At 36.3% G+C, this 142,940-nt stretch overlaps 5 protein-coding genes and 1 long non-coding RNA gene across 7 annotated transcripts; 3 read left to right on the top strand and 3 right to left on the bottom strand.

Annotated features, from left to right (window-relative positions):
• Positions 1–23,394: 23,394 nt before the first annotated feature.
• LOC116171272 (uncharacterized protein PF11_0213) lies at positions 23,395–69,417 on the top strand. Of its 2 annotated transcripts, none has more exons than XM_031488011.1 (8): positions 23,395–23,777; positions 41,336–41,735; positions 47,477–48,943; positions 51,943–52,040; positions 63,619–63,736; positions 63,791–64,113; positions 67,930–68,204; positions 68,258–69,417. In XM_031488011.1, exons 1-8 carry the CDS (start codon positions 23,775–23,777, stop codon positions 68,409–68,411), a joined length of 2,838 nt encoding a protein of 945 aa, XP_031343871.1. In that variant the 5' UTR covers positions 23,395–23,774; the 3' UTR covers positions 68,412–69,417. The 2 variants fall into 2 exon arrangements, with proteins under 2 accessions (XP_031343871.1, XP_031343872.1); XM_031488012.1 differs by having other exon boundaries at positions 23,396–23,777; positions 63,619–63,730.
• A 1,652-nt stretch (positions 69,418–71,069) lies between these two features.
• LOC116171270 (rho-associated protein kinase 1) lies at positions 71,070–94,986 on the bottom strand. The gene is made up of 9 exons (XM_031488008.1): positions 94,855–94,986; positions 94,276–94,553; positions 87,676–89,610; positions 83,957–84,258; positions 83,149–83,907; positions 82,777–83,096; positions 75,855–76,147; positions 75,585–75,804; positions 71,070–71,796 (listed from the first exon to the last, which is right to left on the bottom strand). The coding sequence occupies exons 2-9, from the start codon at positions 94,454–94,456 to the stop codon at positions 71,709–71,711; spliced, it is 4,098 nt and encodes a 1,365-aa protein (XP_031343868.1). The 5' UTR covers positions 94,457–94,553; positions 94,855–94,986; the 3' UTR covers positions 71,070–71,708.
• Positions 94,987–99,348: 4,362 nt separating this feature from the next.
• Positions 99,349–108,809, top strand: LOC116171271 (ATP-dependent RNA helicase DHX33). The gene is made up of 6 exons (XM_031488010.1): positions 99,349–100,001; positions 100,049–100,294; positions 100,339–100,523; positions 105,734–106,003; positions 107,590–108,385; positions 108,440–108,809. Exons 1-6 carry the CDS (start codon positions 99,591–99,593, stop codon positions 108,635–108,637), a joined length of 2,106 nt encoding a protein of 701 aa, XP_031343870.1. The 5' UTR covers positions 99,349–99,590; the 3' UTR covers positions 108,638–108,809.
• A 2,122-nt stretch (positions 108,810–110,931) lies between these two features.
• On the bottom strand, positions 110,932–112,579 carry LOC116171624 (growth hormone-inducible transmembrane protein). Its single transcript, XM_031488573.1, has 6 exons — positions 112,419–112,579; positions 112,168–112,343; positions 112,008–112,119; positions 111,813–111,954; positions 111,275–111,756; positions 110,932–111,189 (listed from the first exon to the last, which is right to left on the bottom strand). The coding sequence occupies exons 2-6, from the start codon at positions 112,334–112,336 to the stop codon at positions 111,105–111,107; spliced, it is 990 nt and encodes a 329-aa protein (XP_031344433.1). The 5' UTR covers positions 112,337–112,343; positions 112,419–112,579; the 3' UTR covers positions 110,932–111,104.
• Positions 112,580–114,739: 2,160 nt separating this feature from the next.
• LOC116171625 lies at positions 114,740–115,949 on the top strand. The gene is made up of 3 exons (XR_004145482.1): positions 114,740–114,872; positions 114,921–115,026; positions 115,079–115,949. It is a non-coding gene; the product is annotated as an uncharacterized LOC116171625 (long non-coding RNA).
• Positions 115,950–125,059: 9,110 nt separating this feature from the next.
• Positions 125,060–127,015, bottom strand: LOC116170748 (eukaryotic translation initiation factor 2D-like). Its single transcript, XM_031487253.1, has 6 exons — positions 126,914–127,015; positions 125,988–126,867; positions 125,742–125,938; positions 125,605–125,697; positions 125,183–125,556; positions 125,060–125,130 (listed from the first exon to the last, which is right to left on the bottom strand). Exons 1-6 carry the CDS (start codon positions 126,967–126,969, stop codon positions 125,060–125,062), a joined length of 1,671 nt encoding a protein of 556 aa, XP_031343113.1. The 5' UTR covers positions 126,970–127,015.
• Between the last annotated feature and the right edge of the window lie 15,925 nt (positions 127,016–142,940).

Genomic DNA, 142,940 nt, shown 5'->3' with positions numbered 1-142,940 from the left:
TGAGGCAAAAATGTAATATAATATAACAGTAGCTAATTTTGTGGTGGAGAAAAGTACTGTAAACGCACAAAACTCGCGTTTAAATTTCCGTTTTAGAAAAATAACAGCAAACGAAATTACGTGATTACTTCTTGGTAGGTCGACCGAATCTCTTCTAAAACCTCCCCGTATTAACTACCTTCGGAGAATCACTAAGATGACAAATTTACGTTTTCACTAAATATTTCTATTAATTAAGCAATCTATTTTTTTTCATAGCAAATCTGATGGGTGGCCCCTCCCGCTCAATGAACTAGCTTTACGCCGTACCTTGAAGCTATCCACGCTCCATTGCACCTTTAAAATGGATACGATAAACTAGTAGCTGCATAACTTTTTTGGTTAGGTATTTTTGTCACAAAACCCGACTGATATAAGATTATCCTTTATTATCTACGACTCTCTGGAGTCGAGAATTTCCTAAAGCTATTAAGAGGACAACGAGCTATACAAATCAAATGACGCAGAAAAGACGACCATTAATTCCGCCAAATACGGATTTTTTCAATTTCCTCAGCCATGCAATCTATTGGAAAATTCAAAGTGATTTATTGGCACCATGTAGACTTTCGATGATATGTAATTCGTAAACTGTTCGATCCTTTACTTATCTATTTCTATAAAATTCGAAAAAATTAATCCAAATTAATAACGACCGTTACAAGGTAATGTAATGCTACTTTTTCAAGTGCTTGCAATGTGTATGGTTTTTATTGCACGCTTCCAATGATGCCACGCGACCTGATAACGTGCCTGTTTATGAGTAGAAAATTACCTAAAGCTGTATAGTAAATGTTTTTCCGCGAAAGCTTAGAAGTCATGGAACGTTAATGCTAGAAATCCTTTGCAAATGAGTGGTGGAAACATTTAATGCTAATAAAGGGAACGTGTATCACGCTATTGGTTCAATGATTGCTCTACTTCTTTTAGTGTACATCGTACCATGTCGATTTTAACTTTCGACTAGCTTTTATGTGTAGTTTTCGATAGCCATAAAGATGATACGGCGGTGTAAAATCTGAAAGTGAACCAACAAATTAGTCTCGATAAACGGTAGAAACTCAAAAAGAATGTCAATCCATCATGTCTGTATGAAATAGCGTGCGCTCAACTACACCACCCACAAATCGCATTAATTGACGGACCTTCCTAATTTTTTTGTTATCAGAAAGAAATAAAAATAAATAAAAAACTCAAAAAAAATTGAAATATGGATCTCAGTTATTTAAATAAATTCAGCGGCGTCGCGTTGATATTTTTTGGGTTGTAGGGCAATTATAATAACTCACATGAGAATTACGGAACGAAAAATAAAGTAAGGAGTATTTACAGCGCCGTTGGTTGAGCAGAACAATGACTGGATTTTTATTCTTCTATTGTGAAGTTTAGGTTTTTAGAGTTGAAGTTTGGCACGATACGACAGTAAAATTTTTATTAGCAAGCAGCAAATTCGAACTTGTTTTTTCTATTTTTCAGTTTTCTTGACGACACATTCCCCTCCTTCCACGAACATTTTGCATACGCACTAAGTAAGTACATACAAGGACGGACACAAAACGGCAGGGAAAATCAAAATTATGAGTAGGTAAACTGTATCAGGAAATTTTAAATTAAGGAAAAACGTACGTTATATTTATGTATGCAACAAGCTGAAATAAATCAAAATTAAAGATCGAAGAATTTTTATAACTTCTTCTCGTACACTTACGGCATCTAGAACAAAGAAACGTCCCACGACTCGATGGCTTCAATCAACTTCTGAAAATTCCAAAGAATTTCCTATGTGCAAATTTTGATCAACACCTGAAATAAAAGTCTGACATAAACACTCACTCCACCCGGGTCACACAATGGATACGAATAAATTCACAATTCATTGTTTGACAATGACAAAAATTTATTCCGAAACAGATTAAATAAAAATTAAAACAAAATTCCTGAAACAGAGAAGCCTGCAAAACTTGTTTGGACATAGTACCCCGCACGCAGACGGGCGAGAATTAAAAATAACAAAATCTTAGTCATCGCCAGGCATAATGAGACATGATTTTATAAAAATAAGGTCATTTTTCTTTGATTCTAATCTAACCACTTATACGATTTTTAAAAGTAAATAAATGGTTGCCTTTTTTAGTTTCATGTCTGAACCGATCAAGGCAATAGAAAAATTGATTTTTATCACGTTCGTATACATAATGGAATTGAATTTTGCAATAAGGGATGAGACGTCCTTTTGCTTAGCGTAGTTAAAAGCTAGTTAAAAATCGAGTTAAAAATAAAGGCAAAATAAAAACATTGGTCTTTCAGAACGAATTTTTTTCTATCGATTCTCGCCATTTTTTTGGAAACCCGAATGGGCGTTTGTTCTTAATACATGATGCTGTCAGCTGTACCTAATGCTTCTTTTAAGTCGTTCCAATTAATACAATTTTATATAATACTGATTTTGTGCCTTAAACTGCAATAAAGTGTCATAAATATCCATTATAATGCCTCATCCAAGTCTTAAATTCAGAAAAACTACCTTTTTATGACACTTTGCTATCAACTTTGCATACCACTTGATTGCTCAATTGTTGTATAGAACTATAGACAGAGCATTCAGAAACCTTGGATCGGCATCTTAGACCATACAGAACAAGAACTGCTACTAGCCCTATGCATGCAATGCAAAATTGTATGTATCATGACCTGTCTAATTAAATACACTAACATAAAATAAATTAAAGGTTTGCGTTATCTACGTACCTATACCTTAGGGGTATATTGACAAGTTTTTAACTTAGTCTTTGGGCGTTGCAAACGATACTTTGTGATATTTTCACTCGTATTTTCATTTTGGACATTTTTTACATTTAGATACATTTATATAGGTTAGGTTTCTGTTACTATAAGAATGTAAATAAATTGTTTATTATTATTATTTTATGCTACCAATCATTAATTTATATGTTTTTACTCGACTTTTCGAATTCAATGTTTTTTTGCACAAATTTAGTTAACACACACCAAGTTTTTCTTCTTTCCTACTGAAAAAGTAAATAAACTTACATGGTTAACCTTAAAGTCATAAATGGAAAATTCAACAATATGGCATAAAGTGATGTTTAAGTGCTTTATAGTAAGATTAGCAACGTTTATAATATAACACTGTTACAAAAGAACCCTTAATGGTAACCATGATAAATTACTAAAGCACAGTGCGTAAATGATCAAGAAATATAAAAAAAATAGTAATTGTAGTGACTTCAATGTACTTGTTTATAAATTCTGTGTAATACTAACTTTTAATGTAATCCACACATGGGGATAATTAGATGATAGTCAACAAGAGTGGAACTAATTTACATACAAAGCAAACTCAAATGTAATTACTGCCCCAAAATTCGTAAACAAGCAATTAAGTAATTAATTTAAGGACACCCCTTAGCGTGCAACAACTTTTTCGATACGTTATAAACCGTCGTGTGACGTGTGGTCTAGCGGAAGAAACCCGAAAAAGATTAGCCTACTTCGCTTTTCGGCGTTGAAAATGCCCCTTAAATATTCCAACGTTTCCACTGCAACGTTAATTTAATTCGAAGCAAGCGAAAGGTCAGCGTTATAAATAAACCGCGAGGGTGCATAATTAAAGTATCAAAGTGTATTTAATCCATCACTTTTAAGTTAAATTGCGCGAAAGGGTTACTTCAATTTTTTGCAGTAAATTTGTCTGCGGTAGGTAGCCATTTCGGTGTTGTTTTCCACGCTAATGGTAAATCAATACATCAAGTCGCCTCTGGCTTTTCATGGTTGGTTGCCCTCTACCTACCCTTAATAACATATGACCCCGTCTCTCCTAAGACAATATATTTTATTTAAAGGCTACAATTTCCACCTTTCATTCCTGTAAAGTTAATGCAACAGTAATAGAACGCGATAGCTCCCGTGCAACTTTACACCTACAAGTGAATAGGATATAGGTGAAATCAATTTTACGCACCCGTCTGTAAGCGAATCTAACAGAAATGTCGCGTTTAATTTTAACTTGCATCGAAAATTGTCTTCAAATTACCATTGGCCGAATCGCAAAAAGATTAATAAAACCGGGGGTGATTAACAAATGGAACGGAAAATGTTAAAAATAAACAAAAAAGACACATCGATTTGATTAATGAGTGTATAAAAGGCATTAAATCATAAATCTTGGTGTAACAAGTGGGGGAGGGGGTTAGTCTCCTTTCTTCCGCTATTATGTTATATTCTTATTTTTATTGCAGCTGTACAATCATTTACTTACATGTGCAATGAAATTGTAAAAATGCAACGCCCGACAACGGTACACATTATATTAGAAGTAAGCCATATATGCGCTTATTATTTTTATGTTTTTATTCGCATTACTTTCAAGTTCTTTTTTCTGTTTTCCTGATTCCGTTTGATCGGCATAGATTCTTTTACCTTTTCCTTGAGTTGAGTATTAAATTATGCGCAGCGCTTCCATTTCTTTTCATAATTTATATACGAAAACACCTTCAGGGATTTTAAAGCTTTCGATCTATTGCCAAGTTCTTCTAATGAGCAACTCATTTCTATATAATTACATTTTAACTTATATTCGTCAATGAGGGAAAGTTGCCCTTTTGTTTGTGACAAGGCATAGGTATATTAATTAATTAAACCTGATTCAAGAATTACTCTGAGAAGGTCCCGGTTAAACTTTCAAGATTTTTTTAAACCTTATACACCTTACACACTGTAAGACTAATTTTCCGATCAAACGGTAATATTTTCAAGATGGCGGCAAAATTTTCAGTTAGATATGCACTAATTTCGTTGGGGAAACAGAAACATATTGCTTTGATGCACAGGAACTCCATTTTATGCGGTCTTCCTGTCATACTCTCACTTTGGTTAGGTTGGTAGAGCATAATCATCCATTATTCAATAATTTCATTGAAGAAGTTGATGATCCTGAATTGCTTTGATATCTATAAGTGAATGTCTGGCCACGTCCACCCTAATGCTCTTTACGTACACAAAAAGATGCATCAAAGTACAGTACCAATGTCAGACAAAATCAAATTAGCTCAAACTTATGTACTCCATCAATAAATGGATTTCAGATTGCGATATAGGTAAAAGAAAGAGAGGTAATTAAATTAAAACCGATGGCATAACCTAAAAAGAAATGTGGTTAACCAAATAAGGAATCGGAAGGAAATAACTTTACTTTGGAAAGATAACAATTCCCCATTTACGTAAATATGTTTAGATAAATAATTTGGACAATTTTAAACTGATTTTCCAACACCAACGACAACGACAAAAGCAAAAATGATATTCTCCCATACCTATTTGTACCAACTTACACCATTGGATAAAAAGGGGCGCTGGTCGCTAGATTTGCGTTGAGTCCGATTCGGTGTTTCCACTCAGAAACATAAAAGGTAACGTTTAAAGTGAGTGCGGGGATAGATAGAGAGTAACATCGCCATAGCCTATAAGTCATCCGCTAAGTTTGCGATTACTATAATTACATCGTGAAGTTTGTGGAAAAGTTTAAAGAAGTTTTTTTGAAGAAGAAGTTATTGAATCTTTTAAAAATGTAAAAATATACTGCAATTACGACGGCCCTTTATGTCGAAAAACGTAGTAATAAAGTTAATTGCTAGCATGCAGTTCCAACCTCAAAGTATTTAAAAGACTACAATCTCAAGCAGGTGGAGATAGAAATGTTGTATGAGCTAGTATGGATTTCTAAATAAAAAATCGATCGTACAACGAACAAGCAAAAGAAAATCGGTTCATTGCCGCAGCGCAGTGTTTATTTTGCATTCGGAAATACGTGACGTCGTATTCTAGTCGGTGCATTTTCGGGAGAGCGGTTTACAAATGATTTTCTTTCGCAAACTTGAGCGACGACAAATTAACTTTGCTGTTGCAATCGTGCTACTAAAAATGGAAAAGCTAATTTCGGACGAAATAAAATATTCTACGAATACATTACGTGTTACAACCGCGCATACGTTGAGAAACTTAGAACGCAACCCAGAATTTACGCTATTGTCAACAAAGGGATACCTTGACTTAAGAAAGGCTGGAGCAGCTTCAATCCATAGGAAATCTCTTCAATCCGGGCGGAACGTAAGGTAAAATTCATCTACCTATTTCGGACAATAAATTGTTCAACATTTTCAACTTCACGAATACGAACTTTGACATAGGAGATGCAGAATCCAGTCAACTTCTATGGGAATCAATGCTTAATTAGAGGTAACATTTGGTTGTATTGTTTTTCAATCGCCCTGAATTCAGTATCTTAAGGGTATCATAGCAGCTTTGTTATTGAACTTATTACACGCAGCTCAATCTAACCTAATAGAAAATTCTCGCTTATCTACCTCTTATCTACCTTAACAGAACAAACACACTCTTTACCTCAGAACAAAACACTTGGGCCTTGATAAATCCTTCCTTTCGCGAGAATTCAGCTTTAGAAATAAAAAAAATTAACGAATTTGTTGATTGCTTATATATCGTTAATTTAACAGCCCAGAAAAAGAAAAATCCTCGCCACTTGTATGTTTCCCGTTGGTTGGTTGGTTTCTTATCGAGAAAAGTTCTTAATTTAATTTTTCATTTTAGGGACCCTTTTTTCTAGTGGTGTTTAGTACGTCGGTATGTTCATTGTAAAAGGAGATTTTTTAATGGGGTTGATTTTTTTTATTTTTAAAGTTGTAGGGGTGTGGAGTGATTCATTGGAGGTTGAGAGTATTTCATTGGTTGATTTGGATCGTAAGCGGAAACTTGGAATTAAGTGAGTGGTGGAATAGAAACAAATTGAGAGGAATTAAGATCGGGATGGCGTCTTGAGCCTTGGTAGAGCTCGTTTGGTCATTAAGAACGCGGAATTTTAAAAAGACTAGCGTTAAAACGTTGGCAAAGATTCGTTCAGCGAAACCCGTAAGGAAAATTGGGAAAAATGAAAACGTTTTGTCAGTATCGGTATCAACCGAATTCGAAAAAGAATACGGGCGAACCAGAAGTATCAAGATAGAGTTCGGGATCTAAAGGAAAATATGGTAAAAATAAGGACTTCCCATTTGTAAATTTAAATCCCAATTTAATTATTAAGTATCCGTCGGAGTTATTATGATACACCAATTATTACGCCTCGAAAGCAAGGAATTAACTTGGTTATTGAACTATGGAGCTTGACACGGCCGCCTTACGATACGAGTCTATGTTAAGCTGGATGTATTTAATAATAATAATAATAATAATAACGGCTTTATTTAGGCGGGGTGTCAGCCAAAGGCTGCTATTAATCCCAACCTTGATACAGAAAAAAGTACAAAAACATGATGGAGTATTTAAAACAATTTATGATAATTAATATGGTATGATAGCCCAGGTGAGAACAATTAAACATACAAGTAAAGCAAAAAAAATAAATAAATAAATAAATAAATAACAATAAAAATAAAAAATAAAGAAAAAAAAAATATATGATTCAGTGATAAAGAAGTACTCTAAGGTGTTTTTTGAAACCGTTGGGACTTAATAATTTAAGAAAGTTCGGAACGTTATTGTAAATAAGTGGTGCAAAATAAGTAAATGCACACCATGAAACTGGGTTTTATGGTGCTTTGGTATGTCAAGAAAGAATCAATCAAAAGCAAATAAGTCCATTTTACTCAAGGAACCAGGTAATTTTAATAAGGTGAGCTAGCCCTGGATACATTTTGGACAGAAAAATTTCACTTTATCGTAAACATTTAAAATTTAAATAAAAGTTCAGGGACTTACCTCCTCTACACTGTTCCTGTAAGCAAATTTTTTTTAGTTAGAATTAACTTCACACTTGCATGTTATGACGATTTTTACCTTTTTAATGTCTAATAACGGACCAACCCGAATCGTTGTCAAATCCTTTGTTTATGCGCCTATTCCGCTTTCCACTAATATCTTGCCAGATTGCACTGTTATAATGATGAATTCAAACCTTGATGTCGATATTTTGAATGAGAGGCATCATTCGCAATTAACGCAGAAACTGAATTGTATATTACTTTCAAGTACAGTGCGTTAAAATTCAAACTTGTTTAAAAATGAATGGGGTTGTCATTAGGAATTTCCTTTCAGTTCGCAATTACAGCCGTAAAATTTTGTTGCGTAGATATTACGTACAACAAATGGCTCAAACATTTATGGCATGCTAACGAAATGTGAAGTGTTTGTATTCTTACCAATAAGAGAGTTTGCACAGATTGTACGGTTAGAATATAGAGATCTTCATTTATGTGGAAGGTGGTTGTATTAATGCGTTCGGAACGAAGGCCGCATTACAAATACGAAGAGAAAATATAGATTAAACTGCATGGAAATATAGAAAAGCTTTAACTTTCTCCTTTTAGAGAAGGGTAGGAACGATATTAAAAAATGCAATTATTTAAAGCACTTTCCAGATGCTCGTCATGTCTCGGAGGGCCCACTACGCGGAATTCATTTCTATATTTAATTCGATATCCAGAGGGTTGCAATTGACTTTTCCTTATTTCTCGTCACCAGGACAACAGGATGTAGGTTATAATGCTGAGGTCGCGTACTCCAAGAGAATCATGCGTTTAAATCTCACGTGCAATTGAATCCATGAAAAATGCAGGCAGAATGCACCGTCGAGGGTCATTTGCATTTGGCATAAAAGATGTATTGATCGTTTCTTTGAGTGATTATTTGAATTGAAAAATATTATATTGTCATGTTTACAAAATAAAAGAAAATGAAATCCACCATCAATCATGCCATAACGTATAGAATCAATAATTCAAGGCTCTTTTCATACGAATAGGATGTTACGGCGATTCCATAGAATCAGTCTACGAAAAATTGAATATAAAAATTATTTCACTTTATACAGTAACAGTAGGTGCATTATCCATCATATTGTAAAACATCACCGCTAAAGTTACCTACTGAAAACTATCTGCCATATATTCGTTGATAATGCAAAAGTTCCACGCCTCTTAAAACTACATGATAATATTGAACGTTAGCAAATATTTTAAAATTCTATCTAATGGAATGGAAATAATGTCCCGTAAAAGTTCGACAAAGTATTCCTACTTTTTTCGGCTAAGAATGTATTTCAATTCTGCTCTTATAATCTCTTTTTTATGCCATAAGAAAAATAAAAACGACTCTACCCTACATTTTAACCATATCAAAGAAGAGAAAATAGTGCAAAATTCCGACACGTAAATGCTAACATAGGGAACAATAAGGAAATTCAACTACAAAATTAATGCATTTGCATACCCAGATACCCACGAGAGCAATGAACTACAAAATAAAAGCTACTTACGCCCTCCTTGCAATTAACAACAAAGGCCAAATGTGAAAGCTAAACAAATTCACCTTCGCCCATGAAATTCTCATCCAAAACCAGCAAAAATAAACTAAACAAATATAGAAAACGAGCTCCTGGGTATGGCTATGGCATGTGCAAAACCAAATTTTAAACCTGGTGGTAGTTCTGCTTTTATTTAAAGTGTATATGTATGAAATTTCATTTAATTGCTTCCATAAATAAGAAAGTTGGCACTGCACATCCTACACAAAACCAAATTTGGAAAATGGTGCTACATTTGTTTTTATTCCAAGTGGCTATGTACCAAATTTCATTTGAATGCCTCCATAAATAAGAAAGTTGGCACTGCGCATGCGCAAAACCAAATTTTGAAACTGGCGTTATATTTGCTTTCATTCCAAATGGTTATGTATCAAATTTCATTTAAATACCTTCATAAATAAGAAAGTTTGCAATTCGGTTTATAAATGGTGGAAATGAGAAAAGGGCACTGTGAATGTTGATCGATTAGGCTCAATTTTTGGAATTACGGGTTTAATTAACACAATTACTAATTTTCAATGCGATGGCTGTCCAAAACGGGTAACACAAACCGACGTAACTTCTTCGTGGACAGACCACATTAAGACGAAAACTACGTCTTCAAACAAAGAAAACCAATTACTTCATAAAATTAGCGTACCAGACGTACACGTTTTTTTACCCGTCGGGACTTGAACAGCCCCGTCTCTTCCTTATTTTTTGGTTCTAAAACAGAACACCACTTCCAATAGATCATCATAATCCTCTTTCCGTCAAATTAAATGTAACGCCAATAAAGAACGCTTTCCAGTGGCGTAGCTAACGAAATGCATAAAAGCGGGAACGATAAAAATCAAAACTGTCAGATATGTTACATCACAACATGTTTTTCTGATGAGTGCACCGCCATAGGACCGTTTTTCATTGAGGGCCAGTTGAATGGCTCAAATTATTTTGCACTGCTCGAAATACTGTTGTGTGAACATACATCTTGATCGTTAAACCCACCGATTCCAAAGAATATGGTATGGTTTCAGCAGGATGGAGCACCCTATTACCAAAATCGATATCCGACAACCGCATATTTCCAAATCGATTAATAATAAGCAGATAAACGGGATTTTCTGTGGTATTAATCTTTAAAATATTCAGTTGTTCGAGTCAAATTGCTAAAGGACAATTTAACGAACACGAAATTCACTAAACTATTAGGTATTGACAAAATTGTCAAAGTATATTCATATAGAAAGGGATAATGCGATAATTTATTAGACAATGAATAAGTAAAAAACCACTATACTGCGTTCCCACCTCCAGATGCAGTATGGAGTCTAAAATCCTCTCTTTCTAATTTGCGCCATTCTCCTATAACGCTATCCTTGTTCCTCACCGCAATGATGCCAAAGTGACATATGATTGAATTGAAGTATTCAAACAACATAAAAACTGACTTACCTTTTAAATGATTGGGGATAGTCTGGCGGGAGCAATCCATTGTGACGCATGAAACATTTTTATCTGCAGAAATGGAGAAGATGGCTTGCGAATTGAAATTTACCAACAAAAAATCGCTTTATATACGTAACATTCTAAAAAAAACCAATGCATTACTAAGACCATACTAACAAAGTGGTACGAAAATAAAGCGAATTTGTTGCAATTTCAATAGTATTTTCTTACCACACTAAAACAAAAAAATTGCCTTCGCTCAGGCCACATAGTGCGTGTTAACATCCAGCAAAGAGAAACATATAAATTTAGATTATATTCGTACGTTAAATGAGGTAAATAGCAACGAACGAATTGAAATTAAAACATAGTCGTTGTATACAATCGATGGCAACAAAATATATGAGAAAATACTCTGCGGGCCATCACACCTGCGAGGAGAGGCGGCGTAGCCGCCGTATCCGAGCGCATGGCTTATCAAATTCAAAAATCGTATTTATCAATATTAAAAATTATTATCAAATTTGTTAAAATTTCTACAGTATACTAGCACATTCAAACCCAAACTAATAAGTTGATGTCTGCGCTCCAATCTTATAAATTTGAAGTTAGGGTTACAAGTAAGTTATAGGTACTTCTAAGGGCTACACTTATCTTCTCATGAAAAGTAATTTTCGGTTAAGTATCTATAACTGATACAAGAAAAATCGGATCTGGTTCAAACTCAATTTCAATAAGCAACAAGGATAATTTAGTCTTAAGTTACGAATACATATCTTGGGAAGGAAAACTTCATAAACATTTTCCCACACAATTTTAAGCAAGTTAAAAGTTAGTGGACAGCTGGTACTTTTGGCTATAATTGCACTATACGTCTTTCGCTATAGAAACCGTTGCACGTCATTGATTTGTGTATCAATTTCAGACATATGCTGCAACACTGCAACATGTACAAAAAAAAACAAGTGTGCGAAATCTATAGAAAACTTGTCTGAAATTGATTCATAAATCAATGACGTGCATCGGTTTTTATAGCGAAAGACGTATATACGCCTTATTTCAATCATTCTTTCTTACCCCAGAATAGCTTTGGCAAAAGGTGTGCAAAGTACAGACGACTGCACTAGGATCAATCGATGATAAAAATGTGCGTAATGTTCTTATAATATGGCCGTTTGGGGTCCAGTACATCTCCTAACCTATATAAGCCATCTAGATTGATTTCCCTTGGGAGTGCAACGTTAAAGTCACCTTCCCAGGCTCTAGGAAGAGAAGTTAGCAAACGCATTACTTTTTAAAATGTTGTAATTTTAAAGAAGATAAAAGCGAAAAAGAAAAGCGTGCCGTGTTTTTGTGTTCGAGCAGTTCGTACACAATCTGTTGTCGAGAAAGAACAAAGTTGCGAAGTTTTATTTCTTACAAAGTTTAAAATACATGGAATAACTTCACTTCCTCCGGAGCTTGACACAAACACTATTTATAAAAAATGGCTGTTCTCTTTATTCTTGTTTTCAATACCTTGCGAAGGTAAGTTTTGGAAAGCTATTAATACGTGACGCTAAAATATGGATAGGTACTCAATCTTTTCCTTACGCGAGAAAAGTTTTGACGTCGTTCTGTAATTTTTTATTTATTTTTATTATCTTTTCCAGTGTATATTATGTTAAGTTTATGAGTTTATGAACAGGAGATTTATCACTGGGTACATTCGAAAGATAAGCGACTATAGAATGAAATGATACTTGACCAATGTATTGAGTAATGATGTAATAGTTAGTTATTATCAAAGACTATCCACGATAGTCTTTGTTATTATACAAGACGATAACGAGTGAAAGATGTTAATTCAATAAACGTCCCAAAATTTGAAATTTTGCCTAAGGATCTTAACGCATAGTATTTTTGCAAAAATATTTCCAACATTCCTATCCTAAGATGGCGAATAGGTTACGAAAAAGGTTCAATTTCGACCAAATTTGTGATCTAGATATCTTTCAACCTCAATGCCTGAAAAAAATGAATGAAAAAATGTAAATTTTGGAACTTTTGGAGTCGTAGCTCCATTTTCAAACCTTCGATTTATTTGGAAAAAATACTTGTACTTGCCATTTTTCCTGACATACCTAATCTGTGTGCATTTTCCATCTTACAATGAATTTTCTCCCTGGGAAGTTTCATTTCAATATTCTTTTAGGTCACCTATGTTCTAATATTATTATATTATTATATCACCGTACCATTGCATCTTCCAGGTTTTTTGTTATGAAGCATCCTTTTACCATCCGTTTCCATATTTCCTCGCATCGGTCTCATTCGGCTGTTATTGTTTTGTTTCGTATTCTTATGACTGATTGTAATACTCGTACTCAATTGGATAATATTTAGTACTATACTTTGAAACATTTTTTTTTGTTTTCTAGTGTTACATTGTGGTTCTATATTGATCCATGATGTGTAGGTGTTGTAGGTTGCTTTTCCAATGCTATTTCGATATATCCTCAACAGGTTTCCATCTCGATGTACCTAAATCTAGTGTCAGGTTTTCATCAATTCACAATTTGCTTTATTTTTGTTGGTTTTACTAATTTATTACTACATATTGCGGCGTGCCACACGTTGGGCGCCAAATGAATAATGTCGTGTTCTCCACGTTGGACGCCAAATAAATAATGAGATGCGTGTTTGCCTGCGGTCACTACACCACCCACCACACCTGTCCAGCTAGCTCACAACAAATAAAGTCTCTCACGATAACCAATTTTGCAGGAAACTCTTAACATCCTAACTTGGGCTCCTTTGAATACGAAACTGATTAAACACAACACAAATTTATTCAATGATTGCTGTAATGAAAATAGGCGACAGTACAAACGACACAAAACCACGCATGCAAGCGCTCGATTAAAACAGGTTCAAAGAGGTCTTAATTACCTTGATACTATCAATAATAAACCAGTTCACCACTTCCTCTTCTATTTAACACATTTCCCTCTCCTCCATTCCAGTTCGAAATACGCACAATTTTCTTCTTCAAATAACATAACAGCTGTTTACAAATTAAATTAATTGTTAGTGATAACCAACTTTTATCTATGACAGGAGAAAGAACATGAGATAAACTTTTTAAATATGACAAATAATTTACCTTATTTGACAACACGTATATTCTTATCAATTAAATAAACAAATCAAAATGCGGCTATTTACAAAATTAGACATGGTCCATACTAGATACACCAAAATTAGGGCTTTACAGTTGGCTGTTATGGTTAATGTGCCGTAAGTAAAGCCCTTTGCAGGTACTTCTTTCTAGAGACATTCGCACTTCAAATTTTTGTCCCGCCAATAGATTCATCTCGCGTAGACATTCATTTTGTCTATGAGTACCCTCTTCCGACATTCTCTCCATCAAAGGTATAGTCCATACGTTCCATTTTGCTTTTGTGAGTACTCTTTTCATATATTTCTTGCGACAAGAAGAATTAGTACCGATGTTGGTAAGTCATTAGGGAGGGAGGGGCAGTAGCCGGTTTAATGAAAATAATTCCTTTCTACCCCTCTGCCTATTTCTGAAAAGCCAAACACCCCGTGAAGCAACAATTTTTAGTACATCGTTACTGAAGCCATACTTTTCACTTTTCACCAATCAAATTGAGTGCAATACGACTTACTAAATTACCAACCAAAATAAAGTAGTAAATTACTTGGCATCTCTAGGTACAAACGTATTTAAAATTTGGCACGTAATGGGGGTCGTCGCATGTACTTACATTGTACTTACCAAAACAGCATCTCAATATATTGATGGGGGAGTCTCCTCATAACTCAAACAAATTTAAAAAGTGTGCCACAAAACGCCTGTCCAGCTAGCTCAAACAAATAAAACTTGAAAGGATGTTTATAATTTTTCCTCGTACACTTGCGCCATCTGCTGCAAGGAAAAACCCGAATGTTGCCTTCAATTTAAAAAAAATGGGAGTTTCAGTGGATTCTATCGACTTCCGAAAATTTAAAATAACTTATTACATAAAACACCTGAAATAAATCTTGGATAGTTACTAGAAGGTAAATCTGACATACAGGCTCCATCCGGGCCGTACAATGGGTTCGAATAAACACACATTGATTGACAATGACTAAAATTTATTCCAATACACATGAAATGAAACTAAGACGAAATTCCTGAAATAAAGAAAAGCTTCCAAAGCTTGCTTTTACATAGTACTCCGTACGTAGATGGTCGATAATTTAAAAAAAGAAAATCTTAAAATTACTCTTTGAAATATCGCCTACATGACGTTGTTTACGGAACAATATACTATTTTTGGAAAAAAACGTTTTAATTTCCCACTCCATTGTGACATGTATTTCGTGTCTTGTATTTCAAATTAATGATTCAGAACTAGAGAATAGTAACCACTTTCCGAATAGTAATTTCATTTACAACTTTCCGATTTAGAATACTGATCGGTAACGAGAATAATAAGTTTTTAAAAAGCACGAAGATGGTTTTTTCGTCATGAGTAAGAACGCACTCAACAACTTTTGCTCTTCAAACTTACAAAGGATCTCTAAGATTAAGAAATCTATTTTCCATGAATAATGCATATTCGTTTTCTAACAAGGTAGTTAAGATATAGCTTAATTAAACATCGTGTCATTTACGAGCATTATAAGGTTATACAAGCAAAATATCTTTGTAATTTTACTTCTCGGCACGTGAGATATGCAGAAGAAATTCTTTGATGTACCTTAAGATATGCATTGGAATACAAACTTAATAATACAACTTTTTTATGAAAAGCATATACCCTTCGCATCCTATTTAAATAAATTACGTTTGAAGTTTATGTCGTAAACACCTGAATTTTGTTAACGAAAAGAAAAAGTGCGATAGGTACCTTCATTAACTTCCTTTTGTAGAACACCCCTCTAACCAGGTTCTCTCATATTTCGGTCCTTTGGAAGGTGACCTGCACTTTGTGAATCGCAAATTAAAGCAAGTGGTTGCCAATAAAGAAACGTTTCAGTGTACCTAGGTATAATCAATGTCGAGGCCTTAGAGTCCTCTTTTAATTTAAGGAAAAGTTAATAAACGTGTTTAACCTTCGAGTTTCTACGCGAAGGTGAGTTGCAGTTCAGGAGATACACAGTAAAGAATATAATGAATTGATTATAAAATATGTAGTTATCTCACTTACTATACGCATATTATTTCAATTAATCCGCCCCTAGGGATCGAACGGCTCTCTACCGCGCAGGGTGGAAGACTGACATAGATTAGCTGTTCATGATGTTAACAGCAAAACAATAGTTAAGGTACCAAACAACGTTATGATCCCATTTAGAGTTAAAGGTCTCCAAATAGCACGTTAATATTACGTGGAACATCCACCGTATTATCTGTGGCCAGTTGCTTCAGAAATAATGTTTCAATCTAAAAATGTTGACGTCCATTTTGTTTTGAAATATAGTTGAATTTTTACTGTTGCGATAGTTCTAGAACATTCACGAGGCGCCGAAATAAGGAATGAAAGCGCATATTTTTTCATAAAATATGATAATATGCTGATTCGAGATTTCTCTGGGAGCTTTTTGTTTGTTATATAAGCAAATTGAATTGCGTTTAGTCTTAGTCTTCACGTCGATTCCGGAGTGATAAATGGTGAAGTCATCTTTGATGCAATAAAATCCTTCTGTTAAAAAAATGGAAAATTACAAGGCCTTGGAGGGCAAATTCAACATTTAAAACTATGGAACATGTGGGTATTAGTTCATATCGCGCATAGATTCTAAACCAAAGAGCTTTTGTGTTAGCAGAGTTTGACCCCTGGGACGGGTAATAATGGGCTTTCGTGCGGGAATTACTAGAATTCCGGCGCTACCTACTATCAAAATGTCACTACCAGGCTTTCCACTTTGCCCAACATCTCGCGGATTAATTAAAGCGGCGTTAAAAACGTTAAAATCACAACCAAAGAGACGATGATTAGCATTGTTTAAAACTTTCTCGTCTTTCCCTTTGTTCTCCAACAAGCGGTGTACGCAAAGTTCGAACCGGTAATACGATTACTGCTCAAGTTAGTGGTCTAACTTCTGATGCCTCCAACTTATTATTGGACTTTTAGAGAAATACGAATTCTCTTGATTTCTATTACCCGCACTTAATCCTTTTAGGAATTTCATTAGAGGGTTTTATTAAATTTTATCAAACACTTGCAAACAAACGTAAAAGGATTTATCTGTGACGATGTTACTTTGATATTTGAAGGGAAGCATTTCCATTACCTACGCGATAGAATGACAGCTTTTTTGTATACTTCATCAACCCATACTATACTGTACAAATTTACTAGCGAAAACAAATTCAATTATAAGTTTATATTGAACTGGAACTGGAGCTTCCCAATTTGCAATGTAAACGCTTCAGAATTTCCATTAATCCCATAAGTGCATTCTTGCACGAAATTGGTACCTATTACTGGAATTACTCTAAAGATGGGCACGAGAATTATGAAATTCCTATAAGAGGTTTGCTATAAAAATGTAGTCTACGTAAACCACATGTCATCGTACAATAACCGTAAACCCGTTCGTCCTAAAAAGGTCCAATATTATATAAGACCTACAGCCGTTAGTAGGCGCCGCGACGTCGAACGTCTGGGACTAACAACATGCAATGTTCCATACAAAAGATTACACGACCCTTGCGTTGGAATTGCTCCCTTATATCCCAGTTCATTTTCTAATAAGCACGCACGAAATGAAGTGGAAGTATTGCTATTTAACGTAGCGTCTCGGCAATTCCAATTTCGCGTCTATTACCATCAAATTGTATTGTACCCCATTACGTCAGATGTTTGCATTCAAATTTTAACAAGACAGAATTCAACAAGTTATTATACCTTCAGGGTGCGGGTCTGGTTTGCGGTAAGTTTCGTCGGGCCTAAACCAACATTCAACACATGCGACGTAAAGGGTACAATGTTTAAAGTGATCAATACAAATCGGATGGAAGTCCACTTGATAAAGGAGGAGGTTTGTTTCTTCGCCTTACCAATGTCAATATTTTTATCAATTCTCTATGGCAAAATTACTTCTCTGCGCCATTTTCTTCTTTTACTACAAAACACCGTCTCGATCAAGACTAATTTGTGGAATTTCCACCCAATAACTTCGAAATGAGTACGAGTACGCGTTATATTTTAAGTAAATTTCTTGTTCATTTCGTGTTGTGATATCGGATGTAATATTATGTATAAGTACCTTAGACCATATAGTACATGGACTGCTATTATCCCTATGCTTTCAATACAAAATGGGTGGTCACGGATAGAGGGCACTGTAGTCGTGGGTATGTGAATCTCAGGGTAAACTAAAGCCGTATGAACACCACTCGGATCGCGTAAAGAGTAGCTTTTATGGGAACCGCGTAGTACGGGAAGCTTTAAATACTCTTGATTATCTTCTATACGTTTACAAATACGGATAGGTTTGCTTTTTTGGCATATCTAGGCGATTAATTAATTGACGTTTGTTAATTTATAGGTTGACAGTCTCAAATCGTATCTAATCGGACAACTTCGGACAGACTCGTTTACCCTGAAACTCACATACCCAGGCGATGTCCTTGACCATATTTTCGTTACAATTAGCAGTCCATGTACTATATGGTCTAAGATAAGTACACTCTTAAGGGAGGACAAAATGCTCTGTTGCAGTCTTATTTTGCAAACAGAAATAAATCCAAAACTGGAGACCTTTAATTAGAATACACTTAGAGATAAAATTAATGTTTAACCCCCCCCCCCCTCAGGCCCCGTCGCTCACTGATCTCGAAAAAGAGTCGCACGGGAAAGTTATAGTTTGTACAAACCAATTTATTTCAATGAGACCTTTCATTAGAATACCATGAAGGGTAGAACATGTGTTAACCCCCCCATTTTCTAAAGTAAGTTTAACTTGGCGCCACTAAAGGCATGCGTATGCAAAATATGAGACCAATTGGTTGCCGTATGTAAAAGCTATGCACGTTTTACTTTCAAAAACAGCATCTCAGGAAATAATTCGTGGGGGTGGGCCCCCTTTTAGACAGCGAAATTTGATGGCCGTCTGGCACACCTTCAAGGTATACGCTACCTACTGCAAAACATTCTAGGACTCTAGGACCATTACCCTAGAAGTAGTTCAAAACGGTAGAAGTGGGCCCGGACGGATGAACAAAACGCAAACAATAGCACATTTTTTTTAATTCTTAAAAAATGCGCTAAAAAAGATGTCTTGAACGGCACTTGGGAATCTAGGGAAGTGGCGAATGTAGCTTACTTAAATGTGAAAAAGATGTATTGTACTTGAAAATAAGTCATAGGATCATTATTCTTCTGAATAACAAACTTAGCATTGCGCAGTCTACGCATGTTCACATATGATTTTTACTATATGCGATATGTTTGCCTTTACTAGAAGTATATGGGTGAAATTTCAATAAAATATCTCGATAAATAAGAAAGTTGACATTGTGCAGCCTGCTCATGCGCACATTAATCGGCAAGATTTTTCTTGAATCAGGTGCCAGGGTTATGAACTACCGAATTCAAAGGAACGAACTAAATATCTTGAAAACTGCAGGAGTAGTTAAGGCCTCGGACCAGGCCTCGGACGGACGAACGGACGGACGAAAAAAGTGCCCATAATAGCGCCGAGTTTGTTATACTTTCTTACTCTATCACTAAAATGTAAATTCTTACATTCATCAAGAATCCACGTTTCATACTGACAGTATGTCTTGAGATCAAGAAAGCGATTTTGACGATATTGTTCAGACAACTTTAGGATTTGTAAAATTAGCAATATTCGATGATCGAATCGTTAGATGAAACCGTTGACCACCATTGTCGTCTGGTAACACCTTTACATTATCATTTAATTACTTCAAGGACGCTAGATAGACCCCGATAGCATTATGGGGGGGTTGGTAAAAATCTCAACCTGAAAAAAGTTGCTCATAATTATTTCTTAGTTAAAGTTGTAATTGCCTTTAGTGTCTGATAGTTTGCAATTGCCGCTACTTAATAGTCTTAATTTTACTAGCCGATATCACCATATATCGATTGTTTTAGTGTTTCTACTGTTTACGTAATCATAAAAACCCAAAGGGCGAAGTTCACCTAGGGGCAATATCGCCACGAGGTGTTCAAGGTGTACCGTGGATTTAACATGTCCTTTATTTTCTACTGAGATATCGTGGTTTAAAAATCCCTCTGCGAAAAAATCACAATCCCCGCTACATAATATAGTATTTGTATACTTGCTTAAATCTCAATTTAGAAACCCATCTGCAGGCTGACCTTAAAAGAAACAAAATATATTCATGCAAACGTGGTCCTCATAGGTCGATTCCTTTAGGAATATTCAAATTATGCAAATAAAATTAATATGCAATTTTCTAAACATTGTCGAACACTACTTTATCCACTGTAATAGCCCTACTATTACCGTCTCACGTTTCTGATTGATAAAAATAAATCTACATAAATAAACCGATTATATTGAAAAAAATAAAATAAATCCAAATTCCACTGCACTCACAATTGATTTTTTTTATATTATATCTTAATTACTCAATTACTTACATCTATCCTGAATCTGAATAATATTTAAATTTACTTAATATAACACTTAATTAAATTCCTACAGCAATGAATATTCTTCTAACTGCTAACTTATATTTATCCTATCTATATAAAACCATTCGGCAAAAAACAATCACAAAATGACAAAATAAAAAGTTAATATAAATAAATTTCTAGGTAAATAACTTTTCATAAAAATAACTTACAATTTAGACAGTAGTATTCTTCCCCTTTTTAGATGGTGGGTATTGTAGTGGAGGATGATTTAGATTATTCTCAATCTTCGTCTATTAAATCCAATCGCGTAATCACAATTGAACAACAATTTCTTAGCGCGCTTTTCGTACTTTATATAATTTCTGAACGGAAGTCTTTCAATCGCACATTAAACTAAACTGCAGTTACTCAATGATTAATACTTTCCGAACAATTTACTATTCCAGAACGACCAACTTGTTCCTGGTTAAAAAATACGATTTTAAATTAATACGCGCAACAAATTTTATTTGGTTTGGGCCTTTTTACTTAACTGGTCCGTAGCCGTTTTTTCCGCGACGACACTCGCCCGTGCGAATGTCTACGAAAAAACTTTATAAGTGGTAGCCGCGTATTCCGCGACGGTATACACGCTCCGCGTGAATATCTACGCAAAAAGCCCCTAAATTTCTGATCATTTTGGTTTTTATATCGCGAGTAAACCAACGCCCGTAATTAACGCTCCCATCGAGTTTCCGGAAATAAACAAACTCATAATTTTTTAGCCTCGCTGTTTTATTACATATTTTTGCTAGAATCTATTGCGTCTTTTAACCGGTGACCTTTTTTAAATCACGTACTAATTGTTAACTCGCCCAAAACAGGAAGTCCAAAACCAATAACTCATCTTAGTATTTCACGATATTTGAAACTTAATTATATCGAAAAAAAAAATGTTTGTTAATTTTAATGAAAACTACAACTTCCCAGAAATTTGAATCATCGATACGCATTTCTACCCGAATATAGTTTTGAAATCCACAAAACTTGAAAAATTTAACAAGCCTCCGTTACACCACATCAAAAAATGTAAAATTGTAATGGACATGGATGAGATTCCTTTCAAGTTAAAATTTATTGGTCTTATCTCCGAGTATATCTCTCCCCATAAAATGCCGTTTGCCTTATAAATATGGAACCAGATCGCTTAATGATACAAAGATGTCTATACGTATTGCGAATCTAAGCAAACTGGATTCAAATTTACGAAAAATAACGCTCGAGGTTATTATAATGCACAGGAATACAAGGCAAACGTCCCGATGTATTGAAACTAATTTTACCAAATTTATTAACTGGTTTTTGAGGCGGGTAAATACACCGAATAATTCTCTTTATACTCCCTGTCGTATGCTGTTGTGTACAAAATTTTATTTATCGCACAAGGCGCTACCTAATGACGTCACTCAACTTTAAAGAACTTGCTGAGCTCCAGATGCCTTCTCGACCCGACACGTCTTATGATATAAGTAAAGGAATAAATTTTGCTCATCTCTATGATAGTTTCAAATTTAAAAAATTTGCTGTGGCTAGCACAGACACCACCCGCGCACCTGCGCATGCACGATTCTGCCCAGAAACTTTTCTGCTCACCCTTTTATGTCTAAAAATATATGTACCAAATTTGGTTTCAATCAGTTCAATCAGACAGACCGACAGACCGGCCGACATCATCGAAATTTTGTTTGATTCGGATCCCTGGTACTTCTAAACGTGCATTTCCGTCAAAATGGGGGTTCATTTCTTACTCCAAGGCCATACCTCCCTTTACTGATGTGCGGGTGGTAAGAAAGAATAATTTAAAAATTTACTGTGGCTAGCACAAATACCACCCACATATTTGCGCATGAGCGTTCTGTCCAACATACTCAGCTTTACATCTCCTTCTTTTATGTCCAGACTATGTGTACTAACTACAATCGGATCAGCCGTTTAGCCGGAAATGAAGTACTGACGTTTTGTTTGATTCGGATTCCCGGTGCTTCAAAACGTGTATCTCCGTCAAAAAAGTGAGGGGGGGGTCAAATGCGATTACATGAATGGCTATTAAAAGTATTTACTCGAGGAATAGAATTTGTAAATAATGGAAGAATTTGGATATCATCCAAAACAAGTTTTTAGTTTCTACTGGTTCAGTTACTTATTATCTAACCGTTTCCATTCATTTGGACTCCCATAACTACCATATTCTCCAATTCTCCACTTCTTGGTCAATAAGGAGCTCATATATGGTATTGAACAACGTAAAAAATGGATATGCGTGCATGCGTAAATAATGACTTTTTTAGCACGAAATGTGAAAACGAATAATCGGGTAATCGTACGCATAAATGAATGAAATGGAACGCTTAACAAATTACGAAATTAGTAATTCTATTTTCATGCGAGCGCTGGAAGGTAAATGCTTCAAAACCTGAAATTAGATTCAGCCATAATATAAATTAATTATCGTACACAACATCTAAATGGATTTCGAATGTAATATTTCCCATGCAGCGAAACCAATCATACAAAATTAACTACAAATTTACGATTTACGTCACGGGGAGTTTTCGTGTTGCGCGGGAAACACTTAAATATCATCATTAGTGTATGTTTAGTGGTTGAATTATCACAAGAGGGTTATTGATAGAACCTCTAATAATAGTACCTCGCATTGTTTACCTAATGTATAAAACTGCTTTTAGCTAAGTTTACATTAATTCTTAATCTTTCATTTCTAAAAATATGCCTAGACGCATACTAATTCCTGAAAACACTCATCGCTCTTTAGAGCAACGCCTGAATCAAGAGCTAATTTTACGGTTTGCTTTCAGTCGTACGTTATTTTTGCAAATTACTGAAGATGTGCGAGTTACAAGTGTTACAACGGTTCATTCATAATTTGGCACACCTACCTGTGAAGCTCAGTTGACTTCATTGGTGTAAAAGTCGCGGAAAAATTGGGTTGTGTGAAATATCATTATACTGCATAAATTAAAGTGCCAACGTACAATACACGCAAACAAGGGTATCAACATACGATCTTACAAATTTTATTGCAATCTAAGGGTAGCGTGTCGTATTGTTAAGTGATTTTATAATACGACTACAATTTTAACCACAAAAGCTCAAGATTGTTACTCATATGTTTTCGAGTTTTGACGGCAAATCTCGAGAGGATCGTCAGTTTCAGCTAAACCGTGGTGTTATACCCACTTTAAATTAGTGTTTTTAGTTGAAAGAGGATTCTTCTACCAACTAAAATGGTGAGTTTTAAAATACACTTTGTTTGATTAGCGCTCTATTGTTCAGGCACTTTTATTTCCACTCGGACATTTCCGTTTTCCCTCCAGTTGCAACGTTTTTAAAAAAATCCCTTCCACTCTACACAATTTTTCTGGTTTTTACCGCATTTTCCAACTCATCTTGGAAGGCGCTAGTATGACCATTTTTGATCCGTCAGTCCGTCCGAGGCCTGAACCGCTCCTTCAGTTTTCATTATATTCAGCTTTCGGTAGCTTTATAGCTCTCGCACCTCAACCAAGAAAAATCTTAACGATTAATGTGAGCATGCGCAGGCTGCGCAATGCCATCTTTTTGGTTTATGGAGATATTTCTTTGAAATTTTAACCACTGATGCTTCTAGTAAAGACAAGCATATTGCATGTTGTAAATATCAGCTGTGCGCATGCGCAACCTGCGCAATGCTAATTTTCTTATTTATAAAAATCGCACTTTCTGTTCGTCCGTCCGTTCCTAAAAACAGTAACAAAATCTAAGCTCGGTTCGACCGAGGAGACAGTCGATACTTATCCTTCTCCCGCATCAAGAAGCCCAAATCTTCGGAAATTTGTGTATCAGGGGTTGGTCCTCTTCATAAGTGTCCATTTCCGTTACCACCTCGTTCTGGTGGTCTCGTTGACTGCCGACGATCTTCACCGCCGCAGTGGTAATTAACTCCTTGATGAAGTTCAGATCTCGATGGATGTCTGCGTTCCGCATGAACCACGGAGCGTTTACAGCTATCCTCAGTGCCTTGCTTTGGACGATATGCATTCTTGCGATGTACCATTCTTCTAGGTCGTCCTGTTCTGTCTGGAGTCTCCTAGAGATGGCCTCTGGTTGCCACAGTTTTGAATAGATAGGCAACGTCGTCCGCGTAGAGAACCAGAGTGGTGTCCGGTGTCTTCGGCATGACCCGCACATACAGAGAGAACAGCAACGGTGGGGGCAGACATCCCTAAGATACTTCTTTGCACTAACGCGACCTGTAACTTTCGTAACGGACGCGAAAGCGTCTGTCTTTGATGTATGATGCAATAATCTGGATCGTGGCTAAAGGAAGAACGGACTCTAGCCACTTCCACAGCTGCCCGTTGTGCCAGATCTCATCCAACGCCTTAAAGACGGTCAAAAAGACCGTGGAGTGGTTGCGGTTGAAGCCTTCTGTCGCGTATTCTACCACCCTTCGTACCTGGTGGACTGTCGAGAAACGCTTGCGGAATCCGAACTGCTCATCTTGGATGACGCAACTCTCCTACGTTGGGCCTGTAGCCTCCTCAGGATCACCGCTTCCGCTATTTTGGTGATCGGCCATAACAGGCTGATCGGGCGGTAGTTCTGTAGGAACTTCTTGAACTGACCCGGTTTCGGTAACATATATAATTACGTCGACAAGTTCCGCCGAGATGGAAAGTGCCGCGTTCAGAGTAAAAGCGAGGGCTCTTACTGCATGTTGAGGGAGCTCCTTGAGTGCTCTGTTCCTGATACTGGCGCCTTTCTCGGGTTGGTATCTTTGATCGCTTTTTCGTCGTCTTCACGCAGGGATCTCCTAACCCTTCGGTTAACGGAGTCGTTAACCAGATCCGCGTTTTGGTAGGCGAAAACTGACGTTCTGGATACTCCGCAAAGGCGTCGTTCTTTTGGGCGACTGTGTATTTCGGTAGGGTGCGGCGCTACCACCCTCACGGATTGCAGGCGGTTTTCTCAGGACTCGTTCCTTAAGTCGCCGATAGCGGTCTAGACTTCGTCTACCTTATTCGGCCTTATAACGCCCACTTCTAGTAGAATGGGATTATGGTCCAAAACCAGCTCTGCCATCTTCGTAAGAATTCTTCACGTTGAAATCTCCGACGATGACGGTGACTACATCCTCATCTAGGAGCTCATCCAGATCTGCGGGCAAGAGGGCCGTGGCGGGTTGATGGTACTCCGATACGAGCGATAAACGGCCCCAACTTCACGTTTGTACCTCCACAATGGTGGTCTCTATGCTATGAAGGGCTGCATTTCAATGACGCGGCACGTTTTCGCGCAGAAGGCTATCTGAAGCGAGGGTGGTGACGTCCTGAGTCTGCCCATTGTCAAACGAACAGATTGAGGATGGCTTGACCGTCGTTGAGAATGACCCCCAAGAGCTCCGTAGGAGACTAAACGTCCTTCATGGCTTCCGCCACTGTTCGGAGTCTTTCCCCAAGTCCAACGCTGGCAGAAGGCTCAATATGGACTGGATACTATCCGTCGGCGTGGAATCCGGTTTCGCTATCTCACTACCAGTAGGGTACTGGCGACGACAAGTACTACCAATTTCGCATCTTTTGTTGCCGCCACGTAAGTCGCACCGGGACGATCCTCAGCGGTCTGAGTACGTCCCTTAGACGGGCGCCGATTGGGGCTGTGAAACCGTTCCCAGGCGTCTTGAAGGAAGGCGCAGAAACTTTACGCATCTTTTGTAGTTCGCAGGGATGGTCTTCTCAGCAATTTACGCAGGATGCTTTTTCCTCCCTTGGCTTGACGCACTTAGCGGTCAAGTGCGAGTCGTCGACGCATCTCACGCAGCGAGCGTCTGCGTAACAGCATCGCTGGCAATGATGGCAGCGGTGACACTGCTTCCTTTTGAGAGATGCAGATCCTCTTTCACATCTTCTATCGTGGTTTCAACGGAGAGGCGCCGTATAACCACTTTATGGAGTGGAGGTGAATCCGGTCTTAATTTGATTTGTTTGTTTGCTAGGGATGGCTCACTAAAGGTGGGCTCATTATCGAGCGAGTCGTAGCCGCTTCTCATGGCTTCGGCGGAGTAGAGTGGAGAGGGCAGCGACTTCTTCTTTCTCTTGTTGTTGGCAGGTTGGAAGTCCTCTTGATCTTCGGTCACATGCAGGGCTGAAGCGGGCTCTGCTAGTCTGTTCATGTTGGTGGAGGGAGAGTCTTCCATCCTCTCGGGTGGTGGCAATGGTCGGGTCTTTACGATGACCTCGATCGAGTTCTGTTCTTTGATCTCCTTCGCGGCATTTTTGTTATTTTCATCTTAAAAACCCCTAGATAATAATTGTTTAGCAATTATGTCGCGACAATCTGGCACTTCAAATTTTCAGACGCAGTCCTGGCCGTAATCCAAAATCATTCGCCCAAAAAAATACAACACAATGTTGAAAAAGCCTGCTTTAGTATGACTTTTTAGCGCATTTTTGCAAATTTATTTGTAAAAAGTAGCTTTTAATCTCACTTTGGCTGGCTGGCTGGCCGGCTGGTTGGATGGCTGGCTGGCTGGCTGGCTGGCTGCAAATGTGGGCGCGTAGAAGAACTCTTGTAGAAAGGCAACGGGTGTACGTGTATCTACAAGGCCGTGAAATTTGTCAACCTTAGGGACATGGCTACATGATGTGGGGTTGGCGACATCTGGGCGTCATCCTCGAGCGTAGTATACTAACATGAAGGTTTTTCAGTTTTTTCCTATCTTCTACTACAGTTTTGGTCCAATTCTTTTTAAATTGGTGTCGTCGGAAAGATGTTGTAAACGCGCACAACTCCTGCGTGGCGGAATTTTGTTTTTTGTCCTAGGGGCGAAATTAACGGCCTTTTGCGAGGCGCGCGCGCGCGTCTTCGAGCAGTAGTCAACTTCGGGCGCCTTTTACCTTCCGTTGCGAACTCACGCGGTTTAACGTTTCGTAAATCTCGAATCGCTGTCTCTCTTTCTCGTGTTGCCAATAGAAGCGAATTGCGGGTGAACGGGACGTCGGAAGTGGCTACCGTCAAAGGGAATGTGGTAGCCCCCGACATGATTTTAACTTTAAAAGCGAATTGCGGGTGCACACGGAAAGTGGGAAACGGTTAGTGAATGTAGTAGCCTTCGACAAGATCTGTTATTGATGGTTGAGTCGAAAGTGGCTAATAGAATACTGATCTGCCACACAAAAATGCGCTGAAGTCCCTTCGATCTCACACGAGGACTTTGATAATTTTTATATTTTGCAACTGCCAATTCAAATTCAAATTAAACAAAAATCCGGTAGCGGGTTCCCGTTACAATTTTCTTAAATGCAGCGTATTTAATGTGAAGATTACATGAGAAAACTTATTGTTCGTGGTTAAATTTCCATTAAGGTCACGGTGCTTGTGGCTTAAATAAACATAAAACTGCCAAATGTCAAAATCGCATTCCTAATGAATGTATAAAATTTTATGTAAAATTGGGTCGGTAATTTAACTAATAGAGACCACATTATCGGTCGAATATCAATCATTATAGGACGTATCTATTGTAAACTCGCTCATGTCCTAATTCCCTATATCGAGTGGCGTATTCGCTTTAGAGGGGTTGACCGGCATCTACCCCTCGTCATTTCTCCATCCGCAAGAGCGGTAGTCGTCCTCGTTGATTCACGAACCTGTGGGAAATCTGCAATGGAACTCATAACTCTTACTAATTATTATTAGCGGAAGTACACAAATAAATGCAAATAGAAGAAGAAGAAATAGGGTAGTTTGACTGTGAGGCTAATCGTCCATTTGTGACAGTGTAAATCCTTTTTAGTTGAAAATTACCGACACCTGCCAAACGGGCATACAGACCGTGTCAAGCTCATACCGGCACACATAATCCAGATATATGAGCAGGAATAGCGTATACGTTTTGTGGGAGATTTTAACGTAACAAAAAGATTCTTTGTTTGACACAAGCCGCAAAACCCTATAGCAAACTACACAATTTCGCAATTTCGAGGTAAATACAGTCGACCATGCAAATAGTGGATTTACATTGGGAACTAGTTCACTCTTTGCGTAACTAAACATAATATTGTGACGGTAAAACATAAAAAAATTAGTCTTAATTTCGTATATTATAAATTATGCTTATTTCACGCTTCCCGATTGATGTTTCAAAATCGATTATACGTTCCTTTTATTAAGGTTTCATGAGTTCTGACGTGAAGCAGGGCTGACAACGTCAATCGTCATATTAATGAACTCCGACCATAGGGTAAGATTTCGGGAGTTCCTTTGAGTATTAATTAATGCAAGGTAGAGTAGCCTACGACAAAAGTTGCAACATTTAGTACTCCTCCGCACCCCGAAAATAAATGCTCAGTTAAAGTACATTCAGTTTCTGATATTTGACAAATTTACTACATCCTGATGGACCCGAAACAATAGCAAAAACAGGATACTGTAAAATTGACGGAATTCTTCCACAAAATAATCATAATGACATGGAGACAGATCGTGAAGAGCCGGTAATCATACGGAGGATTAAAATCCCCGTCCTCAAGTTTGCCCTTAAAATGAAAATCAGAGGGGTTGCTAAAATGTATTTCATGTATCTATACAATTAGACGTTAGACGACAAAAATGAAATATGGTACTAGAATTTTTATTGCTCATCTTTGCTAGAACTCTACCGAAAGGAAGACAATATTTCCAAATATTATATAGAAAGTCATTCATTTTTCCTGCACCTCGCAACCTGGCGCAGTCATATGTCTAAATCTGACTTCTTCATCTATTCATTTTCTCTAAAAGTGTCCATATGACTGATGTATCCTCTCACCCTTAACATCTACAATTTACGACCGAATTTGTCGTTTGCTGTAATGCCCTATTTTGTACGTCGTATTGCGTAGTATAGCGGAAAAATAAGACAGCTTTTATAATCGTTCGCGTAATAGATATAAGTCGTATAATACCTTTCCATTTACTTTATTACCCCATATTCGGGCCCTATCGTGTCCTAACCCTACACGTCGGTATGTAGTCAAACTCTAGGTATCTTTGGCAACATCTAGTTTGAAAAGATTACATTAACCTCAATACAATAAAGTCGCTCGTAAAAGGTTTTACGTTACGTTTCCTTTCAAAAATTAACCCACTTTATGTAAAACACGTTCGAATACGTTTCGCAGGCACGAATATATTTCAGTCCCGAGTATATTGATCACGAAACGACGCTTTAACCGTAGAAATGGAAATAACCAAACCGTTCCATTGGTAGTAAATGCACTTAGGATGCGCGAAATTAAAATTTTTTTTAAGTACACAAAAGTCGTACAAATGCACTTCAGAAATAAAGAAAGGGAAGGAACCTTAAAAAATTTAATGAAGTAAAATGTAGTTGTGTTCTTTTTTCATTTTAAGCTCTTCCGTTTTACTACCAATTTTTTCCTAAGAAGCTTCTCGTAATAAACTTTGTAATAGGTTCATAAATTACCAATAAAGGAGCTCTTAATAAAGCAGTATCGCGGAGTTTTGCCCTGAGCTGCGGCGATGTTTAAGGCTACATTAATCGCCTACAAAATTAATCCATTGTTGCATTGTTGTTAATCCAATTAACATTCGTGCTTTTATTGTCGTAAATCATGTTATGTAGAAATTCGCGAGTACTTTTGTCAGTTAAACCGTAATTTACTTCCGGAGTAACAGTTTGCTGCAGAAATAAATTCTGATTTTCCACAATAAGTTTATACGAGTCTGACAAGACCTTTTTCGTAATTTATATGTTTACCCTTTCAAATAGTTTCAGTCTAAAACACACTTCGTACAACGCCTGTTTGTTGTAATTATAATAGTTTTATATACGAGTACATGAAGTACCTATAAGTTAAAATTCTGCAAGTTAATCTAGTTTCGTGCGTTTAGGGATGTTACTGTTGTTGTTCAAGCTGTGAATGTTTTCATTATTTGAAGTGGTTGTTTTCTATTCTACTTTAGTGCTGTGCAATGTTTTTAATTGAATTCGCACGAACTGTTCAAATTAAATTTTGTTAAAGTTGCCAGACATTTCATTTCAATCGTTCTACGAAAGTGAAGTATATTTGTTAAATGGCCACTGAAGACGGGTCTCATTCGGCACACAACCTTTAAATAAGGCGTGTGCGGTATATTCGCCCCCAAAAGTTCACCTTCAGAATATTCGCCTCATGAACAGTCGCCATCGGAACATTTGGACACGCAAGATTCGCACCCGGAATATTCGCTCTCTCTCTATCTCTTCGGTCCTAAGGCCATTTCCCTCCTAGAAGCTTCACCACACCGTCTTATACTTCAAAAGAGTAACGATACCATGCCAACTCACGAAATAACTGTACTGCAGTCTAATCCACACCCCTGGTCAAAAATATGGCAGGGAAATCAGTATTTATTCGGAAATTTTTACAAGGATTTATAGACGGTTTGAAAAAATGTTATGCTCAAAACTGTAACCGCTAAGTTACATTTACAAGGGTCGAAGACCACATTTGCATAAAATAAAATTGGACCTCTATGGCACTACGGCAAAAATTGTACTATAACAATTAATTTTCAATTTACCCACGGCTAGCTCAGCAATAAAAATGTTTTTATACCCCTTACCTTCCGGAAGTTTGGATTTTATCTTCTCTTAAAGCCTGGGATTCAAAATCTGATGCTCTGGTTTGATTGAACTCGAATAAATACGCATATGGCTCTTGTTGATTGAAATATATTAATAAAAACGAAGGTAATCAACTTCCATTTTTCTTTGCACGTTCCTGAATGTAAAATAATGGTTTGGCTTCTAAAAAGAAATATAAGTAATGCAATGCCTATTTATTGATCACGTGTCTATGCTAAATTTGATCCTTATTCATTTTTACTACATATTAAATTTCTGATACATTCTCCTTATTAAAATACACCTACTAACCAAAATTCCCCAACTCCTGTGTTTGGATCCGATTCTTATCAATAAATACAATATATTCATGCAAATAATTTTCAGGGGTTGATTTCTTTGGGAATATTAAAATATATAACAATGGATCTTGTTTAGTCTTGGAAATTTGCGCTGCTTTTAGAAATATAGAAACCGAGATGGAACAGACCCCTTCGATGGTATTGTTGACTCCTTGATGAATACAAAACAGAAAATGTCGCCACGTACTACGAATGCGAGAAAACCGGCTTCAATTTTGCGAAAGTAATACTCAAAATCATGATTATGCACCGAAATAAAATGATAATGTTCCGCTGTGTCGACATTACTTTTGCCCAATTGATTAACTAGGTCTCGTTGCCGAAAATATGCACCGATCGATTAAACTGCCGTATGTCGTTGTATATAAATTTGATTTATCCCACAATGCGCTGTCCAATGCGTCGCTCAACTGTGAGAAACTTGCTTTTAACCAGTCGTTACTGTTAGCGATCCTAAAAAACTACGTTGTTGATCACAATGAGTTTTAATCTCAGTTCATTTAATCCCGTTTTTTATTTCAAAAGCAGATCTCCCATTACAAAATGTTCCCTTTAAGTATATTTTACCACTCGTAAATAAAAGCGTTGCTATGAATCAGGATGCTGAAAAGTTTCGCCCCGGAATTTACTCTAATTCGTTGTTTATTCGCACTATATAAAATTGCAGGTAACTCGCAATTTATCACAAATGTCGCTACTTAATATGTTTTTACCCGAAGTTAAACTACTAATTATTTACTACTATTTCACTTAATAAATGCACTTTCCGGTTCTGGAAATCGCACCACGAATCTTCCCACATACGCAAAATAAAGTCTCTCATACACAAAATGGTACGCGCCTGCTTTTATGACTTCGCAATGGTTCGCGTATAAACGTTGAACGATAGAAAAGTTCACTCACAAACAGTGTACGTGATCGCTGGCTAATTAATGTTCGAATATAATTTTTAAACGCACCCAAATAGTACGTTTCGACTCGCGAACTCGAGCAAGAGTTCTCCCACTTCCGTCACTTTCGCTTCGCTCGCTCGGTAGAAATACTGGAACGGTCCTTTGTTTCTGAACGCAACGACCTCGACCAGCGCACCCTCGAAGCTCTTACGTCCCAAGAGATCTTGACAACCGCACTCGCTTTCTTGTTATCGCTGGTTATCGCCAGGCTTACTTTCGTTCACTTCGCTATGAAGCGGTACTTCTGGAAATCTTCCTATGTTGAATAAAATACAAATTCAAGGAAAATACTTTTTTAATTCTAAAGAACGTGAACAAATTAGATATCGATGCTTCACCATGCTGGGTACCTTTTGCGAATGGGAGAGGAGATACGGGAGTTAAAACTAGTATGCATGGTACATTAATCAACAATTTCGATTTAAAAAATTGTTGCTATCCCTTGTTCCCTTCCCTATCTCTCTAGCGAGCTCAATAATAACTATATCAGAATACCTGCGTGACAAAATTGCAAGCGTCGGTACCTTCTTACCAAGAGGCGAGACCTATCTCTGCAGGTGGGGGTCACAATCTCAAGTGTGAATGTCTTAAAAGCATTTTATTAAAAGGGCGCCCTCAAATAGAAAGTGAAAGGCCTGGACAAGATAAAAGTTGGAGAACTTTTAGAAATGCGTCAAAAAACTATAATATTATTGGGGTACCAAAAAATGCAATGTGCACAATTTAAGGGTGAGTCTCTCTCTAACTTGGAATAAATTCAGTTAATCAAAGAAGGTTTTTCGTCGGAAACATGCTCGAACACGTCAGTTAGTATTTTGAACTGCAGTCTTTTTGATGTAATAACATCAAAATCTCCTAAATTTGAGGTATGACGTCAGCGATTATTTTTTAAATGACTATTCTTAAAATATATCAAGTTACACATGTGTGCCCAATTGCAAATTTTTATTTCTAGTCGTTTAGAAGTATTTTACAAAAGTGAAAAGCCAAAGGAATTAGTTTATCATTTTTTGTCAAACTTTGTCAAACAAATCACACAAGCGCCAAGCATTTATCACTTCGGCGTCGATGTTGGAACTCATCAAACACAATTCATGCTTAGATGGCAAACGAAAAGATTCTAGAAATATCATTGGATCAACCATAGTGTGAAGCTATACTGTTTAGAGAATCTTGGAAGAACCTTAAAAAGCGCTCTGATATATTAATGAGTGATTTTGTATTGGAAGAACCTTGAGTAAAAAGTATGATACATCTTTTAAAAATTGGAACAAGAAATTCATGAAATCATCTTAAAAACAATGGACCAAAGCTACCTGCTGAGAAACGTGATGAACTTTACATCAAGAGAGACTATAATAAAATAATCTATTACACATTAAATTTAAAATTTCAAGAAAAACTTGGCAGTGTCTTGAGTTTAACGCCCAGTAGCGTGAAGGAATCTAGGTTAGAATGTCGTATGATTTTTACGAGAATTTTCAGATACGCCCGCATTGTGGAAACCTTAAAAGTATCTTGGAAAAAGAAAGAGAGAAAGAGTTTGAGTTAGACTATGAAAATTTACAGATTCTTGAGAAAACTCTGATGAATTGTGAGAGAATGTTTCTGGGTCGTCTTGTGACAATCTAATGATGACCCTGTTAACATCTTTGTAACCTTTGCAAAACATTAAGAGAATTCTTGGGATCTTCTTGAACAAATTTTGGTGAGGGTTTTGGAAGGCTTTCTGGACAAATCTGGGGAGTTCTAATAAACTATTGAAAAAAATCTTTTGAACCATAAAAAATATTTATAATTCTTTAATAGTTTCGAACAAAACACACATAACGAGCAATAAAAAAAGAATTAACGTCGAGTCGCCTTTGGTAGTTCAAATTAAGTACGATTTCTCATGTAAACAAAAATTCCAAAGGTGACTAGACAGCAACCCTTTTTTTAAATAATTGATGGAAATTGTCTTTTAAAAATCTAAATTTGAAACATATTCTTGCATTTTTTGGAGAATCTCGGGGAATTTTGCGACCATCTCATAATATAATGCTGTTTATGGTGGTCACACAATGCACAACGGTTGTGGCAAGAGACTTGAATGTTTTAGGGTTATGAAAAAGTAGAAGCAATTGTGCACATCAAGTAGGTCAGGAAGGTATTGTGTGAGAGGTGGTCTATGGTGCTTCACCCAAAGATATAGATGCAAGCAATAGGGCATGTCTCCCTTTTATGAAATCTAGGGCAAAAATAATGTCATTCAAGGTTAATTGGGATACCAGGGTGAAAAACAGTATCCGTTCCAAATAAATGAACTTATACCCACAGAAAAGCGAAGGGAAGTAAATATGACCTAAACTCATGATGTTTATAGAGACGTAAATGCACTACCAGAAAGGTGTGTTAAAATCCTGTTTTGCTTGCACCTTTACCAAATCGAATGATTTAATAGAAAACACGAGGAAAATTACAACAGTCTTAGGGAAGTACTGAATAACACGCGCCAAATTTATACGTGACCTGTACTGTGAATTGGCATATATAGACGAAATTAACGTATACGAAAACACCAAAATAATGTCAACAATTTTAAAACAAAAGAATTTCATTTAAGAACAATACAAACAATACAAATATGCTTGCGTCAGTTTAGTTTTGCTCTATGGTTTAGTACAATCAAGGTGCAACAATAAGACGTCTAAATAATCTTTCAATTGAATTCTGTACCTATAGACAAGGGACACTGAAATACTCCAGTGATATGCAGCAAGAGCGAAGCAAAATCCATCATGAAGTGAATTAAAAGATATCTGTTTCAACGCATACCTAATGCAAATCGATATTGTATATATTCGATATGTGTGTGACGTGATATAAACTGTCAATCCATTTAAAAACAAGGGTCTGGTCAAATAGGTCCCCTTTAATATGTCCAACACCAAAACGTTCACAGTGATTTATGGCATTTGATGAAGTCTGAACTAATTTCATTACAACTCTGCATATTCATGTATGTGCGCGTTATGCTTTTGTATAGGAATGATGTGTATAGGGCCATCGAAACCGAATTAAGCCCAATTTATACAATTTCGCGAGTCGAAGTGGTACACTGAAATCGTGTACGTGTCATTTACTTTGCCAAGTACTGTTATTTGCACTTCATCAATAATTTATTACATTATTGAACCCTCTTTTCGCACATGACACAAAATCGAATTGAATTCAATGTATAATTGCAATGTGTACTAAGCATACGGTGTCACCCTAAGTGGGTTAAATCGTACCCATTTTAATTAATTTAATGGATCAATATAGTTATTTGTCAACTACCGGTCAAGTGCTGTGTTATCTCCCCCGCCTTTATTTAAAGTATCCCCTAAGCGAATATTTGTTTCGCCTTGATATAGCTTCCTCATGCGATACTGTTATTATATCACAAATACGGTAATGGAACAAGATTAGCCAACATCAAACGTCAGCGTCTCTAAGATTACGCCATTTATGTATGTGATAAATGCGGTTACGCATTAAAGTTACTGTCTTTTTTTGTTTTAGTGGACTTGGGTACTATAAAAATCATGGCGTAGTACAAAAATATTTTCAGAAGTAGGTAATAAAGCCGCCCTACCAATAAACTTTTCAGCAACTCCAGCAAGCAGTAAAATCTTATATTGGCATCCCTTGATATATCTATTTTTAGTAAAAACATCATTCTGACGAATTTAAAAGGTTTTTAGTTTTTAAAAAAAGAAATTAACAGTTGATCCATTCCTAAGCGTTTTTTCACTATTCTAGTAACCTCAAATTATATCAGATATCGCATTGAGGGAATGTAATGTATGATGATACGCAACACAGTGTAAGAACACGGTTAATTAAATACAAATATATAAACATGTTCATGACCAAAAAAGTCATTTACTACTAGATCAGAATTTTCTCTTTGCCACTGCCACCCTTTTCATTCTTGTTGTTACCCAGAAATTGTTATTCATAAATTGGATAAAATCCGGTATTTTCTGTTTTCTTTTGTCATTTTTTTTACATTCTTTCCTTTCTCATTTTTTTTTGAGGTCGCTATTCCACTTACTTGATTAACGAGCTCCTAGCGAGTTTATAATTTTGCGGTGTCTGTCCGTCCGTTAGCACGATATCTCGATAAAGAATGGACCGATTACGATAAAATTTTGTAGGTGGATTCTTTGTCAAATTTGTAGACCGGTGTTCGTGAATTTGCAATGTAGCCCAAAAAATAAGGAAGGCCCTTTTGACATTTCCGTGAGTTATGAACCGAATTGCATGAAATTCATTATGCGTATAGCTTTAGCCATATAAAACGCAATTCCAAAAATTCAGCCTAATCGATCAACATTCACAGTGCCCATTTCGCATCTCGAACCGAATTGCAAACTTTTTTATTTATGAAGGTATTTAAATGAAATTTGATACATAACCACTTGGAATAAAAGCAAATATACCTAATGCCAGTTTCAAAATTTGGTTTTGCGCATGCGCAGTGCCAACTTGCTTATTTATGGAGGGATTTAAATGAAATTTGATACATAGCCACTTGGAATAAAAGCAAATGAATTGCCATTTTCCAAATTTGGTTTTGTGTAGGATGTGCAGTGCCAACTTTCTTACTTATGGAAGCAATTAAATGAAATTTCATACATATACACTTTAAATAAAAGCAAAACTAACATCAGGTTTAATATTTTGGTTTTGCACATGCTATAGCCATACCCAGGAGCCCGTATTCTATATTTGTTTAGTTTATTTGTTTAGACTTTATCCTGTATTTGGATTTTCTGTTTAAATGAGTCTCGTTTTAACGATGCGCGTAAGACGACCGATCGCAATACTTGAACTTTACTTAATGTTTATTTTGCGCACCCGCAAATGAAATTTCGCTTACTTTTCCTCGAAACGGTTTCTTATTCAATTTACTAACGAGCGCCAAAAAGCCAGTTCATGACTTTGGACGTTTTGTCCGTCCGTCAGACCGTCCATCCATCCGCCCATCCCCCGATGGTCTGCGTACATGATAACTCGTGAACGGTTTCGAATTTTCTAATTCTGTTTTCAGTAATAGGTAGACCGACAATGGTCAAGGAACTAACTGAATAAATTTTGAGCAATACGAGCTCTACCACGGCTCAAGACGTCGTCCCAATCTTAATTCCTCTCAATTTGCACCTGTCCCACCACTCAATTAAATGCAAAATCACTTCTACTTAACGTACGATCCAAACCAACCAATGTAATATACTCAACCTCCAATGAAATCACTCCACACCCCTACTGTCATTTGCATCTCAAATCCACGTTGACTACACGAATGCTTACGACAATGGAACTTGAGCAACCCTCGCACCAAACTCGAGGCTCACTTTGATAAGACCATTATTAAAACTCTCAAAACAAAAATAAAATCAACCCTATTAAAAACAGCCATAGAAGAAAGCGTCTAACTGAACATCTAGAAACGCCCAATAGTTCTAGACATTTCTGACGCTTTGGCTCCACGAACCTCCTTGGCATTATTGGAGATCCTTGAAATTTACATGGCCCAATTTTAGTTTCACTTAGTGTCGATTCTCCAGGTACTGAATTGCATTTGTTCGTTCTTTCTTGGATTATGTACAGCTCGCTGAATCTTTTTACCTGGTGGATGAATTTTCTAGTCTTGTCGACGATATCTGCGGTTTTGTCATCGAAGGTGGCCGTCATTCCCTTGTCTGTTACTTTTCTCACAAGATTAGATGTTCACTCGCAATTCTGGTAACGTTGAACGCGTCTTGAATGTTGACATCTTTAATTTTTCCATCGAAATCCGACTTGACCTCCGCTGTTCCTCTTCCTTTTATCTCCGTCGATGAATTTCTGGCGAGTTTTAAGTCCACTCCATTTGTATTCTGTAGTTTTGTGAAGTTTTCTACGTGTTTGCACAAGTGTGACGCACTTCCGCTGTCGATACTCCAATTGCTTCTCCCATATTTGAGAAATCCTCCAAAAGATTCTGTATTACTCCTTCAGAATCGCTTTCACGTTGTTTACCTTGGCGTAGTTGTCCTTCTCTTTCTGGTGCAAAATTTGATCACGTGCCCTTTCTTTCTGCAGCGGTTGCACTTGTAAGAAAAGTCCTTCCTTTCCTTCTCACTTTTCTCCGATGATTTTTTGTCGAAACCTGCTACCATGGCATCTTGAATTCCTGTATATTGATTCCTGGAATTAATGTGTAATGATCCTGATTCTCAGTTCTTCGTGCTCCGGCAGTGTGCCCTGACACTCCATCGTGGTGCAAAGTACCTCGAAACTTGGTTGGAGACTCAGTAAAAGGAGATAAGAAACTAATTCCTTACTGGGCCCTTATTTTTGAGTTCATAGGAATAGGAGAGAAAGGGGACGGAGTTCTCTCCTAAAACAAAATAACCTATTAGTGATTGGTTTTTAAGAGATAACTCCGCCATCTTTCACTAATTGTATTCCTACGAACTCAAAGATAAAGCGGCCGATCTCTAAGTGACAGTTTTTTGGGTTTCTGCCACTTTGTAAAACAAATCATGTAAATGTTTTCTCACATCCTCTCCCTCTTCTAGTATCGTATTACTGATCCTCATTGATTTTCTCCTCCTACGTCTCGTGAGTTCTCTGCAGTTTCTCCTACATTTCTTTCGATGTCCGACAGTCATTTTTAACTCAATTAGATCACCAGTAATCGCAAGCGTTATCAAGGATGGTGCATTTTCCTTTTTTAACCAGGTTTCCAATAATTGACATTGCAGTGGAATTTCCGTTTTCTCCGATTTTCTGTTATGGCTTCACTTTTTCACCTGATGTGTACCCCCATGGGTCATTCCGATTTAAGATCGCCTTCAACGTCGAAAGTAAAAAATAAGGACAACGCACAATAAACATTCGTTTCTTTTAGCTATTTCTTCAGTGAACTACTCAATGACTGTATACACCCACTATTAAACGTTCGCGGTGTTTCTCTTTATCCAACATTCTTGTCGTTTTTTCCTTGCAAGTAGGATATTTTTTGGCAACCCTTAAATGTGTAGGTTTTCAATGGGTGTTGCCAATTGTTATTGTTTTTCGTAATGTTATTTTACCGGCGCCGACGACTAGCTCCTTTCGGTAATTTTTTGTTATACACTGTACGCAGTAAAATTGGACTTTCTTGGTTTCCAACCTGAAAATTAAAAAAAAATTCCTTCCGCCTTCGACCACCTTGAATAAATTACACCAATCAAATTATGATTAGGTTAGTTAGGTATATATTTAAAGTTTTTGTCAATTGTTGATTTCACTCTTCCTCAACCGCCATATAATATAAACATATAAAACTTAGATTAAAACCACCCCGATTTCAAAATCTCACGAGAACTTTGCGTGGCTGCGTTTCTCTATTACTAACAACCCTTTAATTGGGCAAAATCTCGAATACGCATATTTGGCTTAGTAAGGAGACCTTTATTATTTTATATTGAATACTGGATGGTTCTCCCAGCATAAATTTTATTTTACAATATCACAAAGATTCAGAGATTTATTTCCTAGGTTATTTCTATTCCTTGCTAATCAAAAATCAAGGTTTTTTTTTTGGAAGGACACGATCTACAATGAATTTAAAAATACACATCACCTTATTTGTAAGAAATCTAGACTACCCTCTAGTCGCCCAACTTTGGAATTAACTGTGTGCCTTCTAATGTTGCACAGAGACGAATGGAAATTTGCTTGTTGAAGTTGGACTCGAACTGGTAGTGGAGGGAAACTCAGGTTTACAAAAATTCTTCGTAATGGGCTGGCTCGTACCTATAATGCAATGAAGGAGTTGTTTGGGGAAGGATTTATTGTACACCAAAACGATCTGACCAAACATGGCAACAGTTGATTACTACGCACACATTAACAATGTATCGCCGTAACCCGACCCATTCTTCTCTTATCACTGAGTTTACTTGTTTTCCGACGGATCGATTTAAGTAATTTTGGTCGACTTACAAACACGTATGTCGCGCTAGCTATCTTCTTACGTAAGCCCATTCACGTAATCTAAGTCTTAGTCTTTATCGGACACCCCTACAACAGCGCTTCACGTTTTTTCACAAACAACGCGGACGCATGGAAAGGAGGGTAACTTCCTTCTAGGTGGCTACTCGAAGAATTGTGGAAATGATTAATATTTGGAGCCGGTTGACGTTCCCGTGATCCAAAAACGAATGAATATACTGTCTCCTTTCCTGGCGCTTCATTAATAAGTCGGCTATTTTTAATCATTAACTTTTTTGATTATTTTAAATACACGAATTAGGCTAGCACTACGGTCATCATCATAATACCATGTTCGTTTAATTTTGCAATTCTTTGTTTCCAATGGACTCGATGTGAAATCATACTACGTAATGCTAACGCAGCACATGAACTTAATTAAGACAGCCTCAAAGACCGAAAAACTGACACCAGGACTTCCGAAACCCATTAACAGGTGACAACTCAATGGCCCATATGAATAAAAGGAAGCAAATGCTTATACTTGCAAAATTCAAAATAAATACTCGTAATTGCTCCTTCACACTGGGCGATTTAGCAGCGCTGCTGAGCAGCAGGACAGGACGCAGTGCAGCGCTGCTAAACCATGCTAAACAGACCAGTATGAAGGGGCAGTTACGAGTATTTACTTTGAAGTTTGTAAGTATAAGCATTTGCTTCTTTTTATTCATACGGCCCAATGACGCATACACAGACTCACAAAACGGTGTCGGATTCTCTATCTAGGGCATAGGTACAATACTTCAAACATTAATTTAACAAACATAAGATTAAGAATTTTCTGTAAGTCGTTAAAAACATATAACTGACAGTGCTCTCTTTCTTTTCAGCATACCACAATGCGGTTGAAGGCTGCGGATGCGCCGTTCTCAGTACGTAATGGAAATGATTTGGATATACTAAACTCTCCGAAACGATTAAACACAATCCAGAACAGTAACATAACTTCAACCCTCACCCTAAGCAATATAAATTCAAATGGAATTACGACAACGACTCAAACGGCCGATATAAACACAACGTTCAACAACGTTAATACCGAAGATACGGTGCAATGGTGCAACCCTGCACTTGTTCAGGAGCGAGAGCTAGCAAACAACGCGAAGAACAGGGCGCACTTCAACATCAACAACAACACCCTGGCTGCATCCTTGAGAGCAACGCGGTACGGGACCGCTTCATCCCTATATTCGGAATCTTCTCCAGATGATAGTCTTCTGGATTACGAAGGTACGTATTACGTCAATATCTCGCGTGCTCACGTAACTTCATCGTGCTTGTAATTTCCGCATCGATCAGACGGAATTCATTGTATGTAAACAGACATTCAAAGTTACTACGCGCTCGGTCTAAATTAGTAATGATGAATTTAACGATTCTTGGCACGAGGTGTAGGGCCATAAAATCCGAATTGGCTATTACACTGCCACTTTCTAGGTTGCTCACCTGCTTCTTACAGATGTAGGTAAACTGAATCCATCGGATCGGGAAAACTAAACGAATTTGTTTACAAAACTAGCGCTTCCGACTTTTGTTTTGTAAACAGAGTTTATTTAGAGGCTAATACGTTATAATTAAGGTGGATGATTAGAACCGATTAATTTCAACTTTGGTTTATGTAATCCATGGATTCTTGTTAAATTTCAACTCAGATGAAATATTTTTTGTTGAAAGAACGGTAGTTTGTATACTATGATAACAAATTGATACCACGGAAGATATTTATTTACGACATTCTTTCAGCTCAGACAGAAGTAAATTCAATCACTTCTTTTCGGATCTTTGACTCGAGTAAGAGGCTTACCCTTTACCTATGATTTGGGATTGAATTAGACACTACTTCAACTTAATTTAATTATACACAACTTAAACAGACGAGAGTATGTGTACCTATAGCTATCGCTTTACGAACTTAATATGTATAGTGTATACTTCTGCATTCTTTGAATTCCACTTAAAATCGCATATACTTACGTTGCAAGGCTTAACTCTCCCTTTTAGAGACTGGAATCGCTTTCCACATCGCAACCGTTTCCCAGTTGGGAATATATGGTCGCGGATCAAGAATTTCGACATTCTGAGCATAAATTTCAGTGTAAGGATGAGTAGGTAGTGTGGGCTTGTCGTGGTTGCCGCTGCGTTTCCTCAAACCCGCCGCATAAACGGCCAACTACCTCAGGGTTGCAAAACAAAATAAGAGCTTGAGATCTTCCACAGCAGTAGTTCGTTCTGGTCATTCAATCTTATCTTCGTTGCACTTACCAATGGGATTGAGCGCCACTGAATTTTGATCTTAACTCTTCCCGTATAAAATTGAGAGGATGCGAGGGTAGTAATAACAGTACAAATCAGTTTAGGTACCAAAACAAATACTGGTTTATTCAAACACCAAATGTAAAAAATGCCTCCACAATTGGATAGCGAACCGTACAAATACAAAATATTCTCTTAATCAAGAATGATGATATTTTTGAGTTACTATTATTTCAAATCCTACGTGATAAACTGATAAACATTTAAAACGGCTCTACAAATCTATTTAAATCGAGTTTTCTCCGGACCTACTGATCGGATTTGAAAAATAAAAACAGAATGAACATGGGTTTCGAACTATCTAACGTTTACCACCCTCTCCCATTTAAATTTCTAGAGTGAAATTCACCCCCTTTTCAGGGTTGAAGTTAAGTAAATAGTATTTAATTTAGATGTCCTCCTCGAAACTAAAATTGACGTGTTCAAGCGTTTCTGGCAAAACTGTTGTTAAGCGAGCACAATTGGCATTGACTGTTTTCAGTGGGGCATATGGGTATATATAAAAACTTATATACAGGGTGTCAATTTTAAAACCTGCAATCGGCCATATTTTCCAAACTAAAGAAGAGATTGAAAATCGCGCAAAACTGTTTCGGAGGTATCAAGGGGGAACCAGAATGACGTCATGAGTGACAACCCCCCCCCCACCCCCTTAATCCCCCAGCCCCCCCCCTCTTCAAAAATCCTAAATGGAAACCCCATACTTGTGACACGTCGTTGGAAAGCTACTAAAAAATGCTTTCCAGTGGTACCAATAAAGTCAATATGCATTGAGACAATTGAAAAAAAATGTAATAATTAACAAAAAAACACTAAATGTTGACATTAAGGGATTTATGGCAAATTGACCAAAAACTTCAACCTGAGCTGCTTCATTAATCAATCTTGGTTGCGATGTGTCACAAGTATGGGGTTGCCATTTAGGATTTTTGAAGAGCTGAGGCTGAGGGGTTAAGGGGAGGTGGGGGGTTATCACTCATAACGTCATTCTGATTCCTCCTCGATACCCCCGAAACGGTTTTGCGCGATTTTCAATATCTTCTTTAGTTTGGAAAATATGGCCGACTGCAAGTTTTAAAATTGACACCCTGTATGTGGGAGGGTACTGACACACACGTGGTCTAGCGTTGCCAGATCGCTTGCAAAATTGCTAGTTTCATTACATTTCTGCCACACCTCGTATTTTTAGTTACAAGGGATACAGAAAAAGGTTTTATACAAAAGTTTTGTTATTGTGATTATTGAATAATCTGACGTTCTCAAAATAAATATACGGGGTCAGCTAAAAAAGTTATCGAGCCTAACCCCATTTTTTAAATAGAGCGCCCTATATAATATTGTTATGTTTATCTAAAAATATAGCACGCTAGTGATAAAATTCAAAAAATTTTCACGCGATCCAAAAAAAATCAAGGTTTAAAAAAGTCAAACAATTCAAATTGAAATTTTGTTGAACCCTTTTTCATTCTTCTTGAACCAATATTGAATTTTTGGACTTTTTACCACCTGCACACTACTAAGGGAGATATTGCATTGAGGTAAAAAAGACCCTCCACTTTTTATAGAAATACACGTCTTAAAGCACCAGGAAATCCGAACCAAACAGGATCTCGATTATGTCGACCTGTCGGTCCGTCTGTCGGTATGTTGGTCGGTCCTTCTGTGGGTGTGTCTGTCGGTCAGTTGTAATTGGACAGTTTCTACTCTATCCAATAGTCTCGTCACGGGTCTCATGCAAAACTCTCCCAAATTTATCGATTTGGCTTAATTCTTGATTTCTTTGGTAAAAAAAATGACTAATTCTTGCGAGAAAGGTCCAGATATGATGTGCGACCATTTTTAATTTTCAGACAAAAAATCAAAAGTTTTACGTTTAGAGACTCGTTCGAAACATTTTTTATAATATGCAGTTTATTTTATATTTATACCTAAATTTACTTACCATTTCTACGTGGATCTAAAATAAAAGTAGGTATCTAAAGGTACAATACTACTCTTCCTTATACATTCTTTATTTTATTTTTTGGTCTTTATTTTTAAGTGGGCGGGGTATCGGCCAAGGCTGCTCTACCAATCCAACCGACTATACATTTACAAATATCCATGCCCGAAACCGGATTCGAACCAGGGACCCTGTACCATAGTCGAGCTTTTACGCCATTGCGCTACACAGATCGGCGTTTGTAGGCGTATTCTGAGAATAATTAATCGAGGAACATATACGTTATGCTTATATATTAGGATTGGCCTGTACAATACTTCTTCAAGAAAAAAAACGTTTATACAGCGCTGATTTATTTTTCTAAATAGAACTCTCTACCCCGTTACATCACTCTCTGTAATTTCCTATCGTAAATCTCCAGTGCTCAAAGTCCATGCTCAAATCGTTCGAGATATCGTATAACATGCCCCTCTCCCCTTCCTCTTCAAAAATCGTTAATAGTGCTATACGACGGCTTACCTGAAGTTTAGAACAAATAAAAGCTACTTGACTAATGACTTTGCTGCAACCAAAAGTTAACCCCGGGGTTTTCGAGTTGGCAAACTTAGATCCATCATATCCATACATATCTGGGGATCCTTGAATCTAAAAACAACAAGATAAAAGATCCCTTTTGCTTATTTTTTTCATTTTATTTTTCTTCTCCTTTTGTCCCACGCCATTTTTTTATTCGTGCACAGGCGGGAAAGGCAGACACGTGGCACGTGGTAAGAGACGACTAATCAACGGTGGAATGACCCACTATGGATGTAATAATATCAAAGGAGGTTTCGTATCCTGCTTGATGGGTTCATATTGCCTCAATTTGGTGATCACACCGTTTGTGAGGTCCAACCTCGTCCAAAGGGTCCGCTTTTTGATTTATGGTGGGATCCATGTCACTGTCCTTAACTTCCTCCAGGTCGACATCTGTGAAATCGTCCTCACCCCCCTCGTCCAGCTCAATTGGTACGATGTTGTTGCAGCTGATTCCACAGTTTCTGCAAATATTGGTGCACCTCAACTTTGTCCTCTTTTGCAACTACACATAAGATGAAGCAAGGATGGTGGTGCCCAGTCGTTCTCCATAGCAACGAAAATGAGGCCCACGTCAAAAGGGGCGGAAAGTCGCATCACAGTCGGTAAAGGCTCACTCATAAACAAGACGAACTTTGCATCGAACTGCTAGGATGATCACTAATACATGCAATCCCCTTTGCCGTTCGTGCTTGGTCTCTGAAGGTACAAGTTTTTATTTGAATGAAGGCCCACACATCAAACAAGTACATCCACATCCTCATTGATGACAATATCAATGTCAAACGTTGAGAGTTGAGCCAACGCAGTGCTTACAATGAGAACATCTGCATCTTCAGCAGCCTGGTCCGTTTGAACTGATGCTGCTTCCCAATGTGTTCATAATTTGTCAATGGGACGGCTCATATTTATGTCACTCCCTAGGAATCTTTGTTGCGAGGCATTAGGAATCGTATACATGGATACTATCTTGGTAGTTTATGAAAAAGATCTATGAGCTTCTCACCACATAATAGTATATTAAGTATGGAGAACGGTAAGGGATTTTTACCGTTCGAAGACAATTGTTTGGAGGAGGAGCGGAGCTACGACTCCAATTATTGTCTGAGAACGGTAACCCTTAACGTTCGACGTGCTTATAACATTTTTTGCGCGATCGAAATTAAAATTATGCAACCAATATAAATATGCACTAAGAAATTAACGAGCAGAATAAATCGAAATGATCGAAGTGGTATGGGTACATCACTAGGTAACCAGTTTAAATGTCAAAATTGAAATTAATAATTTCATAAAAATGTGCATGTGTCTGATGTAGTTTACTAGCTTTGCACTTCCTTTATGACTTTATGACGTCTTGCTATAGGAAACAACAGCACAAATTGTACGTTTATGTACCTAACAATAATTAAAGATTAAATGTAATGTAAGACTTGGTGATTTTTAAAAAGGCGTCGGTAAGTATTTTTGCTGTTCTGTTTTTAGAAAGTAATTTTGGCGTCGTCGTAATCATAGCAACTGGTAAATTCTACGTACTGTCATGGAAACACCCATGGTAAATAGTCAGAAATGACCGATCGCGCAAAAAAGACAATAATGCTCTTGAAAGTTAAAAGGCTTCGCTCTAAAACGAGACAGCCGTTCTGGTTGCTCTTATCCTTTTCTGAAACAACTTGTAAGCTACAATTCATCTTTCTACACTTGTGAATAGTTACCTACTTCTTTGCATTTCCTTAAAAACCAAATGTGTTCTATCTGTTTCTTTCATTTATACTTTGTTTACGATGTACGGACGTTTGAAAACCTTTGTTTCGCCATTTCCGACAAAGTTGAAAAAAAGAGAGATAGACTGTTTTTGAGCGAAAAACTGAAACTGCCAAAATTTCGAGGTTTCTCAGCCACCAAAAGTTATTCCCGGGACTTTCAAGTTTTGGCGTAACGTGACTCATTCAAAATATATTTCAGAAATGGTATGTGACGGCGTCTTATTGTTAAAATATGGAATACTTATCCTGATATAATATCAAATGGCGCATTACGAATTATGCTTAATCGCTGCCATCTCGATAGTATGTACCTAATGTAATAATGTAAAATACCAAGGTGTAGTCAATTTCCAAAATTCCCATGTATGTTTCAGACGTACATCAAAGCAACTCATCAATCGACGCGTCCCCACAAGATGAAGATCGTGGTTTCGACATTTCCGACTCGGAATCCCTTTCAGACGAAGGCAACCTAAATACACGAGAAACTCTCCAGCGACGTGGAATCGTGAACCCCAACTACCCGGGATTTCAGCATCTCGCCCACACTCTCGATTACACAATTAAAACTTCGTCCGACACCGATTTCACAGACGACGATTTTGATTACGATTCTTCAACCACTAAATTAACTGCCGAAGAGAACAATATCAACAATAATAACGAGGATGTGGAGTATAAAATTGATAGTGTAAATCGTTTGGATAGTGTCGAGAACATTCAGAAAGTGTTTTATGATAAACCCGTGTTTAATATTCCATTAAATCTAAAAGGTGAAAATTGTGAATCTGAAGAGGCGAGTGCTACTAATTCAAACTCAAATCAAGGTAGCGACGACGATTTTGAAGTTGCCACTCCTCACAGCATTCTGTTTAACATTCACTCTGATGAAATTGCGCTCAATAAGGATGAAGGGTTAGAAAGCCACGTTACCGTCGATGATTTAACGGGCGATTCGTCAGATTCATCCAATCTGCCTGTCTCGTCACAAACCGAAATTGTAAACAAAAACCAAATTGAATTTGCTCTCGAACGCGTGATTGAAAACGAATTAAAGGAGGCAATAGAGAAGCTGTCAACCACCAGTAATTTAGAACCATCCGCAATTAAATATAACATAGAACCAAATACAGATCAGCCGTTTAATAAAAGTCAAGAACAAATTGTTGTCAAATCAGTGAACGTCGAAGAAGCCCCGACAATAATTCAAACGGCAAACATGGCCGCAATGTCTTGCATGCACCTTCCCTCGGCAAACGTTAAACCGCTGACCAAATCGGACAGCTTTAAGGAAAATATTAAAATCGCCGAAATCGAAAGCCTAGATTACGCTAAAGATGCCTACAGTCGTAAAATATCGGACGCGTTTTTATCCGAAGTCAGCGAAGACTTGGGGGGCGTTCTACAGGTAGCATCAAATTTTTTTAATTCCGCCGATTTGAACGCGAACTCCAAAAAAATCCACGAACCGCAAACGATGGAAGTGAAACCTTGGAAAACGAGACGGGATTCTAATAGAGACGTCGAGGAATTCGAGGAGATTACTAGAAATAAGCGATTTAATGAGAAACTGGACGGCTACAAAGGCGACGAAGTGGAAAAGTTCTGCAAGGAAGACAAAACAAAGGATGACAAGGAAAAAGATGAGGATACGGTTATTCCGAGGAAAAAGGAGAAAATTGAGACGACCTACATTAAAAAACGTCGCGATTATAATCAACAGTTTGGCAGTCTAATTACTGTGCCGAGAAGGGAGTTCGGGGGCAAAAGTAGAGATACGGTCAACAGGCGGTCAACACCTACCATTAGAGATAAAAAGAAGCAATCTCCTGAAAGTTTAGGTAAGTTCTTTTGCCGTTTGTATTATAAATTCACCCCTGCATAGGGTACGCAATAGTTAATTCTCGCCCGGTTATTTAATACTCCGTCCGTGGGGGTTGATATATAATGTATGGGATAATGTGTTGTAATGGTAAGTGTTACCACTGGTTGGATTAATTAATGTTCTTGTATATGCCAAGAATTTGATATGTTCAAATGCCATTCGTCCCAACCGCATTATGCTGGTATTCGCTCTTGAAGGTGCTTCCCGTTAATTTATTTAAAGTCTCAAGTACAAATTGTGCTTTAATTTTTAAATAGTGTTGGTTATTGCATAATTTGATAGTGTATTTTGTACGCTACTGTTTCCCAACATTAGGGAACTCCATTTCGATACTTGGTACAATACCAAATCAAAGGGCGTGTTTTAGGTGGTTTACGAACGCAGAGTGAACTAAAGTCAAAATTAAATACGAATCAAGCAGATGGCGTTAATGTCTTACAACCTAAGAATCATCAGTATGCAAGCTTTAGAACTTTTTTTTATTATTTATTTATTTCCTGCTTATGAAGCAATTCTGGTTGGATACCGCTTTTAAAACAGTGAAAATCAGAAGGCCAAAAAGCTTAAGCCCCTTCTAAATTAAGCGTTCACCTTTTAGACACCTCCGCGAAATGGGGAAATGGTATAAGTACGGGAAACCTAAGCAACCAGCGTACTACTTTCGATGCGCTCCGAACATTTCTGTAATTAATTACGCCCATCTCGACTTAATCGGAGTCTGTTACTGTAACTCATTTAATTAATTACGATTACTTATGCAAATGGACGGGGTAAAATTCCAAAGTTCTGCGATGCAATTAATACCTATGGTCAATTGGAATGGCAGGTCAAACGGCGCTATCTTCGATATCTAGTAATCTTTACGTAAACTCCACGGTATCGACAGGTTTTAAATTCGTTTTAAATTAACATAGGAAATAAAAACCTGCTAACAATGGCTTAATGTGTCTGTAATTCTAAAATATTACTTTGCTTCGTCTAAATGATAAGAGCTCGGACTCAACAAACACAATTGAAATCTCTTGACGGGAAGGGTTGCAAACTGCGGATTAATTGCAGTGTTATTTACGGTAGCGGCCCCTGAAAGACAACTCTATAAATACAAAAACTTTCGCAGCGACATTTTTCATAACGAAGTGCTCAACTTAAAACGCTCCCATAAAAGATATAGTATATGTAATATGCCACAAAACGAACGACAAGGCAGGGCATGATTGACAGGATTAGGGATGTTATCCAATGTCCGAGACTTGAAACCTGCATTAACCAGGAGGACATATTTTCGAACATTTATTTAGAAGAAAGGATTCTTCAAAGAGATTTAAAAGACTAGCAGAGGTAAGCATAGGACATTATTACCAAAAGTTGAAGGGTTTTTTAAGTTTTGTGAGAATCAAAATTTGGGTAGTAATTTTGACAATAAACTGACACTTGAAAATGCCAAATTTTTCTTAAAAATCATTAATCATTAAAATTATCTTTAAAACTACAAGTTCTTCATAATATTGACCATATAATAAAAAAGTCGTACAATTGCACGTAGAATTAAAAAATGCGTTTAAATACAGGGGGTTCCATTTACAAAAATGTACCTTTTTAGCGTCCTAACTTTGTGAACGCACTCTGTATAACGGAAAATATTTTTAAAGTTTGGAGAATATTCAACCATATCATAATACAAAAACACTATATCGAAAAATCTTGTCTTCAAGGCATTAAGCTACTCCGCGCAATTGTTGACTCATTCTGGACGTACCATTTTTCTGCAAAACGTTCCTCCAGACCAAATAATTTTATACATAGTTTTGACAGTGATTTGCAACATTCAATTCTATAAGCCTTCGTTGTACTAAATTTCTATTTTGTATGAGAAATACATTCACTTTTACTTTCAAAAAATAAAAAGTGCACTTTTGCGCTTTTCATGTCTGTCTTACTATCTGTCTGTCGAGTCACATAGGCTCCGGAACTACACTACTTACAGACTTGGTATTTGTGTCATTCAATCAGAAATTAAAAATTAGTTCATGTTTGTATTCTCATTACCGCATGAAATGTCCATAAGGGCTATTAAAATCGAAAAAACAAATTTGAAAGTGCACTCTCCGCCTCTTGCTCACAAGCGGCTTAACGAATTTTTTTTGTAATTTTTTGAATTGGTCAATTTTGGAACTTTTGGAATTGTTCGGATTTGCGCCAAGTAGACCAAGCACTTCAGTTTCGCCACAGATAAATTGGGTATTTTATCTGTGGTTTCGCGCACTTCGTACTTATATTGACTTTATTTAATGCTTGCATTTATTGTATATTATGCACACATCGTTTTCAGACCAAGTAACATTTTGGCCCTGCAAAAACATTGGCAATGATTCCTCACTTTAAAGTTGACTCAACTCGTGACGAATCCTATACCTAGAATCTACACTCATATTTAGTCTGAAATTTGTTTCATTAAAGTCTTAATCGGTCCACTGTTGGCGAAAATAGAAGATAAATCATATCTGGAACAAATTAATTATTAATTTATTCAATGCATCGTCTGCTTAATCAGTCGCAGTTTGTTTAGGTTGTGATCTTTTGACATATACACATTTCCAATTAGATCACAAATAAGATAGCGTCCATTAGCTCCATTTGCGTTAATATTTAAGGCCATTTTTGTGGTAATCTGTAGGGCAACTGAACTTTGTTCAACTTTTAATGTAATTAGTAAAGTTATTACCCTCGCTTTAATCAATGTGTATGCAAGCAATTATGTTAAATGTTATTATTAGCTTTAGGTTCTACTTATTGTTTCCCACTACTACCGGTTGGCCAAAACATTTTTGAGTAGGTCATACGTTAATCATTGACTGATATTCCAGCATAAATTACCTACTTTACGAAAATAAACATTTGCGTTGATAAGATGCAGACTTTCCTTTCTAACGATATTTCTTCTATTTTTGTTCGCAGGCGGATTCGACGTCTACAATATCGAGACGGCTATGCCAAAAATTGATCTCGATGCTATCGAAACCCACCTTCGTGCTGCACGTGAAGAGGAACGAAGGGTAAGATTTTTTCGTTACATCACTTTTAGTATAATTAATGGTTCCGATAACGTTTATGACTTAATTGAGATAAAAATAATTGGGCTTCTGTTGCGCTCGTCATTTCACGACTGTTTAGTGAATTAATTTTTAGAATGCCATATGTTGATTCATTTCTCCTACACTAATAAAAGCCGTAATGAAGACTTGCGCATGCCAAGGGCTTTAAATTACCACTTACAGCGAGACCAAGTTCAACAACGCGAATTAGTTTTGTCGAACCAATTTATTTAGATGATGCCAATGCTGACATCACTGTCCGTTTTCTGTTTCATACGGAATTCGCGAACTTTTCACGCAAGTTTGTGAAATTTCAAAATTCTGTGAGCACATTGTTATGTTGAGCAAATGGATTTCGCAGCACAATCAGTTAGAACTAAGGTACCTTTTTTGAATATATATACTTTATCAACTACCTTTCTCAGTGATTATTCAAATTGTCCCACGTGCCTGAATTTATATTTATGTAAATAATAACAATGAAATGCACTTAATGGTCCCACGTAACGTTTGGTGTTTTAACAATGGCCCATTTTCTAATAAGTGGTCAAGGTAATATAGTGAAAATATGTTTCGGACATGACGGAAGCTAATGCACTGCATACTATTTTTGCAGTACTTACGCATTGCTATTACGTTAATTTTATATAAACATTAAACATATGAATGTATTTATACGCAGTCATAGCCTTGGCATCGTACCACATATAATATGTTAAAAGTTCGTGCTATTCCAATTTTTTTTAATGGGACTCGTATGGTCTACAAGGGGGAACGGAATGCGGCTTATGTTGACACTTTCTGAATTAAACTATTAGTATACGGTCAATTTTTTTTAACTGTTTTTTTTGCAAAACTATAAAAGGTGACCAAGGTGTCTACACGCTGATTTCTTTTGAAATTTAAAAAATAATTCATTAACATACTTAACATTTGGTGAAAAATTAGTGTCTAAATTACCTAAAAAGCATAAAATCGAATCATTTAATTAATCAAAATTTCGTGTCAAGGTGTTTGTGGCTAGGTAATTATATATTTTGGCAGGTGTGAGAGGTGAGGCGGCGCAACCGAGCGTATGTCACATCCAAGAAAACGAGATTTCTCAAAGACAGCAGGAACTTGGCGAGGTCTGATACTTTATATTTATAATTTCGGTGATGCTTATTGGGAATGATATTCGTATTATGTTTATGGTTACCGTTATTTCAGCCCTTCTTTGGATAAGTAGCGGATTATCCGTGAGGCACAATATAATAGGTAGTTTAAGAGAGTTGACGGCGATGGGGACAGCATGGTCATTTTACAGTAATGAAGTATAAAAGACTGCTACTGTGGGTTATTATTATCCTGTTAGATTGAGTTATGCCATAGATTAAAAAAAACATTAATCTCAGGTTATGTTAAATGTGATATTATTTATTCAAGCTTATAGGTAAGGTAGTGCTCTGATGATGTGACGGCGTATTTTTTCTACTTTCTCTTCTCTTCTAAATTTAAATAGCCTTTGCATCGAATAACGTTTTGTTATTTACAGTTCTCAGGTTTTATTTTATTACCTGAAAAGGTTAGCTCAAATGATAGTTAATACTTACCCTTAAATTTTAAACATTGGCCAATTTAGCAGTCACCATACCTCACCTGTAATTTAGCTGAATTGAAGCTTTCTTATACTGTTTAATAACTCAAGTTTGATACTTAATAAAGAAATAACCCTTCGATTGATTTCAATGGACTTGATATCAAATAAAAGTCTATTCTGTTCTACTTGGTTTCAGTGTAACACTTTTCAAACGATAATTGAATAGTAACTTCTGAGCACAAGAAATTTTACCTGTTTTCTATTTATTCCTCTGTATTTTGTTTAATAAAAACTAAATGAAAAACCGATAAAATCGATACTTCTATTGCTTGCGCTAGATTTCGTCAATTAAACGACTTTCTTTGCTTTTACTATTGTTCTTCGACACTTTTTAACTGCTAACTTATTGACAAGAATTTAAAATAAATCCATAATTATGAGCTATATAACGTGTTCATTTCTTATTTATGGAGATATATTTTTTAAATGTAACCACACGTTTTTCTAATAACAACAAGCGTATCGCATATTGTAAAAATCAGATGTGCGCAAACTACACAATATCAACTTTCTTTCGTAGTATGAAGTTCGCCATAGTAGTTTGTTATGTTAATACGTTGAGAAATTAATTAATTAAAAGACAAACTAGGATTTTTTACTATGAATAGTTTCTACGGGCGATCGGTAAAATAACACCCGAAATCGATCGCGCATAGAAACTATTCATAATAAAAAATCCTAGTTGAAACTTGAAACTTTGACAATTGCCTGGCGTTGTGTCTTTAATTAATTAATTTCTCAATGTAATCAACTTTCTTATTTATAGATATTTTTAGCGCATTTTTTAAGAATAAAAAAAATGTGCTATTGTTTGAGTTTTGTCCGTCCGTCCGGACCCACTTCTTCCGTTTCGAACTACTTCTAGGGGAATGGTCCTCAAGTACTGGAATTGTTTGCAGTAGGTATGCCAGGCGGTCATCAAATTTCGCTATCTAAAAGGGGGGCCCCCCACGAATTATTTCCTGAGATACTGTTTTTGAAAGTAAAACGTGCATAACTTTAACATACGACAACCTATTGGTCTCAGATTTTTCATACGCAGTGGTGCCAACTTGAACTTTAGAAAAAGGGGGGAGGGGCGGGTAAACACATGTTCTACCCTTCATGGTATTCTCATGAAAGGTCTCATCGAAATAAATTGGTTTGTACAAACTATAACTTTCCCGTGCGACTCTTTTCGAGATCATCTCGGAGATCATTGAACGACGGAGCCTGGGGGAGGGGGGGGGGTTAAAAATTAATGTTATCTCTCATTGTATTCTAGAAGGGAAAGGGGAGGGGGGAGTGGAACTAGTTTTATCACTCATGGCACTCTAATGAAAGGTCTCAACGTAAGGAATTAATTTTGTACCAACCATAGCCCTCCTTCTCGACCTCTTATCGTGATCGGGTATATTCCCTTTATTCCTCAAGAACGGATTGTCGGAAGAGGTATTGCGCCTCTTTTTCGCCGAAGCAGTTCTTTCAATGCCTGAATAGTTCTTGGGCGGTTACTGTGAAACACTTTCGTTTTTAGGTATCCCCAAAGATAAAAGTCGCATGCGCACAAGTCGGGGGAACGAGATGGACAGGGAATAGTGCCGTTCTTATTCATAAAACGACCTTAAGTAAATCTATTGACACTCGTAGTCGTAGTGTGTGGCATGTCGCACCATCTTGTTGGAAAATCATTATTTCATATCTGTTGTTCTCTATTGCAGGGAATCATATTGACGTTACGATCAGATTTCACTGGTACTGAGCTTCCAACTTCGTTCTTAAAAAAATAAGGGCCGATTGTCTCTAACGAAGAAACCGCACACCTCACGGTTATTTTCTTTGAATATGGGGGTCGTTTATGTAATTTTTTGGATTATTGTCTCACCAACAACGAAAATTTTGCTTTTTGACAAAACCACTCAGATGAAAGTGGGCTGCTTCATCACTCATCCAAAGATTCAGCAGCACGTTATCGTTTTCATTGATACGGTCTAACATTTGTTAAAACCTCAATCGTTGTTCTCCCGATCAAGTATACATGATAACGTCCCACTCGTTGACGAACCCCTTCCACCTACTTTCTCAGGTGTAGTGTTCCCAAATCGTCCCGTTTCATTAGTTGACTTTGTACGTACGTTGTTTTTGTACTTATATCAAAATGCGATCGCCCTCAAACCAATGTTTTAACTTGTTTTTTATTGAATTTATAAATACCCCCTACCCTTGCTGGACACCTTATATTATAAGGAAAAGGAATGGAGTAGAAAAGTCAGATGAAGCAGAGAGCGGTTTCAGGAAAGACCGAAGCACACAGGATGATATACAGTGAATTTTTTTAAATGCGAACATAGGAGTTTGCATGCAATGTAATTTCCCCATGTTCGATTTTAAAAAAAAAACACATAAATATATTGAGTAGTTCAAATGAGTAGTAGATACAATTGACAGCTGTCACATTTTTAAAAATACCGCCGTCCAATTTAATTACGAAATCGGTTAGGTTATTGCTTAGAATGTCAAGGAGGACACTTCGAACATTTATTGTAATTGTTTTCGGTATTTATTTTCTTATTTTCTTCATTTATGTATTGAATAGATCAAATTAGTAGAATACTAGGTGCACATGACCTACAAATAATTGCAGGTTGGTTCACAATGAGTTGTGGTGTCAGTGCGTGGTCTGTGAGGTCAAGTTATCGTAAGTTTAAGAAAAATGTACCCTAAAGTTGCTATGGCCTCACATGGCTTCTTTAAAAAAATCTTACCGAGTGCTCTTCATCATAAAGACTATAGAGTTGCTGTTCATAGTCACACAAGTTGCGCGATTAATGTGAACCGCGCACACCTCATAGATTGATGTGTTTTTTTAAAAATCGAACATAGGAAAATTACATTGCATGCAAACTCCTATATTCGCATTTAAAAAAAAACTCACTGTATACTATAAAGCAACTAATATCAGAAAACCAGCAAAACCATTATGGAAAACCTTCAAAAAAAAGAAGCGTGCAGTATAAGCTTCTATTAGGTATTTTATCAAGAACTTATATTCCAACACAAGGAAAAGTTGTGAGCCCAATGCTATATTTATATTAGTAAAATAGCACAGATAAATCTGTGGTAATAGGCCATGTAATTAAGGCAACAAAGACAAAGTACAAGTGGATATAGTTAGTATAGGACTCGCAGAACACTTAATGATGTGCACGAATTCCAAAAAAAAATACAGAAGAAGTTGAACAGATGGAGACAGGGGCTAAGAAAGCGAAGAATGAGACTAAATACTAATAAGAGTAAAGTAATGGGAGTGGAATAAGAAAACAAGCAAATGGACATACACAGTGAAACGAAGTCCCGACAGTACCTTCCTAGGGGGGAAAGAAATAAACGGCAAAACAATTCGTAAGACAATTTTTAGTTCAATTAACTATATACTTAACATTAACAAGTTCTTGGTATGAAAACGAAAGGTGAAGAGTATTCGCAGAACCCATGGGATACAAAATGAAACTGTGCGGGATCGGGAAGTAGAAGGCAAACCTGCAAAGAATGAGAAATAAAGGATGACCGAGAAAAACATGGAACTAACGAGATCACACAAGCATTACTGAAGAAAGGCTTTCGTGGACAGAATGAACGAGCACCTTTATATACGCGCTGGTGCACGAGTCCTAGTACGCACAACAAGTTTCCCAATATTACTGAACTTTACATACAGGGTGGTGCCTAGCGCAACGCAGCATAGGGATTTCAATGGTAATTTCTTTATAGTCAATTACTAGCTCCCCTAATTATTTTAGAGCAAAAGTCTAAATACGTTTTTTTAGAGAAAAAAATAATGCATCTGTTCATACTTTTAGTTATAATTTTCCATTTTTCAAAACCGTAGAAATCGACAAAATAAAAAATTACATTTTTATAAATCAGTAATGCTTTGGAATCTTTTAACAAACTACAAGCGCATCGCATCTAAGTTATCGTTGTTTGACGTCGAACGATTTTCATATTTAATTCTGTTACAACTATCCGATTCTAGAAAAAGCGGCAATTGGGTAATGTTTTTTTAGAGAATGTATGCTGCATCTGCATCAGATACTATTTGTTTATCAGAGAGAATCAGAGTACCTACATAATCGAAGAAAAAAAACTGATTTGAAGAAGATTTGTTCCTAAACTTATATTCGGATTTTCCGCTACTGCAGCCAAAACGTTGAATGTATTGTCGTTTTCCTGATGGTTTTGACGGACATTTTGAACGTTATTGCACTTGCAGTTCTTTAACTAATTTATAAACAAGTATAAATTTAATATACGTCAAAGGCAAATAATGAAACGTGATCGCTGTTTTCTTAGCTAATTCCAAGGCATATTTGATTTATTGTAAAATGAACCTTTTTATTTTGTCGATTTCTACGGTTTTGAAAAACGGAAAATTATGAGTAACAGCATGAACAGATTCAGTATTTTTTTCTCTAAAAAAAACTTATTTAGACTTTTGCTCTAAAATAATTAGGGGAGCTAGTAATTGACTATAAAGAAATTACCATTGAAATCCCTATGCTGCGTCGCGCTAGGCACCACCCGGTATATTTGGAAATGTAATTTATAGGAAGTGTACTCGGACAGTGTTTATTACAAAGGCTATTGTTTGCAAATGTACAATAACAGAGCACTCTACGAGGATTATTTTTTCAATACATTGAACATTGCGAAACATGAAAAAACAAAATTATAGGGATTACGATTGAGATGTGGAATAAGCTCAATTACACATTGTTTTGTTACAAAGGTAAACAGTGGATATAAATAGATCTACTGTTAAGATAATATGTACCTATCGAAAATTTCGTAACCTCGCGTGTATAGAGAAAATTGGGGAGATTAAGCAATACGTAGGTAGCTATCATACACAAAGTACTCTAAAATTTCTAGTAATAACTTTACCAGATATATTAGATAACGGTAATCTGCCAAATATTATATAAGCCGGCGGCAGTAATCGAGTTTTTAGTTAATTGTGACAACAAAAAGTGCGAAAATGATGATGATGGAATGTATTGTCAATCCTGTACATCAAAAGTTCCAGCCGTACGCAGTGGTACGTTTTTAGCATTATTTAGCCTTTTTTTTCATCCCCTTCCATTACCGCATTTAACACACCAACAGCATGGCCATGTAAAACAATCCAACTTTCGCTGTTCCGGTTGTTGCACATCTAAAATAAAATTTACATTAATACAATACTCATTAAAAGAGATTTAGTGTTAGTCTTTCGGAAGTCAATCGCTCGAATGTTGTGCGTTGCAGTAAACTGTTTTTGACGACACTTTATATTGTGGTGAAGTGGCATACTGTATACTGACAAAATGATCTCACACAAACGGAAGAGAGATTACAAAAAAGATACCATTTATTTTAGAGATTTGTATACGTTGACGTTTGACAGTGGTGAAACATTGGAATCTTTGGGGGAGATTGTAAGTTAACATTTCAATTTTTTTAAGTACCTACTAGGTGATCCAGTTTGGCTTAGATCTCTATTACTTTAACATGTGTAGATACACTCGTACATCATAGCAAAGACTAGGAGGATAGTCTTTGATCATAGTCATCCTATAAGTACAACATCATTTGCAAACGGAAGTAAGCTGGCTTATGAACCGTATACGTCAGTAGCGTAATTTTTATATTTCATTTTCCATAATTACCTACTTTTTATGTTGATGCTCGCTTGAAATAACGGATAGTTACTTGAACCGCATCAATCATCAATAAGTACAAGTTTTATTGGGGGCACATTTATAGTGTTTGCACTAATAGTTTTAGCACAAAGTTCTACAATGTGATTTTATAGCTAATAATATTTTACAGTTGAAAGGTCTTTACCAAGACGATTTATCGACCACTAAAACTTACCGCAAGGTTGGACTCCTTACACCCTAATGCATAAGATGAGAATGTTTCATATGAGCCGCCAGCTTTTAATTTATTTTACTGCTTGGGATATCGCTATCCCTATCGTTACCTATTGCCATATCCATTTCATTTTTTTAGACAGTTTTAATTTACTTTTATATTTAATCTCTAATTTAGGAAACGAAAGTTCGATTTTTAATACTGAACTATTTATTTACTAATTTTTGGTTTCTTTTTACTAAACCACCTGGTTTTTTTAATTTCAGGGATTAAATTTTAATCCTTGTACCATAATCAAATATTACGTTGTAACAATTACTGACGCATTATTTTTTAATACTTTTTAGGGTCAATATTAATAATGAATACTTAAAAAAATAATGCATGTATCCATACAGGATTGCGCTTCTTTTACTACCCTCAGACTGCAGTAGATCACTCGACTTGGTCTCGTGGTTTAAAAATAAATTGGCAGATAATATAGGTAATATTCTTCGCAAAAATACCATGATGGTCTTACGAAACTGAGGTTGACAAATCGCTAAAATTAACTTATTTTATCTGTGAAGGACTTTTGTTTTACAATTTATTATGACTGATCTGTATTTGGATAAACAATTAAAATTGTATTATTATCGTAATCGTACACTTTGGCGCACGCCAGCAATTGTCACTCTCCTCAAGTGTGACGGTGTAGTAATTCGTTTTTTTTTCACGTCAAGAGTTTTGTTTATAGAAAGTAGATTATTAAACAATAAATCCTTCAATTATTATTCGTTATCAATAGAAGGATGTAAAGATAATAACGTGATGTTTTCAAAATATTTGCAAATCATGGTGATGAAGTGTACCTACCTTTTCCGCCGTAATGTACGATAACTACTCACTCAAAACAATGGCGAAACGGGAAATTCGATGGACGTGCTTGTTTAAAATTTCTAATCCATTTTCATTTACTTTTTTGTTTATTACTTAGTACCGTTGTGTAATAAAATCTGTAACAGAGGTTCTCCTCTTTAACTTAAACGTGTTTATCACAGTACCTACCAAACAATAATGCTACATATCATTTGCGGGTAGTAATTTTAAAGATTAACCTACCGCCTACCACTACAAAATACCCTCGCTTATAGCGATTATAGAACATTCTACGCCCATGCATATAAATCCTCTTCATACAGTTTCTTGTACGCCCTTTGATGGCTGGTCAACATGCGGTCATCCTATCGATCTTCGAATCGTGAAGTAACACCCTAGTCCCCAGCCCCAGCATAGAATGTTGTAAGGTCCAACCAATCATCTTAGGGTGAGTGATGGTTAAATTTTCGATCCCAATTTCTGTCAAGACCTTACTGTAGGGTTACTTTAGAACCAAAGTTTAGTCTCCTCAATTTTCATGAAACAGAAATTTTGGTCTTGGGTCGCTTATGATTCTCTCTAGTCGTCATTATGCGGGCTTTCATTAATTTCAAAATAAGAAAACAACCTCGACGCTACGATTTAGGTCACTTAACGATGACTAATTCATTTTTGAATTTTTAAAACGCATCTATTTTGCGTTGGTCGGGAAATAAACATTTTCCAATTGAGGCATATTTTAGTAAACATTTAGTATTTTTTAATTGCGGACAGAATAGAATAATTTATTGGTTCTAGTGTTTAACACTATTTGGCTTAGGTATCAGTCAGAAGATAATTGCTACCGTTGAGTGCAAAATTAGGGTCTTTATTCCATGTCACTCCCTACTACTATCCAAATCCAAGATGTTACGAAATTCGGGCCCACGGACAATGGGAATTAATTCTGAGACAAAACTGCAGAATAGAAAACTCTATTACTCGTTTGCGAACAGACAAATATTTTTCGAGATATGAGGTTGCAGAAAAAGATTTTCTAAAATCTAGATGATGTCGCAGGGTCCAATTTTGCTTTAAATGCGCGACAACATCTAAACGCGACTTTTCCTGCCCTGGGGAATTTTTTGTTACTCAGCTCGTATTGATAAACCAGACTTTTCATCCGGCTCATATTCAATAGCACTGATTCTTGAACTCGTAGAAATCGATTGGCGAAGATTTGACATCGCTGTGTCTTTTCGTTTTGAGTTAGACGAGGAACAGACGCACAGGAAGACAAAACCATCACATAAGAGCAATTTTTATTCTTTGGAAATACCTAATTACATTGTTTTACCCTACTCTACATTCAACATTGTAATCAATAACATTATGGTTGGTAATTTGTTATAGTATTTTGAGTAGAAAAATTATGCAGAAACAGTTTAATGTTACAATTTGCCCTCGAATTTGCCTTACGCACTGTAATTTTTATCACCCGCACGTTAGTAAGGGAGGTATTGCATTGGTGTAAAAAATGACCCCCCACTTTTTTACGGAAATACACGTTTGGAAGCACCAGGATTCCGCATCCAACAAAATTTTGATGCTGTCGGTATGCCTGTACTGTTATTGTAACCTAATTTGGTACTTACACATATTCTTAGTCCTTAGATATAAAAGGAAGAGCTGAAAAGCTTTCGGGGAAAATCGCGCATGCGCAAGTGTGTTAAACTCTCATTAACAGCTAAACGGCTGAACCGATTGGAACCAAATTTGGTACACATATTGTTAGACCTAAAAGAACGTAGAACGCACATGCGCCGGTGTGCGGGTGGTATCTGTGCACTATAAATCACAAATAGTACATCCTTAGACTGGGGCCCTTAAGGTGCGGCGCCTGGGCTGTAGCCCCCAAAGCCCCCCCCCCCTTAATCCTGGGCTGCCCTGAAGGTACTGGCCGGGTCACCAACCTTTACTATTCACTCAATTTGAGGTGAATTTTTATCTACTTATTTTAAAAATGTGTTTGATAACTCCTCTGAGAGTTCAAAAAATGAAGAATATTAAATAATTGGTTCTACCTACATCAGTTATTAGACTTTTTGGGTGTACAAATATGTATCTACCACCTAAATTTCAATCTTGTGTACTACCTCCGCCACTACACTTGGCCAGTACACGCAAAATAAAATGTTTTTAAAAAATTATGTTTAACGCATGTAATTTGGAATAAGCCAAATATTTTGGTGATTCGCACGTCTTTTGGTAAACAATTATTATGTCTTGCATGTAATTTGATTATGATAAGGTAGGTGCAAGGACGTTAGGTAGTCGTAAACAATGATTATTTATATTTCTACACAATTACTTCTAACACAAAATTGAATAATAAATAAGGAATTGGGGGATAATTTTTTTCAAATGTGGACCGTTATGTTCATTCATGTTCTCGGAACATGGCCAAACTGCTGCTGCCCAAATTTTGACTTTATTGGAGTGTCATTTTCCATAACCTTCATCGCTTTTCTGTGTAAAATTAAATTTTCGTTACGTCATTTTATTTATCTACTTTTAATTTATGGTGGGAAAAATCAAGGGTCAATGTTAAGGATTATTTATAAATTTGGCAACGTGTTACCAACCAACAGACTGACATTGACCAACCAGATTGCGTTTATAAAAAAAAAGTTGTAACAGAAAGGTTATGATTGTTAATTTCAATTTTTAAAAAAGCTTAAACTTAATTTTGATTTTTGTACGTTAGATTTTTTAGTTTTAAAGAATGTTTGAAAACTTGTTGACCTCCTTAAAAAATCGCGCAAACACTATCAATGACAACATTAAAACAAAATCAAGAAAATTGTCAAGCAGTCTTGATTTTTTTACGAAACGAATTTACAACAAACCAAAACCAACACCTTACTACACTGTGACACCAAAAAATGAAGACTATAACGAATACCTATCACCTCGTGCCTATTCTTTAATCAGTAACGACCCCCAGTCACCATACGAAAGTGTTAATATGGAATGGTTGCCTTATCTTCCTTCGAAAATGGACGAGCAAAATATTATTGACCGATTTCTTAGTGTTATTACTATCGATGAAGTTAGTGCGTTAACACTTAGCGATGCGAAATAGTAATTGCCACTTTTCTCTTGCAGAGACGGACTGATCGTGAAGAAATTCGAAGACGACTAGCGATGGGTTCCGAAGACGACTATTATAACGACCGACCTGGACGAAAACCCAGTTTACAAGCTCGACTTCAAAGCGGTAAGGGTAAATGTTTTTTCAATCTACGCCAAACACGAATCTAATTTGTTGCTCGTTTAGGTATGAATCTACAAATTTGTTTTATGAACGAGACCGCCTCCGACACGGATAGTCCCAGTTCCGATTCAGAATGTCCGATGACGAACCCGAAGGAGCAGAGAATGTCGCCGAAAATTATTAAAACTGCACCCGTGCACCCGGAACTAGTACTTGAACCGAGTCTGCCTATTAGACCCGCCACGCTCGCAATTGGACAACCCTTATTACAGCCAGTTACCGAGCACATGACTGAAACTGATTTTTTTACGAGACAAGCGAGATTACAGACTGAAGCCCGAATGGCACTTGCACAGGCTAAGGAAATGGCGCGTATGCAAATGGAGGTAAGGCATTTGATTGGATGTAGATTAGAAATTGTGATAATGTCGTTTGCATTGGGTTGCATTTTAATCTACTATCTCGAAGGTGGCAAACAGGTGTAGCTATTTAATGTACAGGGTGTGTCATATATCGTGTAATCCAATATTGATGGTTCGAATTTTAAAACATAGGCTGTGCAAATGTCTGACATTTGACTAGAAAATCCAACATTTTATGCCGTGGTATTTTGTTCATTTTTTTTTAATGGGAACTGTAATGATGTGACCAGTTTTTTCTTTTGTTTTTTAGATGTTTGAGTGACTGTTAGACCCTTTACACTTCTGACATTACTACTACCTCTGTTGTAGACACTGGCATCATTATAGTACGCTCCCACAAAAACCACCATTATTGCTACGTTTCTTGACTGGAGCCATTAAGTTGGTTTTACGTTAGTATATGGATAATCTTTTTCTCAAATTCTAAAATAATCCTGAAGGAGGTGTGAAAGTGAAGGAGACATTAAGAAGATGCGAGAGAAGATGTCATATATATGCATGAATAAGGCATAATGTAAGTTTGAAGTATGCCTTCCGAGGGAGCAAGGGGTTAATAAGATGCGGAGGAGGGCGAGACCCTGAGTACATCTGTCTCAAAGACAGTAAATAATAAATATTAACTATTTTATTATATTATTCTACACACATAGAAAGTTTCTTTGATATTTTCCTTTTTATGAAGAGGCATGCAATTTTTTTGGTCAGTATACATTTTTGGACTCGGGATAATATTCAGCATATTATACTCCGACCTATGGGACCTAACAACCAATGGCACCCAGCTGATTATCTTAGACCAACACATGAACCCAGTAAAATTTAAATAAAAACTGTCTAGTAATCAAAACTAGACACTTCCACAATCTACGAAACCGGTTTTTGGGATAATAATAATAATAATAATAATAACAGTTTATTGCCATGAATAAAATTCATTTACGTTGGCATTGTCATGGCAAAATTGCCTAACAGTTTTTGCAAAGATTTCTATTTTTTCCACACACCTTTAGGGGCCGTCACGTGAAGTTTTTAGCAACTTTTTAATCCACCTCCCTCCCATTTGGTACGTGGTGAGGTTTAAGAATTCCCTACACCTCCTCTGTCCCTTATGATGTTTCATAATGTTTTCGAACCCCGCCCCTCCCCCTTCGAGCGTCACGTGATTAATGGACGACCCCTTAGGGTGCGCCTGGGAATGTGCCTTATTGGGATAGAAATTTGGTGCTGAGGAATTAAAAGACAAATGCAAATTTTGCGACTTTTAAACGAAACTTCCAAACGAAACATTTTGGACCTTTGTCCTATTACAATTAGAAAAGTAATGCAAATTTTGAAGCTGTTGGGGAAATGCTATTTTGGGGACGTAGCTTCCAAGCCCTTGTTTATTTGAAAAAATATAGTTTCTATTTTCTCTATCACTCAATTTTCATGACGCGCCTATAGCAAAATACTCGAAATGAGTGCTTAATGTTTAAAAACCACAAATATATCTCGAAATATATAGTGTTGATTGAAGCAGAAATTAAAAGAGAAATTCAAATTTGAATCTTTTAGACGGATTCATCTTATTTGCTGCTTATGAAATTCTGGGTGTGAGTGATCCAGGCTGAGTAGGGGAGGGATTTCTTTGGTGGGTCTCCTCTTGGGATGTTGTCTTGTTGTTGAGGTATTCAGTCCATGGCCATTTCATGGGTTTGCTTATAGAACTTCCCGACGAAGTAGAAAAGCATTCTATGAGAATCCCACTCAATCAGTTCTACAAATAATAGGGTTGATTTTACTCAAGCGCATATCCGAGTGGTTTATTAGGAGAGTCAACTGTCATAAGTGCTAACTTACTGTCATGTATATTCTTTTCACTGTTATTAAAGGGGCTTGTGAATATTAAATCGTTCTACACCGAAACGACTGCAGATTCCTAGCAGTTAGTAAGCACAGCCGACATGTTCAGCGGGAGGACCGACAGTTTAATTACAAATAAAAAACTTCTCCCCATTTATCCCGCTTAGTGTGAGAGTTTCATGGGTAACAAGCGCTTACAGAGAGTAACTGCGTTCACTGGGCATACGCATTTTATGTAGGTTTTGTTGTTTTGTGTAAGTTTGTTTTTTAAAAAATTTGAGAAGACAATCATAAATAACCTAATGTCCAGCTCCGCCGAATTGGTACGCGTTTTTGTGGAAAATAGTATATTGTTTACCAAGCACGAGAAGTGAGTTTTCGCTGACAAGTCTGAAGTGTTACTAAGTGTAAATTCCGATGTGCAAGCGGATCTCACTCGTCCGTGGTAAACACTAAATTTTTTATTAGTTTACTGGAATTTCTTGTATATAAACGGCTAGTCAACAGAGGTAGGTATGGAAATCAGAAGAGGCAGATAAGTGGAAAGGAGGCAGAGAAATAAAATTTCTCTGCCTCTTTTCCGCTTCTCTGCCCCTAGCAACGAAACGATACTTCGCTGTTTGAATAGTCCACCCGTGTGGTGCATTTCAGTTAAAACTAAACTTTGGTGCTAAGGGTCGCTGGTTCGAATCCGGGTTCGGGCATAGATATTTGTCAATGTTTAGTGGGTTGGGTTGGTAGAGCACCCTTGGCTGAAACCCCGCCCACCCAAAAATAAAAGCAAAATAAAATAAAAAATAAATAATACGATCAGCATTACTGTTTGATGTACATATAAAAAAAATTTTTCTTGTTTTTTGGAAATTTTATGGTATTTAGTCTCTTCTCATATTCTTCAATGATTTTTTGAAGGGACTACTTCTTATCGCTTGGTGTGCTATATATTTTGGAGAGGAGTAAAATAACCTCATGCCGTAAACCACAGAATATAGAGTATGATACTGTGGTCATCAAACGTAACGCTCGACAGCTCAAGATGAGCTCGACCCGCTCGATATTATTATTATTATTTTATTAAAACGTTGTGTCTACTACAAATAAAACCAACGAGGGGTTGAACCTAACCTAAAATTTTTTTTCCTATACTATACAGAACGTTACTATTTACGTGTTTACAAATCCAACACTCTGCCCCACTTTAACTCTCCGCCCCGATTAACACTGCAAAGCACTTCGCCAATGCACCACTGATCTTTAAAACTGTCCATTTTATTCATGCCTTTATGCCACGAGAAAGTTATTAAGATTTTGGTTTTAATGCCCTTTAGGTAGCCATCCCGAAGGGACGTTGGATGCGTGTCGTTTTTCATGGCGGTGATTAATTGAACATATATATAAAACTGCAGAATTAGTCAGAAAATTGATTAAAATATCACTGCGGTTGTTCTCTTTTACTCCACATTAGTCGGGTTAACACCAGTATAAGTGAAGATAAAGATAGTAATCTTACGTCTCAGTGGCCTGCCTATCGATCGCGATGTTGCGCGTTTTTTTTTTCTATAATGCGGTAAAAAGAAGGGAGCATGTGAGAGAGAAATAAGTAGTCTCTTCTGTTGGCACTCGCCCAAGTGTCACTTTCCATTTTTTTTTCATTTGCGACACTACCCCAAAATATCAAAACATTAAACAAATAAAGAAGTAGTTTGCCCCTTCTCTTTCTACGTCCTGCTTTTTGTAACGGTTGGCACTGGACGGTATTTATTAACGCCATTTTCTGCCAGTAAATGTAAATTTGACAATTGAGGATGGCGCGAATTTTTAATTTGGGTGCCATTTTGTTCTTGTAGCGAAAGATCCTGTATATATCTGAAATTTGCTGTAGTTGAGAGTTGTTTTTTTTTTATTATTTTTTGTGTAAATGCCCAATTTTCTTTACAGATTGAAAGACAACGGCAAATAAAAAGTCCAATAACCGAAATGGTAAGGCACAGTTTAGAAAAGGTCGGAATACCGTTCCCGGAAGAAAGGCGGCGTCTCTCCCGTCAAATCCTAACCGAAATGAACGTCGCGCAACTGCAAGTCATCGTCAATGATCTTCACACACAAATCGAAACCCTCAACGAGGTTCTAGTCAAATTTTTAATGGAAAGAGACGATCTGCACATGGAGCAAGATTCGATGTTGGTCGACATTGAAGATCTAACCCGCTATCTGTAAGTATATCGAATGTGCGCGTAAAGTTTACTAATTAGTTTCACATGCGCAGAGGAGCCAAAGAACAGAGACTAAAAGAGAAAAGCATTATTCAAAACAATAATATAACTCCTTTTTCGACATCACCGCCTAGATCACCTTTAGCAGCGCTTAATAGTAGCGTCAAACCCCACTTACATAGGATAGCCAATTTTGTAAAAAAGTAATTTATTTGTAGCTTTATTTAGTTTTCTTCTTTTGTATATATTCTATGAATATTATTTGTAAGGGCTTTTTTTTATAGAATGGAAATTTGTCGATATGTTTTTGCTTAACGTAATGAGTAATGGCACTTTTGTTACCTATCAATATTAATGTAGAATATTTGTGGATTATAATTTTTCATGACATATCAAAAATATGTAGAAGTAATATTTAGTATTAGTCATTTTATCTTCTAGCTTACGTTTTTAGGGATAGATTTTCTTTAATCTGTGCCATAAACTGTTTCGTTTTTGACTTTAAATTTGGAATGAAATTAATTTTCAGAGACATCCCTAAGTATGTAAGTATATTAGGTTTCTTCCATTTGGGTACAATGTTATTTGCACTAGTATTTTAAGTGCCATAGAATTCATATGAGAATTATGTAAATGAAAATTCGCAAGGACAATAATTACACTTCATCAGCAGACTAATCCATCACGTGTAGTTTTACTTGGACTTTGTCTTGTTTTTGCATATGGAAATACTCATCGGTCATGATTGAATTTCTGTACATAATACTCGTATGAAGTGATAGACCAATTTAGTTTTACTTTAAACCACAATTCCATAATCTTCGGCAGTCATTCAACTGGTATTGTAATATATTGTAAAAAAACCGCAATATACGGTAGATATCATGGATATATAGGACGTGATCTAGGCTTGTAAAATATGATATATTTTGCAACGTTTGTCTTATTTTGTCATGCCTCTAATAAACTATTTCTTAATGGCAATCTTATATAAATGTAACGTAAATGTGCCATAAAACTCGTCTTTGTCCACGCGCACCTACACTCATCTACCTACAATATTCCATTAAGACTGCAAAAATGTATCCAAAGATCTTAAAATAAAATTTGTTGTATTCGCCATTGTAATTTTAAGAGAGTTTTAAAATCTTTACTAAAGTGTAAAACGTTGTAAAAACTATCGCTTTGAAGAATAAAAATATTGAAATCGTCACATTTTGTTTTTTTTTAAGATGCGTTTTCAATGCGTTATGTTAACACTTAAAACTTCCTGCTTTCCTAAATGAGGATGAAAGTACACTAAAATAAATGTGCTCAGAGAAAAAAACAGGAAAGAATAACAAGCTGTCCAAGGCGGACAATATTTTCGAAAATGACCGGCAGCGTCACAATTCCAGCATTTTGTAGTCACATTTTTCTGTATGTTTTAACCAAGAAAATATAGGGCAATTCTAAAATTAACAATTTTTTTGATTTTCGCACTAACAATTCAAACATCCTATAAATGTCCAAGATATAGGACACCCTGTACAATGTCTGAACCAAATGAATGCAGTAACAAACTGAGACCGTTATTAGGGCAAAAAATAAATGAAGCTGTTGATTTATAATTAATTAGTAATTACTAAAACAAATTATATTAATTACATTGGTTAACATAACAGGGGGTAAGTAAAAAAACACTATACTGAAAGAAAATAAGGTATGGTAGACTATACATGACTTCAAATCTGATGCAGTGGCAGTGACCTTGGAAAGTAGTTCAAGGTTTAGCTCGAGGGTAATAGCTTTCAAGGTCATCGAACGTCAATGATCTCATTTGTGTTGTCTAATTTCACTTTCCCAAAGGTTGACAATCCCATTTTTTGCAGTGTCAAATTTTATTCACAGGATCATTAAAGATCAATGACCTCATATTTTGGGGTGTCTTATTTTGTATGCAAGGTTATCAAAGTTGAATGACCTACAATTTTGCTGTGTAATATTCCATTTGTAAGGTCATCAGAGATCAATAACCCCATTTTTTGTAATATCATTTTCATGTTCACGGTTACCTCCATTTTTTGCGTTGCAATATTTTCTATTTTCAAGGTCAGCAGAGGTCAATTACTCTATTTTGGCAGTCTCATATTTCATGTTGAAGCCCATTGTTTAGTCAAAACATCTAAAAAAACTGCAATTCTTCCACCATATATCAATCTCTGCTCGTTTCGAGAAACCATGCTAAACAATTTATTTATTATCCCTGTCTTGTTCTGAGCCCTCAACAGGCTTGCGCCCAATTACAGAGTGACCCGCATAATGCTTTTTAGGGGTGCCTCTGCAGAAGGTGCAATAACTCCCCCTGTCTATTACATAAAGCAAGGTGATAATGCTTAATCTCTGTTAAATTTTGCCAACCAACCGAACATGGATTTTCTAAAAAATATTTTCACAATCTGGTATCATTGCAAATATTTTGAAACTCAGAACATATCACTCTCTTGATTTTACATTTTAACACCAAAAGAACTCGATCAACACCCAATCCAGAGCTAAGATAATCTCAGATAAGTTACAATATATATCTTTATTTAGTTGACTTTTCAAAAAATTTTTTGTATGACACATTATAGACAAAGTACATACTAAAACTGGTAGGAACCTGAATCTTTAATATAAAAATATTAGTAATTACGAAGTAAATTAAATTTATTAAAATACAATCTATTTAAAAATATCAACATGATTATAACGCTCGAAATATACGTATAAGCAATGCAACAACAAGAAATATTATACAATCGTAAAAATGTACTTGCCGAAAACCATAAATAAAATAACAATAGTCAAAGTAATAAAACAATTGGCAATAGAAATAAAACAAACATTGGAAATAATTTATTACAACACATCCAAGTAATGTAATACAGGCCATTTGGGGGCATCTCTTTTACGAATCATAACATTATAAGACTTTAGGATAGTACTAGTATGAAATTAGTACAAATATTATAATGTAAAATAAATAATGACATATAATCTAAGGCACAGTTTTCAAATAATAAAAATAAGACCATAGACTGCTATGTTAGGTTCTTTCACAACATAAAATCGTTGTTCACAGCACAATTTCATCTTCGAATTAAGTAAATATAATTAATATAAAATTCAAATACACACTGTATGCACTAATGGAATGTAAAACATATAAAACAGTATTAATTTGACAATCGGGATTTCAATGATAGCACCTGCTTTGATGCTGTCACATAATCTAGGCAAATGCGTAGGGTATAAAACATAATTAAATTAAAAAAATTCACAGTGTATAAAAATATAAAATAAAAAAAGATTGAAAGGCTAAAGTACCAATTGAAAAATACGCCTCTCGCTAGCTAGGACTGTTGTAAAAATAACATTTGTACATGATTAAGTAATTAACATAAAATTGTGTCGACTGCATCACTGTGAACGTTTTAAAATGCTGAATAAATTAATGTTAGTACCTTAAATACAGGCGTGTTATTTGTTATTTAAAGAGGCATTAGCAGGTAACGTCGCTGACCTTTGGACATTCATATATGGCTTCAGAGATGATCTTGTGGATTCCCTAACAATGAAAATATGTACATCGACTATTATACTAGTACTGATCAAGAAAAAACAAACGAGCCATTCACATTCAAATGCATAAAAATTGGCAGTAAAGTAACACAAATTTGTTAGCGTGCACAGAAAGCTTGTTAATTGCGATGCTTTCAACATATTTCACACTCAATAAGCACAGGTTGCAGTGTTAACATTTAGACCAACAAACAAAGAAAAACAAACTGGATATGTAATACATGTCTCATCCAAATATGTAGGGTGAGTTAGGAGAACAAAATTGCTCTAATGTTGCCTGCACATCCAATTTGAACCTTACTAACAAAAATTTAAAGACCAGAGATTAGATTTCGATTTTTAGGCTTTAATTCAAACCAAAGTATTCGTGAAGTTTTCGACTCCACCACCCAGACCTAAGACTGAAGCAAAACTCAAAATTATCCAGACTCGGTGCTTCCATGGTTCTAGCCTTCAGGATAAACCTCACGTTATTACGTTTCAAAGTTTGGTTTTTAGATTTTCAAATGTCAAGCTATAGAAGCTTCATTTTGACTTGAGGCTCTTAAGTTGTACATCTAAGAACAACACTCAAGCATCAGTTTGTAGGTTTTTGATTTCAGAAATCAGCCTATTTAGGCTTCAACATTAAGCCTCAAGCTTCCAACTCCATTTCCAGATTTAAGGAAATTGAATTCAAGCGTCAGGAACTGGACGGAAGAAAACTTCAAGTTCAGGTACTCTTGTTTTTGCGAACTGCAAGCTTTTACATTAGAGAACGTTTGAAACGTCATGGAGTCAAGTTTAGAATCAAGGGTCCAACCTTAAGTTATATGATTTGAGCTGGTTTGGAGTCTGTGGATGCATCACAGAATCTTGACATTCAAAAATTGATGGATTTTTGTTTTTGACTCCAGACTGCATATCTCACTTTTAGGTTTCAGCTTATAAGCATATCACAAAAAACAGACATTTAGCATTGGGGGTCTCAAATGCCAAAATATGGGCGTCACGTCTTTAAAAATTTGTTGTGCATTGAACGTCATGCTTCAGTAGATATCCTCCGTGGTTTTGGGATTCAAGTTCTAGGCTTTGTGCATTCGGCTTCTGCCTCCAAGGTTGACGACTATGTCATAAAGGAGTTAAGTTCTGAACTTTGGAATTCATGTTTCAAGCTCTAAGTTACGACATGAGTACTTGCACTTTCAGACCTTACACCACAGGATGCAGGATCTTGAATGCAGATATCCAAATCTCTGCAAATACACACAGCCTCAAGATGCAATGTAGGAGAGATGGAAAAATTTGGATCAGTGTACCGTACTTCCACTAGAAGAGTTTTTATTCCAAATAGGGATGCATCCAGTAATTTCAATAACTTCACTAAAACATTATATACAGGGTGTTTTTTTTTTCATTTTCACTATGGCGATTGCAACAGGTGGTCACTTTAGCATTGGAAAGTTTTGGTTTCAAAATTTACAAATTTGCCAACATACAAAATTGTATACGTGTACAGTTTCATAAAAGAAAATAGAACGCAGGGAAGTAATACGCGTTAAAATCAGAAACGAGTGTTCAAGCATATGAACTGCTGCGTTACAGAGATCACCAGTTCATTTAGTGTGCTCACTAGTGAACGAATTATCTTCCACCACGGATATATTTAATATTGCTTTAAACGAACTGTTAAAATTCGTTGAATGAAATTTAGTTGTATCAGAGTTGAATTTTTAGATTTGTTTGTTGTTTTTTTTCTTGAATAGCTCGCAATAACTTTAAGATTTCTTTTTTAGATATTGTCCTGTTATAGAGTATTTACTTGTTTGGACAATAAAGATTATTATTATTATTATTATATAAGTGTCAAAACGTTGCCGTTGTAAAAACCGTCGTAAAGCCGTAAAGGACCATGAAGGACGGCATTTCTACTATACTTTTACCTACATGCATAAAAAACAAAACTAAACCCGGTTTAGCGTTGGGTCCGTTTAGGGTGTAGAATTCGGCGAACATTGTAAGTAAAAATCGGGTGGGAGAAAGAAATTCACAAGCACACTTTTGAGGCAAAACTATGTAACGTAAGCGCGCCAATTTTTAGATCGCGTAACACGAAATTCTTGTCCAAGCTTTCAAGGCGAATCATATGAATTGTGTACGCCATTTTTGAGATCGCGTGAAGATTCATTTTTAATTGAAAGTTCAACCTGAAAGCTGTATAACCGAAGTATATGAAAGAATCCTTAGTCGCGCAACCGGAAAATTATACCGCCATTTTTCGACACAATTCTTGTCATGGGTGTTATTATTATTATTATTAATACACACGTGAATATTTGCGTGTTATTACGTTATCAGATTAACGTGCTCGCAGTTAAATAAATTGTTACCACAAAAGCGTTGGGGTCCAAGGTGCAGAACGTTCATTGCAGATATATTTGGAGTAGTTAAACAATTAAAAAACGTGTGTTAATCAAAACTATGCGCCTCTATTGTGTATATGGGGTATTAATAGACCATATTAGATTTTTACGTCACTTGATGGAGTAAAAATTACAAAATCGATTATATCCGCGGCGTTAAAAAAACATAAGTGGCGACGATATCACATTTAATACGGTAAAGATATCAGATTACATACATAGGCAACATTGGGCGCGTTCGGCCAGGCCATTGCTGTCGCAGCGCCAAGGTGGCCGTTGTTTGGCACTTAACAGCGTCCGTTGTTTCACAACAGTTGATTTTTACACTGTGCTTGAAACTGAAAGGTTTGTGGTTTAGATTTTAAAATTAAAACCCAATTCCCTTCTGCAAATCAACTTATGATAAAATATCTTGATTTAGATGATCTGGGCTTCTGGCTTCTGTAAATTGACTGATAATTTGAAGACAGCTATTAGATTTTGCCATTGACTATTGGCCGGTGTCTGCAGGCAAGGTTTGAGTAGTCTTCAACCTTACGGCTTCAAGTAGAGAATTCACACTTTGGTTTCGTGATTCAAGATTTAATGATGCTCAGCTTTCAAGTTTTAGCAGATCTCTTTACAATCCAATCTAGATTTCAAGCTGGTGATCGGATTCCAAGTTCCACGCTTAAAACGCATATTTCAATGCACCCGGTAGCTCTCAAAATCCAACCCTATCTTACTGTTTGGGAGATTCTAAGATTTTACCATTGATTTTAAAAGATAAGTCACCACAACAATTTTATGTACCACACTACCTAATGAGGTGAAGCTGTTCCAAATGTAACAAAGCAAAAGAAAACATTTCTTATGGCCAGTTGCACCGTCAAAATTAAGTATCGCTTAAAGTTAAGCATAACTTAAATGCCATAGCAACGACTGTCTTAATAATCGTTGCCATAGATTTTAAGTTCTACTTAACTTTAAGCAAGGCTTAATTTTGTTGGTGCAACTGGGCATTAATTTAACAACTTGCATTATTTACTTACCTCGGTATGTGTCATAAGCAACTCATAAAATAATGCTTTTAATTGACTACATTGTACTTACAAAATAAATCATTATGCCATAGTTAATTTCATTGTATCTTCCATATTGTTAGTTTTGTCAACTCATGAAAGGCTTGTATTAGTTAAGTACACAATTAATTTAAAACAATATGGAAGTCATACACTATAACTATAAATACTATACAATACACAGTGACTTACACGTTACAACAATCAAGCATTGCATTATAAAACAGCACAAACACGTATAATGTACACTACACTACAAGCTAATGCAGATCAGCCACTCGCATACCACAAAAGTCATTAGCTCAACTCACCTTGGTGAAATTTTGGCAGAGTCTGTATTTGAATTATTCGCTTTATAACCACTTTTTTGAATCTTTTTACTAAGTCTCGTGACCCAATGTTTCTGATCTTCAACGGATGGCGCAAGTAGCAGCAGTTCTTTGGCATAAGTAGGATCATAATGTAACTTACATGGAGCTAGGTAATCTTCCTTCCTATCGAGGTGCTCTTTGTGTATTTTCGTTCGACATCCTTAAAATAACAGCTACCATTCCTGCTTCGAGAATGACTACAATACTTACGTCTACACTCTAGAGCTGGAGGCGGTCGAAACATGTGCCACATAGGTTTAGGGCATACCTCACAATTGGTCGGCATATGAAAGGAGATTTGTAAGAACTCGTGACCCTTGTGCATCACAGCTCCCGGTTTATCGTCGCCTCTAATCGAACTGACATCTAACATGTTTCCTTGTTCGTCAGTCTTTCTAGCTTCGCCTTCACCAGCATATAATAATTGAAATATCCTAGGAATATCTTTTGAATCTGCTCTAATAACATCTCCTTGCGTAACCGATCGTACATGAAATACTTTACTAGAACAAGAAACATTGTAAGAATATCATCTAACATCTTTTAGTAAAAAGCAGTTTAGAATCCTTTCCACTATTTTTGTAAATGGAAATATTGTCATTTTTACCGGGGCGGTCGTCGCGGCTATATTAAAGCATGATAGTTTATTGGTATGTCCTACCTAGCAACTACTGTGCGGCCCACACTGCTCAAGCGTTTATGAGGCGGCACAACGGGTCAAAATATTTGATATTTCCGAGTCTACCGCTTCAGTCTAGGAGTCTCTGGTCACGTTTGCCGTCTACGCCTCGGATACCGCGCCGGCCGCATGTTGCCGCTCACGTAGGACATTGCGTTACGGTAAACAACGATGCCAAATTCATTAGAATATGATTTGTAGAAAATGGGAGACCCGTGTTCGATCCTGGCCAATGCAGAATTTTTTAATTTTATATATTATTTAGCATTTCTAAATTTTACTAGACTAATGATGATCGTTGATGTAGTGTGTCACATAGGCCCGCAGGACCAACAATGCGCATTCTGTGTATAACATTTTTACAAAAACCATGATTTCTATGTTGCTACTCGCCACCTATGTCGATCGTATTATCAATCACGCAATATTAATCAGTGTCCAAAGGTTAATTATATTAAATCACGGGTTAAGAACTTCGAGGTAACAAGTTAGACAATCAATAAAAAACAAACAGGGCAAATGCAGAGCAGGAGGGGTGAAGAGATGTCTACACGTAAGCGTTCAGATGCTTTGGCGATACGCCGAACGCGTTTGTGTCAAGACGTAAAACTGCACCCCCATACAATCGGTGCACGAGTGAAAAAAAAACGATTTAATTAAACACAAAGTTTGTTGATACGATGTCCAAGCGACTTATCAGCTTCTTCTTCTCGTACGAGCTCATTTCCACTTAAATGGCTATGTCCAAAACCCTAAACGGACCCGCCAAAGATCTTTGCATTCTCCTAAAGTAACGGTTTGGGCGGAAATATCTTCAAAGAGCGTAATTAATTGGCCCGTACTTTTTCAAAAATACTCCCAGTGATTCTGTGATCGTTAACTCAGCAGAATGTGTGAAAATGTTTGAGATTGTTTTCAACTATAGGATCTGGATGCAGCAAAATGGCGCAACTCATCATACACTAATAAGATTTACCTGTGGTTAAAAAACTGTTCGGACACAAACGGATCTCACGCAGAAGAGACATGCTATAGCCTCTCCGCAGCCCATACCTGTCTCCAGCTGATTTTTTCTTATGGGGTTTTCTTAAAAAACGAGTCTACGTGAACAAACCAATTCCAATACTCTCATGAAGGGAATATTGGTCAAGAAATGGGTAACATTTCCGGCGCTATGTTGAAGATTTTTTAAAAAATCTAAGAACACTTCAACCTCTAACTATAACATTTTTAAAGCCTCTGTACTTCTGGTGATTACGCGTTAGCCGTCCATTTCCACAAATTTATTTTGTAAACAAGAACAATAAATACAATTTCAAGTAGCGAGGGTTCGAATCTTACCGCCAATTAAAAAAATTTTCCAACAACCGCCCATGACGCCAGTCCAAGGTGGCGAACAAACTGTCGAAATATAGCACTCCAGGCCAACTGCTGAAAATATGCAATCAACTACCAAAATAACCCCATGCCATCTGCCAAAACAACTGAGGCAACTTCCGAAATATGGTACCTCGAGCCAACTGCCAAAATATGATCTCGCACCACAGGCCAACTGCTAAAATATGTCCTTGACGTTTGACGAATCCAGATACTGTATATACAAGGTGTATTCAATATATGAAAGTTGGTATCCGTCACAGTATAGAGTAAATACAATAAGAGTTCCAGACGCTTATTAATTTGTGACCACCTTTCACACACCTCATAAGTAGATGGCGATGTAAACGTGGGAAAATTGGAAAAATTAAAGTCACTAAATATAGATAAATACATATATCTAGTGACTTTAGGGAAAATTAAAGTCACTAAATTTAGAAAGTACCGCAATCCATTGGGCTCGTGTGTTAGAGAGAGAACGCATGATTTTTGCCCAAAAATGGCGGAAGTTACCAGATTCTAGTAACTTTAATGGTAGGGATTGTTCCACCTGTTTGGAGATATCTGTATATATTTTTATAAAACATGACAGTACTATGAAGTTAGGTTATAAAAAATGACAGCTATTCAGATTTTATTTGTCAATTTTTTGAAGTTGGCAGCAAATTTGCCCAAAAATGGCGGATGATTGGGGTACTTTCTATATCTAGTGACTTTAGGGAAAATTAAAGTCACTAGATATAGAAAGTACCGCAATCATCCGCCATTTTTGGGCAAATTTCCTGCCAACTTAAAAAAATTGACAAATAAAATCTGAATAGCTGTCATTTTTTATAACCTAACTTCATAGTACTGTCATGTTTTATAAAAATATATACATATATCTCCAAACTGGTGGAACAATCCCTAACATTAAAGTTACTAGAATCTGGTAACTTCCGCCATTTTTGGGCAAAAATCATGCGTTCTCTCTCTAACACACGAGCCCAATGGATTGCGGTACTTTCTATATTTAGTGACTTTAGGGAAAATTTTCATTCAGCGCCCCCTGTTATGTAGGGCAGATCACTAAATTGGGTAGCTGAATGGGGGTTTACAGTATAGTTGAATTCCGCAGTTCTAATTTAATAAGCGTGTACCTGAAACCATAAAACATTTTTTTGGACAGTAAAAGTTTATTTAAAAATAGAGGCTGATTAGCCAAAAAGTAATGAACATGTGCGGTTTTAAAAGGTTTATTCAAAACGATATGATTGTGGCGGGCTCTGTGACGTAATAAGCCCGACCAATCAGCTCCTAGAACCATTCAGATGACATAACGACTTGGCAATATTGCAAGAGAATGGCATTTATAACTTGCGTCATCTGTCACAGGCACTTGTCACTTTCGTGCTAGATGCAGTTAAACATCCCTCTCAAAACGTCAAATGTGACAAACGTCAGACCCTCGCATAAGGTTGCCAGCTCACTTCTATGTGATTGGTTGTAGGTTTGTGACGTATTTAGTCTGAAGCGTTTCAAATTCGGACTAAAAACACAGCTTTTCAATAATTTATTTTGGGTTTATTTTACTCACAAATAAAAATTGAGGACCCACAGGTCTTTTTATTTTTAATGTACTTTGTGGATCAGAAATAAAAAATGAAGGCGGGATGACCCCATTAGCGCGTTTATGAACCACTCAAAGCCGCGGTTTTACGAAATCATTTATAATGTTTGACCTTGAACTGATAAATTTACGTACATTCTCTTTAAATAAATCAAAGAACTTTCCTTTACTGCCCGACCTTTCAAGAGGATGCATTCGGTAAAAAAAATACATTGGTTGTACTTTGTCAAATAATTTATTACCTACTTGCAATTCTATAAAATGTGCGAAACGAAATCCAATACCCACACAACAATTAATAGTAAGTATCGACGGTTGTTAAATAATAAATCTGTTGAGGGTTTTGACAAACTTATTGTCCCTATTTAAATTCGAGTGCATAAAGATTACAAGATTTGTACCGCACATTATAGATAAGGTTTATTAATAAATTGATCTTTTGCTTGTTGGAAATTTCAAACCAATTTTTAAACTTCTCACGTACCTACTTACGATACAATTCCAAATAATCTTCATGTCCGATTTTTCGCTTCGAACAAAGTCTATTTAGTTTTTTTTTGTAGAAATTAATGTTACGCATCCGTTCGTACTATTGATATCCATTTTCCAAATTTTGAAACTACGTAAACAGAATTTAAATATGACGTTATGAGAAAAAAATCGTGTAAAATTGAATGCACTTCAGCGCATTTTTGTGTGGTAGACCAGTTTCTATTAGCCTGTTATATTGCAACATGAAAGTCGCAAAATAACTTTTTCAAAAGGTAACCGCATGGTGATTTTTTAAGTCTTCTTCTGCAGTTGTAGAAAGATGAGGAGTGTACTTGTACCTACCAGGCCGCATAATTAACAATTCTTTAGGGACGGGACTACATTATGTGGGGTCGGCGACATCCGGGCGCCATCCCCGAGCGTGGTTTACTAACGTGGTGATTTTTTAGTTTTTTCCTATCTTCTTCTGCAGGCAAGTAAACGACCAAGTCTAGCAATTGGGAAAATGTAAACACAAGAACAAGGTCATGATCATTCCATATTTCGTAAAGTGTAAATATGGTACGCATATCTTTATTTTTTAATTATAACGCAATTAATGGATTTTATTTAACGATTATTGCTCTGTTAAGTTAAGTAATCAGTGTTTCGATATAGGAGGGTTGATATGCTTATTTAATGCCATAATAGTCAGTCAGTCAGCCCGTACAGAGGACCTATTTAAAACTGATCCTTAATGGATAGAGCGATAGGGGTCAATATTTCCGACAGTAAAACAGACAAATCCTGCAATTCGAATTTCGCGGGCTATTATGACGTAATCACTAATAGACTCTATTGGTTGTCGCATGTTAAAAGTTTAGGGCCATTCCCGTAAAAGTAGTTCAACATGGCAAAAGTGGCTCCTGACCGACGGAGAACACTAGCACCAGCGCTAAAAAACGCAAGAAAAGTACAATCTTTGCCAATCTACCTTTCATTGCATTGCTGGTTACTGGTTAGATTGTAGAGCATATGTGGTCTCGTAAGAATAAGATACAAATTGTCTTCCGGGTTGAAGAATTGAAGAAACAACTCACACCGGAGAGCCTTTATAATTTCAATTTCTAGATATCAAAATTAAAACCTCTCTTTCCTAATTTTTACGCCTTTTGTTTTGTCATATTTCTTCGAATTAAGCGAATTATCTTTTACAGATTGTATAGAAAGTGTCATATTTCATAGTAGATTAGATTGTACACTTGTGCTAACCATTACAGTAAATGTCGTAAATTGCTCCATAGCTGAAACCCACCTCGACTAACTATAGCGCCATCTCAGAACGAGGGGACCGCATATCGGCACGCTAATGAACGTACGATTTTCTATTTTTATGGTTAGTTACACCCCTTTAAAAAGCAGATGACAGCATCTCCTGAGCGAAAATTAGCAAAGCCAGTTTATCCTATTCGTTTGTAACTCTTATTGTATTTCCTCTATGGTCACAGTTAGATTAGTTATCTGAAAAAAATACGCAACGCAACTGATTCAAATAAACATGCAGGAGCGTTACTTTAAATTTGAAAACATCTCTGTATACTTATTACCGAATTTATTCCATTTGGTTGATACACACTGTATAGGAAGCAACACAAAACAATAAAAGACCCCCCATAATTTATGCTAGTTGTTTGTGACCTTATAGTTTGTGGCATACTCAAATTTGCCTTTTGTAGTAATGACAGGAGAGGTGGACAACCAAGTGCTAATGCATTGTATTCAAATATGAGGCCGGCATACGTGTCACACTTCTGCTTGAATTAGTAATTCATTCAATTTCAGTGGCAATACTTACCGTACAAATCCCTTCAACCATGAATTCTTTAAAGTCAAAGGGTCATGGCTATACAGATTTCACGCTTTCACAGGGTTCTAAAAAAGCAAAGCCTATGGAGTTAAAACTTGCAGGACTTGACAACAACAAATTCAAAACATTCCCAATGTACAAATGGCACTTTCCACAGCCACAGTTGCATTAGTTTTATTTATTGGTGCCAACTTAAGTAATCCGTCCGAATTTTCCTGGACCCATTTGTGGGTAAAATTCTGTTCAGAAAATATCTGTTTCCAACCATAAATTGACGTTTTTGTCATCTAGATAATACGTTTTGGAGTTTTTCTTACATAAATAATTCTTTGGTCAATTTAATTTTTTTAGTCTACTCTAAGAAAATATAAGTGGTAACGTAGAAATTTTATTTAGAAACACCCTGTAGTATGTGTTATACTTTTAAATTTCAAAATTTTAAGTTTAATTATGGAAAAGCACTGTTGGATGAGGAGGACGGGTTGATATGATTTGGGAAAAATGTTGAATTTATGAGGTTTGCGGTAGAGGGTTTCCATTACTTGCACTATGCGCATTTGTGTCTGTGAGAGTTACTATGTTTGTGTGTGCGAGGTAAATTGAAAGAGGAGAATGAGAAAGGGATTCAACTTCAAAGGATGGGGACGACAACAGGCGACATCTAATGGAGGAATTTTATAACATACTACATTATGTTTGTAAATAAAATTTCCACGTTACCACTTTTGTAGTTTCTTACACTACAAACTCATCCGGGCCAAACAAAAAATCTGTTTCACTTACACTAGTTAAGATTTCTTTGCGTGATCTAATAAATTGCATGTTGTCGTCACAGCAGTAAGTTTAGTGAGACCCATGAATTACTTGTATTCATCTCACTGTTCATTAAATACTGATCAACACAAATATTTTTAACACTTCTCATCTCCATTGACCAGCCTTATTACTATTTCTTTTAGCTTTATTTTCTCAATCGAACCAATTTTGATACACTAATGTATTTTATAGCAGTTTCTCCGAGTCTGTATCTTACTTGTTGAGGAAAGGATTCTAATTTTAACTATTAGATGTGAGTAATTAGTAGAAGGGCTCAATGTTACTCCATTTTGACAATACAAAGTAAACTTACCATAAATCTAAAACAATGACTGGATCTGTATTTTGTTTATCACTTTCCGAATTATAAAATATAATCTTTCTACTGGATACAACGACGTATTGCTTCCTCCAACCGTGCCGCCTAATGTTTTGTTTTGTCGGTATCGAAAGCCAACCTTCGAACATGGAATCCGTATTGAAATCATCGCCATCGTTATCGGCCGAACTTAAAGACGCAGTTTCACTATTCAACGTAGCTAGTTTCATTTGCAATTGTTCAATTTCGGAGTCTTTACTGTCTAATTCCATTTGAAGCCTCTGTTTCGCCAAACTTTCTTCGTTTAATTGGAACTAAAAAGATTAACCAAATGCATTTTGCCAAAAACAACAATTAGTTACGCACCTGCATGTCTTGGATATTTTTCTGTGACGCTTGAGATACTAAGATGAACTTTTCTTTTTCTTGAGTCAACTCCTGTTGCAATTTCTTTAAGTCCTTCTCTTTTCTCCTGAGGTCCGAACTGGAAACTTTGTCCTTACTCTTACCTTTACCTTCTCTAATATCTTTCCGATTGAGAACTTCGTGTAATTTATTTACAGCCTGCTGTTTGAGAAGCGATTCAGTCTTTAATTTATTAGTTAACCTCTCTATCTCTTCAGTGTTATCTATCTTTTTATTAAGTTCATCCTGGACTTGTTTTAAATGTCTACCTAACTCCTCCTTCTCTTTAAGTAACTGCTCCACGTGCTTCTTCATGTCCAGCTCCCGCTCCTTACTGGCACTAACCATAGATTCCTTTGCGCTAACATCACTTCTATGCTTCGCTAAAAGATCTTTAAGTTCGAGCTCCTTCATTGTCTTCTCTTTTTCTAAATCAGCGATAGTCTCTTCGGCAATCGATCTGGCTAAGGCTTCGGAATCCGCCCGCGCGAGAGCTATTTGACATTGGTGCTTTAAAGAAACGCGCTCCTCTTCGAATTCCTTGTTTATCCGATTCTTCTCTTCGATTTCTTCTTTCAATTCGGTCGTTTGCGTTTTGTAGAGAGTCGAAAAGTACTGCTCCGTTTCCAGCGAATCTTGTACCTCCTTCATTTGTAGCTTTTCAATCGACCATTCCCGCTTCAATTTATACAGCTCTTCCTCTATACATTTTTTACTATCCTAAAAAAAAACATTCGCGCATTAATCACACAGAAAATAAATGAATTACTTGTAACTGTGCGACTTCCGCAGATAACTGACTTTCCTTAGCTTTAATTTGTGCTATTTCGGACAGGTGTTGGCTAAGTTCCGAGTTTAAGATTGTCTTTTTCTGCTGCTCTTGTTCCACCTGACTTTGAAGACCTTTTACTTTTTCCATTTCTTGCCTATATTCGCCTTCTAACTTTTGAAGTCGTTGCTGAATTTGGCGATAGTCAACCGAAAGCATGGATATTTGCCTTTCTTTTTCCTGCGAATTCAAATCGGCTTTCTGGCGGGCAATTTTCTCTTCATTTAATTTTGTTTGAAGTGCTGAACAAATAATAAAAAATTATGACGAATCTGTATAACACAAACAACAGAATTTTTTTATTTTGAAAATGCATTGTGATTTAATTTGGAGGTATTCGTTTTACAATGTGAATGCGGAGTGGCCTCCAAAACTGAAATAGTTTGTGAGGAATTTTTTTTATATTTTCTTGTTCACGATTGGGAAAAGAAACCACCTAAAATCGAATTAATTTTTGAAAAACGTAAATTTTCTTTTTAATTGTGGTCTTGGAAAATGCAGCAATTCTAATCGAGACATAAAAGAAATTCTTTCCAGATATTTAGGTAATTTAAAGTTTTTAAAAAATAGAATTCAAATTTCAAAATTTTTACTGTCATGAAGTAAAATAGTACAAAAAAGTATTGATTGTTGGGAAATTACAGAAAATGCTTAAGGGAAGAGGATAATGAAACCTTTTTTGGGATGGTCAGACACCAAATAAAAATGTAAGTTTCTAAGTGCTCATTATTTTTTTATTTCATTCATAATAATCAAGACTCTCCATGCCAAGTATTAAACGCCTCCTTAGTCGCATAAAACAAATTTTTAATATAGGTACTTAATATGTAAGTGAAATTTCATGCAACATGAAAACATCAAGCTTTAGAATGGTTCGCTAAGGGTTCACAGGTTCAAAAAGTGCAATTATATCCACACAACACAACCTACATTTTCACCCCTCAACGCTTAAATGAGCAGAGGGATGAACAAAAAAAAACTTTCGCGCTTGTCGTATGGGGAAACAACTATGAATTTTTGATGTACACCTCTTTGAATTAATTTGAATTAACGTGAATTAATTTGAATTAACGTGAATTAATTTGAATTAACGTGATTTAATGTGAATTAATTTGAATTAACGTGAATTAACTTGAATTAACGTGAATTAATTTGAATTATCGTGAATTAATTTGAATTAACGTGAATTAATTAGAATTAACGTGAATTAATTAGAATTAACGTGTATTAATTTGAACTTGAATTTTTGGTGTACACCAAAAATGGTACTTATTTCCCCCTAGAAAGCTACAAAAAAAAAAGAAAAAAGCATTCGAGTGGCGGTAAACCCATTTCTAGGGGAATGAAACAAAAAAATATTCACGCCGGTGGTTGTCTGGAGGAGAACGAAACGCTGGTAGCAATCGTATTTCCAGCGGAATGAACATAAAAAAATCATTTGCCCTTGTGTCAATACCACTTCAAGCGGAACGAAAAAAATATATAAAAACCATTCGCGCTTGTGATTATACCGAAGAGAATAAAACCAAAAAAATGCTGATAGCAATCCTATTTCGAGCGCAATGAAAACAAGTTAAAAAGTAATCGTAAACGAATTACATAAAGCGCATTTCCAATTGCATTCATTTCCCATTTGTAAGATGCAACTTCTGTTAAAATAGTAAAAATCCGGCCACAAATATGAAAGATAGCGTTGCACATGGGCAATCCATTTTTGCCGTGCTTCTTCAAGTTCAGTTTATGAGAAGAATTTCATTTCAATGCTTTTCTAAATAAGAAAGTTGGAACTGCGCATGCGCAAACCTAAATTTTGAAACTAATGTTAGATTTTCCTTTGTTCCAAGCGCCTAAATATCAAATTTCACTTAAATGCTTCCATAGATAAAAAAGTTGGCACTACGCATGCGCAAAATAAAATTTTGAAACTGTTGCTAGATTTTCCTTTATTCCAAGCACCTATGTATCAAATTTCATTTAAATGCTTCCATAAATAAAAAAGTTGACACTGCGCATGCGCGAAACCAAATTTTGAAACTGGCGTTAGATTTTCCTTTATTCCAAGTGCCTATGTATCAAATTTCATTTAAATTCTTCCATAAATAAAAAAGTTGGCACTGCGCATGCGCAAAACCAAATTTTGAAATTGGCGTTTGATTTTCCTTTATCCCAAGTGCCTATGTATCAAATTTCGTTTAAATTCTTCCATAAATAAAAAAGTTGGCACTGCGCATGCGCAACACCAAATTTTGAAATTGGCGTTTGATTTTCCTTTATTCCAAGTGCTATGTATCAAATTTCGTTTAAATTCTTCCATAAATAAAAAAGTTGGCACTGCGCATGCGCAAAACCAAATTTTGAAATTGGCGTTTGATTTTCCTTTATCCCAAGTGCCTATGTATCAAATTTCGTTTAAATTCTTCCAAAAATAAAAAAGTTGGCACTGATGGTAATGCCATTTTAAGCGAAACGAAAAAAAAATTCGCGCTGGTGGTAACCCCTATCTAGCAGATAGAAACAAAAAAAAATAGATAAAAATCATTGGCGCTTGTGGCAATCCCATTTCGAGCGGAATGAAATAAAAAATATATATATTTGTGCTGGTGATTATCCCGAAGAGAATTAAATGAAAAATAATATAAAAATCAATGGTCCTGATCAATGCCACTTCAAGCGGAACGAAAAAAATTTGCACTGGGGGCAAGCCCATATCTAGGGGAATGAGACAAACAAAATATTAGCGCTGGTGGCATCCCATTTTGAGCAGAATGAAACGAAAGAAGAAGATAAAAACTCATTCGCCCTGATGACAATGCCATTTCAAGCAGAACAAAAAAAAATTCGCCCTGATGGCAATGCCATTTCTAACAAAATGAAACAAAAAAAGAATCATTCGGCCCGATGGCAATGCTCTTTTAAGCGGAATGAAAAAAAAATTCGCGCTGGTAGTAATCCTATTTCTAGCAGATAAAAGCAACACAAAAATCAATGGAGGTTGTGGCAATCCATTTCGAGCAGAATGGACCTGTAAGCTGAATTTCTTTCAAAATAAAACATCACGTTCATATTATGGTTCGCTCAGATAGCTTTACTACATCAAGAATGCGCATTTGAAAAAAGTTTACGGCCCTCCCTGCTCATAAATGTACGTATCATCTTGGAAGAGTGTAATCCTTAAAAAATCCAATATGGCGGCCTTAGGAAATAAGAAAGTAGTTGCCTGTAGCGTCTACATCTAGCGTGTCTAGCATGAAAATTCTGATAACCGATTCAGATTCTCCATATAGAAGCTGCTAAGGCAAACCGTCCATTTCCGACCATTTAAACTAGGGAAAATGTAAACGAAATTTGCCATTTTTAGTTTTTCGGTAATATCATTTTTAGATATTATTTCAAAAATTCATTTTCTATGAAAACTGTTTACAAGAGATGATTATATAAATTACATTTTTGTACGGTTACAAGGATTTGAGTTATGGACCTTTGTACGTGACATTCTGACGATTATCAAGTTGCTTACATAAACATATTTACAAAAAAATCCAGCAATAATTATTGATTGCTATGGTAAAAATAGTCGTAAAAAATTATTTTTGTAAACAATTTTGACTTTAGGTACAACAGGAAAATGTGAAAATAATTAAGAACAAAATTCTACCCACCTTTAACTACTTCCAGATTGGCTTCCTCCTTATTTAACATCCTGGTCCTTTCAGTTTCCTCGTGCGCCTTCACCTCTTGATGATACCGATTTTGAGCCGCCTTAAGTTCCAATTCTAAACCCGCGCATTCCTTTTCTAAATTCGATATCCTCTCGCTTAGACTTATATTGTCAGCTGCCATTTTCCCCTCCCTCTGCCTAGTGTGCTCCAATTCGCTATGTAAACTAACAACTTTATTTTCGAGAACTAACTGCTGATCAGAAACCTGCGTCCTTGAACTTTTCTCCTGACTCAGTTGACTCTGCAAGGAGGTCACCTCCGCTTGTAGAGCGTCCCGTTGCGACTGAATCGTTAGCAATTTCGTTTGAAACTCACTGGCCATTTGTTCGGAGGTCGACTTGGCCATCGTAAGTTCAGCTGCCTGCTTACGCAATCTTTGACAATTTTCCGTCTCAACCTTTAGCTTGTCTTGGAGCTCTGTCACTTGCTTTTCAAGCAGGTTGATCTTGTCATTGTGCTGCTGATTGTTATTCATCTCTCTCGTCCGTTTACCTTGCTCGTCTTCCAAACGTTTCTTAACATCTCCTAGTAGCTTTTCGGTTTTGCGTCTCAATTCGATTTCATTTTCGGCTTTCCGTTGGATGTCCTTATAACTGTGCTTCAAAATTGTCAATTCTTTCTCATATTTAGATGCCTCATCGCGTAGGTCCGTCTCACGTTGTGCTAAATTATCTAATTGAGCGATTAAAATTCGTTGTTTGGATTCTAAAGATTCTACATTGTTTCGTTCCTGTTCTAACAGTTTTTCTAACTTGCAAACTTGAGCATTTGCATTTTTATCACTAGTTATATGATTAGAAATTGAGCGCGTGTCGACGATATCTTGCCTACTAGACAGTAGTTGATAATCGGAATTGTAAGTAAATCCGATGAACGGCAGATGATTACCTGCAAAATTATTTGGCACAGCAAAACTCTCTTCGGGAGTTTCGTCTTTTTCATAATCATCAAAGTTGCTGGTATCATCATCGCCGGTCAATTCTGGAACAACAGGCGGTGCGGACTCCCTTAAGTTCTCGAAAGTCCATTGGTCATTGATAAAGAAAGAATGGCTTTTAATTTCATCAACAGAATTGCTACCTAACCGTTTGGTTCTATCACATAATAAACCCTGTATTAGAGATTTAGCGTCGGAGGAGATTTCTACTTCAGGTGGAAACGAAAGGTTGTTCTCATGATACATAATTTTATTGTAAGTACCTAGCAAGCTATCGGCGTAAAATGGAGTTTCACCCACCAGCATTTCATAGACAAAGATCCCCACAGACCACCAATCGCATTCTCTACCATACACCCCCTTGCCATGACTCTGCAGAACTTCAGGCGATATGTAATCAGGAGTTCCCACAACGTTATTAGATCGCACTAGCCCATCTTCGTCCATACGCATACACGTACCAAAATCTGCCAATTTAAGATGTCCATATTTATCTAGCAACATGTTGTCCGGTTTAACGTCCCTATGCACGAAACCCATCTTATGTATCACATCCAGCGCTAGAACAACCTCCATCGTGTAAAATTTCGCCCACTTTTCGGGAATGTCATAATTGCCCATTAAATTAACAATGTCACCCCCCGGCATATAATCCATCACCATGTATAAGTGTTTGGCGTCTTGAAATGCAAAGTGCAACCGCACTATCCACTCGGAATTGGCATGCGCCATTATATGCCGCTCCTCCCAAAAAAACGCTGAATCTGATCGCTTAATTAAATCGGCTTTACTAAGGCGTTTCATCGCGTACACCTGATTTGTTGATCTATGACGGACTAATTGTACCTTGCCAAATGCACCTCGGCCAATTACTTTAATGTGCTCGTAGTCATCTGTTTTCATTCGAAGGTTCACTATCTCACTTGCGAATTTATCATCTAAAACAGAACCTCAGATTATCAACAATTTGAAACAATATTTTTTTTAAATCAAATTCAACAAGCACGAAAGGCTATGGATATGCATCCTATTTTTATTTTATTATTTTTTAACGCATTTTCCTAAAAGAATGCTATTATTTTGTACTTTCTATCGACAATGTGTTTCAGAGGTGGATAAACTAGATAAAAATCTATACAGGAATTTCCAATTTTGTGGGTGGTAGCGTCACTTGACTTTATGTGTGTATCGACATTGATTATACACACTATCAGATAGGCCGAGGTTAATAATTTGTTTCATCCTATTCCATGCGCGCGGTCCGCAGATGGCGCTGTACATAATTTAGAAGTACCGCCGCTGCGATGCAGATGGTAGCACACAATATTTTTTCAATACTAATATCTCCCATTATCGGTAGATGGCGTAAATGAATTTCGAATCAAAGATCATAATTCCGGAATGAGAATATAGGGGATTTTTGTATTTGCGTGACTCCATCGGTACTGCGCAACCTAAAGCGCGCTAGAATTTGAATTTGCGTTGAATGGTCTAAGTGAAACGAGAAGTGTAAAGGGGTAAATAATAAACATAACCTGCAAACGTTCATAAATAAATCACCTTTTATTTATGGCAAACGTTTTGATAATTGATTGAAGATAATTTTACCTGCTTACCTATTGGAAGTAGGTGTAGTAGGTAGGTATACGTTAATGCCATGTTATCAAGATGAATTTTGTTGTTATTTACATTTCGAGTACACGGCTATGAATTCCTCGAGGAATTCCTAGAATAAGGCAAAGGCGATAGCAAGAAACTGCTTCGGTAAGTACTGTAACAGTTAATGAAATCTACTTACAGCAATAACGTTACAGACCAATATGGACCTACAGTAGAGAGAGAGTGCTGAACGAATCAAGAACAGATTATTGTAAAGGGAAGTTACACAACTTGATGGAATTCCTGTAAGAAAATAAAAAAGAAATGGATGCCCTGATAGACGAAACACATATGGAATACCGGAATTCAAAATAGGAAGAAAAGGGGACGCATAAAGACAACGTAGGATATCTACCTAAGTGTTAGAATGTCATGCCTTCCTTGCGAATCATCTGCCACAGTATTGTAAAAATTGTTTCTAAATCAGCCACAATTTCTGAATGTCGCTACGATTCGTAGAATTGTGCTTTTTTTGGGACCGGTCCGTCCTGGATACTCGGTGCTGAATAGATCGTATACCACTCTGCTCTTGTGCCTACTCTTGTACAATACATGAACACCTTTTCAGCGCTGGAATACATGCTGCTGCTTCTTTATCCACTTTGCGGGATTGAGATCGAGAACTGTTAAGTGAAATAACTTTGAGAACAATTGGCGTAATGTAAATTTCCCTATGGACCATTTTAAATAACTCAACGCCTTTACATTGACCTAAGTAAAAACTTGACAAACATTTATTGAAAAAATGTTTATTTGCTACTGCCAGCACTTATATAACAACAGCGACTGGCGGTTGTTGATTTTGTACAAACTTATAACGCACCCTGTGGACTCGGAGTCTGCTAATTACAATAAAAAATTGCACAAGTACACTACTCTGCAAATATGTTCGTACTAATCCTCCGTGTCTTGAAACGAACAGCTATTACACTGGGGCGTTACGAAAATGTCCATATAAAAAAACACTGCTGAATGTGAATCTGCCGTGTCCTCGAAGGTTGATCGCCCAAATTTATCACTTGTTAAGATTTGTCAGCGCAAAGGAAACATGCGTTTGCTATCATTAGTATAACTGAAGAGCATAAGAATATTCAGAATTGAACAGCCAGTTTACTAGAAACTCAAAATATTTTGCTGCTTCTGAAATAAGCAATCCACACACATGCTTTCGATTTCCATGAGCAAAAGATCCTCTCTACGTAGCTTGTTAAGAATAAAATGTTTTCGGTTTTATGACTTTGAAGAAATGGTTATCTTGTTCCCTTTAATATAAAGCACTGCGAAGGAGTGAGGATACTTAGGATATAAAAGGAACCACAAATGTTTATTAAATTTCTAAAAGGCGATCGATTTCGGGTTTTCTATCTAGCCATCATCAGGCCATGGGTAGATAGAAAACCCGAAATCGATCGCCTTTTAGAAATTTAATAAACATTTGTGGTTCCTTTTATATCCTAAGAATTTACAACGAACCCAAAATAATGGAGAACTACATTACATATAGAGTCAGGATACACTGATGTAAAAAGAAATTGATTATAGGTACACCTACACTTCTTTAAAGATTATAACACTTACATATTCGTACAATAAGCTGGCATTGTTTACATCACAGTTTTTAACCATTCTTGGAGGTAGTCGGAATAATATTTTGTTTGTTTCAATGCAGAGCCCTGAGATGAAATTTTATTTCGTATATTTTTATAAAACATGACAGTACAATGCAAAGTTAGGTTATAATAAAATTACAGCTGTTCAGATTTTAGTTTTTAATTTGACAGCAAATTTTGCCCAAAAATGATGATTGCGATACTTTCTTTTTATCAACAATTTATCCAACGCGCCCTCTGGACTGAACTCCAAGTACTAACTGTTGGCTAATGAATTTTCGACCTTGTGGTTGTGAGCAATGCGTAAATAATTTAGTGATACATAGTGTGACATCTGCCCGCCTTAACGGGAACTCTTTTATAGGATCATGTAGCCTCATAAGCTCGGCCTATCTGATAGTGTATATAATCAATGGTATCGATAAAAAAAAAGGTGAATCAAAATTCAACTTGTGGCATACTAGCAAAAGCTTCTATGATTTTGATCCTAAATTAGTTTCTATATTAATTATTCACTACATTGTAAATTAGGCATTTAAGTTCATTTACCTTCACTAGTAGAACAATATTATTGTGTTTATTTAATTTCGCATATCAAACATGAGATAAGGTCTACTGCAATTGACTTTCTACAATATAAACAAACAGTTACGGCTTGAAAATTTGAAACTAATAAGTCGCGTAAAAAGTGGGGCTAGTGACTATTCGCTATTCATTTTAAGAAGGTAGCGGTAGAAAGCATAGGGACAGCTTGACCTTCACTGTGATTGGTTAAAACACAAGACAGTATTACCCTGAAAAATAAAACGAGTGACGTCTGTCTGTTAGAAGTTTCAATTACGAACTAAACTGTCGAACTGTCATTAGCTGTCAATTTCAAAGATCCAAGCGTGATATCGTTTGATTTATATTTATATTTTTCAAATTTTGTGCCGTTTTATATTTTTTCTGTGTGTGTCGATCTTCAAACACAGCGCCATGTATGTATCTGTGCCATATGTAAACTTTTTTTGTGTATGTTTCTTCTGTCAGTCAATGCATTCAAAAAATAACATTTTTATTTTTTAATTAAACAATGTCAGATACCGGCCCGTCAGAAGGCGAGGATGATGCATCCCCACTATTCATATTCTATTAATTTCTCATATTGGTGCGCCACGAAGCCAGTTTGCTTCTCCTGCAGACATGGTCATCTTTGAATAGCTCGCTCTCGCCTTGTTACTAGTACAGCTCTCATACAGATACATGAAAATTCCACTAAATAGCCATAGTGTAAAGAATATAATAGTGAGACAGCCTTACAGAAAAAAAAATGGAAATGGGTTTGGACATCGAGATTTCGTAGTTCTGGACGCGATCTCTAAAACGGAGGGCGCATAGATCACAGTGTTTGGCACTGATCGATGTTACAAATCTCTAAGAATAAACTGCGATTAATCACAAAACCAACCATTTACAGATGAGATGAACAAATTTATTCGGCATAAACCAATCATAATCTGAAAGACAAACAGGCACTCAGGGCCAGAATAACACAAAACATGCAACAAGTGATCGATAAAACAATTAATTAATTAACTCAATGACCGAAGATCATTTAACAGCTATTTCCATGTTATCTATTGAGAAGCAGACAATTTTAATGACAAACTGATTACAGCATTTGGGAACAAACTACCAATCCTATATGGGATATTGACATTGTGAACAATACCTTCCTTCCTAGCTACCTTCATTGTATCTTGCTGGTTAGCTTATTTTAATTTTAATCATTCACAATAATAATAATAATAATAACACGTAACTTTATTAGGCAGTTCAGTTTTTCCACCTAACCACCATGTGCATGTGCACTAGCGTCGTATAGTATAATGAAACAGAAAGAAAAGATCTGTATTTTTTACCGACAATCTAGAGAACAATCTTTAATGAATAACAATATTGACAGGTAAGACATCTACCTATAACTCCTACATTTGCAGTTCCCAAAAATTACATAGGGGTTCTCTGACTTCTATTTTTTACACTATGATGATATAGCTAAGTGTGCTGTGAATTTGTATCTTAATTACACACACATAATTAGTGTAATCACTTGAAATCAGATTAAATTATGATATGACCTGTAAGGTGCAAAGGTAGACACTTTTGAAACATTAGACTAGTTGGTAATGGAAATAATCCTGTGCGCATTTATTAGCCAATTCACTTTATAAACCCAGTAAATTTGTTTTGATAGGCGTCTGTTTTACATTCCGCCCGCAAACAAACGAAAATCTAAACATTCCTCTTTACACCAGATTTTTTATAAAAAAAAGTATTGTTTGTACTTACATCGATTTAAATATACCTCAATGTTTTTAACTTTTCTAACGGCCGGATGATCACAATCGGTTATTAAAGCTTGCACTGTATCTAATAAACAGTCGATGTTAGCTTTGCTTTTGGGATTTTGAATGCGCTCCTCCAAAAATCGCAATCGCCGCTTGCGATCCTCATCCCTTATCCTTTCCATCGCGAATAAAGCTATGTTTTGTAGAAATGTGCTTGAAAAATTATATATTTCAATACTTCCGATAATCTATGGTCTGGTCATCAGTTGTGAATTCAACCTAAAGAATAAAAATAATCATTACAATGTAATAATCGAGTTTGTTTATAATATGACAAATGGTTGGTTCTAATAAATTTAACTGTTTGTATTTCCTGTTTATTTATTTCGTTAATTTGTGATACTCAAATAAATGATGAAAAGTAGGCGTGAATGATAAATTGAATTTTACTATTTATATTTAAAGGCCACCGTTGATCTTCACTTTAATAATTATTTTGCATTATGTCACACAACAAAATTTGAATGTTTTATGTCAAGTGTCGTCCCAGTTACATATAGATGTATATAAATACCGATACCTTTGTATTTCATAACTTTGGAAGACCCATTTATAATTGTATCATTCTCGACTTACGTTAAACAAATTTAAGGAAACAAAAAGAAAATAATTATTCACTACCTGGCTGCTAGCAGCCATTTTAAAATTTATGAATGAATACTGTGAAGTTGCAGTTTCACAAACATAAAATGAAGGTCATTATATAGGGTGTTCGCATCATAATAAAATTTTAATTCTGATCTTTTCTTTAGAATAACTACACAGACAAAGTTTCGGAACAAAAAATATATACCTAAAATAAAAATAAGAGAAGAAAAATTATCTGTGTTTGGTTTTAGAAAAAATTGAAATTGATTTGTCTTTGTCCTTGAACTTTTTGTAACATATTTACTAGTTTATTGTTGTTCTTCTTTGAAAAATTGCATCATATAGAATGTATGATATCAAAAAGCATACATAAGTGTTTATTTTCATTTAATTTCACCATTTTTTAGAAAATATTAAAAATAAACCACCTTTTAAAGTGATGTACTAACATTGAATTTATAACTATCAGAAGCGCAGGTTAAATGGCAGGATATGTGACTGTTTTCAATAGTTTAAATTACAAGACGTAGATGTCTCTACCATCGAGAAAGATGAATAATAATGTCACTTTTTTACCTTTGTTAATTATTATACAGGAATCTGTAATGAACCCACTATCTCGATTTGTAATTGTTGTATACAGAATTCTAGATACCCAAGAAACGTACTTATCTTATAAGGCATTTATGTGGCACACAGGATGTTGAATGACGTAAGATAAACATTCTTCCTTTCATGAATCGTGACCTTACTTAACATTCCTTAAGGAAGATTGAATTACATTTGAACAGGAAAGCAAAAAATACGCAGGCATCCTTGATCACTGTAACAGAAATTAAATGTATCTACCTATCTATTCTTAATTTTTGTGTGTGTCGGTTAAACCGTTGCCACCGGTTAAACTACCTAGGACAGGGGTCGGCAACCTATTGAAACGGAAGAGCTAAAAATTACAATTTACAAAATTTCCCAATTCTTATTAAAGAGCCACAAATAATTTTTGATTCAATATTATAGTTTTTGGCTATATACAGGGTCCTGCAACAGTCCGTCGGTTTTTCCTACATAGCTGATAGATACCTGGTAAAATATTGGTGGTTGCGGATCTACAGAAATTATTTTTGAATGTACAGGGTGTTACATTCCATTTTTACGATGTCAATTAATAACTGATCTTTTTAAATAGAACATCCTGAATATTTGGTTGTTTCAATGCCGTTTGTTCAAAGTGCTATAACTATTCTTTTTCAAATGGAACTACCACTATTCGCTATTCGCTTTTGTCTTCTCTTAAATGTTTATAAGGGGTGCCCTGTGCTTAAACTCCGCAGTGTTTAGGTTATTCAATATTTTTCACAAAAGTACCTACTCATTAATTAATTAATTACGTGTTTATACATCGGAGTAGGCTGGCTATAATAAAAAAAAACAAAAGAATACCAGAAAGTAAACAAGTGTCAAAAATTAGATAATTATTTGCTGCAAGTATACTTTTGATACAAAATAAGATTAATTAAAAAGGCGAATTTCGAACAAATGAACCAATTTCTTTAGATAAATACGGAGAGCCGCAACTTTATAGGTATCAAAAGAGCCGCAGGTTGCCGACCCCTGATCTAGGATCACACGTCACACCTGGCAATTTTGATACAAAATAAAAAGGTCGTTAACCTCTTTTCTTTTAAATTCTGACGTTTGAAATGTGTTCTCAATGGTTAATCGATAACTTATCGATAATTATCGATTAATAGATAGTCAATCGATAAATTTAAAAAAAATGGTCGACCGGTCAACAAAAAAAGAATTTTTTGCGCATGGGATTTACACAATATTTCTGACTATAATAAGCAAAAATAAATAAAAAGTGCGATTAAGACATCGAAAATATTTGCTTTTACAAAAGTTACAGCGATTTGATTGAAAGCTTTCAGGGGCGAAAATTAAAGCTGGAATCTTTGTTTTCCCTTAAAAAAAAGAAAAATGGAGGGTGATATTTTTCCGCGGTTACTTAGCAAAGAGGAAAAAAAATCCTGGAACAGTTTTAAGGCAATAGTCCATGGTTTCCCGTTCAGTGTTTCCTGGGAAACCATAGAACTGAAAATTATGACGAGCTGACAGGATTTGGTTTTGTATCATGGGGTATAGAATGTCTCTAAAGAATAAAGATGCACAGGTTACATTCTCATTTAGATCAATTTAAGGATAATATGGGTCATGGGAGCTTATTCTGAATAAGGACAACACTTTCTCGAGACAATGGAACTTAGGCACCTTCCCAAGGCCAGGAAGTTGGAAGCATGATGGAAGATCAGATTCAGTTGAACATGACAAAAACAGCGAAACTGTTCCATTTTTAAACATTTAGACTCTAAGATAAACAAATTATAAATGTAGAAACGTTACCATTTAATAAATCATGCCTATGTAAGTAGGATTCTATAGGTTTTTTTTTTTTTTGGTTTTTTGCATTTTTTTCACACAAAAACAAATACATAACCATTTTTTGTTCTAATTCTTATTTGTGGCTATAGAAGCAATAAAAATAAGATATACATATATGTCCCATGCGCAAAAATGCTGTAGACCGGTGTAATTTATCGAAAATGTTAAAGGATTGGTCGATAAACCTATAATTACCGATAATCTATCGATTAATCTCACAACTATAAACTATTAAGATAGATAATTATCGAGAGAATTTTTAACGACATACACTTTTCAATGTTTAGATACCAGTTTACTTCCAACAAAAGCGATGTAAGAGCATTGTTGAGTTGCCATATGATCACAATTCACAACCTACTGCTGTACTCATTTTTGAGGATTATCGTCCACTTGATCACCTTTGATTTCAGACAACTTGAGCATCAAAAGATCCTGTTTTATTTAAATTATCTCTCGCAATATCAATACCAAAAAAACAAAAATGTTAGCGAATGTACGCATGGATGATGTAATATATCGATTGAGAATATATATCGATGAGATTTATGAAAAAGTATCGATAGTTTTCTCTTGATAATTTCCGCTACTTATTTATTAATCGATAAATATCAGAGATAGACAATTTTCGTGGCAATAATAATCGATTATTATCAGCAGCTAACAATCATTATTAATTATTTTCAAAAGTTATCGATAATTATAAAAAGTTATCGATAATTATAAAAAGTTATCGATAATTATCAAACGTTATCGATCATTATCGAAAATTAGCCTTACGATTTATCGATAATTGTCGATTATTATCGAAAGTTAACTATAAGTGATTAAAGTTATCGATAATTATCGATAGTTATCAATTAATGATTAATCGATAATTATCAGACTGAACAGACTTATCGATAAATCGATAACAATTTCATTTATCGCTGAGCTCTAGTAGGTATACGAATTCACGTAAACTGGGACCGATTTATTTGTGCACAATGCTGCATGGTTATAAAAAAAGCTGATTCGAGAAATTTAGTTATCAAATGTGAATGTGGAAATGATGTAGCTGCCTGCTTGCAACGGACAATATTTTGCCTTAAAATTTTTTTTGATCGTTTTTTAATAACAAAATCTCCCGCTTTCAGCAAAAATGTGGAACCTGCCTATTTTACTGCCTGTGAATAGAATGTATGAAATTGCATTCCTTCAAGGACAAGGACTGCAAGCTTCGTTCGTCTAAATGTTATTTACATTACAAATTTACGCAATGCTTCTTAAGGGATCTATTTTTAGAACATTCCAATCCTATTTATAAAACCATTCCAATGATAACACAAAAAACATCCGGAGTTCCTGACATCTGACGATTAAAAAGGAAAATATTCGAATGGTTTGTAATGCTGCCATCTAATGTCAATGTAACGCTCCACTTTCGATCGCCCACGGACTTTCAAACGATCGAACTGCTCCTAGCGGCGGCCAGTTGGCACATGGTCACAAACTGTTATATGGGATCCGCGCTTCTGATAGTTATAAATTCAATGGTATTACTGTCTGGTCTACATGGTTCGGAACACGGGTTTTTCTTAAAATTTTATATCATTGCGATGGTTCAATGAATATACTTCAATATGTATATACAAACAACAATTTAGCCACAAAAATGATTGATAGTTGTTCTAGATAAGAAAAACATGGATTACAATCGTAATCCACGCGACCAACACCAACGGGATGTGAGTAAATTAAGCGCGACTGACGAAGAAATTCTGCAAAATGAAAAATATGGAACAACATTTTAACACAAAACTCTGCACTATGGTACGATCTCAAGTTATCAAATTGGTGCTCTGTGTAATTTCAAATGGGCTACTAACAAACCTGATAATTCAATATTCACTTTTTTTAATAGTAATGCCATAAACAAATGGGACATACTGTATGATTATAACATGGTTTCTTACATGGGAACAGGTTGGCAATGGATATGTTTCAACGGATCAACCTAACCTAATATTGTTGCATAGTTTGTTTTTTTTAATGTTTTTTCTTTATTAATGCAAATAAGGAACTATTTTTAAAATAATTGTAAACTCAGACTTTTAAGATATTCCAAAAACGTATGTGAATGAAAATTGATCTGTAAGAAAGATGTATCAAGCGTACTTTGCGTTACCCGCCAATTATCAAACACGTGTATAACCTACGGTTGAAGTTCAAGTGTAGTCTGAAGTTATGGATTCCAAATTTAACTTATTATTTAAACACTCAAATAATGTACAACCATTCCAAATGAAGCGCAAACCATCCCCTGTGGTTTTTAACAACGGTTCCCCGCCCCGTAAGAGACTTGCATTAAATATAAACGTTAACTCGAACAACTTTGTGTCTAAGAACAAATTATCGATACAAGAACAGCGACGAAAGTTACCCATATTCGAAAAGCGAAATAAGCTATTGGAACTTATACGGAGGCATAACACATTAATTATATTGGGTGAAACTGGAAGCGGCAAAACGACACAAATTCCGCAGTACATTAATTCGGCCCGTCTCCAAAACAATGGCAAGATTGCAATCACGCAACCGAGAAGAGTGGCAGCTATTAGCGTTGCTATGAGAGTGGCACAAGAAATAGGCGATTCGGTAAAATATTGAGTTCTTTTTTGTGCTTGTTTTAGCTGATTTTGTAGGGTGGTGTAGGCGAGACTGTCGGTTATACTGTTCGATTCGAGGATGTGACTTCGCCTAGAACGAAGATAAAATATTTGACAGATGGAATGTTACTTCGCGAAGCAATGGTCGACAATCTGCTGATGGAATATACATTTGTAATATTGGATGAAGCTCACGAACGTACAATTCATACTGATGTTTTGTTTGGTATCGTTAAGCAGGCTCAAAAAGCCAGGGCGGAGAAAAAATTACGACCCTTGAAGGTAACTGCATGTAACTTTTTTAAATAGTTTAAAAATGCTTTTAGATACTGATTATGTCTGCTACCATGGATGTTGATCACTTCTCCGAGTATTTTAATAACTGTCAAGCGGTTTATCTGGAAGGCCGAACATACCCTGTTAATGTTTATTACACTTTAACTTCACATGAGGATTACCAAACGGCATGTGTAGCAACATTTTTCAAAATACATCGGCAAGCACCATGGGAGTAAGTTAAATTCTGTCTGGTTTTTCGAATTCAGCGCTTCTGCTAACGTTACCCATTATATGCTTTCAAAATGGTTATGCCTCAATCTACATTTAAAACAGCAACATGTTAATCCAGTTTGAAACAATAATTAAAAACAGAACACTCACTGCAGTCCATAATAAAAGAGACAAGTTATGCAGCCCTAGCAAATACTAGAAGAATCATTTGGCTGGCTAGTTTTAGCGTATTATACAGGGTGGCAATTTGAAAACCTACCACCTCCCATGTCTTAGTAAATAAACGAGATATTTAAAAAAATCAAAATCCATTTCGGTAATTCGGAGGGGGAATCACAATGGCATAGTTGGCGACGCACCCCTTCCAACCCCCTGCGCCCCAGTCACCCCAACTTTTAAATTTTAAATAGTGACCCCCCATGTGTGATACATCGTTGGAAAGCCCTGAAAAAACGCTTTCCAACCATACCAAATAGCATTACATTTAGGTTAGTAATTATCGTGCCCATCAAAGAATAAACTAATATGATACATTTTCTAAAGTTGGCTTTTATTTCAATAAATGTTCAAAATGGTTTCCGTTATTGGTAAGACGCTTGTCGAACCTTTTCAAATATTGATTTTGCAATATTCCACATTCTTGAATTATTCTCTGTCTTAGTTCCTCTATGTTCGCCGGTTGCGTTTTAAATACGACAGATTTCAAATGTATCATATTAGTTTATTTTTTGATTTTCGCAATAAATACTAACCTAAATGTAATGCTATTTGGTATGGTTGGAAAGCATTTTTTCGGAGCTTTCCAACAACGTATCACACATGGGGTGTCACTATTTAAGATTTAAAAGTTGGGGAGGCGCAGGGGGTTGGAGGGAGTGCGTCGCCAACTATGTCATTGTGATTCCCCCTCCGAATTACCGAAACGGATTTTGATTTTTTAAAATGAAATGGATATTGGATATTGGAAATACATAATGTATTTTACCAAGGTTTGACGATGGACTAAAGTTTCCGAAATCGATAACCTATTAGCAAAAATTGTAATTATAAGATCACAGCGACATGCAATTGTTTTATTAAGGCAAATAAGTATCAGTCTACACTTAACATTTAATTGATTATACCTATGGAGATATAATTATAATAGACACCACAACCATATTCCAATTGAGGATATAATAAGGTCCCACAAGCCAGCAGAGCCATTTTAGAAAAATGAAGGACGAAATACATCAGAATTATAGGCTGATTATAGGCCCTTTTTGGACACTTGAACAAATTTTCAGGCGGCATTCTTTAAAGAAAAAAACTATGGCTCTGCTGGCTAAAGACGAAGCTAGCTGACCACTTGTGAGATTTGCTTCGAAGGCGAAAAATTCAGATCACAAAATTATAGGCTATTTATAGGATTTTTTTAGACACTACAACAAATTTTCAGGCGGCATCCTTTAAACAAAAAAACTATGATTTTGCTGGCTAAAGAAGAAGCTAGCTGACCACATTTGCGATTTGCTTCAAAGACGAAAAATTCAGATCACAAAATTATAAGCTATTTACAGGCTTTTTTTAGACACTACAACAAATTTTCAGGCGGCATCCTTTAAACAAAAAAAACTATCATCCAGATCAGTTTGATTTTGCCCCTCTCGGAGATGTAGTGGATAAATAAAAATTATTTATTTATTGTCCCTCCTTGTTCTGGGCCCCCAACGGGCTTTTGCCCAATTAATATATTTATTTAAACTCTAACTTATATTTCAAAAATCCGATACAACTGAATACCTGACAATCCTCGAGATCTTCACACATACATCATTTTTACAATACACCCTAAGCCTAAGGGATTGATTCTGTCCCACCTGATCACCATAGCTTGTAACACCAATTTTTTGAAATGGCATTAGTTTTACTTTTATTTGAGGTGCCTGCATACAACATTTCATTTAAATACCTTAACAAATAAAAGAAAACCGACTGCGCATGCGCAAAACAAATTTTTTGATTTGGCATTAGTTTCACTTTTATTGGAGGTCCCTAGATACAGAATTTCATTTAAATATATTAACAAATAAAAAATTAGGATTGCGCAAATACAAAAGTTGTTATACGCATGCGCAGTATTTGTTTGCATCTGCATAGTTGCCTGAAGTTTAAGGAATATTTACTAACACAGAAAACCGGACATTCATATGTTCTTTGTAACAAGAGTTAGAAACCCTTTTTGGAGGTTTGCGCAGTTTTTGGTCTGTAACTATTTGGCCCATTGGTCTACGTAGCCGAAAAACAATTGTGAACTTTGTTATATCCTGAAGAACATGTGTATATCAATTTTTAAAGCGATCGGACGTTTCTACACAAAGTTATCGTGCACACTGACAGACAGACGCACAGGCAGGGAGCAATACAAAATTATAAACGATCTCGAGGTTCGTTAATAATATAATGAGACAAATAATTTTAATTTTTTTTTGTACTTCTTTCCAATTCAGGAATATCGTTTCAACTTTTCTTCTCCTATAATACAAGAGAAGATGCATAGACAACTCAGACACTTTTAACATTACTTTTTTTAAAACCTGAAACACAACAACTTGCTATATATTTGATTTATTAGTAAAAGAAAATTCAAATTTCAAATACCTACTTGACAGATGTCTCCAAACAGGTGGAACAATCCCTAACATTAAAGTTACTAGAATCTGGTAACTTCCGCAGTTTTTGGGCAAAAAACATGCGTTCTCTCTCTAACACACGGGCCCAATGGATTGCGGTACTTTCTATATTTAGTGACATAATGGATCTACAGTGACTGTATACCTACTGTATAGAGGCAGTTTGGCCATACTTTGGTGTTGTTTTTTTATTGGTAGGTGGGATATCCGCCATATTTTAACCAAATAAATCGGGTTGGCGGAAATTAACTTGGAATCCAATGTGATCAAGTCACATACAGTTGTGGCAATAATATTGTAACCATAGAAAAATGCCAAGATCTACCAATTCAATTAAACCGATCAGCTTAATGAAGAATATGGGAAAAACATGGCGGATATAGAGCATATGACCACACTGTCTTTATACAGTCACTGTTAATGGATCAATATTAATTACAAGGCAAAAATTTTGCGCATGCGCATAGCGTATCGCACATGTGATCAGCTAGCTTCTTCTTTAGCCAGCAAAATCATAGTTTTTTTGTTTAAAGGATGCCGCCTGAAAATTTGTTGTAGTGTCTAGAAAAAGTCTATAAATAGCCTATAATTTTGTGATCTGAATTTTTCGCCTTCGAAGCAAATCTCACAAGTGGTCAGTTAGCTTCGTCTTTAGCCAGCAGAGCCATAGTTTTTTTCTTTAAAGGATGTCGCCTGAAAATTTGTTCAAGTGTCCAAAAAGGGCCTATAATCAGCCTATAATTCGGATGTATTTCGTCCTTCATTTTTCTAAAATGGCTCTGCTGGCTTGTGGGAACTGATATAATAGGCCTTTTATCAAAGTCAACTTAACGCTGGTAGGTAGAATAGGTCTTAAATAGTTCATTGATTTCAGCTTCAGAAATGAAATGCTATAAAGCTTATTAATGTGTAGTTGAAAGCTGAAATTCTAGTCAAACAATATGCCTATAGGTTTTTGGCTTCATTGACCCATTTAATAGCACTATCGTTAATTAATAATAATTGGTTGTTTAAATTACTTTTGTTGCGATAATAATCACTGCAGATACACATTTCAACGGTTTTATCCGGATTCAACCGCAGGTTGTTTTTTTGACACCACTTGTTAACTCTGTCTAAATCACTGTTGACTTATCCGGGACCTTACCAAATTTGGTTATAGAGAAATACAATTGCAAATCATCGTTATACAAGTGGTATCTGCAATGTGAAATACTACTCGGGAGGTCGGCAATATACATAGAAAATAAAATAGGTCCCAAAATACTCCCCTGTGGAACCCTGGATAATATTGTTCTCGTCGTGGAAGAAGTGTTACCAATCATTCCTGACTGATCTGTTAGTAATGTAACTTTCTAACCATTTGATAGCTAGCATCAAAACCAACATTTAGCTAGTAATAAACGTTGGTTTATAATATCAAAGGCCGTACTTTGGTCAAGTAATACTAATATTGTAACTTGAGACGTATCTGGAACAGAGTAAATATCGTTTGTAACTGCTAAGAGCTCTGTCTGTGTGGTGTGAAATTTTTGGAGCCTGATTCAAATTGTGGCAATAAACTATTGCTCTCTAAATACTCTGTTATTTGTTCACCAATAAACTTCTCAATAATTTTTCTTTTAGACAATAAAGTTAATGGAATTGCATTGTATGATTCATATAATTAAGTCACCATCATCGAATATAATAAATAAATAATAATCCCATCGTAGCATAATTTTAAAATGTGAAGCCATCTGTACAATGTGATTTGTTAAAAAAGTATGCACGCACGTCATTGGTGTATTACATCTGAATTAGATATGTTTACATAGTATCTGCAATCGATAGAACAGAATGTAGGAAACCATACGAACAGTGCTACATTGTGGATCGTTGGTGAAATGAGTATACTACCACAATGTAGCACTGTTCATATGGTTTCCTACATACTTATTCTACTCCATCGATTGCAGATACAGTGGAAGCATACCTAATTCAGATGTAATATACCGATGACGTGCGCGCAAATTTAGGAAGATCCTACGTATACAATGCTGTTACTTTCAATTCTTTAAAGGCACGCGCAAACCAAATTTTTTATTGTGTTGCAATCAAAATTTGTCGAAATCAAATGAAAAGATGAATGCGTCTGCGCAAACACAACCAAACATAATTAATGAATTTACTTAACATCCTTGTGCGCATGTGTTTAATGATAATAATAATATGCTTTTATTGGCAAATGGAATTCATGTCAACTAACAAAATTAATACATCCAATACAAACTAATTGTTATGTATGTGCATGGTGTGTTGGGTTGGTAGGGAAATAGCCGCTGAAATTTTACTGACTTAGAAATAAACGCAGTAAAAAAAATTGTTAGTGTATATAGCTTTTTAGGTATATAGAAGAAAAGTAAATGTTTAGAGAAAAATTGTATTATTCTTTATCTTTTTATGCCAAAATTTACATTTTTAATTTGATAGTACCTACTGCTAGCAAAAACGGACTAACGCATTTTAGTGTTTATTTTTTAACGTGTTGTTTTTGCAGTCACGATGTGTTAATCTTTTTAACTGGACAAGAAGAAATTGAAGCAGTGGCGCAACAGATCAGAATTTTGTCAAGAGATCCAGACGTAAGTGGACCGTCAGTTAAAGTTTGTCCATTGTACGCATCACAACCAACCACGCAACAAATAACTGTATTTCAACCTGCACCTGAAAACACAAGAAAGGTCGTTATCGCGACCAATGTTGCCGAAACAAGTATTACAATAAGTGGAATTCGTTTCGTTATTGACGGAGGGATGGTTAAAGCTAGGTAATTAATTATTACTTTGCATTGTGATCATTTTGTCATTTCTGAGTGTTAAATCTGTATTTCAGTTTCCCTGTCTGTGTTTTGGTTTCACTGCCAAAATCAAACAAAGCTATCACAATCCTACTATAATTTTGGTTGTGTGATCTGATCCAGTCGTAATTCTAAAAACGATAGCTGTTTAAAATGTTTGGTAGAAAAATTTGTTGTCTTTGCTCCTTGTATTAAGGTTACAGTTCAAAACATAAAAATTCAATTGGCACATCATTTTTTTTACCAGCCGCACGTTTGGGGTTGAAAATGACCCCCCACTTTTTTACGGAATAGTTATTTGTGTACCAAGGCCGTAAAAGTGATCTTTTTTGGCCGAAGCTGCTGTTTGTGGCCGAGGCGGTAGCCGAGGCCGCAATTCAGATGAGGCCTAACAAATCACTTTTGGCCATGCACAGGTGCACACAACATTTTTTAGGCGATCATCAAAAAAGAATTCAAAAATTTGCTCATAAACATATTTTTTCTGAAAATCATAGTTATCTTAGACAATTAAAAACAAAGCAATTCCTGTCATATGTAATAAATTATAATTAGCATCTTTGCGTGTGTTTTGTGCGTATCAAAATGGGTGAAAGCGACAGTTCAGGATGAAATTTTGGAAGCTGCAAGCTTGCGAACCTAAGCCATATATGATATAAGAGCTGGCGTTTGAGAGTAAAAGTACAATCGCAACTTCCTCCATTGCACAAGATTTTAATAATGTCAAATGCAATAGGTCCTTCGTAACTGTGGCTTCCAAGACCTTATAGTTAACATGCTGTACAATTATTAGAAACCTGATTACCTACTTTGATGGCAGGTATAGGTAGCTACTTGTGTTCTCGGTTAATTGCTGGTGATTCTTCGCATAATAATGTAAGCAATAACATCTTCCTCATGTTTTGGTTCTACACTTCAAAAAGGTCTGCAAGCAGCAAAGATTGAAACGTCAAACTATAATTTTAAATGTGAACGTTGTGATTATGCAAAATAGTGTGAAACATTCCTACAAGTCCGAAAATGAAAAAAACGCACGTGGATGGCCCAATCCTTGATGGGGCTAGACCAGATAGACGCTTTGTATTAAACAGATTACTGTTTCTCACACATCAGTTTCAAATAAGTAGGTACAGTTTGACAGATGTGTACAATAAAGTAAAGTTTGACAGAAGCGTACAATAAAGTTAAACTTTATGGCCGCAAAAGCGTCCACAAAATCAACGTTTTTGTGATGATAGCCTAAAAATATATATTTTGAAACAACAGAAATCCGCTCATGATTCGATTGGAACCAAATTTGGTACACATATTCGGAGACAAAAGGTAGACCTGAAAAGCTTTTGGGCAGAATCGCACATGCGCAAGTGTGTCAAGTATGGTAAAGGATACCCAGAAACCTCAAATAAGTTCTCCTTGTCAGATTTGTTGTACATGCTATAGGTATTAGTGAAATAGGTGGGCTTCTTTCACATTAAATGTGCAACAATATTTTAGTTCTAGATAACCAATTGAAAACGAAAACCTAATTTGATACTCTTTTTGTCCATTTTTTTCAGGACGTATCACCCGGCGACCGGTCTCGACATGTTAAAAGTTCAAAGAATTTCTCAAGAGCAATCCTGGCAAAGAACGGGACGTGCGGGTCGTGAAACGGAAGGTTACTGCTATCGCATATACACGCGCGCTCAATATGAACTCCTGCAGAAAAGTACAATTCCCGAAATTCAAAGAGCAAATTTATCGACGGTCGTTATACAACTGCTCGCTTTAGGAATCCACGCTGCCAATTTCGACTTCATGGATAAACCGCCGAAGGATTGCGTGCTAGCCGCCTTTGAGCAGCTGAAACTTCTTGGAGCGGTGGAAAGTGTTGAGAGTAGTAGTTTAACACCGCTCGGTAAGAAAATGGTTCAGTTTCCGTTGGATCCGAGGTTTAGTAAGATTATACTGTCCGCCCAAGAGTATGAATGTTTAGAAGAAATTTTAACAATTGTGGCCTTATTGAGTGGAGAAGCGATATTTTTAAATCCCTCCTCTAAGCGCGAACAAGCAACGACTTCTAGGCAAAAATTTTTGTCACCGTATGGAGATCATATAACATTATTGAATGCATTTCGTGTGTATCGTAACCTCGGTTCGAATAGTCAACGTTCTTGGTGCCATGAACATTATATAAATATGCGAAATATATCTTATGCAGCTCAGGTGCGAACACAACTATTGGAAGTGTGTCAAAGACTCAAATTACCGGTTGTGTCTTGTGGTAATGATGTGGAACCAATTAGAAAATGCCTACTAACAGGTTTGTTTATGAATGTTGCAGAATTACACAAGGAGAAACAGTACATAACAGTAAGTTGAACTACGTATAGTAAACATGCACTAACTACAAATTTTATTTTACAGTTAGATAAGAGACAGGTGGTAAACATACATCCTAGTTCAGTAATACATGGACAACAACCGAAGTTTGTATTATTTACAGAAGTTGTTCAAACTAGTAAATGTTACCTGAGGGGATTAACAACAGTTGAAAGTCAGTGGTTGTACGATATTGTTCCTGACTATGCCAGGTCACATATTAGGCTAAATAAAGACTTATAATACGCGCTGTGCTCATGACTTAGGTGCAAGTAAGTTCATTCCGAGGGTGAATTTAATTAAATTAGATTATGTTTATGCAGTATCTAGTCATTCGGATATTCTTAAGTTTATAATGTAAATTATCTTAAATTCCCTTTAGATTTAAATTTATAAATAAATTTTTCGTAATTTTTATGGTTTGAGAAGTATGACGCTTGGTATGGAGTTATTTATACTGGGTTATTATGTCGAAGTTGTAAATATCTTTTTTTAGTTGTAATTGTTGAAATAGAAGAAATATAAAAGATTTAAAGCACTGTACTTAATGTTTATTTCTTTCTTCTCAGGTTTGTCAATTGAGGGTTGATTTAAAATAATTTTGAATGCTTAAATTAGGGAGGAAATAGATAGCCAAAACCATATTTGGGTTGTACAATGGGTTCGAATAAACAATTAATTGACAATGAGACAAATTTATTCAGAAACAATGAACAAAATCTTTGCAAGAAAGAAAAGTGTACAAACCTTGTTTGGACATATCTCACACGCAGACAAGTCAACAAATAAAATAAGTTCTTAAAATTACAGTTTTTTCTTAATATGCAAAATCTGGTCGTACAATATTTGCGCTAATACGCGTACTTAACACACAAACACTAATAGCTTCTGGAAACTTCACTTGTTCTTGATAACACTGCACTTTTGATGACAATATCTTTGTTGAATGTCAACTCATGACCAGTTTATAATAACCGTGCGGATCGTAGAAACTTTAATAAGAATAGAACCTTGACAAAAAAACCTCACTACACTACACTGGTTCCTTTTTCAACTCAATACACGTTAAACTTCTCACACAACTTGGTTCTGCACAATTTTATTATATAAGAAATGAGGGGGCTGGCTGCCCGTAGTTTAGTGTACACAAAATGTAATCACACGCTGTTTTACCATCGCGAAAATTAGCAGCAACCTCGAAGCTGCACCACTTGCACCATAAAATAAACTCCCTTAAAAATTTCAAGTAAGTCGCCAATCAACAACGGAACGCGGCAAACGTCCCCACCTCTCCAAGATGAAACGTAATTCTTCGGAAAATTTGCATCTCCTATCAGTACCAGAACACGTACGTTAATTCAATTTCGCCTGATAATAAAACTCCTTAGGCTTACCACAAACGATCAGATGTAACCTTACTTCTAACACCATATCTAATTTGAATATATGTAATTTACAAAACCGATAAAATTGCACTTCTAACACTTTCTAGGAGGAAAAACAAACACTGAAATACAAATTCAAATAAAACAAACCAATAACTCTGTGCTTATTCGTCAATATCCCATCAGGTTTGCTGAATAATTTAAAATATTCTGATATCAAGGGGTGCCGTTATTACTTTTGGTGTTTAGACCGTAATGTTTACAGTTTAAACAACTATCAGCAATTGTGTTAGCAAGCTCATAAATGTTTCATTTGTTCTTGTGGTGGAGGAAGGAAAGTGGAAGTGAAAAGTAAAACATACACAGAGTACCTATACCTACTTGGGAAAGTTACATCTGGGGGTTTCTCATCTAAAAGCATTAATCCGGTCAATAAATTTGCTTGGGTTACCACTGTTGTGGGATTTTTCGAAAATTTTAACAGAAGGCGGTACTTATAAAACTAAATTGAGTGTCTTGCATACGGGAGTTCAAGATCGACTGTGTACCATCTAGAGCTCAGTTCAATTCAATGCCAAAACGTAAACACGAAACTTGCTCTACTTTAGCGATCATTTTGGATCAAAAAAACTCAAAATTTGGTTGAGGTTAGATGTATTGATAGAGAAAAATTAAATTCGCTGTTGGAAACCATGGTTAACCTTTTGGGTCATTTTTTATTACGTGAATAGAGATAGATAATAATAAATTATTTGATATTTTCTACAGATCCTATCTAAATGGCAGAGTTCAGACAGGGACAGCATCTGTGTCTGCTCTTGCACTCGACCCATGCGCATGCGCAGACCCAACTTTCTTATTTATGAGCGCTTTTTTCTTGAACTAAGGAAAAGTGCTTCCTAAAAAATTAATCATACATAAAAAAAATACACTGCTACACAGACCAAAAGGCACAATATGACTAGCATTTCCAAAGTTTTTATTTTTCACTATTTAGTTTTATGAACTGCTGTTGATGCCATTACCGGAAAATTAAAGAATTATTCAACCAGTTCAACGGAACTTATGTTACATCAATGTGGTATACCTACAATCTGGCCATCTTACAAACAAAAACAAGTCTTCCCATACGTCTAAATGAATTACAAAAACTAAATGAAAAACAAATTTTATTACAAACTTAAACCAATAAAACAAACTACACCTATACCTAAAATTAATTGCTTATGTCAGTAATATTTTATTTGATCGGTACTTTTGAATCACAGCTATGAAGTTATTTAAACGTTTTGCATGAAAAAGTTGAGCATGGTTAAGATTAGCATTTATTTTCTTTTGTTTCCTCCACCGGCAAGAATTGTTGCTAAACGAATGAATATATTCAGTGTGTCCAGGTAGACAGACATGGCTCTAAAAAAAAGTTGCTAGTGATACTTAATCATTCGAAATGACTGATGAACTCTCCCAGTCTGCATTTAACATCATTTCTACTTACGCATTAACTGGATCATAGGGAGTTACACCATAGAATCCTGGAGTGGTAGGGTATCTTTCTGCTTGTGCTATAATTCGTTGCGTATCATACAGCATGAAAGCCGAAAAGAGAAGAAGACCACCATATAACGAAATGGAATATAACCCAGCTCCTAACGCTGTCGTAGGGGGTAAGAACATTGAGCCGACCGACGAAACGAAGACAACGCCGAGACCCATTGCTAATGGGCCTCCCATTGTCAAAAACTTTTCACTTGGGGCACATACAGCAATTGTACTAAGCCCTCCAACAATGCCTGCAGTGTACCACGCAGCTCTAATTAAAATTGGCCCTCCGAGAAAACAAAGTGGAGCAACCATGGCTCCCATCGTTGCAGTATGCGCTAACCAAGCAATTTGTTTTGCACCAAAACCTTCTTTGTAGGGAATACTTCGAGCTATCATTCCAGTGCCCATTATAGCACCTAAACTGATGGCTAAACCCTGTAAAATGTCGGTTAGGGATGTCTGATGAGGAAAATTCTGTCATGTTAACTCACCAAGAATCCATTCTTTGTAACAATATTCATTATGGCAGGGGAACGAAAAGCTGCCATAGCGCTGGTAGCGGTAACAACTAGAGAGCCTCCGAAATACATATATGTGTCCTTAATACGCTCCTTCACATATTGAGGCCATACTCTGTTAGACATGAACGAATAAACTTTAAAATAATGAAATATAATGTAACTTACACAGATTTCTCCAAAGAACCAGCTTCATCTGATAACCCTAACCCATAATAACCTAATGCTCCAATACCAAGTAGCGCTCCACCAGCAGCAGCTCCTTTTCCAATACTGAATGCTAATAAATCTTAAGTTAGAAACAAATACAATACATCGGCATGTATACCTCCATCCCCAGCTGGGGCCATAATTTTCTCTCGAAGAGTACGTGTTCGAGCTCGACGCACAGTTTGACGAGCATCTTCTGCAAAAGTACGCCTGAAGGCATATTGGGGAAGCTTACGAAAGGCGACAGTTCTTACGTTCGTTGAACAACACAATTTGGATAACAACATTGCTTCACTACAAGTTCGGGATTAAGGTAATGTTATGATGAAATTTTGTGCAATAATAAATTCCAAAAGGTTAGGTACTTACACTTCTTAAAACGTACGGTAACTTGTTAAAAATGACTTGTACAGATTTTTTTGGTAGTTTTCAAATTTTATTACGAATATTTTGACAAGGTAATACTTGGATTATTTCCGAGATGGAAAGCCTACAACCCTGACCTTGGCACTGACAAAACAATATAGAGTGTAGTGAAGCTAGCAGCGAAAAGGTAACAGCGAAACGAATTTGTCATATGGCAACAACGTACCCACTCAGATGTGTTGCACATTGACTCCCTCGGTACTGCGCAACCGCAAGCACGCTAGAATTTGAATTTGCATATATATAACTGTCTAAGTTTAAGGGGTAAATCTCAGAGTAAGAAATAAAGATAGAGATGCCTTGATGCTTATCTATGCGTGCCATCATCTCGTTTGTTTACTAACATTGCAAGAGGCTAAGTTGTCACATTTCACGAGATAGTTTTTAAGGGAATATTAATAATATATGCATCTCGAGTAATCTAATAGTTATTTACCTAACAAGTTCGGTAAGTTAATTTTCCCGCATGAGCACTTTGTTTGCAGCACGACCGTAGGGAGTGCTGCATTTAGTGCGAATGCGGGAAAATTCTTTCCGAAAGAGTTAGGTACAATATTTTTTGTAACGAATTGCGTAAAAAAAAGGTCAAAATTAATAGTTTTGTAATTAGTTTTTTTTAAATCATGAGTTGGTAACACAATCATATGTTTGGTTGGTAACATAATTTTGTAACTACCATTGCACTGGTCACATTTAAAACTTCCACATCTTTGGTTAATACATATTTTGCCTTTGCAATGAGTGCTACTACTGGTCACGGCATTGCATCGTTTGCACTGAATATCCTTGGAAGTCTTCAATGTTAACAAATATGCTTTGAAAAGAGTGCTCTTATTGGTCGCCTAAGTGTACTGATCGTATTTAATATTCCCAGAAGACATGTGTTCTCAAATTTGATTTATCTTGAGTTGCGTAAATACACTCGTTACATTTAAAATCCTTGGAAGCTTTGTGTGTGTTAATATGTGCTTTCTTAAACTGCATATGCGAATAGTTGGAGAATATCACTGGTCACATTTTAAGACGTTTTAACAATAAATTTTACTTTTTCTTGAGTTCCAATTCTGAAAAATAATTTGATTGCGTTATAAGTTCTTGTTTATATATTTACGTAAAACTTAGTGTACGTCTGAGATGAGTACAAAAATGGATTTTTAGATGCTTATAAGAGTTCAGTAACCCAAACAATTTTAACTTACAATTAAACGGCGTAACAAGAAAAGTTATGGTGATTAGTGCAACACAACGGCAACGCTGTAACTTTGTTTTCCGTTGAGAGGTATTTTGTTTATTTTGTTAAAACGTGATTCCTTAATTTTTAGGCGTTTTTATAGTGGAGGACTTATTCGATTGTGGTGTATTAATTTATGGGTGCCCTTTGAAATGGGGAAAAGCTGTATTATTTGTGGAATTATTGAATTACCTAACATAACCTTTCATCCGTATGTGTTTTGAAGTCATAGACGTGCATACGGGAATTTTCGCATTTTAATGTGTTTAGATTTCCTTCTAAGTTTCCACTTTGAAGTATCACCATACCTTATCATAGATCAATAGGGACCTTTCAAACACATACAGCTTTTGGTCATAATTATTTAGTGATACGTTATTACGTTTGCACATGTAAACAAAACATAAACTTTGTTGCCCATAAAAATAAATAAACCTTACGCCACTGACTAATGTTTACTTTCTACCTCTCAACGGTCAAATTGACTGATAGCGTTTTCGATTGGCAAAACTCGTGCTGCACGAGTGCAATTTTTACATTCTATTGGTAATTTTAGGGCAATTTTCTTTGTTCCATTGGCAAATGTGATGCAACAATTACGCACTCAGTGCAAATTTCGACGCACGAGGTCCGAGAGCTCGTGGAGCTGCTAGCATTGAATTTATAACTATCATAAATTCAATGCTGCTAGTTAACAAATTTTCAAAACAAGCGTGCGGCAATTTGAATTTGTTTCTTGCGTTGGGAGAGTTTTTTGTCGTCATCTAGCGATAGCGAAGATGATGAACTAGCCATAACTTCTATTTTACAAAAAGTTGCACTTACTCATTAAACTGAACACCAAAAATTGGTCCTTTACAGGAATTTCAAATTTATATTCCTCATCGTTTATCATAAATAATACTGAAATCGTTTGTCATTTTTTAGAATAGAGATTTGTCGATTACCTAAATCTAAAATGAGGTTAAGGACAAATGACAACAAATATTTACGAATATTTATGTTCCATTGAGAGCAATTTTCACATGGATTTCTTCAGTTTCTCGTGCAACACTCGTGCAGTACGAGTTTTGCCAATCGAAAACGCTATGAGATGTTGGTTCAAAACAAACGTTCACGTTGTTATAGCGTACGCGTACTCTATCTTTTATTTCTTACTCTGAGGGGTAAATAATAAACATAACCTGCAAAAGTTATAATTGAAGATAATTTAGCTTACCTGCTTACCATTGGCGGAACAACGTAGCCACGGGCCTGTGTGCGAATTTTTTTGCTGAGCCCCTATTATGATACGACTTATTGATAACAATATTAATTTAGGTATGAATTTTGGCTACAAAAAAAACCATTTGATAAGTATTTATGTTCCCAGGTATGTTCCTGAATCTGAAGCCGGGCTCAGACGACTCGTGTACTTGGCGAATAATCGTTACTTTCGTATACTTGGCATGTCGTGTGAGTGGGTTACTTGTACAATTAATTGTCACTCGTTAGTTTTCCATTTCTTGTCGGTAAAATTGGTCCGAGTCAAAGGGATCACGATTATTCGCACACTTGCCAAGTACATACTTATCTATACTTGTAGAGGCGCTCAAACGGAATGCACAAATAATTTGCCTTTAGTGCGATTATTAATTTAGTTTTCAGTTAAAGACGGAAGCGTACAGACGTTTTTTTTTTTTTTTTCTTTTTTTATTGAAATGGAGTGGACAAATGAGATTGTGTTGGAATTTCTTGTTTTTTATGAAAATGAGCCGGTCATTTGGATGGCTAAACACAAAGACTCAACACAACAAAAGCCGCGGAAGCAACAACTAAATTCTCTGGACGACCGCTATCCATAATGGCAGTCACGTCACTGTCTAGTCATTCATTTGTACAAAGTATACAAATGTTCGCCCCAAATATTCGCCCTCGCGTACTTGTACAATGTACACGTCGTGTGAGTGCCCTGCTTGCCATCGCAACTCGCCAAGCTCGTATACTTCCCAAGTACGCAAATAATTGTGTATTCGCCAAGTACACGAGTCGTCTGAGCCTGGCTTGAACATAAAATACGAGGAAAAATATGTGGTAATCAGTCAGAGCGCGGATTAAACGTTTACGCTTATCATTTCCCCACGATTTAGAAAATTGAATCTTACTTTCTCAGTTAACTTTTACTATTCAGAAAGTCATTCGTTCGGTTATAGTGTTATCTCATGACTAATGACAATTTATAGCTAATGTTTTGTACCCTTGAAGTTATTTATGCTGCGTATTTTAGTACAAAAAAATTAAATTTAGTACATTTTCTTGACATTTCATTTTCAGTACCTAGAATTTAAACAAGTATAAATGGTGCACAACTCTTGTGATGCATACTTATAAAGCGCATTTTTTTAACCGAAATAGCTTTTGTTTTGACATCACCAATGGATATATTTCTTGCAGAACTTTCAATAGCCCTTTGTGAGTACCCTCTTCCGACAATCCGTTCTTGAGGTATACGAATATACCCGATCACGATAAGAAGTCGAGGAGGAGGGCTATGGTTGGTAGAAATTAATTCCTTTCGTTGAGACCTTTCATTAGAGTACCATGAAGGGTAAAACTAGTCCCTCCCCCTCTAGCTCGTACTTTGATAAGAGGACAGAAAGAAGGGCAGCAGTTAGTAGAAAACGGTTCCTTTCGTTGAGACCTTTCATTAGAGTACCATGAAGGATAAAACTAGTTCCACTCCCCCTCCATCCCATACTTTGATAAGAGGACAGAAAGAAGGGCAGTACTTGGTAGAAAACGGCCCCTTTCGTTGAGACCTTTAATTAGAATACAATGAGAGATCAAATTAATTTTTTTTTAATCTTAAAAATGCGCTAAAAATTACTCAATCGCTGGCTGCAGTCTGCAGTTGGTCTCTCGCCGTGCTACAGATGTCGCAAAAGGTTCCATTTACCGTGTTCCGTCTTTCCGTGAACAGTGTATTAATTTCCGAATATGACAATCCTGGGTCCCGAGCCCCTTTTTAGCCCGGGCTCGTGTACTTCGCACACATTGAACACCGGTAGTTCCGCCACTGCTGCTTACCTGTTGTAAGTCACTGACATGGGTCTGCTGTGGTACGATCACCGACAAAAATAATGCTAAAATGAAGCTTACTGGCACTTAGGCAACCAACACTACACTATCTAAAATGGCAATTGTGAAAGATAAGTTATCCGACGGGGAAACGTATGGGATGGGCCGCGCACGGCGTCGCGCATTGTCACCTTTGTTTCGGCGTTTCTTCGTCACTGCCTTGATATAAACGCTACAGCAGGTATATAATTACAAGAATTGGCAAAACCGGACTTTATGCATTATATCTCGATAAATTTAAGAGACATTAATACATTGGTATCTTCAATTTAGTTTTTCTCCTGATATATTGTTGCTAGTATTTTTTGAACGGCCCATAACAATAGAACCTGGAAATGTTAATAAATACCTTGTTAATTACTTATTAGATAAGCAGTGTGTTCATATTATGATTCTTCCATTAAAAGGTAATGTGATTTTAAATGCCGAGGGCGTGTAAATTTCCACTTCATCAGTTACTTGTTATAAATTGTTCGCTGAAGGTGTTATTACTTCTATTTTTCAATTTAGAGTAAAAAGAAAAGGATTCATTGACAATCATTTTCACTTTGTTTGGCTGAAAACTACCTAATTTTTTTAAAAACGGAACATAGTGTTTTTATGATTGAATACACAATAAAAAAACAGAAAGTACTATTTAAATCTTTCAGTTTTATTTTTTTTTACTGCGTTTACGTAGGCCTATTTTGTCAGTGTGCAACAAAACTGGATAATTTAAACTTGAGGGTTATTGTTTAAAACAATAGTCCTGCAAAATTAACGTTAAAAACCAGTTTTTATTTCAATTGAAAGAAAAACAAGATTGAAGATATCAATTGTTTAATTCGTATAATCCGGTTTTACCAATTGTTGCAATTACTGTAGCGTGTATCTCAAGGCAGTGACGAAGAAATACCGAAATAAAGACTACAATGCGCGATGCCGTGCGGTCCATCCAATGAATAAAGAATACCAGGAAGGAGTATACCAGAGAGAGTGCGACGGAAGTCGGCCATTTGCAAAAGCCACTTATGAGTCATTTTTGTTGTGGCTGTTGCAGTGACATAAAGAATGGTTAGTTGTTGTGCTTGTGGTTGCTCCAAAACAGAAAAAAATAAAACTTTGGGAATTACATTTCATGTGTAAGTGTTGATACCAATATTATTTTTGTATAGTACATGTAAATTTACAAATTTTTCATCGGAATGTAGTTTGAGGTTAGTTAAACAAAAGTCATAGGCGAAGTAGACACATGGGGGTTTAGATTGTTTTCGTGTAAAATTCTTTATAATTGTATCCTTCTACAACTGTAAGGTAGGTACGCCACTGGAACAGGAAACTACTGTCCGCCATTTGCAAAAGCCATCGCGGTCGCACGTATATTGTTGATATTCTCCTTCCTGGTATTCTTTATTCATTGGGTCCATCTACACGATTCCCCGCCGCAAAACTTACTTTTCAATGTTGCCATTTTATATAGTGTATGGTTGGTTGCCTAAGTGGCAGTAAGCTTCATTTATCCATTATTAATGTCGGTGATCGTACATATTTGATAACACCTCAACAGACCAAATAATCATTCATGCACGACATTACGTCCATTTCTTATCAAAATGGCGTTAATTAAAGTCATATCTTAAAGTTGTCAATGGATGCCATTTTGTCACTACTATCATTGAATAATAAATCTGATATTATTCAATGCTACTATTGAATAGCTAGGTACTTTGGCTTTCATAAAATGAAAAAATCGAGAACTCTATTTGGGGAACGTGTTGGAAAATACCGATTAACTTTTTTTAACAAATAATTGGTCTCATTAATGATTGATTTCATGTGGTGAAATCTTGAAATTTTTAAGACTACTCGTCCCGCCGCGAATCACCAATATATTATACCTACATTAAAATGTATATCGTGGTGAGTGGTGACATACCCCATAGTTAAGCAACACACCTGGCATCTGAAAGCATAGCACTATGGTAAAAATACGAAACGCTGTGTAATCTTGATTAGTCCTAGCCTTCGACCGTGCTGCGCAGATGTCGAAGAACAGGGATTTTCGCGACAAGGCTGTAACAGAAAGTTTGCGTACGGTAGTATAGTTCCGATGGCTTCGAGTGTAAACCTTAGAGCACATAGTACTATATGGTACTTCATTATATAGTACTATATGGTCTAAGGTATGTAGTGTACTTAACCCCCGGTTCTACACTAACTTCACACTATAAGAACACGGAAATAAAGTCAACCCGGCAACGTTTAAAAATGGAATGACTATTCCCTCCAAAACTAAACAAAATGCCGCTTAAATTTGAAAAGTGACACATGATCAATAACCATCTAAGGCAGGACCCCCTTACGTTAGTTGTAGACAACGCTTTGACCTGAAGCACAGTATGAAAGGAACGTAAAATAAAACACTCAAATTGTGAAAAGTTTGTTTAATAAATGATCGTAATTATTATTGATTGTAAAAGTTCGGAAATTTAAGTCAAAATAAATTACATTGCAAAAATAAACTTTGATAATGGTACTTAGTTCACCGAATCAAAATAGAAATAGGTTGGCAAAAAAAAGAACTTACCCATAAAAAAACCAGCCGTCAAATTAATATCAAATTGTGATGATGTGAATGCGTAACAAAAAACAAGATAGGTAGGTATGTGGAAATTATTGAATCGCCACTCATTTATCACACATAGATTCTAAACTGAAGAGCTTTGATTAGCGTAATCCCGCTCATGCAAGATAGATCGCCCGCCCCTGGTTTCGGGGTTTCGAGCCTACAATTGAATGTCAAAGACAATCACGGAATTATTTGTCGTAGCTCAATTTTGACTATAGTTTTTACCACCCCCGTGACTGCTTCATTTATATGTTACATAATTTGCAGATCGCATCGACTGAACAAGTCCTCATATGCCGACTTGACAAACGCAGGCATGACCGAGCGCCGGCTTGACAAGCACCGGTATGACCGAGTGCCGGCTTGACAAGCGCCGGTATAACCGAGTGCCGGCTTGACAAGCGCCGGCGTGACCGAGCGCCGGCTTGGCATGTCGCCGGCATGGCCGAGCGCCGGCTTGGCATGTCGCCGGCTTGGTGCGACGCCGGTTCGTGCATTGCCGGTTTGGCAGTTGCCGGTTTGTAATCGCCGGTCTGGAATGTTCCGGTTTATTCCGTGGAGGAATTACCTCATACAGGTCCGATTCTTCGCCGTTTCATGTTTCCTCATCTCGGACTGTAGCTCTTGTGCCTTGACAATACGAGAGGGGGGGGGGGGGGCAAAACAACTTTTCTTCGGTTTAGGATGTGGTTCTGTCTGTGATAATAGAGTTAAAACACGAATACTGCTTGCGTTTTCATTGGTACATTTTCTATTTCAATTAATGGAAGCCGATGTTGGAGAACAGCGATGCCATTTGGATGTTTTTTTTTATATATGCAACTCGTGTTATGTTATAAATGGTGAGTGATAAATCATAAATACTGTTATACATTAATCTATTTCAAGACTGTTATAAATTTATTGTTAGTTAATTGTCAAAAATCACGTAATTTGTAACAATATAATGACCATCCTGTAGGTATGTATATCTTTGAAAACGGTTATCTCAACAAATGAATACCTAAAGTTTATCAAAACGAATAAATGCAGTCGATGACATTGGTGCTCAAGCTGTGAGAGCGTGCACGCAGATCGAATTCATAAATTTTATAAATTCCCCTTTAGGGGATTTGTTTAATTAGTAGTGTCACTTCATAAACTAATCAGTTTTACGTCCGCTACATTTATTTGGAAATTATAGCAGCCGTCATTACCAATTGTAGGTAATTGAAAATTACTTTATAAGTGCATTATTGGCACATAATATTGTCAGGCAGTCCACATACGGGCTTCTTGATTCACGGAGTCAGAGACCGTCATTAAAGCTCCAAATAGCTTGGGAACCATAATAAACCCAAATTCCGAGTGACCGACACGTTTCAAGATCAGGGGAGTCCTCGTCAACCAAAGATAAGTCTACCTACCAGTACCAGCCTCATAGTCAGTCATCGACGCACCTTCATATATCGCTTCTGTTCAATACTGCTGTTTTTCGATACCTATTGTAATTACTGTATTGTATACCGATACCGACCGGTAATATTTGTATCATAATTAAACTCAGATCATTGAGGTGGCCGGTTGGAAGCGCTTCGAATTATTCCTCCTGGCGCGGATTTAGAGGGGGGGGGGGGCCCCCCCCCCAGACACTTCTGGACAGTGTTACCACATTGGGAGATGGGCTACGTTTTATGCCATTTTGCGATAAAAAATTCAGTTCTGCGACATGCGACATTTTAGACTACTAAGTAAATGTCAAATCCCGTCCAAAACAGGATTTTTCAATAAAGATTTATGATGCTTGCTTGGTATTTGCGGTACCGACCTGTTCATATACTCTTTGCTAATACCTAGATACATTTTCTTGAAATTTCTAAATCCGTGTATTTTATGGCAGGTAGGTAGGTAGGTACTAAGGTAAAGGATTAGCCTGTTAGTATTAGAAGAAAGAAAGGATGACACACTGCTTTGATCTCCAAGCACAGAAACCGAAGTGCAATATAATTTACAACTGTTGTGAATTCCTAAAAGGATTTGGGCGGTTATTATCATTTTCAAGGAAGGACGTTTTCACAAATGTTTAGGTACGTTTTGCGAATTTTGCATAAGACGCGGCGTAAACGTTCATTTAATTTTCGAATGTAGTAGTGTTTGAGGAAGTGTCAGAACTAAAATGATCTGTGAAGATGGCAACGTCTAATCAGCCTATAGGACGGGCTAAAAAGCGCCAACATAATTTGTTTAAGGTTCCTCACCTTTGCAACAGACAAACCACAAGGAATACATATTCTGATTTTAAGAATTTGTCACCTAGTGACTATTGGAAGAGAGTTATCTATATTCCAATTCTTGACAATTTAATAGTTGACCTAAAATCTCGTTTTGGAAAAAAAAATTTGTCAAATTTAAGCTTAAATCGAGGCTTAAATATATTAATAGGTACTCTATGCTCTTCAGGCCGTCACCGATGATAACGTTTTAACAATAGGTAAATGAGTACGGAGATCTGCTAAATAACCCGTCGTTAGCACAACTTCTGGGTGAAGTGCAGCTTTATAAACAGAGTTTTTGCACCATGGACATCGAGGGGTGAACCACTGGTGAAGTATGGTGTACAAGTGTCATGAAGTCCGTGAAGTTCATATGAAGTTTTGGTGAAGTCCATGAAATATTGTGAAGTTCGTGAAGTATTGTTGAAGTGTGTGAAGTCGGTGAAGTAGTGATGAAGTCCGTGAAGTACTGATGAAGTCCATGAAGTATTGGTGAAGTTAGTGAAGTTTAAGCGAAAAATGGATGAGGTTGTGGCGAAGTTTATAATCAAATCCCTTAACAAAAATTGTACGGTAGTTCAATTCACGGTTGTAACCACTAAAATTCGAGGTAAAATTAGATAAATTTCTGCGAAATAAAACTGAAAGTATAGATTAAAAAATCTATGCTGAAAGGTAAGTTTTTTATCCGCAAAAGTATGGCATTTATTTATGAAAGACTAACCATGCCCATTTCTACAAAACAAAAGGACAGTTACACAGGCGACAGACGCCCTGATGAGACAGCGACTCATAGACGTACTGATAGTCCTTGCGTCGTATTTATGTGTAGGTACAAAGATCGTAAATTGTTTCCTTTTAAAAATTTAATAAATCCTTTCCTTTATTACCATCAGGTTCAGGTAGCTAAATAACACTTTTATTAGGTATATTAAAATAAAATCGACAGACGGAAAATTTGTCACGTGGATAGCGGCTTTTGTTTTCCTTAAAATTTCAGCACCCTCCACAACTTAGTACATCAGCCCCTTGCAAATCAAGTTTCTGGCCACGCCATTGAGTTATTTACGACTATAATGTCAATCCCGAGGTCAATACTATCCCACAAACAACACCATTAGCATAATTCTTGAAAATAATCCCCTAAAAATGCAACCTGTTGTAAAAGGATTAAGAGTTGCTTATTGGGTTCAGCCTGGTTATATGTTACAATACCTTTTACAAGACCTAAGCAATATTTTCCCGCTTATTTTGTTTGTTTGTTGAAATGAAATTTTTAAAAGAAGAATTGGACACCTTTATATGGTATAGAGCCAGATATCCAATCTGTTAATAAAAGATATATTTTAACAGGACCCATTACATTAATAGGAAGTGAACCATTTAGTATAACTGTATATATGTAGGTATATCAGAAATTTGAAGCTTATAAAATCTTAAGTATAAATGGTGCACAACTCCTGTGCAGATAAAGATAAAGGGCCATTTTTTAAACCGAAATAGCTTAGTAAATGGTTGGGTTAGAAGGTAGTAGCATGTTATCGATATTTACTTTCTTAGTAGATGATTGATGGGAGGACATTGAAAATCCTCCGACACCCCCGATTGATTTTGCCTTTGAAAGTACTTTCCTCCGATTAACCGTTTTCGAGATAATCGCTCAATGGATATATTTCTTTAAGATGTCCCAATCGCCCTTTGTGAGTACTCTTCCAACAATCTGTTGTGGAGATATAAGGGGATATATCCAATCACGGTAAGGGATCGAAGAAGAGGACTATGGTTGGTAGAAATTAATTCCTTTCGTTGAGACCTTTAATTAGAATATCATGAAAGATAAAATACGCCCCCCCCCCGCGCCATGAACTGAACTTGAAAAAGAGTCGCGCGGTAACGTTATAGTTTGTGCAAACCAATTTATTTCGATGAGACCATGAAAGGTGGAACGGGTGTTTACCCCCGTCCCCCCTCCCCATTTTCAAAATTTTTACTGCACCACTAAAGCCATGCGCCAATTGATTGCCGTATGTAAAAGTAATGCACGTTTTACTTTTACTTTCAAAAACAGCATCTCAGGAAATAATTGATGGAGGCCACCTCCCTTAAGACAGCGAAATTTGATTGCCGTGTGCCACACCTTCAAGGTATAGGCTACATATTGCAAAAAATTCCAGGACTCTAGGACCATTCCCCTAAAAGTAGTTCAAAACCGCAGAAGTGGGTCCGACGGGCGGGCAAAACTCAAACAAAAGCCCATTTTTTTAAAAATTGCTTTAAAAAATTGATTCATTTCAATTTCGCCTATGTACTTACCTCTATGTATAAACAAAGTATGTTTTTATTTTACTTTATATTACCGTTTCGTTTTTGTTATGCCTCTATTATCATTTATATCAATACATTCTACATCTTTTACTGCTTTGAGTGCTTTACAAGAACTCTAGAAAAAAGGATGGGATTTTGTCCATTGCAAAATATCAGTGAAATTCATAAAGTATCAGTGAAGTCCGTGAAGTTTTTGGTGGAATACATGAAGTGTCGGTGAAGTCCGTGAAGTTCGGTGAAGTATTGATGAAGTCCATGATGTATTGGTGAAGTCCGTGAAGTATTGATGAAGTCCGCGAAGTACTGATGAAGTCCATGAAGTATTAGTGAAATACGTGAAGTATGAAGTTTGGTGTACACGATTTTGCCTAGCGATTTACCCCTCGATGGACATTGTCTACGCTAATGCATTACAAGCTCTTCAAAATTGTGACGAAATGTATTATCCTACCATTAAGAAACTTTTACAAATTATGTGCACTTTTACAATTTCTGTTGCAACCACTGAAAGGAGTTTCTCAAGCCTTAGATTGTTAAAAAGTTATTTGAGATCCAAAATTGTATGCGCCCCTCCCTAGACCAAATGTCCAAATCCTAAATCCGCTACTGTGTTCCTCCTCAATTACTTGCGTCAAAAGTGGTTTATTACTGCTGCCAAGAGATTGCCATACTCTGGCCGCCACCCTCTAAATCGAATCCCAATCCAAGTTAGCAGTAGTGCTGATTTCACTTTAACACATTTTGTGCAAATTTTTAAAAGATGCAGATGCAAAGCACATTCTTTGAAAGTATCTCGTCGCATGAGAAATTTTAGGGTCACACATAAACATTCTCTTTAAAATTTGTGTAGGTGGGACGGTTTTTCAGCACAACGTTGAAAATTTGCTTCTGACCTTAACAGTGACAAATGGAAAAAGTTTTTTTAAGGCTCACTGAAAAAGGTCGTTAAATAATTGAACGTTGCAAACGAATTAACCCAGCAAATTTGTAAAAATATTGATTTTACTGCAAATATTTCTAAGAGCACCACAAATCTGTCGATAATGTTTTCCTAAGACGTTACCCCTCGCGTTACCCCAAAGGAAGGTGCGCGTATACATTTTTCTGGTATGCCATATTTTTCTAAAACAGACATCGGACATCTTCTAAATCGGTTAGGTAATATTTCACTTACTTATTAGAACATTATATACGACCGCCACTTGATTTCCGTTAATGTATAGTCTATCTTCGGTTTGACATATAGTCTTATAGACTTTTATGCATTTGTTGTCGATAACTTCACAATCACGTGCCAAGTCATCTACATTTATGCGATATTTTTCCAGATACATCACTATCGTTACCTTTTTACAAGTACATAGAAATCCTACCCAAATTTTAATGCGCTTCAATTCTCCCTTACACACGGTCGGAATACCACGAATGGTTAGCCTATAGCACTTGGTCATTTGCTTTAAGACCTCAGTTTTAATTGCTTCGAGCTCAACAAACTGCCCAACATCTTTGGATAGTAAAAGTCTTAAATATGTATCCACACGAACCAACCTAAAGAAGTGGTTTAAATCTCCAAATTGTAGTAGATATTTAACTTACGCCGAAGCACCGTCTTTGTTTTGGAGGCAATAATATTTAACATATCCATTTACGTAATTTTGCACTTCAGAGGCTAATATTACGCTACCTGGGCTGTTTAACTTTCATTACGGTGTATCACAGGAGAAAATACTAACATAAATCCGAAAGGTTGGAAGATTGGAAGAACCGGTGTGGTTACCGTGTAACAATTTTCTACATTCATCAATGGGGCATCGTGAATTATTAGTACATTAGGAACTTCGTCTGGATCATAAACAAAGCTTTTTACAATGCGGTGAGCGTAGTTAATTTTGGCAATACCACCATCGTCTCCTAACGAGACAACTCCTTCCTTCAATCATTACGACCTCAGAATGGAATAAGTGTGATTTGAGACTAACCTTAGAAAGCTGTTCAATAAAATTGTAAAAGTTTCCATGAGAACTTTTAGTAATATCCAAGATGGGAGATGCACGTACAATGTACGTTTCACAAAAACTGTTCACTGAGATAGGCAACTGCAAGGACTTCGAGTACTTAATTGTGGTAAAAAAACAGCGTAACAATAACTTATCCATGGCAGCTTTTTGCAAAATCTCATTCGCGATGAAAACGCTGTTGTCCGTGCCGACACATTTTTCGGTGCCGACACATCCTGATGAAATGCGTGATTTGATAGAAACTTGTCGTTCCTTTGGTAAACTAAGGTTACTAATACTTTTCATCGATTCTTTCATCCACTCTGGATATCCCATCTCTGGTAGAGGTAATAGCTGAGCATTATTAATTGTGCACAATTGATCATTGAAGTAATGGTAAATATAAACACATTTGCCTCTATGTTTACGTTTACATAATGTGATTGAGCTTTCGATGGTAACTCCAACCGCAACTGCCGCTTTGTTTGTTGTTTGGTTAACACAGACTGGTGTGTTACGTTCAAAGTCTGGTACCGTCGGATAGTAGTGGGAAAATTTTGGATAGGCAACACCATGGAGCATTAAAAGTGCGCCGTCGTGCAATTTCTCCACAACAGAAAAGTAGGTAGTAAACGCAAGTAGGCATTCGGGGTATTCCCACAAGAAATACACGGTAGGAAACATTTGACCATACACAAAGATCATCGGTTGCTTATTAACAACCAAAACATCCACATATATCGAGGAGGAGTTTTTAATTCTTATCACTTCCACGTAATCGCTTTTGCAAAGAAACTGATTTGTAAATCTGTAGTCCGTTATTAGAGGATACAAGGTAATTAACTGATTTTTATACCATTCCCTGAAATGGAGGCTGAGTTGAAAATTATCGCAATTATTGAATTTACTTTTCTGATTCCTTTAGGCGAGTAATGCGTAGAATCTGAAATGGTTTTGTGAACATGACCAGTGACCAATGTTACAAATTATAGAACTTATTGTAACATGACATGTGACAGGTGCCAAGCTGATTTCTTTGTCGCGCAGTTTTCATCAAAGGCCATACAGACTACAGTATACATAGGCTCCTATTAGACCCATGCTTTCAATACACAATGGGGGGGGGGGGGGGCAGTAGTTGTGGATAGGTGTATCTCAAGGTAAACTAAAGTAATGTAAACACCACTCGCTCGGATTGCGAAAAGAGCAGCTTCTATTAGTCCGGGAGCCAGCTGACATTTGAGGGTCGTTATAGTAAGAAAGCTGGAAATTTTTTTTGGCGTCTATTTAGATGCACTGATTAACGAAATAAACGTCAGCTGGCTAGATAGCGGTGGGGGTAGCCGTAGCAGCCACCCACGCATGTATAATAAAAATAAACTTAAAATCATAGTAAGAAAGATGAATCTTTGTAGGCTCGTTTATTAGCCTATGTATAAATGAAAAAAAATAGTCAGCTGACTGCACCGCGGTGGATTATACGTCAGCTGATTGGATAAACATGTAAAAAAAAACGTTAGATAAAATTAAAGTAAGAAAGCTGAATTTTGGTGAAATAATAGTTTACTACATCAGTTTTGAGAAAAAAATACTCCGCTGCAATTTCCATGGTGGGAAAGTCATCAGCTGGTTCACGAAAGATGATATGCGCCCGTATTTTGTGGCCGTCAGCTGATGGCTTTTCCACCGCGGAAACTCCAGCGGACTATTTTTTTTATAAAAGTGATATAGTAAACTATTGTTGTAACAAATTATAACTTTGTTAATTTGATACTTTCTTTTTTAGAGCGAGTTGGATGCTGCATTTATGAAAATTAGCTTGATATCGATTGAAATTTCTTTTTTAGCGCATTTTTGCAAAAAATTTTTTTTGTAAAAAGTAGCTTTTAATCTCACTTTGGCTGGCTGGCTGGCTGGCTGGCTGGCAGTAAATGCGCGCCCGTAGAAAAACGCTTGTAAAAAGACAAGGAGTGTGCATGTAACTATCGGGGCCGTGTAATTAAGAACGTTAGGGATGGGGCTACAAGATTTGGAGTCGACGACATCTGGACGCCATCCCCGAGCGTATTATACTAACCTGGAGATTTTTCAGTTTTTATCTATCTTCTTCTACAGTTTTTCTCTGATTGTTTTCAAATTGGCGTCGTCGGGAAGATCTTGTCAACGCGCACAACTCCTGCGTGGCGGAATTTTGTTTTTTTTTCCTAGGGGCGAAATAAACCACCTTTTGCGCGGCGCGCTTCGAGGGGTAGTCGACTTTGGGCGCCCAAAAGTTTCTTACAGCGCGAATCGCGGTCTCTCTTTCTCGTGTCACTAATAGAAGGTCGAGCTATGTGAGTACCCAAAAGTTGAATACGATTTTATGCCGGGATTTTAGCGAAATCTACCAAAATGTGAATTACGAATGAACGGGACGTCGGAACTGTGTATCGACAAAGGGAATGTGGTAACCCCCGACGAGATCTTACTGATGGTGGAGTCGAAACTTCAAATCCGAATTGTTGCGGGTGATCAGAAGTGGGTGTCGACAAAGGGAATATGGTAACCCCCAAAGGATTTTAATGATGGTGGAGTCAAAACTTCAAACGCGAATTGCGAGTGCACGGTAAGTGAGAAAATGGTACCGACAAAGTGAACGTCGGTAATTATTTAATGTATTTATATTGAGTTGATTTTTTTTGGGGACGTTTTTTTATGCGTTTTAAAATAAATTTACAAAAAATATAAACAGATAATTTACATTTATACATCTTCGTCTTCTTCATCATCTTCAAAACCGTTGGAACTGTTGTGCTATTATATAATGTCACAGAATTTCTGAGTATTCATACAAATAAAAAAAAGTAAATAATAAAAAGTGTTCAATCGATAATTGCCGAATCGAGCTAATTTTCATAAATGCAGCACGAAACTCGCTCTAAAAAAGCAAGAATCAAATTAACAAAGTTGTAATTTGTTACAACAATAGTTTACTGTATCAGTTTTATAAAAAAAATAGTCCGCTGGAGTTTCCGCGGTGGAAAAGTCATCAGCTGACGGCCACAAAATACGGGCGCATATCATCTTTCGTGAACCAGCTGATGACTTTCCCACCATGGAAATTGCAGCGGAGTATTTTTTTCTCAAAACTGATGTAGTAAACTATTATTTCACCAAAATTCAGCTTTCTTACTTTAATTTTATCTAACGTTTTTTTTACATGTTTATCCAATCAGCTGACGTATAATCCACCGCGGCGCAGTCAGCTGACTATTTTTTTTCATTTATACATAGGCTAATAAACGATCCTACAAAGATTCATCTTTCTTACTATGATTTTAAGTTTATTTTTATTATACATGCGTGGGTGGCTGCTGCGGCTACCCCCACCACAAATGCGCCAGCTGATGTTTATTTTATTAATCAGCACATCTAAATAGTCGACAGAAAAAATTTCCAGCTTTCTTCCAATTGGTCGCCAAAACTGCCAACTGGCTCCCGGACTATATAGCAACCGAGTGATTCAGAGTTCCGTAACGGTAAGCAGTAAGACAGAGGTGCCCAAACCTTTGTATCGTTTGATTTACTCTGCACAAGTAAGATCCTTCGCGATCTACCAGCTACTTCTACTATGAAAAAAGGTTTTTGTTGTTAGGATGGATGATGTGTAATTGAGTTTTCATTTTACTTTAGTCCGTCATATTTCTGATGTTGGTGGGCACTTATTTCTGATTGTGATGGAAAGTTGCATATTTTTTATGTACACTCAAAGAATGTCTCTTCAGATTACCTACCTTTTTACCACCTGCACATTAGTAAAGGGATATAGTGCATTGGGGTTAAAAATGCCCCCTTCCCCACTGTTTTGATGGAAATACTCGCTTTGAAGCACCAGAAATGCGAATCAAACAAAATCTGGAAGAGGAAGAGGCGTATGCGCGGTTCTGCCCTTTTATATCTAAGAATAAGTGTACTAAATTTGGTCGCAATCGGTTCAGCCGTTGAGCCGGAAATGAGAGTACAGACGGACCGACACAGACAGACCAACATTATCGAGATTTTGTTTGATTCGGGTTCCTGGTGCCCCAAATCGTGTGTTTCCGTCAAAAAAGTGGGGGGTCACTTTTTACCCCAATGCAATAGGTACTTACTAACGTGTGGGTGGTACAAAAAGTCTTCTTCCTACTCTTTATCAAAATGGTACCTAGGGTTTTGGTCGCTTATAGGCGCACTCGTTTTCAGTTAAGCGTAAGCTGATGAGATGATCGACTCGGAAGATCGCCGCGATCGACCGGTACATCGGGATCGACGGTTTGGCCAGCTCTGCAGTAAGAGGTAACGATATGAAATAAGAAAAATAAACATTCAAATTATACTGGTGACTTTCAGAGTTTTTCCGTAAGATGCAAGACGTAAGTAGTAAGAGGTAAGAAATATTTCCTACCTTATCTCTTACGGAATCATGTTTTGTTTATTAAGATGAGAAGGTATTCGAACGTTAAACATTTGTGTTGAAGGTGTATTAACACTAGAAGCGCTATGATTATGATGTCACTATATCCATATTCGTTTACCTACGTCTATGAAAAGCAAAATAACTTTTGGTGCTACAATCTCAAACGTCAGTTTGACAACATATGACGCAAACGGTCTTCCCTTAAGAGGCTTCTATACCAGCGCAAAAACCCTATGTAAAAGTGTTTCGCGCCGTGTCTGTTTATTCGTAAAGAAAATGTAATAATGGTAAAAGTGAATGATTATTATGTTTATAAAGGTGTAATCTAGGATTGTATCGAATTGTATTTTAAATAGTAACTTCAAATCATACGATACAGAGCGATAAAGAATTGCTATTTTAGACAATATTCAAAGGGGTGTAGATCTTAAACAAAACAAAAAGTAGCAAAACAAATTCGATACAATCCTAGCTTTAACCTTCCTTTGGTAAAATCCATTCACAGTAACTGAAAAAAGTTTATTATGTACCAGTAAACAGACACGGCCCGGGATGCTGCAACTGTAAAATTCTAGCAAAATTTTATTAGGAAAGTGCTGCTACGTCTTGCGGAATTCAAACTTAACTTACGTGTTACCGCCCATTTGATAAAAGGAGGAGTTCATTCTTATCTTTCCAACATAATTTTAAATATACCGGAGTTCTTAGCAAAATAATTTTCTTTGAGTTTTAACATGAATCCTTTAGGATAGGAAAGTAGGCACTGTAGAAGCTTACTAACACGTACAACAATGGAAGTACTCCTATCTCTGTGAATAGACGCTATAATGCAACAAAATATTATCCCCGATTTTCCGTCTGTCTGTCCGTTCATTTGTCTGTCTACGCACAGTAAAGCCTTGCTCTTAGATCACCTATCGATTGCAGGTTGTCGCTGATGTACCGTTGCTTAAGCTGCTTTTACTTGTGCGAAGTACCAACAACCATTTGTGAAACTAAAGTTTTGGGTGCTACCTCACTCAAATATTGCCATTTCCGAAGTGACAGGTTGCATAATCATTTTACTTGCGAATCGGTCGAGTGGCAGTGGTAAAAAATCTACTCAATTGAAAACAAATGGACTAAAATGAAATTAAAAAAAGAAAATTTGGGATGTAAGAAAAGATTTTCTTCAGTCACAGAGATTGTACATAGATACATTTAAATTTAAACCATTTCCTAAATTAAGTTGGCTCACACAATTTGAAAATTAAAACATTAAAAAATCTAAGTGCAATATCTACCTAAATTTCTTTAAAACAGTAGTTCTGATCAAATATGTATTTAGCTTTTGAAATTTCTCGTCTCCCCATTGTTGCCCAAGGTAAAAACCCCTTTAATTCTTATAGTAGGACTTAGTGTTTTATTTTAGGATGTTTTGTATCTATATAGTACCAATTCCTCTCTTCTTCCTTTTGGGGGTTTTCGATTGATGTTCAAATGTTCACAAATTATTGCAATTCATACATTGCTTTGCAAAAAAGTAAGTTATGTAATTTTTTTCAGTCTTCTTCCTGATTACATTTATATGTATCACAACCTACACTTTTTTATATGATTATATATTATATTAGATATTTTTCAAAATTTTGAAATGACATGCTTCTACCGCTAGAGATTTTTATCGAATAAACAAAACAAAACCTCGCTAAATCCTACCTACCATTTAAAAACCGTAAAAAATAAGGTTTTTATTTTTGGTTCATGGCTAAAATTTAAAATATCATAGGTTGTCAATGTAATCAGAAAAAAGAATGAAAAACAAATGCTATTAAGATATACAGGATGTTGCATTCAAAAAATGCCATCTTTGGGACAAATCTCAGAAACGGTGCCCCAAAAATGTTCTGTAGCTAGCACAGATACCACCCGCACTCCTGTACATGTGCGATTCTGCCCTTTTATGTATAAGAATATGGGTACCCAATTTGGATCCAGTCGGTTCAGCTGTTTAGCCGGAAATGAGAATTTGACACACTTGCGCATGCGGGATTCTGTCCAAAAGATTTTCTGTTCTTCCTTTTATGTTTATGAATAGGTGTACGGCAGGCATGTCAAACTCATTTATCATCAAGGGCCATTATAAAGCTTCCACTTATAGCTGCGGACATCACAAAAAGTCTACATAAAAAAATTTTGATTTTTTATTATTAACAAAAAAGTGGGTATACAAAATAATACAAAAAACGAAAAATGCAAATAATCATAAAATCATTAGTACGCACTCAAGAAAATGTACCGTGTGTCCTATGTTGGTTAAGACTGCAGTGATTTTCAGCTGCTTTTAAAGATAAGAGACTTGTGGTTTTCGCGACCCTGTGCCACTTTTTTGTGAAACAATACATACCACATACAGAATCAATCCAACTACGTTTGTTTCTGAGGTCTGAGATATGGGGTGAATATGAAGAATTGGACTTTTTGTGAGGTTGTCATATCTGACTACCCATGTAAGATAGAAAAAAAGTAAAAACTGCCTATCTTAGGTATTTTTACGTAGAAACCAGTGACGTAGTAAAAAAAATTTGGACAACAGCTTCTGAGATTTGACCCAAATGTGATATTTTTTAAATGCAACACCTTGTATTGTATGTTAACATCAACTTTGTAGCATTCTTTTTCGTGATTACATTAATGTATCATTCTATATTTATTTACCATTTTTCAAAATTTTGATATGACGTACCATCAGCCATTTTTGTTGATTGGCATCGACCGCTGTAGTTACAATGGAGACAATAAACAAAACAAAATCTCCATGAATCCATGGCCTACTATTTAAAGAAGTAAAAATAAGGTTTTTATTGTTTCATCGCTAAAATTAAAAAAAAAAATAGTAAATGTAATCAGGAAAAGGAATGATAAGAAATTGACGTTAAGATATGCATAGTGTTGCATTTACTAAATATCAACTTTGGGTCAAATCTCAGAAACTTTTCGTTTTAACCTTGTATCGCAGAATCTCACGCAGCTAGATTGGCTCTGTTTGTGGTATTATACATTCCACAAAACCGCAAATCTATCTTTAGAAACAGCTGAGATACACTGCAGTCTCAACCAAAATATAGGACACACGGTAGCTACAATTTAATTTTATAATTTACAAAAATCGTGATGGGGCGCAGGTTTCAGAACGGGGGGCCGCATGTGGCCCGCGGCTCGCGTGTTTGACATGCCTGGTGTATGGTGTACCAAATTTGGTTCCAATCGGTTCAGGCGTCCATGAACGTACAGACAGACCGACAGACCGACATAATCGAGATTTTCTTTGAATCGGATTCCTGGTGCTTCAAAACGTGTATTTTCGTCAAAAGTGGGGGATCATTTTTTACCCCAATGCCCTTACACGTGCGGGTGGTAAAAACAGCAATCAGTTTGGTCACGACACCCCTTCACTACACGAGGAAAATTAGTCTTAGTACTCCTAGATCAGTTTGCCATTTTTTGCTTACGGCGCGGCGCGGGCGCTTTGTGCTACATCGAAATTGAAATTTTGTTACCTCTTTCATACGTGGCCTCAGCTCACCTTTTCTACAGTCACCCATTGTTCTAGTCAGTGCGCGGAATGGGAAGGGAAAGATGCGTACCTACATACGAAAATGTACGGACGGAAACGATATTGCGAATTACAGTACCGCCTCCTCAGTACTCTACATATACACCCCGCAGGCCCCTGAGAAACTAAGCGACGGGTATAGAAGCCTCTTAAGGCCAATTCAGAGTTCCGTAACGGTATGAGGCACGAAATAAGAAATAAGCGGTAACGTAGGTCCGTAAGAGGTAAGGGAAGACCGTAAAACAATTGGTACCTTGCATTTGCGCGATTTGATTTTTAGCGCATTTCCACAAAAATAAAAAAAATGTGGCCACTTTGTCCTCCGTCCGTCCGCTAGTTTTGAGACGGTACTAGTTCTTAAGAGCTATTGTTCTACTTTTTTCGCTATTTGGTTCGTTATGGTGTCAAGGCTTGCACCAAGGAAGGAATTTTTTCTGCGTTTATTGCTAAAAAAGTTATTGTAAAAAAACCTAAAAACCAACAAACCGTTTTTTACATGTTCCATAGTTTTACACTTTTGCCGTTTATTAACGATCCTAGAGATCGTTTATAATTTTGTATTGCTGTCTGTCCCTCTATCTGTCCGTGTGAACGATAACTTTGTGAAATGTCCTATCGCTTTTACATCTCCGTTAGTTATTAACTGAATTGCATTAAAATCAATATGGGCATAGCTTTAGCCATATAATACGCAATGCCCAAAATTGAGTCGAATCGATCCAAAATTCACAGTGCCCTTTTCGCATCTCGATCAGATATAAACCGAATTGCAAACTTTTTTATTTATAAAAGTATTTGAATGAAATTTGATACATAGGCACTTGGAATAAAGGAAATTAAACGCCAGTTTCAAAATTTGGTTTTGCGCATGCGCAGTGTCAACTTTTTCCATGTATTTTGCTGTTTCCTATATCGAAGACATAGGTACCTATGGATTGCTCTTTTGTTGAGACAACACAACCACTGTGCCATAGAGCGTAGTTGTAAAACCAAATCATCCACCAAAATTCCACCCTATAGTGGTCAATACGACATCGAATGTCACCACAGACTCATACCTACTCTTCCGAGAGTTCGCTAAAAGTTGAATACCAAGGTGGCGACGGTCGTGTGTAGCAAACTCTACATTCAACAATTCCACTTACGTTACTTCTCCAGTTGTGCATAGTAGGACCAAAGAGTATACAACGAAGTAGGACTTACCTTCTTATATTCTCATATTCTTGCACTAAAGTTTTAATGCTTCGAAAATTGTTAAATGTTAATAAACATTTTTTTGTTTAATGTAAAAGATAGGATTCAAATGTTGCTGCTAGTCTGTACCATTTATAAGTAAAAACAAAACCACTAGGTCAACCAGTGCTGGGTCCTAAAAGTGCTCGAGCGGTTTATCGCGAGTGCTCGAGAAAAGTGGTCGTGAGCGGAAAAAACGCTCAAGAGCGGAAAAAGCGTTCGGGAGCGGAAAAACGCTCGCGAGCGGCGATTAATCCTTCAGCGCTTGAGGGCGATTAAAAAAAGCGCTCGCGAGCGGAAAAGCGCTCTGGAGCGGAAAAAGAGCTCGCGAGCGAAAAAAGAGCTTGCGAGTGGAAAAAAACGCTTATGAGCGGAAAAACAGAAAAAAAGCGGTCGAGCGCCGAGCACTTTAAGTAAACGCTGGAGTATCGAGCAGCAAGCGGCTGCTCCGAAAAGTGCTCGCGAGCGGATGGCTCGCAAGCGCTTTTTCCGATTGGAGCGCTTTTTCGAGCGAAACGCTCGCGAGCAATATCCAGCTCCGAGGTGAACTAGGTCGAAAGAAACCAACCTTAGCTATAACGTTGTCTGGTTTTCAGAAAATTTTAATGGATGGACAATTACTTCTACGCCATCTTACCTCTGGTTAATCTTTATACCTATATTCTAATTAAATTGGGAGTGGTTATTGTTATGTAATTATATGTAAATGTGCTCCGGCTAGCTTTCAGTCAGTAATCCTCTTCTGGCCTCTTAAGGAAAAGAGTAAAGGGATGAATAATAAGTCAATAATCTTTATTAAAGTATGAAACGGTTCTTATTTTCTTTGCTGCAATAGAATAACTTATTAGTAAATTGGGTTTGAGGCGAAACAATCCTGTAAAGCAAATTGTAAGTAGCCGTTCATTCGCAAAATCACACTTCGCATTGATAGGAAATATTCGACTTAATTTATAAATGAACTAAACCGTCAGGCAATAAAAGCAAATTAATTGTATTGTATTTTCATAAACACCTTGTATAATAAAACAAAGCGAACTGTAATACGTTAATATGTTAAGAATTTTCAGGTGCTAGTCTAGATTCTACTGGCACTCGGTGACCACCAACGCCAACTTGATGCAAAATTGCAAGTAGGTCGCCATTACATAAGTATACAACATTAAATAGCGTTTGAACATAAAATTCTCTTCAATAATTTGTAATTAAATGAACACATTACAATAGTTCAAATATATAACGACGCTAACCACAACGAATAGTGGCAATAAATACAAGAAGCGGCAAAACTACAACGCTATCGAACGGCAATTGTTCATAAATACTTTTATTGGTTGTGCACCAGGAGTTCTAGATGCGGTACAGTTACTGCTTTTAATCAAAATGAAAATGGTTCTCTCTCCAGTTGTACTATGTACGCACTGGCCATATAATCATCGTCTGAAACCGTTTACGTGATGTAGAATTGGTTTTGCAGCTGCACTCTGCACGGACCGGTTACAGAATTCTAGTTTGCGTTCCACCGTGGAAATCTTAACTTTCTTGTTTTGCTCCCGAGAATGCTGCGAAAATCTTTGTCCGCAACCAGACGGTGGCGTAATGTAGATGATGGCTCGCTCTTGGTTTAATTTATTTCTTCGGCTTTCACCCAGTGGACAGATTGGCGTCTAGATTTCACGAAAACGACTGGCGCATATTTGGCATCGCGAACAGTCGCTTTAAAATGCTCTTTTCCCACTATTAGCACTTACATTCATAGGTACCGCAGTTGTAAGTTTTGACGAATTGTATAACTACCTACTTGGCGCAGCTATCCTAAACTTTTTGATATCCAACATTTGGTAACGATAGACGTATTGAACCCGCTGTCCTTGCTCTTATTTTAAATCAATGACTTTATTTACCTCGTCAATAGTATATAATACATAGGTACGTAATGCAGGATAAATATTAATTTACTTTATTTACAACTGAAAGCAAATTGAATTTCTAAACCTCTATTATTTTATATTGCTAATTCCCTTCTAGCTTCCATACGGTTAAATAAAAAGAAACAAACTTGTGTTATCCCAGCGAACACGTGTCGCCACATAACATAACAATTGCGAATCTCTGTCTGCAAAACAGTATCCGCTCACATATGTGCAACATTTGTGTAACATTATAGAAATTTTTACGTATAATGTTTACTTTCTTATATGTTCCAACACTTGAGAAGCTCAACAACTGCATCACCAATGTTGCAAAACAATTCAGAAACTTCGCTTTCGTTACTTCTCCGTTGTTTTAGCTAACATTTGCTAAAGATACGTTTCACAACAATTTTGGATTGATTCTTTTGTAATTTTTACGTAATTAGTGAACTCCATAAATTTCGTATCAAATTTGTAGTAATGTTTCGAATCCTCTAACACCTCAGAATTACGTCACTAAATTTTCGTAGTAATTAACAGTTTGCTTATTTAATATTGGCAATGTGCGGCATATTTGGCTTAAAAATAGTTTTCGTACAGGGTGTAATAGTAGGTAGCCGTGCGCTTTGCAGTTTGATTCATAAAATGTTGCATTGTTATAATTTATAAATTACAATCTTAGGTACAACTCCCGAGTTTCATTAGATTTGACACGACTCGAATTACCTAAGTGGATTGATAACGACACTAAACCTTCCCCATACTTCTTTTAATTATTTCATCAGGTATTAAAATAAAGGCATTAGGTGACAGCGACTATAGTTGACCGGAAGGTCATTATAGTCGCTGTCACCTAATGCCTTTATTTTAATACCTGAAATAATTAAAAGAAGTATGGGGAAGGTTTAGTGTCTTTATCAATCCACTTAGTCAATATCACCCCGTTTTGAGTCGTTATAAGATGGATAGCTACCAATTATTTCGAATTACCTATACTGTATTCATTTTAAGAAGGTAGCGGTAAAAAGCATAGGGAAGCTTTGACCTTCAGTGTGATTGGTTAAAACACTAGTCAGTATTACGCTGAAACATAAAACGAGTGGCGAATTTTGGAAGCTGGTAGCTTCTGTTGGCATCTAAACTGTTGAAGGGTCATTAACTGTTAATGTCAAAGATTTATTTGTGTTTGCAGTGCTGGAGGTTTCTACTTTACAATAATTTGGTGCCGTTTTATATTTTTCCTGTGTGTGCTTATCTTCAAACCCAGCGCCATCTACTATCTTCTTATAATGAATGCAGTATAAAAGCCTCGGAATAAAATGATAATGATAACCAACGATCCAGTAATTGTGGTAAAATGGTGATACAACCGCCTATTAGTATACACTTTTATATTGTTTCTATCGAATGTTAAAAAAAATTGGTTTAATTGATCACTTCCACTAATTATAGGCGTGGAGTAACTTCCTTGATAAGAATTGATCAGTAATTGCGGATTTAATAGTTTGAAATCCTATATGACACTCACATAATGTAGGTACAGAATCGTGTGAATAGATTGTTTATCCATGCCTACGATTCTTATGGCTATTTATAAAGAGAGGGTGACATGTAAATTTTGACTCGATATTTGGGTATTTGCAAAGGCTCATATTAACAATTATGAATGAGTTAGTCATTCAAAGAATAATGACAATAAGTTGCACCTGTATAGCAAACAGGTAAAGAATAATAAGAATTCTCTGTGTCTGGGATTAACGGGAATAGGGGTCCTGTATATTACAAAGATGTTGAAAGTTTGAAAGGTTAACGAGTGACCCAATAAGACTGTTTCTTGGCCAAATCTCGGGAACCGTTCGTCGTATGACTTAGGGACTGGAAAATATTTTCAATTTCTAGGAATGACCACCAGAGGACGCAACTGCCATCTGAAATTTTAAAATTGCATTTTCTATAAACTTCGCGTAATAAACTAAAAATTTTTTTTCACATTTTTCAAGAGAACCAATTTATCTACCATTTTCGTAAAAAAACTATTTCAAAAACAAAGATGGTGTGGGGCGTTCAATTGTTTTGGCAATAACCTGCTTAACTTCTTAACGGTTTGATCGATTTTAACAAATTTGGTTTCGTTGAAAAGAGCATTCCTTGGGCAATAGGGATCAACACAAACACGCGGCGATGGTATCGTGGTCGATTCGGATAGCGCAAATAGAAGATGCGGGCAGAAGGTTATTGCAAAAACAATTGAACGCCCCACACCATCTTTGTTTTTGAAGTAACTGAGTTTTTTTTACGAAAATGATAGATAACCTGTTCTTTTTAAAAATGTGAAACAATTTTTTTAGTTTATTATGCGAAATTTAAAGAGAATGCAATTTTAAAATTCAAAATGGCAGTTACGCCCTCTGGTGGCCACTTGAAAATATGTTCCAGCGATTCTTCATGCCGATTTACCTAACAATTTTTTTACCCCTAAGTTGTACGACGAACGGTTCCCGAGATATGGCAGAGGAACAGTCTTATTGGGTCACCCAGTACAATTTTTTCGTGAGTTAAGTGAAGGGTACAGAACCGAATATCGCACAATTCGCTCAATTGCAGGTAAATATAATAATTATTTTACTTTATTCAACAAACAAGTTGTTAATGTGCGTGTGATTGCTTCTATAAATTATGCAAACTAAACCATGTTTATGATTTTCAGAGATAATCCTGTTAAAAAACCGCTCGTCTGCCGCTGGTAAGTGGTCACCCGTAAGCCCTATTATAAAATGAATTTTGTAAAAATCGACACACAATCTCGTTATTAGTACCCAGTTGAAATATGTGTTAAAACATGCGGAAACATCATTAGTTAACGAAACCAAATTGGCAGACGCGTTGGTTGGTAGCATTTTTGAGGCAGACGCAATCAAAGACGTCGAAAATTACTCAAAATCGCGTGATCGAGTACCAGTTTAAAAGTCGTGTTAAAATGTGTGAAAAAATGTCCTTAATCGATACGTGAAGTGAAAATTTGAAAAGACGGTAGCATCTTCGTAGCAGACGCAGTTAAATATTTTCATGCCATCTCGTTTCGGCGCGTATACTGTAAGATTATGTATCGGTTTGTATCCCTCGTATGGTAATATTCCAACAATTGTCTGTTGTCCCGATGAGTTTTGCAAATCGACGGACTGTGGAATTAGTTTAGTGGCCTATTTAGTGGAAACCCCAGAAATAGAACAAGAAAGTAACTTTATAATAGGCCCTTGGCACTCTGTTTAATAAAAATCATACCAACTGTATCTGATAGAAAAATGGATTCTCTTCATTTTTTTCGTAAGAGGAATAGTTAACGAGAATACGAGATACCTAATTAAGTCAAATGCGAAAAAACGATATTTTCCCATTTTTTCTTCGTGTTCTTGTGTTCCCGGAGTTTCCGGTCAGCTAGACTGTCATTTACGGATTCAGGGGATTTTTTTGCATACAATACACATGGTTTCGTTGAGTGAAGTGACAACACACTAAACCGGCAGACAGTAATAGATACAAAACTATAAACCATCTCGAGGATCGCTATTAAAACATTGCTTTGTGACAATTTTCATAGGTAATTGCACAAGTGCATCAAAATGCTCTTTTAACAAATTATGAAGTGTAACTTCAGCGCATTTTCCATAAATTGATCAATACTTCTCCAAAGGCCATACCTATGTGCGCTACGTTTTTCATTACTAGACGCATATATGGTTAAAATTTTAAAGAAATATCTTCATAAATAAGGAAGTTGACACTTACTGCGCAGTTCATATTACGCGTCCTGCGCATGCGCTTATTAATATCATATTTACAATATGCAATAGGTACGTTTGCTTTTACTATAAGTATCTTTGGTTAAAATTTCAAAGAAATATCTCCATAAATAAGAAAGTTTGCATTGCGCAGTCTGCGCATGCGCACATCTGATTTTTACTATATGCTATATACTACAAGTATCTGTGATTAAAATTTCAACAAAATATATTAATAAATAAAAAAGTTAACATTGCGCAGCCTGCGCATGCGCAGCCTGCGCATGCGCAGTTCAATCGTCAACATTTTCTTTGGCTCAGGTGCCAGAGCGATACGCTACCGAATGCAAAACGAACGAACTAAATATCTTGAAAACTGTAGAACAGACGGACGGACAGAGAAAGTGGCTGCAATAGCGCACCCAACTTCGTTGGAAAATGCGCTAAAAATTATCACTTATAATTGCACAAGAGGTTTGTATTTTACCGAGTAAATTTGGGTTGTTAAGGTAATGAAAATCTGTTGCCTAGCAATTCGACGAGAAAAACTGTCAACTAATAAAAATGCGACACCGCAGGTGGAGCATTTTTAGGTTGACAGTTTTTCGAGTCCAATTGCTAAAAGGAAATAGATTTGAATTGCCACAACCCAAATTTACTCGGTTTAAATACAACCCTCGAGTGTAATTCTGTAATTCGGCAGGACAATTTAACGAACAAGAAATTCACCAAATTAATCAATTATTGACAGACGTCAAACTAGTCATATGGGTAAGGATCATGCGATTATTGGTTCGGAAATGAATAAGTGAAAAAACCACTAGTGCATTTGTCGCTGGAAAAGTTGCAGGTAACTTTTGCCGCTGTCAAAGTGACAATTTCACTGCGGCTTATGCGATTTTTTATACATGAGTTGAATTGTCAGGTTTATTTTGATGTGTAATTCGGGGGAATATTTCCCGAATAAACATTACAAACTCACCTTACCTACTTATAAAATTGTTAAGTGTATTCCCATGAAATATGCAATTATCGCGGGGGCTCTTTCATTTTCTACAATGCAATTACCGCTGTAATTGACCGATAATTGCACACCTCAAATGGGATTTATTACATATGAGGCAAACATTTATTCGAAAATTTGCTTACGTTTAGGTTTTCTTTATCCAAGTTAAATGAAGTTAAATTGCTGATTGCAAGTTTATTCCACAAACGGAGAGACAAGTAGGCAAGTAGAGTACGTAACGTAGGTATATAAATAAACACGGAGATTACACTTTTTTCGAGAATTCGAAAAGTGGTGCAAGTTATATCGTTTCTTATGCACCCAAACACAACGAGTAATACGCAATTGCGAATATGAAGTGATATTTGCTTTGTATGTGTACCTGCAAAGATTATCAGCACTTCGCCCAGATGTAAATATGGGGACAGCTTTCTAAAAATAAAGTATCATACTTCTTTCCCTAGACAATTTGCAAAACCATTCCAATAAAAGAAATCTGTAGAAGAACCAACACATTGTTGTATGCGCTAATAGATGGAGCAAAATAGATAGCAGGTTTTTAAATAAGGGGACATTTGAAACAAAACTTAGCGTGCTTTTTCCCCTTAAGATTGACCGTCTGTAGTATATGGTGTCTGTGCTAAAAGGTAACAATTGATTAAAATTTAAAAGAGAAAGAACGAAATATAAACATATTTTTATTAATAAGAATAATAGTCCCTCCCTATTGGTTACGCACACCCTCACTCTTCGTAGCATCAATTTTAGCAGACGGTCGATTTCCTCTTATGGTATTGTGTACCAAGAAACTGAAGCAACCTGTAATTCATTGTTTAGAGCTTGCAGGGTCTGCGGAGGATGCGGTAAGTTCATCAGTCTTCTCTTCATAATGTCCCACACATGCCCGATAGGCGATATATCGGGAGATCTGGATGGCCATGACAATAAATTGACATTATCATGTGCAAATAGGTCCA

The sequence above is a fragment of the Photinus pyralis genome, unplaced genomic scaffold (genome assembly GCF_008802855.1).
Source record: "Photinus pyralis isolate 1611_PpyrPB1 unplaced genomic scaffold, Ppyr1.3 Ppyr1.4_LG5, whole genome shotgun sequence".
NCBI classification, from domain to species: domain Eukaryota; kingdom Metazoa; phylum Arthropoda; class Insecta; order Coleoptera; family Lampyridae; genus Photinus; species Photinus pyralis.
This window is presented reverse-complemented; position numbering and strand designations above follow the sequence as displayed.

What these genes read in the sequence shown, in the direction of transcription:
- LOC116171271 (XM_031488010.1), top strand. Translation starts at nt 99,591, where the DNA reads ATGGATTCCAAATTTAACTTATTATTTAAACACTCAAATAATGTACAA. An exon ending in CACAAGAAATAGGCGATTCG is followed by an intron (nt 100,002 to 100,048) that starts GTAAAATATTGA and finishes CTGATTTTGTAG; the next exon opens with GGTGGTGTAGGCGAGACTGT. An exon ending in CATCGGCAAGCACCATGGGA is followed by an intron (nt 100,524 to 105,733) that starts GTAAGTTAAATT and finishes TTGTTTTTGCAG; the next exon opens with TCACGATGTGTTAATCTTTT.
- LOC116171270 (XM_031488008.1), bottom strand. Translation starts at nt 94,456, where the DNA reads ATGGAAAGGATAAGGGATGAGGATCGCAAGCGGCGATTGCGATTTTTG. An exon ending in CAATCTGGAAGTAGTTAAAG is followed by an intron (nt 84,259 to 87,675) that starts GTGGGTAGAATT and finishes TTATTTGTTCAG; the next exon opens with CACTTCAAACAAAATTAAAT. An exon ending in TCTGCCAAAATTTCACCAAG is followed by an intron (nt 71,797 to 75,584) that starts GTGAGTTGAGCT and finishes TTTCATTGTTAG; the next exon opens with GGAATCCACAAGATCATCTC.
- LOC116170748 (XM_031487253.1), bottom strand. Translation starts at nt 126,969, where the DNA reads ATGTTCACAAAACCATTTCAGATTCTACGCATTACTCGCCTAAAGGAA. An exon ending in TTCCAACCTTTCGGATTTAT is followed by an intron (nt 125,698 to 125,741) that starts GTTAGTATTTTC and finishes AAAGTTAAACAG; the next exon opens with CCCAGGTAGCGTAATATTAG. An exon ending in AACAAAGACGGTGCTTCGGC is followed by an intron (nt 125,557 to 125,604) that starts GTAAGTTAAATA and finishes CCACTTCTTTAG; the next exon opens with GTTGGTTCGTGTGGATACAT.
- LOC116171624 (XM_031488573.1), bottom strand. Translation starts at nt 112,336, where the DNA reads ATGTTGTTATCCAAATTGTGTTGTTCAACGAACGTAAGAACTGTCGCC. An exon ending in GGTTCTTTGGAGAAATCTGT is followed by an intron (nt 111,955 to 112,007) that starts GTAAGTTACATT and finishes CATGTCTAACAG; the next exon opens with AGTATGGCCTCAATATGTGA. An exon ending in TTACAAAGAATGGATTCTTG is followed by an intron (nt 111,757 to 111,812) that starts GTGAGTTAACAT and finishes GACATTTTACAG; the next exon opens with GGTTTAGCCATCAGTTTAGG.
- LOC116171272 (XM_031488011.1), top strand. An exon ending in CACGTGAAGAGGAACGAAGG is followed by an intron (nt 52,041 to 63,618) that starts GTAAGATTTTTT and finishes TTTCTCTTGCAG; the next exon opens with AGACGGACTGATCGTGAAGA. An exon ending in TCGACTTCAAAGCGGTAAGG is followed by an intron (nt 63,737 to 63,790) that starts GTAAATGTTTTT and finishes TTGCTCGTTTAG; the next exon opens with GTATGAATCTACAAATTTGT.